General features: G+C 57.0%; 2 protein-coding genes across 2 annotated transcripts; both read left to right on the top strand.

Moving 5' to 3' along the window:
• Positions 1–55469: 55469 nt before the first annotated feature.
• LOC101538539 (guanylate cyclase D-like) lies at positions 55470–92783 on the top strand. Its single transcript, XM_004610903.2, has 18 exons — positions 55470–56091; positions 59686–59987; positions 62035–62389; positions 65301–65385; positions 66493–66589; positions 66896–67024; positions 67948–68028; positions 69461–69637; positions 69829–69985; positions 70224–70373; positions 74943–75091; positions 79096–79259; positions 79685–79877; positions 85486–85660; positions 86412–86510; positions 87646–87740; positions 89427–89512; positions 92687–92783. The coding sequence occupies exons 1-18, from the start codon at positions 55470–55472 to the stop codon at positions 92781–92783; spliced, it is 3213 nt and encodes a 1070-aa protein (XP_004610960.2).
• A 10312-nt stretch (positions 92784–103095) lies between these two features.
• Positions 103096–115703, top strand: LRRC32 (leucine rich repeat containing 32). The gene is made up of 3 exons (XM_055121871.1): positions 103096–103178; positions 106784–106877; positions 111906–115703. Exons 2-3 carry the CDS (start codon positions 106788–106790, stop codon positions 113817–113819), a joined length of 2004 nt encoding a protein of 667 aa, XP_054977846.1. The 5' UTR covers positions 103096–103178; positions 106784–106787; the 3' UTR covers positions 113820–115703.
• The last annotated feature ends 18901 nt before the right edge of the window (positions 115704–134604 follow it).

Below are 134604 nucleotides of genomic sequence, written 5' to 3'. Positions count from 1 at the left end.
GTGTTTCGGGTTCAGCCATGAATCTCAGTTTCAGGGGATCCTGGTAGTTCAGTCGTGTGTGTCACTTTCCAACGTGGCAGCTACGGGGCAGGTGGCACCTTCTCTAACTGTGACCAGTGGACCCAAGGTTGGAGTCCTGTGACCTCTGCTCCCGTGGGGGTCGACAAAACAACAACGTAAGGACCCGTCCATCATGGCCCTAGGTTATGGGACCCGGACCTTTTTACCAGGACCCAGTCCCCAGGAGGGACAGCTGGAGGCGGGACGGGGCAGGAGACTGGCTGTCATTCATGGGTGGCTTCACAGCTCTCCAATTTTTCTATAGAATTGGCTGCAGAAGATAAAACCCTCCCTGACATTGAAGCTAAAGACAACCTCAAAATTGGAACACCACTGACCAAGCAAGTGGAAGCAAATATAAACAAATGGGAGTACATTAAGCTAAGAAGCTTCTGCACCTCAAAAAGAAATAGTGACCAAGATACAAAGACAGCCCACAGACTGGGAAAGGTTATTTACCCAATACCCTTCTGATGCTCATGAAAAATGAAATAGTCCCTGACGCTCCATTTGCTCTCAATGGAACGAACATCTCCGAATGCAGCAGCTATGTGTACCTGGGTCGAGAACTCAACATGACAGATGACCTGGCACCAGAACTGCATAGGAGGAAGAGAGCAGTGTGGAACGCCTTCAAGAGCATTAAAGAAGTGGTTAAGAGGACGAAGGACCTCTGACTCTGGGCACATCTTTTCGATTCCACCGTTCTTCCAGCATTAACATATGCCTCAGAGACCTGGGCCCTATGCAAACAGGATGAGAACGCTATTCGGGTATCCCAAAAAGGAATCGGAAGAGCTATGCTAGGAGTATCACATCTCACTCAAGTGAGAGAAGGAATCGGGAGTTCCGACCTCCGTCGATGGTCAAGAATCAGAGACGCTGTCTCGTTTGCCAAGACATCAAAAATCAGATGGGCTGGAGATGTAATGCGATTCAGAGATGACTGCTGGACTAGAGCGGTTACCGACTGGATTCCACAGGACGTCAAAAGACCTCGTGGCCACCCACCAACAAGATGGTCAGACTTCTTCGTCAAAACCCTGAATGAATGGTTTGAGGTTCTTCCTGTTTCTGGAGCAAACGGATATCATTGGGCTACACTAGCACTCGACAGGGACAAATGGAGATGTTACTGGCGCCCACTCGAGCAAATCGAAGATCAACGAGAAGACAAGTGATACAAGTGATACCCTTCTGATAAGGGCTTAATGCCAAAAATATACAAGGCACTGGTAGAATGTTACAAGAAAAAATATCCAACTCCATCCAAAAGTGGGGAGAAGAAATGAACAGAAACTTCCTCAAAGAAGAAATTCAAATGGCCAAAAAACACATGAAAAATGCTCTTCATCGCTAATCTTCAGAGAAATGCAAATCAAAACAACAATGAGATATCATCTCACACCACAGAGACTGGCCCACATCCAAAAGAACAAGAACAACCAGTGCTGGCATGAATGTGGGGAGAAGGGGACTCTTCTTCACCATTGGTGGGAATGTTGGCTGGTCTAGCCTTTTTGGAAACAATATGAACTTTCCCCAAAAAACTATAAACCGAGCTCCCATTTGACCCAGCAGTACTACTTCTGGGAATATCCCCAGGAGACCAAAAACACACAACAGAAATGTCACCTGCATGCCTATGTTCATTGCAGTACTATTCACAATAGACAGAATCTGGAAATAACCTGAGTGCCCGAGAACAGACAAATGGATAAAGAAACTATGGCACATCTACACAATGGAATACTATGCAGCTATTAGGAAAATGAAGTCATGAAATTTGCCTATAAGTGAATGGAAACGGAGAGTATAATGCCGAGTAAAATGAATCAGAAGGAGAGGGACAGATATAGAATGACTGCATTGACCTGTGGTATATAAAAAGATAGCATAAGACTAATATCCAAGACCAGAGAAAACAAGGGCCAGGAGGACTGGTCAATGATTGGAATCTACCACAAGTATGCAGAGAGCGGAGGGCAAGTAAGACAGAGAAGGGACCAATATGACAATAATAGTTGGAAATAATCACACTGGAAAAGAACTGAGTGTTGAAAGTAGGTGAGGGGATATACATGATAACCTTTCAGTATCTGTATTGCGAACTACAACGCAGAGAGAGAGAGAGAGAGAGAGAGAGAGAGAGAGAGAGAGAGAGAGAGAGAGAGAGAGAGAAAGTGCCTGCCACAGAGGCAGGCTGTGGGGGTGGGGAGATAGAATGGGGATGGGGGGATGGGAGGGAATCTGAGGACACTGGTGCTGGGAAATGTCCACTGTGGAGGGTTGGGTGCTGGAACTCTGCATAACTGAAACCTGATCGTGAACAGTTTTATGAGGGTCTATCTCCCAGTGATTCAATAAAAATAAACCTATTTAGAAAGAGAAGAATTGACTGCAGATTCTGTAGAGACTTGGTCAGGTAAGAGGGTTAGTAACAGGAGCACCAGGGAGCCGCACAGGCACCCAGGGCAGCGGCGCCGTGCAGGGCCTCAAGGGAGATGGCGTTTTCGCTCAGGAGTGCCAGGGGCAGCGGCATCACCACCCCCTGCTGGTTTCAAGGGTTAATTTGGACAAGGTCTCCTTTCAGGTCCGATTCACCCTTTCTACCTGTCCAGACCTCTGGGGCTGAAGGACACAATGCAGTTTCCAGTTTGTCCCCATGGCTCTGGCCACCAGCTGAGGGGGGCGAGTGATGGTCCATTGTCTGATCCTGCGGTGAGGGGACTTCCTCATCTGGGCACGATCTCACCCCAAATTCTTTTGCTCACTGCCCTAGCTGCCTCGGTTTTGGTGGGGTCTGCTTCTACCCGTCCTGAAAATGTGTCTGAGAGTACCAGCGGGCACTTCTACACACAGGTCCCTGGTTTAACTTCTGTAAAGTCTACCTCCCCCTGCCTCCCTCCTCGCTCCTGCATTTTGCTACCTCTGCTGTGGCCCTTTTGTTCTGGGATTATGAAGAATCTTCCCAATAACTCAGTGACATCCTGGGTTCCTAAATGTGTCCCACAGTGTGTATCCCTAACCAGCTTCTGGCCAAGGGTAGCACTGTAGCACTGTCGTCCCGTTGTTCATCAATTTGCTTGAGTGGGTACCAGTAATGTCTCCATTGTGAGACTTGTTGTTACTGTTTTTGGCATATTGAATACGCCATGGGTAGCTTGCCAGGCTCTGCTATGCGGGCGGGATACTCTCAGTAGCTTGCCCGGCTCTCCGAGAGGGTTGAGTGCAAGGCAAACACCCTACCCGCTGTGCTCTCGCTCCAGCCCAAGGGTATGTGGGAGAAATATCCTCCCTCCCTGGTCGCCCCACCAACTTCCGCCTCTTGCCATCCTAAGTCTTCCCCCCTCTGCTCTCCCTTCTTCTTGCACCAGGGTGTTTAGGCAGCAGAGGGTCTGGTAGAGTCAGCGGCAAGGCAGGTCCAACCTGTTGAGCTGCGGCTTCGTCGTTCCTCTGTTTTCCTCTTGCTTCTTTGGATTCTCCTTTCTGGTGTCCGGGGCAGTGGACTACAGTCACTTCCTATGGGGCCCGTACTCCAGATGGGCAGCCAGGGGCTCCCCAAAGATCGTGGGGGAGTCCTTGAAGCCTTGTGGGAGGCTCAGTCCGCTGGAAAGCAAACAAAGGTCGAGTGTTGGGGACCACACGGGAGGCATCCTTCAGACCCAGTACGGTGTGCACCTCCAGGCTGGGGACAGGAGGCTCAGCAGGGGGGATGGGTTAGGCCCAGTGAGGTGCAATGTTTCTACTCGCTATCGACTTCCCCTAAGTCCTGCACTGGCCGAGAGTCCTTAGTCCCTGGCTTCTGGACTGGAAGGAGGGGGGTTATTTCATGGTGACTGGCAGGGACTCAGAACACCTGCATCCAACAGTCCCTGGATATGTCCGGCTCCTGCACTGCCTGTGGGAGTGGGTACTGGATCTGGGCGTGGGGGGTGGCTCCAAATAAGAGCTGCACTTCCCTGGGGGTCAGATGTTGGGCCAGGCCAGGTGGATTGGTCTCCACCTGTAGGGATTAATTCCCTGAGTTCCGCCAGGCATTTCCACCCCACCGGGCTTCCTGTCTCATTGACCAGGAGGATGTGGTCATCTTGCAGTGGCACAGTCAAGGCTATCACCTGCGGTTCCCTAAAGGTCACGTTGGGTCCTCATTGTCACGGAGACTCTAGCTCTGAGCTTATGCAGTAGGTCTCAAGGGGCAATGGGCAGTCAGGTATCAGGAGAAAGGAATGAGTCTCTGTTCCTTTTCCTAGACAATCAGTCCTTTTGGCAGTACACTTGTGTGTAGAGACACTTCCAGTGGCGCCTTGGGGACGGGCAGTCTGCTTAGGCAGAGGCCTGACCATGCAGTTCCAGCCTCGACCAGAAAATCTGCAGTGTGTCCCCGACTGCTGCCTTAACCCTGGGTTCCTCAGCGGGTTCTGAACCCCAGCCCCGTTAGTCCAGTTCGCCGAAGTCCAGCACTTGGAAACCTCTGCCCGCCCTCGTGCTCTCCCCCAGCACTCCTTTCCCAGCGTCCCGTTTCCCTGCAGTGCCACACCGGTCCTTCCCTGGTCCTCCTCTCCCCGTGTCCTGCCTTCTTGTTCTGCCCCTTCCTCTCAAAAGCCACTGATAACACGTTGGCTAGTTGCTCAGCCTGTCTGTTCTCTGGCGAGTCTCGATTCGTAAAAACTCACCGGGTGATTGCCTTCTGCTTGCTTGTCAACTTTCCCTCAAACCCCTCAATCCTCTGCAGTTTTGGCAGTGAACAATCCGAAGGCCTCCATTAGCCTCTCAGAGAGGGGCTCTCCATCTGCCCCTGCATTACCTCACCAAGTTTTGACAAACTGCTAGGACACCCCCATCAGAAACTGGTGGTATGATGGGAGATGCTCCCTCCTGTCTGTTGGATTCGGGTCCTGTCCAGGCGGGTGGTTGGGAAGCGGAGGTTTTGGATCGCCTTGTCTCGGGTAGGGAGTCCATCTGGTCCGAGGATCCCTCCCAGGGCTTCTCTTGGGAGGCCGTCTCGCTCTTCAGGGGTGAAGAGAACCTGCATCAGTTGCAGACAGTCCTCCCGAGTAAGCTGATGAGTGTAAAAAAAAAAAAACAGATTCTAGTAAAGCAATTAATTTCTGGGGGTCTTCAGGAAAGGGAAGCCTCTGAGACTTCCAGTTATACAGGTCAGAGCTGAGAGAGGCTGATAGACAAGATAGTACTTGGTTCTGACCCCGTGGAGGGCAGGTTCTTGGGACCTCCAAGCCTCCGGAGGCTGCTGCCCACGTAGGGTGTGGGCGGGAGAAAGGACAGGCCCAGCAGAAGGACATGGAGGAGGAACAGAGGCTAGAGGCCCCTCCAGTGGGGCAGAAGAGGGGGAAGAAGAAGACCCTCCAGACATCAGGTTCAGGAGCCAGAAGGACAGGAGGACCATCTGGCCAGCAGGACTCCTCTTCCAGGGCTTGCTTCCAAGTTTCCTCCTTCTGTGCTTAATAGACAGCTTGGAGAGAAGGACCTTAGTGTGGTAGAAAGGCTTCAACCAGGGGGAAGTGACTCAACGATAGCAACCCAGAGGACAGTAGGACAGTATAAGGGATCTGATCAGGGGGTCCGGCCTTTCCCCACCTCTGACCAAAGACCACCTTACCAAATAACACAAATTAAGATCCAGGGTTCCCTGGTTTGGCTAACTGACAGCAAAGGAGGGCCACTCTAACTCACAGCATACATGAGATAAGACGATTAAGAGGAGCACCAAGAACTTTCCCTTTCTTCTCGAAGGCTGTCCAGAGATTCATCGTGATGTCCAAGACCGTTATGGCTTTTCTGTGACTATTTCCCACTTACCCATCTTATCTTCCAAGGCCTTTTGGTAACTGAAATGGGCACCAAGACTGCCTCTGAAAGGAAAAGGAGAATACAGACAACTGGTGTCCACTCTGGAGGATGGGTATAGACAGTTTCCAGGGCCTGCCTGCCTCTGTGAGTGCTGCATCCAGCTTCCCGAGGTAGGCTCAAAAGCAGAAGTGAGTGCACTCACCAGTTCTCAGATAAACGGCCGCTTCCAGAGGTGCAAGTACTCAGACCGGGAGCTGGCAAGGGTCACGGGTCTTGGTAGAACCTCCAAATGTCAAGTGGCCACAGCCTGAGCTCAGCCACCGATGGAGACATACAGAGACAGGATAGATGTTTCAGAGTTTTATTCACACACCAAAATACTCATACAAGGGACTCAGTGCGGAGGGCTCACAAAACTGGGACCTGGCTTGGGACCCCGAGCTCTAGGCTGACTCTTATTTTTTGTTTTTTCCTTTTTGGGTCACACCCGGCAATGCACAGGGGTTACTCCTGGCTCATGCACTCAGAAATCACTGCTGGTGATATGCTCAGGGGACCATATGGGGTGCTGGGAATCGAACCCAGGTCGGCCATGTGCAAGGCAAATGCCCTACCCACAGTGCTATCACTGGGCTGACTCTTATTTTATATGTTTCACTTCAAGGCAGGAGAAATGTCTGTCCACAATGCTAATCTTATCTAAGCAAGGCGGACGTACGGGAGCAAACTGAGTGGTCAGCACATCCCCGCTCTGTGCCCATTACATAACAGGTTCAAAACAAGGTCCAACTTGACTTTGAAAACATACATTTATGTGAATCATCTTTGTTATCTGTGGCCAGATATCTGGGCATATACGCCAATGTCCTTACAATCTGACTTGTTTTTCTCACTAGGTTGTAAACTCATGACCCCAAGACACAAAATGAAGTCTGGCTTTCCAAAATGGAGTCGCAGTGGTTCCATCTCATCTCTCAAGGGCAGGGCACACTTTTTGTCTTTTTTTAAAAAAAAATTTTATTTTGATGCTCAGGGCTTACTTCTGGTTCTGCACTCAGGAGACGATATGGGATGACCGGGATTGAACCCAGGTGGGCCACGTCAAGGCAAGCACCTTGCTGGCTGTACTATCTCTCCTGACCCAAGCCACTGACTAGTTTTTGTTTTGTTTTGTTTTGAGCCACACTCAGTAATGCCTGGGGCTTACTCCTGACTCTGAGCCCAGGAATCACTCCTGGCAGTGCTTGGGAGACCATCTGGGACGATGGAGGATCAAACCCCATCACACCCCAGCTGGCTGAACTATCTCTCGGGCCCCTCGTCTTAACTAAGTGACTCCTCACAGCTCTATATGCAAGATGCTGCCATGTTGCAGGAGGAAACGAGGCATGAAGGTGTTCAGTTAATGGAGGACCTAGGATTTGCATCCAGACCCTCGGTATTGGTCTGAGCTCTGAATTGCTTCATATCCACAGGGTCAAGAGGGAGATTGTGACACCCTGGGCCCCTGCCCTCTAGTTCATGGAGAGCAGCCAGCGACGTGGGTGGCAAAGGCTTCATTTGGGCCATATTAGAGACCACCAGAAACTCCGAGGCCCTCTTTCGGGTTTCTCAGCTCCACAGGAAACCAGAAGACCCAGAGGCCAGTGAACCCGCATGCAGGCCTCAGGGAGTGAGGCAATGGGGAGACAGGAAAGGCGGGATTGGTGAGGTCAGTGCACTGGGGCAGATGTGATCCCTGGGGGCGGCAGTCCTGTTTCTGGCTGGCACCCCGTGCAGAGTCTCCGCCCCCTCGTCTCTGCCTCCCCGGGTTCAGGAAGGGGTGGAGCGAGTGTCATTTCCAGGAGCCTCTCCGCTCTGCTTCGCTGCCCTAAGCGATAAGTCCTCAGGCCTGTTTCTCTCCCCCTCCCCCACCCCTGTCTCTTGGTTTTTGAGCCACACCTGGTGATGCTCAGGGCTTACTCCTGGCTCCGCATTCGGGAATTACTCCCGGTGGGGCTCTGAGACCATGTGAGATCCCGGGGATTAAACCTGGGTCGGATGAGGGCAAAGCAAGCACCTCACGCTCTATTCTCCCTGGCCCCCAGGCCTGCTTCTCAACTCAGAGGGAGATGCCTGTTTGGCCAGCACCTCCGGGACCAGGAGGCATTCCAGGAACTGTTCCTTCCCGACTAGTCACTTCTGGCTCTGAGTGATGGGCCTGGAGTGATTGATGGCGGCCAACTGGGCTGATGTTCAGATGGACACGTCAGACCTGCGGCCTGGGATGAAGAGATGGTTGGAGGAGGCACAGCTGCTCTCCTTAACTGCCCCTGCCAGGTTCCATTCTGCTCAGCTAGCCCAGTAATGGAAGAGTTAGTGCCGGCAGCCCTCACCCCCAGGGCCGTGCGGCCATACAGCCCTACCATCCGGTGATGCAAGGATCACGCAAGGACGGAAGCAGGGTGGCTGGGTGGAGGGCATCAGACAGATAACGCTGTGCCCTGCCTTGACCGCTTATTCTGACACTTCCTTTCTCTCAGCTTTAGTTTCTTCCAGGGACCCTTCTCGAGGGGGTGGTTACAGTGAAGGGGCTCATGGGAAAGGCAGCTGGGAGGTCCACAGAATGTAGTAGCTGTGGCAAGCCAAGGGGAAATGTCTGGGTTTGGGGAAGAGGAGGAAGATTCATATAGTATGAGAAAAAAAGGGTGGATTTTTGTTTAATTGTTTTGTTGTTTTGGGTCACATCCGGCAATGCTCAGGATGTTACTCCTGGCTCTGCACTCAGGAATCACTCCTGACAGTGCTCAGGGGACCATAAACGGTGCTGGGGAAATAACCTGGGTCAGCTGTGTGCAAGGCAAGTGCCTTACCCACCATGCTATTGCTCTAGCCCTGAGGGTGGAATTTTGGAACCAGAAAGACCCACGTTCAAAGCTGCCTTTGACACTGCCATCTAGACACTGTTCTAGGTTGAATCGATCACCCACCCCCACCCCACTCCCACAAAACACACACACACACACACATACACACACACCATGTGACACACTATACGTTCATGCGAGAAACTCTATATTCAAAACTTGATGGTGTTGGGAGATGAACCTTTTATTAATGGGGTGGGGTCACACCTGGTGGTGCTCATGGGTGACTCCTGGCTCTTGCACTCAGGAATCACTCCTGACAGGCTCAGGGGACCATCTGGGGTGCTGGGGATCCAATCCCGGTCAGCTGCAAGCATGGCAAGTGCCCTCAGCTATTGCTGGCCACAGGACCTCAGCCCCACCCCTGCCCTCTGGGCCACTAGGCTGCAAAAGTGATCAGGGTTCACAGAGGCTTTGCCCAAGCATAGCAGGCAGCTTGCCATGGACTGTCGCCAACCAGTTAGGGGGAGGTCCTGGCACCAGGGTACGTTTAGAGGGGTCTGAAGGGGACCCCGGGGCGTCTTGGGTGGAGAGCTTGATAACATGGGGCATTTTCCAAGGTCTGAGCACACAGGCCTAGCAGGGGTGAAGGTGAGGTCTTACATCTGATGCCAGGACGGTGCCCTTATGCACCGAGGAGACTCGGCACGCCAGGAGGAGGTGGGAGGGCGCGAAGCTGACCCTCTGAGCCTCAGAGACAGCGGCCTGCTCGCACCTGCCGCAGACTTCAGCTGCCAGAGCTGTGAGAGCCGGCGGGGCGTGCGGCTTCCTTACTGCACACCCGCAGGCCAGTGCACTCTCGCGCCGCGTCAGGCTCGTGCTGCGCTTTCAGAGCAGACGGCGGGTCTCTGCCGAGACAGCAGCCGCCTGCACGGCCCAGGGCAAATGCTGCCTCTGCTCCGCTGTAGTCCTGCGGCGGCCGAGGGCCCTCTCAGGGAGGGGGAGAGACATGAGTGAGTCATCTTGCCTTACCCACCTGTTTGCCCTCAGCCCCACCTCTGCCCTCTGCTTGTGCCAGGCTGCAAAGGTGACCAGGGTTCACAGAGGCTTTGGCTCTGCACAAGCGTAGCAGGCAGCTTGCCACGGACTCTCGCCAACCAGTTTGGGGGAGGCCCTGACACCAAGCTAGGTTTGGAGGGACATGAAGGGGACCCTGGGGGCCTTGGGTGGAAAGCTTGAAGACAGAGCCACAGGGGGGGGGGCATTTTCCAAACTGTTTGCACACAGAATCTTTTTTGGGGGGAGTTTGGGCCACATCCAGTGATGCTCAGGAGTTACTCCTGGCTCTGCACTCAGGGATCACACCTAGCAGTGCTTGGGGGACCCTATGGGATGCTGGGGACCCTACCTGGGCCTGCCACGTGCAAGGCAAGCGCTTCCTGCCAGTCCTATTGCTCTGGCCCCGGCACACAGACTCTTTCTGGTGTGCTGGTGAATGGTCTTCCATGGGGGCAAAGAGAGACTGGGCCTCAGCCAACTTGTTTCTCCTTCAAGGCTTTTGTAGAGCCCGAGGGTATGTCCAAAAGCGCATGGCCCCAGAAGTGCTCGGACTGGGGACCCAAAGCCAGAGCCCGGCGCTGTGGGGAGCAGGAGGGGGCGGGGTCTCCGACCAGCCAAGGCTAGCCCCGAGGCCTCTCTGCCCCACTCTCACCACCCTGCAATAAAGGCAGCTATTGTGGCTGTTTCCTAAGGAACTGCTCAGTAACCGCTGCTGAATGGGATTCCTGGAGAGCCAGGAAGCGTGTGTGGGTGGAAGCGTCTGACACCTCCAGAGCCCCAGGATTCTTTCCCACGTGCTTCCTTTCCCTGGTGTCTGGCAGGGGCTGGAACAGAGGGACACGGCTGGGGGCAGCTAGAGCTCCCTTCCTGCAAGGGCCAGCGCAGCTGTCCGGAACCCGGCTCCCTGCCCGCAGTTGGGGGTCCCTAAGCATTGCTTTCTCCTTCCCCCTCCCACCCCCTGCAGACTGATGCTGCCTCCGTGTCCGACTCTTGACCCTCCGCTTCCCTGATCCCAGGGCTCGTCTGGGCTCTTCCCACTCAGGGTCGGCCACCTTGGCCACTGTCTGCACGCAGTCTGGGTGTGTGTGTGGGGGGATGGATGAGCGAGTGCACAAACTAATCAGTCCGGTCTTTGCCTGCGTTTGGGGGTGTGGCCTGAATGCAGAGTGCAGCTGGGCTTTCTAGGGGCTGCCAGCCGTGAGCCCAGCAGCCTGGGAGTGACGTGCTGTGTCAGACAGAGGGTGGAGCACCTGGCGGGATAAGCCAGAGGAGCATCTGCACCACTTGGGGGAGGAAGATGCAGGAAGCTCCCAGGAGCCTCAGCTGAAGACATAAGGGGGCCGGTGTGATAGTACCACAGCAGGGAGTTTGCTTTGCATGTGGCAGACCCGGCACCCCAGATGGTCCCCTGCACCCCGCCAGGAGTGATCCCTGAGTGTAGAGCCAGGACTAAACCCAAACACAGGTGTGCCCCCAAAACAACAACAAAAATCGAGCCTTTGGGAGAAGAGAAGGTGGACAGCGTTCCAGGCAGAGGACAGCACCCGAAAAGGCCGGAAGGCGGTAACAATCTGGCGGTGTTAGTGGCACCTGAGGCTGCCGAGGGCTGCCAAGGGCAGGGGGCAGAGATGCTGCGGGGGCAGGCGGCTCAGCGTCTGGGGAGCTGCTGATGTCCCCGCAGAGCCCAGCCTGTCCTTCTCCCAGCACCCGCGAGGGTTGCAGCGTGGCCCTCCCGATCCTTCTCCCGGGTTTGGGCATCCCCCTCTGCCCATCTTCTTGTGCCAGGCCTTACCCGGCCAGGACCCGAGACGGGGATGAGGGCAGGGGGTTCTGGGAGCAGTTTTGCACTCAAGGTCACTCTTGGTGGTGCCCGGGGGACCCTACGAGATGCCAGGAAGCAGGGATCAAACCTGGTCCGCAGCGCTCAAGGCAAGTGCCCTGTCTGCTGTACTGTAGCTCTGGCCCCAGGTTCTGCAGGAATCCTTCCCAAAGAAACCGCATTTTTAACGAAAAAGGGAGTAAGCACAAATAGGAAGAAAGAAAGAAAAAAGAGAAGGAAACCGCACTTGCTGAGACTTCTCTGGCGAGTTCTGGGCAGAGGCCGTCCCAGGCGCTGCCGCCTTCCTGCGTCGCCCACATGGGCTCGGCGTGGTGCTGGAGGGCACCCAACTTGCAGAGTGGCAGACCGTGGCTCTGGGCTCTGACCCGGCCGGGTGCTGCGCTGAGGGCTGATGGGACGCAGCAGAGCCGAGCCGGGAGCTAGAGGGTGACCTGCCCCTTCAGCAGGAGCTGCGGGCAGGGCCAGAGGCAGGACAGCAGGTGGCACCCAGGGAGGGCTGAGCAGTTCCTGGGTTGTCCAGGCATAGAGGGACTCTTCACTAGCTCTGTCTTCCCCAACGCGGGCAGTCAGCCCAGCTGCTCCCTCCCACCCCTCTGGGAGCTAGGCCCGGGACTTCCTCAGACATCCTCATACCTGCTTCATTGCACCCGCACCCCAACCCTGCAGGAAGCACCGCGCATTCCCATTTTGTAGATTGGAAAATGGAGGCCCAGAGTGACGAGGAGACCCTTCCCTGGGAATTCCCTGCTGCCTCTGGTGTTGCAGCTGGGCGGGGGAGTCTGCTCCTTCCCACTGTGGGCCTCTGGGTGGATCTGGAGGATTTCAGGAGCATGGGTGAGGAGCAGCTCTTTGTCCCCCTTCAAGTCCCCCCTTTTAAGTGGTCTCTGCGCCCATTCACAGCTGAGATCTTCAGGGCGACCTCAGAGTGGGTGGGCCAGATCCCACCCAAAGCCCCGGCAGCCGCTCCCACACCCCAGGGCCACTGCCACGGCTCCAGCTGCACTGCCCTGTCAAATACCCTGGATTACCTGGAGCATGCGGCCGCAGCCCCCAAACCCCCCAACACTGACACCCCACAGCAGCAGGCGGGGCTGGGCGGGGCGACGCAGAGGCCGAGCAGCCCGGACTGACAGAAACATTAGCAAGGAAGGCTGAACTTGCAACAACAGCTCAGTAACCGTCAGACAAGGACTTAATGTCTCCATGGTGAGATACAACAATTTTCATGAATCATATTTTATGAAAATATTTTTTAAATCATCTTGTTAGCCATTTAGTGGTAACAGGCAATACAGCATGAATTATTCTAGGCCTGCTCCAGAGCAGGCTTGAGGGGTGGCTGGGAAAACGGAGACAATGGTGGGGGGAAGGTGACAGGGGTGGTGAGGCTGGGGTCGGAAGAGTGAATGCCTGTTACGGGTCATTATGAACAACTTTGTAAACCATGGTATTTAAATAAAGTGGGGATAGATGAATAAATAAATAAATAAATATACAAATAAATAAAGTGGCATCATGCCAGCGCTGGCCTGGGAACCCAGAGTTCAGGCTGTGGCCCAGCTGTCCCCCACACTCAGACCCTTCCCGGGCAGGACCAGCTCCCCGACAGCGGCGTGACAGGCTGGTTAAACCCCATCTGAGGGCTCATGGGGGCCCGGGGTTCTCCCCTGCTCTGCCTAGGGCCCCACCCAAGTCTCTGGAGGCAGCAGGGAGGGGTCCTGACTCTCCTTTTTGGTCCCCCCGAAGCAGACAGGGGTGGGACAGACAGACGGGCAGTGTCTGTGGGGGATGACATCAGGGTGACCCACGGAGGGTGGGGCGTCCTTGGGTCGAGCAGATCATTAACCACCAGCTGGGCTGTGTGGCCTCGGGTCCAGCCCAGAACCCCACTGACCTTCACTGAACTTTAGTGTCCCCAGGTTGAGCTGGCCGTGAGCGCGCCCACCGGGCTGTCAGGACGAGAGGGGAGTGTCCGTCGTGTCCCTCACGGGCACTGGTACAGGGCCTGGTAGGGAGTGAGCTCGCAGCAACGTGGCCTTGGGGACGGGACAAGGTGGGGTGGCGGCGGGGGCACGGGGACTGTCCAGGCCCCTCTGAGGGGCCTTCTTGGGGCCGGGTCCCTCTCCCCGGCTACCGTGCCTCATGCTGTCTGTTCCTAAGCCACGAGCGTGCCCCTCAGGCCAGTAGGCGGGTGGCTCAGAGCCAGGCTGAAGCCCCCCGGCGTATCAGCAGCAGGCGACTGTGGCCTAGGCGTGGAGGGGCCTCGTGCCCGAGGAATGAACAGAAGGTTTTAGGGGGTGGGTGGGGCAGAGTTTACCCAGCATCCTGGCAGAGTGGGAAGTGGCTGGCAGGAGACTAGGGCTCCTTTCCCATCGAAGGCCTGGCGGGCAGCCGAGTGCCGAGCATCTCTGCAGAGAGGCAGTGTGGTTAGAAAGAAGGGGGCACGAGGGAGGGGCCCGGGACAGCGGGGCGGCGAGGGCCAGGAGGGGGAGCCTCGAGGGCCAGGACATCCAAACTCTGTGCTGGGGCAGGAAGGAGGGCCGTCTGCGATGGACTTAGAGGAAACAGCATGGCAGGGGAGGAGAGGCGGGGCACGGAAGCCGCAGGGGTCAACTGGGCCAAGGTAGAGGCCTTACAGGGAAGGATTTCTGGGGCTTGGCCCAGTCTGGGGGTGAGGCACAGACCACGCTGTGAGACACCCAGGTTGGGGAGGGAGCAAGGCTGGACAGCCAAGGTCAGACAGTGGCGCTGAGCTGGAGGTGTGGGACTGGGAGTTAGCCAGCCCCCAGAAGGCTCCTCAGCGCTTCCACATGCCTGTCAGTTTAGCACTGGCTATTGGCCACCAGGAGACCCTCTGTTGGGCCAGTTAACTCTTCAGTTGCCGTATCATAACAGGGGGTGTCGGACAGGAGGAGGCACTCCTGGCAGCTCTGAGGAGTAGCTCTTTTTTTTTTTTCTTAAACCAAGCTGTGTTTAGATGAAATCTTCGCATGTCAGCTGAATAACAGTCCTCCTGGTTCCTCTGATAATCTTCACAGAAATGTGCTGAGGCAGATACTTTAATCCTTTCTTAGAAATAAAGGAGGGGGACGGAGTATTGGGACAGCAGGCAGGGCGTTGGCCTTGGTTTGATCTCTGTCATCCCATATGGTCCCTGAGCATCACCAGGAGTGATTTCTGAGGATAAAGCTAGAGTAAGACCTGAACATTGCTGGGTGTGACCAGAAGGGAAAAAAAGATAAACAAGAACAGAGAAATAGTAATAGCAGGTCAGGCACTTGCCTTGCACACAGCTGACCTAGTCCCATCCCTGGCACCACATACGGTCCCCTTGGGTCCCTCTAGGACTGGTCCCTGAGCATAGCTGGGTGTGGCCCAGCCCCCAACCCCTCAAGAAGGAACCAGGGGTCAGTAGTTAGCTTAAGTGGTGGAGCATATGCCTAGCAAGTCCAGGTCCCGGAGCTGACCCCCAGTACCAGATGGCTCCATCGCATACACTAGGGCCCTTGTGGCCCCTGGGTAGCGGCAGCCACACCTCACTGGTGACCGTGTCCACGGGAGCCTGCAGTTGCCGGAGCGGTCACCCCGGCATTCCCACTCCCAGCTCCAGGGCAGGGTGCCTCCCCCTGTTCAAATGGTCACTTCCTCCCAGGAATTCCAGAATTTAATTCTTTATTTTGGGGTGGGGTGGTGGGAATTGGGTCACCCCTGGCGATGTCCAGGGGTTACTCTTGCCTCTGCACTCAGGGATCATGCTCAGGGGGCTGGGGATCGAACCTGGGTCTTTCATGTGCAAGGCAGGCTCTGGTCCTGTTCCAGAACTTTTTATCCTGAACCAACGTCTCCTTCCAAGAAAGGGTGCTGAGAAGGTCCCAGTCTGTGAAGGAGGAAGGGGCTGAGGATAAGCCAGGACTGGCATTCGGGACTTTCTGAGTCTGTGGGCCCCGCAGCTCCTGGTTTGGCCTCTCCTCTGGGTCAGACCCGGGAGCCAGCTGTGCCCACTGGGAAGGAGCAGCGGGGCACGTTCTGTGCTCGCTGTCCCTGGCCCTGCGAGCGGAGGAGCCGGGTTGCTATCCAGGCAACCACAGGTCCCGGACACAGAGCAGGGCTGTGCAGGGCTGCTCTGGGGTCCCATGTCCCCCCATCCTGGTGCGCTCAGAGCTGACACAGATGCTGACGAGCAAGGAAGGAAGGAAGAACTCTCTGGGGACGAAAAGTCCCCGCCAGGAAGAGCAAGGCAGGGGCTGCATTTCCTCTAGGGGTTAGCATCCACAGGGCTGGAGGCGGACACCCCCAGACCCAGACGGTGGCATCCCAGTGCCCGAATATGTGCCGGCCATCTGCTCTGTGACGTGACAGCGCTGTGCCCCGAGCTTGCTCAGCCTCCCTTTTCCCTGATTCCTACTTGGGAGTACGAGCACATGGAGACCAGGGGGATGCCACGGGGAGCCCCTCCCTGTGCTGCTTAACCCCCCCCCCCACACCCCCCAATACCTGGGATCAGGGCATGGCTTGATGTCCTGTGTTAGGTTTCAAAATCAGGACTTCAGGACTTGGTTTGGTTTTGTTTTTTTTTTACCTTATTGGAGGGGCCCTGGGGAAGGCTTCCAGGGGCTTTCAGGCATTATTCCCAGATACTGCCCTAGCTGTGACGTTCAGTGTGAGGTGGAGGGTGCAGTGTTGCTAGGCCCCATGTTCCGTGGTCTCTACGACCACACCCACGGTGCCCAGGGGTGCAGATGGTATCCGGGTTCAAACTTGGGCAATGGGGCATGCAAAGCAATGCCTGTTGAACCTAAGCTAGCTCCCCAACCCTCTTTTTTTTTCAAAAATAAAAAAGTATTTGTTTATTTTACTAAATCACTGTGAGATACATAGTTACAAAGTTGTTCAGGATTGAATTTCAGTTGTGCAATATTCCTTCTGTGTACACTTCCCAGTCTCCCTCCAGAACCACTACCCTACCCCAACCTCCCTCTCCCTCTATAGCAGATACCACCTCCTCCTCCTCCTCCCCCTCCTCCTCCCCCTCGTCCTCCTCCTCCTCCTCCTTCGTCTTCCTCTTCCTCTTCTTCTTCTTCTTCCTCTTCTTCCTCTTCTTCTTCCTCTTCCTCTTCTTCTTCCTCTTCTTCTTCCTCTTCTTCTTCCTCTTCTTCTTCTTCTTCCTCTTCCTCTTCTTCTTCTTCTTCCTCTTCCTCTTCTTCTTCCTCTTCTTCTTCCTCTTCTTCTTCCTCTTCTTCTTCTTCTTCCTCTTCCTCTTCTTCTTCTTCTTCCTCTTCCTCTTCTTCTTCTTCCTCTTCTTCCTCCTCTTCTTCTTCTTCCTCTTCTTTCTCTTCTTTTTCTCTCTCTCTGTCTCACACACACACATTTTCCTCTTAGGCACTGTGGTTTGTGATAGTATTACTGTAAGGTTATCATGTGTATCATTTTCCCCTTTCCCTCCTTTCAGCACTCAGTTCTTTTTTTTAATTTTTAATTTTATTTTATGAAGATGTTCATAATATTTGATTACATTTAATATTCAAACACCAATCCCACCACCATCACACTTTCCTACCACCATATTTCTGTTTTTATCCCGAACCCCAAACCCTACCCTCAAAGCAGAACCAAAAGAATTTATTTTGTATTGCTTGTTATGAATAATCCACTAAAAATGATCCAAAAATTTTTCTTAGGGGAAAGTGTGTGATTATTTCACCCAGGAGCCACTAAGCCTTTCTGTAAGAGATTAGTAACATGTTAAAGGTTGAGCCTTGTGTGCTTATTTATATGCACTCTTGCACTGATGTCCTGTTGTTCATCGATTTACTCGAATGGGCACCAGTAACATCTCCATTGTGAGATTTGTTACTGTTTTTGACATATCGAATATGCCATGGGTAGCTTGCCAGGCTCTGCTGTGCGGGCACGATACTCTTGGTAGCTTGCCGGCCTCTCTGAGAGGGACAGAGGAATGGAACCCAGGTCAGCTACGTGCAAGGCAAACACCCTACCCACTGTATATCTGCATAAATATATTTCCCCCTAAGATTGGTTGCCTTCTACTTTAAACCCCAACAAATGTGGTGTAAAGTATGAGATGTCCAGGAATAGATTCTCTCATGGGTGGGGCTTGTCTAGGCATGAGGACAGCGGCTGTGTGAGCACTCAGTTCTTGTCCAGAGTGACCATTTCCAACTATCTTTGTCCTAGTGGTTCCTTCTGTGTCCTAACTACCCTCCCTCACGCCCTCATGGCAAGCTTCCTACCATGGACCAGTCCTCCTGGCCCTTGTTTCTATTGTCTTTGGATGTTATTCTCAAGAAACTGTGGTACATCTAGACAATGGAATGCTATGCAGCTGTTAGGAAAAATGAAGTCATGAATTTTGCTTATTTGTGGATGGGTATGGAGAGTATCATGCTGAGTGAAATGAGTCAGCGGGAGAGCGACAGGCAGAAGATCACACTCCCCACCCTCTGTAAACTTTTCCACGTAGCAAGATTTAGCCAGCTCTGTCCCACTTCTCCCCTGGCTCGAACTGCTTTGTCGTCATCGGTAAGCCACTGTGGCTCTTGAAGAAGAGGGGACAGGGAGTGGTGGCTGCAGGAGGAGGGACGAGAGGGGAGGGTGAGGTTTAATGAGCACATACTTTGCCACTTCCCACCTGTCTCCGGGTTTGGGGATGAGACTGGGTGATAAGGTGATAGGCACTTAGAATACTATCAGCGATGACTCTGTGACAGTGATTAGGTGGAACCATGATTTGAGATTGATGCTGGGGTTCAAACTCAGGTCGGTCTCTTGCAAGGCAAGGGTCACTGTGCTATCTGGCCACCAAGATCGAACGGTTTCTTTTTTTTTTCTTTTCTTTTTGGGTCACACCTGGCGATGCACAGGGGTTACTCCTGGCTCACGCACTCAGGAATTACTCCTGGCGGTGCTCAGGGGATCATATGAGATGCTGGGAATTGAACCTGGGTCGACCACGTGCAAGGCAAACGCCCTACCCACTGTGCTATTGCTCCAGCCCCCGGTTTCTTAGGTTTCTTTTTTGATCTTTGTCTATGGGCTTCTCCCTGCAGTGCTCTGGTGACTCCTGGCTTTGCATTCAGAAGTCACTCCTGGCTGGCTCTGGGGACCATTTGGGGTGGCGGGGATCAAGCCTTGCCAGCTGCCTGCGGTGCAGCACCCTGTTGGCTCTGGGCCCGACCCAACAGTTTCTTCTGGCCTGGCTTTATCTTTGTTATTCAGGCAAAAGCAAGATATTTCTGCTTCAGTCTTGTAGGAATTATCTGGAAATGTGTTATTTTAATTTTAGAAGCTCAGGAAACAGAGACTGAGGGAGAGGCAGGCGGAGGTGAGCTGGCTGCTGAGCCGTGTCATCAGGTGGTGGGCCGTGGGTCTGGAGCTGGGGCCAGTGCCACTGGGCTGGAGACAGGGCGCTGGGAGGTGGCGGGGCCAGAGGACAGTCCAAGCCTTCAGTGGGGTCTGGTCGGAGAAGTTGCAGGAAAAAGAGAAGAAGCAGGAGGTGGGGTGACACTTGGGCACCCAGAGGAGGAGCTGCAGAAGGCCTGCTCGGAGGCTGGGGGTCCCCAAGAGGCTCCGATGGTGGCATTTGTGGAAGGCTCCACATGCCCCCCTGGCTGCTCTCATCTACCACCGGGCAAAGGGGTTGAGCTTGGGCTCTGGCACAGCTCAGAGACTGAATGGCAGAGCCCTGTCGGCTGCATCCTTGGAGGATTCTGCGGAGAATTCCTACAAGGGACAGGGACAGTCTTTTTATTATTTTGCTCTTTGGGTCGCACCCGGCGATGCACAGAGGTTACTCCTGGCTCTGCACTCAGGAATTACCCCTGGAGGTGCTCAGGAGACCATATGGGATGCTGGGAATCGAACCCGGGTCCACTATGTGCAAGGCAAACGCACCGCCCGCTGTGCTATTGCGCCAGCCCTGAGGGGGACAGTCTTGCAGAGACTATTCTGGAACTCCTACATGGAAAATGACAGAATCCTGCAGATATTATTTTGAAAGCCCGCTCACGAGCTCAGCAAATGAGAAGATCACAGAAGGAGGAGACAGTGGCTGATCCCAGCCATGTCCAGGGCCTGGGCTGAGGTGGTGGCCCGTGTGGGCTCCAGCCCTGAGTTCCGCCACCCTGAGGGGCTGGGGAAGGTGGCAGAGGTGCTGCCCCTCTCTGCTGCCCCCAGCACATCTGGATCCTTAGAGCAAGCAGCCCTTCGGGTACTGGCCACTGCACCGCAAGCCGAGTGTGCTCTGTGGCTGTTCCTCCGAGGGGCCTGGGGACGGCCAGAGAGTGGGGACGCGGATGGGCCTGGGGCCGGGAGCACAGATGAGAAGCGGCAGCTGGAGTGGCCCGAGGGAAGCAGGAGCTCACAGGTGCCCACAGCTCTGGCAGGGAACAGGGGAGCAAGCAGGGGTCCCTGCCGCGGTGTCCTTGCAGACTCAGCCCTCATGAGGCAATGGGGGAAGGCAGGGGTGTTGGGGACAAAGAGCTCGGATGGACAGAATGAGGACAAAAGCAGCATGGGCCAAAAACAGGAAGCTGACGGCGCCACTGTGGAAAGCCACGGAGGCAGGGCCGTGACTGCGTTTATCTCTGCTGGATTTCCCCGGAGAAACAATCCCCGGCGATAAACTCACAGTGACGAGACGTGTTGTGAAACAGAGAGGCCTGCAGATATGGAAACGTTTTGCCTGGCTCAGCTAGGGAGCTGGGCTCCTGGGCCAGGACCGCCGTTCTCCTCTGGTGAGTCCTGGTTCAAAACAGCAGCGTCCCACATGAGGGACAATCAAGAAACAGGTGGGGTTCTCAGGCTGCGAGGCTGGGCGCCCCTGGGTCCCACATGTCTTCTCTTATTTCTGTCTCATTTCATAATCCTTCCTGGTGCCCCTGCTTTGACCCTTTGACCCTGTTCATAGCCAGCAAGGGGCTGGGGTGGCGGGGGCGGGGGCGGGGGGAGACAGGCCCAGGTGGAGTCTGGGATCCCTTCAAGGGATCGACTGGAGTGGAAGCCAGGCCGGTGAGGACAGGGTCTGCTGCTTCCAGATGTCTGGGCGTGCCGATACGTCATGCTGAAGCTTTGTTCCTCATCGTAAGCTCATGGTGTTAGAGACCAGACCAGACCAAGAGCTGTGTTACAGGGCTTCACTCACGCCAGCCCTACGCCCAGCCCTTCCTGGCCTGGCCAAACAGCCTCCCTCCCCCAGCCCCGAAGACAAACACATCTTCAGACTTGCTGGAGAAATGAGGAATTTAGGCAAAGCAATGTTCTGCTTGTTAGATTGCCGCCGTCTGACATCACCCCCAGCCCCAAGAAAGGGCTCGAGAGGCACAGAGCTAATCTCGAGATGAACCCTCAAGTGGCCCGTGAGCAAGTCACAGGCAGAAACTGGTTCCCCGTCCTGCCTGGACCCCCCCCCCCCCCCCGCACCTTGCACAGAGCTTATCATGGAGGCCTCAAGGACATCTGATGCATGAGCGAATGAATGAGTGAATGAATGAGTGAATGAGTGTCTATTTCATGTCTATTTCACCTGACAAATATCCAAGGAGCGATAGCAGTATGCAATTGGTACGATGCCAGGACAGATGTGCAAGGAGGACGTTTGGTATGTGGGTACCTCCCCTGAGCTCCACACCGCTCTATACGCTGGAGTCTGGCCTGAATTGACATCCAGGGGCTTGAAACTTGCCGCTGGGTTAGTTAGAGGGAAGCCCAGCGGGGCAGGGAGGAGAGGAAGGCAAGAGGCCAGGGTACTTACTCTACAGACCCTGCCCTACACGGTTCCTCCGACAGGGGGCTCTGAGCCCTTCAGGCCCACACCAGTCACTTCTCAGATTACATGACCATCTCCCTGTCCCCTCACCCGCTCAGGTCCTAGGTTAAACTTGTTCATCTGAAGTCCAGGATCATGCAGTATGATTGGTCTTCAAACCATCCCCTCCCCATTTTACAAATAGCCCCTTTATTAAACCCTCTTTGAATGATTTTAATTTAAATATAAATCTATTTATTTTTAAAAATTGGGACCTGTCTAATACAAGAGGATAATTGTTTGGTTGGTTGGATGGATGGATGGATGGATGTTTAGATAAATGGAAGCTTGGATAGATGGGCGATTAAATAGATGGGTGGTTAATAGATAACAGTTGGTTGAAGGGATGGACGGACAATGATTAGATGGATGAGTGGATGGATGGATGGGCAAAACTAGCCTTTTTCAATGTTAAGATGGGTTGAATGGATGGGTGGATGGGTGGATGAATGGTTGATTGGTTGACTGGATAAAATTACTGGTTTGCAATGTTGAGAGTCCAATGTAGCCTGGATTTATATCCTCCCTCTACCACTTACTAGATATCTAGAGTTGAGCAAGTTAAAATATCTCTCCAGGATTTCATTTTCTCAATTTTAAAACGGGGATTAAAATTAGTAACTTACTCACGGGGGTGCTGTGAAGATGAATTCTGGTAAACACAGTGGAAATCTCCCTTGAAAGCTCTCTTGACTCACGATTGTCGTTCACCTAGTGCTCCTGGGACTAGCCGGTTGAGTCGGGTGCAGGCCCAGAAGTGCTCTCACCGTGTGAGAAAGCAATTTACGAACAACAGGGCCAGCTGGGGCTGTGGCAGAGAAAGAACACCTGTGAGTTCTTTCCCTGCAGCCTCCACAGTCTGTCGCCTCCTTCAACCTGACTAGAAAGCACTGCTCTAGTTCCCGCCTGCCCCCCAGAGCCCCTAGCTGCTGGCGGGGCCGTCAGAGAGGCCGTCTGTGACCCCCAGTGCGTCCCCCTGGACTTGGCTTCTCTAGAGTGGGTGAGGGGCACAGCTGAGCCGCCAAGAACATCTCAGGCTCGGCCTCCAGACACGCAACCCTTTAGTAGGCTCCATCCCGGCCTCCCGGGAGGCCCAGGGAAGCTCAAGAGCCAGCCTTGGGGCGGTGAGCACCACAGAGACCACACAGTCTCCCCTCCAGAGGCCTGTCTATGGCCTGGGCAGGGAGGACTCGCCTGGCACCATGGGGCAGCTTCCCACCCCCCACTCAGTGACTGCCCGTCCACCCCCCAGGACAGCCACGCAAGGCCTCTCTTCCCCTCGGAGTTCCTGGAAGTTTAGGGGGAGCGCTGAGGCCCCTTGAGGCCCCTTGAGCCAACGACCACCTTGGCGGTGCAACTGAAGCAGACGCAATGGCAGCTTCTGTGCACGGGACAGGCAGCCGCGGCAGCCAGGACCAGCAGGAAGCGGCTGAGTCCAGCTGTCCCTTCACCGGGGAGGACTGTGTGTGAAGTGACTGGGGAGGGGAGGACTGGGCAACGATCTTGCCCAAGCGTGGGTGTAGCTTGTTCCCACCAGAGTTTCCTCACCACTAGGCTTGTGTCTCGGACCTCCTGAGGCATCACGTCCTGAGCTGCAGGACCTGAGCTGTGGTTGGAGATCAGAGGGTGGAGCAGCTTAGAACACAGCCTGGTGGGCTGAGAGATAGGGCAGCCACAGGGCACAGTCGGCTCCCGCACGGCCCTCTGCACCTCGTGCGGTCCCGAGCACAGAGCCAGGAGTAAGCCCTGGGCCTTGCCAAGTGTTCCCCACAAACCCAAAAGAAGGGGAGGGAGAAAGTGTTATTTCAAAGGGTGGGGGGAGGTGAGGATTTAAAAAGAATGGGCCTGAGCACAAGACCCGCCCGGCTGCTGTGAAGGCAGGTGCTCTGCTTAGGACTCGCGTCTGACTCGTGCTTGGAAAACAATCGCGTATTACACGCTAAAGCCGGACAGACAGACCCAGCTGTCCCGCGCTCAGGCAGAAACCAGAAACGTGGATGTATGTGCACCCAAGGACGGGCTCAAGAATGTTCTGGACTTCATGTCTCCTGACAGCAGAATGACACACGCATATTTACCGCCACCACAAGGAAACGGAGTCCTGCCAACGCTCTTTGGCAGGTGGGGAGTACCGGGGTTTGGTACCACATCCTGAAGTGCTCCGGGGCTAGTCCTGACTCCGTGACCAGGTGCAACTCCTGATGGTGCTCGGGGGACCAGAGGCAGCACCAGGGACAGGAAAGCAAGGCCAGCTCCTTCTCCCATGTCTCACCTGCCTGGGACTCCTGCGGGGTTCTTTACTGCATTCCAAATGAACCCCACACGCCCCGTGCAGGGCGCAGCCTGATCAGTGAGAGGCAATCCAGCCTCTGCACTGCCCTCAGTGATGCCCGAGTCCTGCCTGGCCTTGCGGCCTCCCTCCTACCTGCATGCTCCCTGGCCCACACAGCACCCAGCAACTCCCCATTGCTCCCAGCCCAGAAGCTGCTTCTCTGGCCCCTGAAACCAGGCTGCTTCCCTCTGTCCGAAAGGCCCTCAGCAGTCCGTTCCCTGCGGGGAACCTCAGAGATCCTTCCCGCCTTTCTCAAGGCAGTTTGTTAACCATCTCAGTTTCTCATCAAAGAGCTCACCCACACCTGTCTGGGCACCTGCTCTGGAGCGAGGTACAGCTGCTCTCGCCCGGCCTCCTTTGGGCTGGCCGCTGCATCTGGATCCAGGGACATTTAGTTTGTCCTTGGACTTGCTTAAGACTGGGGCATTGTGCAGAGTCAGCAAGTTATCAAAGCAAAACCGCACGTCACACACGAGCAAGTCATTCCATTGATCAGAGGAAAGTGGCATCAAGGAGAGGCCAGGGTGTTTCTAGAGAGCAGCGGACAGACCCTCTAACGGCTAGATGAGAGCACGCCTGGGAACGCTGGGCTGTGCAGTGGTCACGATCTTGTCGCAAGGGAAGCTGGTGGTACGTTAGAATTCATTCTGGAGCAGAGACTGGAGGTGTTTGCCTGTAGAGGCAGAGCCCCCCCAAACACGGCGTCCACAGGGAGCACGTGTGGGGCTGGTTCAGGCACGGCAGCTAATGAGCACCACTCCAGATGTCCACACACACCTTTGTGGTCATCCTAGAAATCCTACAGGTAGTAGTTGTCCCCATGCCCCCTCAGAGGTTCCCCAAAGGAGCAGCTGTTTCTTTTATTTATTTATTTTCTGTTGTTCGATGTACAGGTCACTGTCACTGTCATCCCATTGCTCATTGATTTGTTCGAGCAGGCACCAGTAATGTCTCTCATTGAGAGACTTATTGTTACTGTTCTTGGCATATCCAATACGCACGGGTAGCTTGCCAGGCTCTGCCATGCGGGCGCGATACTCTCGGTAGCTTGCTGGGGTCTCCGAGAGGGGGGAAGGAATCGAACTTGGGTCGACCATGTGAAAGGCAAACGCCCAACCGGTTGTTGCTGTTGTTGTTTTTAATAGCACAGCGGGTAGGGCGTTTGCTTTGCACGTGGCCAACCTGGGTTCGATTCCTCCGTCCCTCTTGGAGAGCCCAGCAAGCTACCGAGAGTATCCCGCCCGCAGAGCAGAGCCTGGCAAGCTTCCCATGGTGTATTCGATATGCCAAAAACAGTAACAACAAGTCTCACAATGGAGACGTTACTGGTGCCTGCTCGAGCAAATCGATGAGCAATGGGATGACAGTGACAGTGACAGTTTGGTGTTTTTTTTGGGGGGGCACACCCAGCTGTGCTCAGGGCTGACTCTTGGCTCAGGGATCTCTCCTAGGAGGCTCAGGGGACCAGATGGGGTACGGGGTCACCTGCATGGAAGGAAACGCCCTACTCCTTGTGCAGCCGCTCTAAACTCACTGGTCTTTTAAAAAATATTAATTTATTTTTTTATTGAACCACAGTGAATTATAAAGTTATAAAGATACCCGAGATTGGGTTGCAGGCAGACAATCCAACACCCATTCTTTTCCCAGCATCCACTTCTCTCCACCAGTGTCCCCCGTTTCCCTCCCGGCCCCAGCCTCCCCAAGGTCAACCATGACCAAGTGCCGCTTTCCTCGGAATGTGGCCATGGGGGAGAGTGAGGGACCAGGCAGTGGGTCAGGGTCCAGGAGAAGGCAGACCCCAAACAGCTGCCAGCTCAGCTCTGGGAGTGAAGACTGGGAAAGGGGTGCTTGGAGTTTCCACAGATGTGGGCTGGCACGAGCCGGGTGTGGGCAGAACTGTGGGGAGTGGGACTTAGGGGGAGTTGCTGGGGTCTGGGAACTCGGCCAGACAGGGAGGGGCCAATCAAGGGCTCCCCCACCTGCCCCTGCTGGGGGGGCCTCCTGGGGCTCAGGGAGATGGAGTGTAATTAGGCAGCTTATTTGTTTTGGTTTGGGGCCACACCCTACGGGTGCTGGGGACCACTTCCTGCTCAGAGCATGGAGGTTGCTCCTGACAGTGCCCAGGGGACTGTGAGTGCTGGGCATCAAAGCCACCGAGCATCTCTCTGGTGTGTGTTTAGAGTGGTTTGTGGCCTGAAGGAGAAAAACCAGCGGTTCCAGGAGAAAAAGGGGAAAAGACGGTACAGTGGTCTGAGGAGGAAGAGGGTGGGTTCTACATAGCCAGGACCAGCTGTGCTGGGGGACCAGGTGGGACCCTTGCCCAGCAAGAGGTAGGCAACGGGGCAGGAGGGAAACTGGGGACATTGTGGAGGGAAGTGGACACCGGTTACAGGATTGGGGTTGGACCACTGTACGCCTTAAACTCAATCATACATAACCTTACAACCCTGTAATTCATGGTGAATTTTAAAAAATTAATTCATGTTAATAAAAAGAAGAGTTTGATGCTGAGTGCCCCATCCGAGCTCGCAGTGGAGGGGACGGGAAAGCTCTGGGAGGACCAAGTGGGCTGGTGGGGGTCCTGCCGCATCCATCAGGCCTGAGCTAGTTTTCATGGAGGGGTCTGGGAGGCAGGCAGGGACCAGCCGGGGGGAGGCTGCTAAGACTCGCCTGCTAACACATCCCTGGCATGCGGGGCATTGGCAAGGTATCTCCCAGGAAGAGAGACCCTAAATAAACCTAAAGTTTAATCTAGCAGGGAGAGCTGGCAGCTTTCAAGGATACACAAGGGTACTGGCTTGTGCCCTTACAAGGGAGGCGCTTCTGTGGGGGATAAGGTGAGACAGAAACAGAACTATCTGCACACAAGGCCAGACCAATGTCTGGGAAATACAAAGGACTTGTCAAATTCACAGGAGAGAGATCACCAATAGAAAGTTGGGTGAGCAGCAATGCCACTTCGGGGAATCTACCCCAGGGGCCCCAAAACACAGCAGATGTACTATATGCACCTGTATGTTCATTGCAGCACTATTCACCGTAACTAGAATCTGGAAACAACCTGAGTGCCCACGAACAGATGAACGGATAAAGAAACTATGGCACATCTACACAATGGAATACTATGCAGCTATTAGGAAAAATGAAGTCATAAGATTTGCCTATAAATGGATGGACAAGGAGAGTATCATGCTGAGTGAAATGAGTCAGAAGGAAAGGGACATATATAGAATGACTGCATTCATTTGTGGTATATAAAAAATATATAGTAAAATACTTATATCCGTGGCCAGGGTTAGGAGGATAATAGGGTGGAGGGCTGAGGGACTGAGGGTAGGTAAGATAGAGAAGAGACCAGTATGACAATAATAGCTGGGAATGATCACGCTGCACAAAATCTGAGGGTTAAAAGTAGATAAAGAAAACCACAATTCCCAAAAGGACACACACACACACACACACACAGAAAGAGAGAGAGAGAGAGAACAAGAAAGAGAGAAATAGAAATAGAAAGAGGAAGAAGAAAAGCACCTGCCATAAAGGCAGGTAGCGGGTGGGGGGGGTGATGGGAGGGAACCTGGGGACGCTGGTGCTGGGAAATGTACACTGGTGGAGGGATGGGTGTTGGAACACTGTATGGCTGAAATCCAATCACGAACAGCTTTGTAAGGGTCCATCTCACAGTGATTCAATTAAAAAAAATTTTTTTAAGTAATAAAAGAAAATTGGGTAAGGAGTTTGAACAGAAGAATCACCAAAAAGTAAAATAAAAAGGATGTGAAAATGCTAAAAGACGCCCTGGCTGCTCCTCAGAGAAGAAAAGATGAAATGATAAACAGGGTCGCAGCGATGCTCAGAGGACCAGAGAACAAGCCTTGATGTGTGAGCCCCAGGCTGGATCCTGCGCATTGCGTGATCCCCCAACACAGCCAGAAGTGGACCCTTACCCCCGTTGGGTGTTGCTCCAAAGCCAATAAACAAACAAACAAACAAACAAACAGAACAAGAGCAGTGATGGGGAAACCAGTCAAAGCTTACATTGAAACCAGCCCCCGAGTCGTTTCCTATCAGAAGGGCAGATTGGTGGAGGCGGGTGGGAAGGTGCTGTCCAAGGTGAAACGGACGGAGATGCTGACCATGAAGTGGAGGCAATTGACAGATGCTGGCAGGATTGAAACTCATACCTCTCCCTCGATGGATCTGTCCCAGGAAGCCACGTCCTATATTCTCCACAGAAAAATCCCCCCAGGGGGTGCAGTGGGGGAAGGAACGAGGTCTTTGCTGTGGGACTGTTGCTGGGTGTGGAGGGTTGGACCACATCTGCGAGAGTAGCCTTGACGCCTCTAGTTCCTCCAGTGATTTATTATCTATTCCGCTCACCCCGGAAGCTGCACAGACCAGAAGCCCGCGCCCTTGGTGTCCCTGATGGTCCCACAGCTGAGTCACCAGGGGCCTGGACCGAGAGTCAGAGAGCGAACAGGCAGGCCCTGGTCAGCAGATGGACGCCGGTTCTGTGGGCATCACCCCTAGCAGGCGGCCAGGGGGCAGGACCTTCCTGTGGGGAGAGCTGAGATGAAAGGAGACCCCGAGATCACAGAGGAACCAGCAACAAGGCCGGGAGAGAACCATCCAGGAGAGGTTAGCCCATTTGGGGTGATCCACTCCTACCTGGGGCCCTCAATGCCCACCCACATGTCCCCCCTGCACAGCTGGCCCAGCCAGCATATTTCTATCCAAGGCAGACACCCCACCCAGGTGCCACTTAGAGATACAGCACACAGGCTCAGCCTTGAAGACGCTGTGTCATTTTTTCCTGTCAGCCACGGTGGGAGTGGTTTGGGCGGGAAAGTCAGATTAATAACAAACAAAATAATTACAGCTTCCTGACCACTGGGCCGAGCGAGCACTTGTGAACCTGGAGCTGTGCTCCCCGCCCCTCCTCCTGCCGGTTCCTGCTTCTCCATGAGGTGATGCCCGGGGCCCCAGGGACCAACCTCCCAGCTCCTGGCTGCCCTCAGCACCGCAGCTTAGCTCGGTGGGTGCAGAGACGCCGCCTTGTCGGGCTGTGGGCTCCGGGGGCACCTGCCCCTCGGTGGGCCTCAGTTCTGGCTCTGCTCTGAGCGTGGGCCAGGGACCCGCATCGCCTGACCTGGAGAGGTCTTCTCACCTCGAGGTGGGCGACGTGCTGGGCCTCTGTCTGTCCCCGTGTACCCTAGCAGAGCCCGTGACAGCGGGGGACCACTGTCTCTCCGCCCACGGAGAACCCATCTGGGCCTCCTCCCTGCCCCGCCAGGTCAGGCCTAGGCTAAATCCTGCTGCTTCCTCTTTGCAGATGAGGCTCCCATCTGGCTTCCTCCCCACACCCTCCTCCAGGGACCCCGAAGCTTCCAGAAGGGTGTGGTCACCACTTCCTGCCCAAAGTCCAGCTCAGCCCAGGGGAGGGGCTGCCCGAAGTCTTCCTGTTGGGGCTGAGGGTAAGGAACCCCTTGATTCTCACCTCCTTCTGCCTCCCTCTCCCCTCCAGCCACGGCTCCCGCACCCGCTCTGGCTCCCGGCCTCTGCGGTGGGGCCTGCTGTCTCCCAGCTCGTAGCTGCCGGGTCTCCGTCCCTCTGTCTCTCCCCCTCTGTCTCTTCTCCCTGCTCTCTCTTCTCGCCCTAGTGGCCCTCCTCGCCCGACAAGCTGCATTTCCATCTGCCCTCCTGGTCTGTGGGGTTGGGATTGGGTTAGGGTTAGGGGCTGACGCTACTGCAGTCTGGACGGGAAGGCCGGACCCGGGAGCTTCTCCGGCCTGGAGACCACACCCCTTCCGTGCTGGCCAGCTGACCCTGCCTGCCACTGCGGGCAGGGCCCAGGCCAGAGGGCAGAACCCAGTCAGGGCCTGCACTCAGGGGCCCCCAGGGGTCACGGCCCCGCCCCTTTTTCCTTCTGTGTCTCCTGTAGATCAGGACTGCTTCCCCGGCAGGAGCAGAACCCAGGACCCAGGAGCAGGAGAGAAGCAGAGGTGCATGAGGTGTGGCGTCCGTGGGGAGCAGAGCGGGGACCTCCGGACTCACCCCTCACCCTTCAGCAGTAGGGGCGTTGGAGGCCACTTGTGCCCCCTGCCCAAGCCCGCTTTGCTCTCTTCTACAAAACCAGACAGGGGCTTCCTCCCCAGAGCACCGTCATGCAAATAAAATGCTCATGATGATCCACCCAAAATGGAAGCTTCCGCAAAGATTACCTAAATTTGAATGTAGGACCAGGGAATGAGCTCAGATTTGTGTTCACATCCTTGCTGAGATGAGCACAGTGATGTGTGGTGTGTGCGTGAGTGTGTGTGGGTAGTAGGCGTGTCTGTCATCTGTGGGGTGTTGGAATGTGTGGTCTATGTGCTATGCGGGGATGTGTGCTCTGTGTGTGGTTTCTGTGTGTAGTGTGGCATGGCTGGGGTCTGTGTGGGGTCTGTGTGTGTAGGTGGAGGGTGTGGCATGTGATGTGTGTGTGTGATGTGTATTGTGTGTGGTGTGCATATTGGGACAATGTTCTGTGTGTGGTTTGTGTGGGTTGGAAAGATTGGAATGTATGTGATGCATCATGTGTGGGCCTGTGTGGGATGTGTGTGTAGTATATGGTGTGATGTATTTGTCATGTGTTTGGGATATATTTGGGATGCTGGGAATCGAACCTGGGTCGGCCGTGTGTAAGGCAAATGCCCTACCTGCTGTGCTATTGCTCCAGCCCCTGTTCACCAAAATCTTGACACAAAAATTGGAAAACTAGAAGGAAAAAATTCACTAAAAAAAAAAAATCAAACTAAGGTCATTAGGGGTGTGAGTGTAGTATATGGTGTGTGATGTATGTGTGGGTCTCTGTGGGGTGTGTATGGTATATAATGTGTGATGTTTGTGCCATATGTGGGCATGTGTGGGATCTGTGTGTAGCATATGGTATGATATATTTTTCATGTGTGGGCATCTGTAAGGGTGTGTGTGTAGTATATGGTGTGAGATGTATCTGTCATGTGTGGGTCTCTATGGGGTGTGTGTAGTATATAATGTGTGATGTATGTGTCATGTGTGGGCATGTGTGGGATGTGTGTAGTAAATGGTGTGTGATGTGTGTGTCATGTGTGGGGTGTGTGGGGTGTGTGTGTCTGCCAGTGTGTTGTGACTCTGACGTTTTATTGAAGAGTGAGAGGCTGAAGGGTGGCAGGGCACCAGCTCAGCTACCGATGCTGTGTGTGCAGGAGTCCGGTCTCGGCAGAGTGAGACAGTCTCTGCCTTGTGCAGTGCTAAGGAAGGCCCTAAATCAGGAGTGTACAGCGCATGCTCAGCCAGCCCGTGTGTGTGTGTGTGTGTGTGGGGGGGGGGGGGGGGGGAGGCTGTGTGGGATGTGTGTGTAGTAGTGCTGACACAAATGGCCGTAGTCATGGCCCAAGAACTAACGAGCACTTCCGGGACCTAAGAAAGGACCCTTCAATGGAGGTCTCCATCTGCTCTGAAGCCACAGTGCTCAGGAGCCTGAGCGCAGCCCCCCACTGGCTCGGGGTGTCTCTGACCCGCTGTGGGGAGTGGATGTGCTGGACTCCATTTGCGCTGCACCAAGTGGCCGGTGGCGGTGGGGGAACGGGGGCGGCTGCAGCCTGAGCAGATGGGGGCAGGGCAGGGTGAGGGGCAGAGGTGAGGCATCTCCATGGCTGCAGGCTTCACCCCTCCCTGGGAGGGGGCCTGGCGCGTCCAGTCCCAGGCTGGACACTGACACCCGTCCCCCAGCGCCAGCCCCGGCCGGGCCCCTCTGTTTCTGCCCGCTTGCTCCTGCCGCAGCCACAGGGCCGCCGGGCTTCCCTGTCTCGGAAGACCTTGGGTGGCCTGTTCCTCTGCCTCGGCGCCGGCTCACGGGGACTCACTCACTCACCCGGGCCCTCCAGTCAGTCATTTGTCTTTCTGTGCCATCCTTGAGACTTCTCGTGTCGGAATTTATTCCCTTAGGAGGAGGCACTGGCGAGGCTGGCCCTGCGCCCGGTGGCAAGACCACACCCTGGAGGGGAGTCGCTTCCCACCTTCACGGCGCCTGGAGAAACAGCCTCGTCTTCAGGCCACTTAGAGGGTGTGATTCAGGGTGAGTGGTGCTCCCTGAGCACTGGCCATCCGAGGGGCACCCACCATGGCAGGGTCGGGCAGCACTCAGGTGACACGGGTCACATATACCACAGAGGCACAGATGCCACCAACGCCAGGGATGAAAATAGAGCACAGCTGAGGCCGGAGTGACGGTGCAGTGGGTAAGGCTCTGGCCTTGCACACAGCCGACCCAGATTGGATCCCCACATCCCATATGGTCCCCCAAAGATGCCAGGGGCGATCCCTGAGTGCAGAGCCAGGAGTAACCCCTGAGCATCCCTGGGTGTGACCCAAAATTTGAAAAAGAGAAATAGAGCCAGGCAGGTGGTGACTGGAGAAGGGGAGCGAGACACAATAATAGGGAGGCTGGTCCACGGGGGCTCCTTTATTTTAAAATTTATTTTTTTTATTATTTTTGTTTGTTTGTTTGTTTGGGGACCATTCCTGGCAATGCTCAGGGATTGCTCCTAGCTCTGCACTCAGGAATTATTTCTGTGGGCTGAAGCAATAGTACAGTGGGGAGGGTGTTTGCCTTGCACATGTGACCCCCAAAGCCAAAAAGCAAAAGAGAAAAGGAATTATTCCTGGCGATGCTTTGGGGTCCATATGAGATGCCGGGGATGGAACCCGTGTTGACCTCATCAAGGCAAACGCCCTCGCCGCTGTCCTATGGCTCCAGCTCCATGAAGGGCAGGGGGGGCTCTGTCAAAGAGGGTCTTGGACTTGGCCCTATGGCAAACTTGTGGGGCGTGTTCCTGGACCGGAGGGCAGCAGGGCAAAGGCCCTGAGGTGGTGGAGGGCTGGGCAGGCACAGGGCGGGGCCAGAAGGTCTCAGCTTTGACTTGCTCAGAGGGACCCCTGGTGCTGCGATGTGGCCCGCACCCACCAGGGGGCGCTGCTCATGGCTGCTCTGCAGGTTCGAGTCCCAGCTCCGGCTTCCCAACTCCCAGTAGCAAGACGCTTCCCCGCGGTGCGAGGAAGCCGAGGAGGCCTGTCTGGCAGAGCTGGCGCGAGTCCCTGTCTGTTCCTCCGCCTAAGAATAGCAGCTCTGCCGAGCAGTTGGCCCGCGGCGTCTCGTGCACGCACTGCTCTGCTGTGCCCACGGCTGCAGGGCTGCCGGGAGCGGGCACCCAGTCTGGGGCACAGTCTGTGCTCCCCACCAGCCCCTTCCGCGCCCCCCTCACACCCTCTTCGTGCTGGGGCCGGAGAGAGCTGCAGTGAGTCACGCACTTACCCTTGCAGGAGCCCACCTGGGTGTGGTGTCAGCCCCTGACACTGCGGATGGTTTCCGAGCACCCCCAGGAGTGATCCCTGACGAGCACAGAGCCCGGAGGAAGTCCTGAGCATTGCCAGGCGTGGGCCCAAACCCAACCCAAACTAAGCACTTTTCTCCTGCTACGTCCTTTGCATTGTTCCTTTAAAAGAGCAGTTTCTCCTGGGTGACAGAACAATGCTGGCTCACGTTAGGAGGTTAAGGAGCGTAGAGACGACATGTGGCTCAAAGAGGGCCCCTCTGCAGCTTCGTTGAGCCTGGAGAGATAGCACAGTGGTAGGGCATTTGCCTTGCATGTGGCTGACCCGGGTTCTATCCCCAGCATCCCATAGGATCCCCTGAGCACCACCAGGAGTGATTATTCCTGAGCACAGAGCCAGGAGGAACCCCTGAGCACTTCCAGGTGTGATCCCAAAACAAAACAAGAAACAAAAACAAAGAAACCACCCCCCCATACCAAAAATAACTGAGAATAACATGCGCTTTACAGAATTGTGGCTTGTGACAGAAATTAAGTTAGAAAACCAAAATGAGCACCTGTTTTGCACATCTGAGTTGTCTGTGATTGGGATGCATCACAGACATGCAGAGAGACTCCCACCATGAGGCCGCCTCTAGGATGACTCTTTCATAGGCTATTCCCATAAATAAAACAAAAAAACAACTTCAGAAAATGCTTAAAACATCTTCCCACATCATCAGACATTATCTGCATCAGAATTTGTATAAATGCCTTAAGAGCCTGTAATGTTTCACTGGTAGCCTCTCTCTATATTGATGTTCGGGGGCTGGGGGTAGGGCGAACAGGCAGTGCTCAGGCCTCCTTCCTGGCTCTGTTCTCAGGGACCACTTCTGGTGGTGCTTGGGGGACCACATGGTGCTGAGAGTCGAGCCCAGGTCGACCGTGAGCAGGGCAAATGCCTAACGCTGACTTTTACTCCAGTCTCTGAAGCCGTATTTTTATGAATGCCTTTAACACCTCATTGCTAGCATTTCCCTACATCCGTGTTTGGGCATGGGCTGGGCCACACTGGGCTGTGCTCAGGACTTACTCCAGGCTCTGTGCTCAGAGATGACCCCTGACAGTGCTCAGGGGACTCTCCAGGGTTATGGGGCTAAACTAGGGTCAGCATGTGCAAGGCCAGGCCTTCACCATCATCCCTCTGACCATCATCACATATTAAGTATATTCTCAGCCTGGAGCCGGGAGTAAGCCCTGAGCATCGCTGGGTGTGACCCAAACCAAAACAAAGACAGTACCAGTGAGTACTAGTGCCGAACTAAGGTTCCCTGAGGGGCCATAGTGGGGGAGGAAGAGAAGAGGGAGAAGGTAAAGGAAAGGCGGAGGGCTCTGTGTGTGTGTGTGTGTGTGTGTGTGTGTGTGTGTGTGTGTAAGGGTATGTAAGTGTAACTATGTGACTGTGTGGGTATATATGTGTCAAAGTGTGAATGTGTGGTGTGAGTATATACAAGTGTATAAGTGAGTGAGTGTATACGTGTGTGAGCATGTGTATGTGGGTGTGAGTGTATACATATGAGTGTGTATGTGTGAGTACATGTATGTGTGTGAGTGTGTGTATGTGGGAACATAAGAGTGCATGGGACTGTGTGTGGGAATATGGGAGTATTTGTGGGCACATGTGAGCATGTGAGCGTGTGTGTGTGTGTGTGTGTGTGTGTGTGTGTGTGTAAGAGCAGGCGTCAGAGAGAAAGCACAGAAGCAAGCCGGCTGTGTCTTTGGACAGACTGGATGGGAAATGTGCCTGTCAATGCCTGAGGCCTCAGTGGGGGCTCCTGGCCCAGTGCCCACTGCAAGGCTCCTGGAGGGGCTTCCTGGTGTGAGTTGGTCCAGGCTGAGTCAGACTGGGCTGGCCTGGCCAACCTCAGGACATCAAGTTTGACTGAGGCCGGGCTGCCCAGGGCGGGCTGAGCCCTCAGCTTCTGCGGGAGCGGAGGGCGCCCCGGTGACCAGGCGGGTGGCAGCCTCACTGGCCGAGTCCCAGGACACGCGGCTCCCCGAGTCTCCCTGTGCCTCTTGGCAAGCCTGAAAGGTGTGAGGGGGCGTCCAGGCCAGCTTTCACTCACGCCAACTGCTCTGCTTTCACCTGAAAGGAGTCAGCGGCTACGGGGCAGGGCCAGTACTGGGAGTCACTGAGTCACAGGACCCAGAAGAGCCGCTGCCCGGGACACCCTGGCGCCCCGTGCCCTGGGCCTGTCTCGCTCCCTCCGGGGCCCTCCTCTGAGGAAGCGGTTGGGGGAGTTTTGCTGGGGATTGGGCCGCCCCCAGTGGTTCTCTGGCCCTATTGATCAAACCTTTGGTGATCCCCGTCAGACAGTCAGTGCTCCACGCTCAGTGCTCCCTTCCGGGGTGTTCAGGGTCCCACACTCCGCAAGGCAAGTGCCCAGAGCCGCATTCTAGCTCTGCAGCCCTGGCAGCCCCCAGTTTCCACACAGCGTGACAGAACGAGCAGCCCTTCAGGCACTTTTCTGGTGCCTGCTCCGTGCCAGGCCGCGGCTGACTCGTGACCCAGGGCTCAGAACTGATTGCTCAACGGTAGGGGTGTCTGATGGGGGACAGATCCCATCTGGGGGTTTTGTTTTGTTTTTTTGCTTTTTGGGTCACGCCTGGCGATGCTCAGGGGTTACTCCTGGCTCATGCACTCAGGAATTACTCCTGGCAGTACTGGGGGACCATATGGGATGCTGGGAGTTGAACCCGGGTCGGCCGCATGCAAGGCAAACGCCCTACCTGCTGTGCTATCACTCCAGCCCTCAGAACCCATCTGTTATGTGCAAGATGGTCATGCAAAAAGCTCAGGACTGCATTAGGGATTGGGTGGGGCTCATGAGTCTCCAGGGAGGCCTCCGAAGTTGGGGGGCATAGGTGAGGGGCTCTGATCCACCACCGTGACTGTGCTCGGGTACAACAACATGCGGTCAGGGAAAGTTCAACTCCATTCATGGGACACTTGCTCCATCTCTCCGGCTAGACTTCAGATCAACACAGGAATGCTGATGCTGAGGCCCAGAGAGGCAAGGTGACAAGGCTAGAGTCACACAGCACATCATGAAAGTCTTCGAGTGCCAACTGTTCCCCACCTTTCTGGGCATGTCTAAGAACAGCACTTCACAGCTGGTAGGACCCAGGCTCCCCTCTCTGAAGGTACCTACTCTGGCCTGCTCTAGACCACCCCTCCCACAGTTCCTCAGCATCAATGGGTGTTGGATGTGCCTTTGATTTCTGCTGTCTGGCCTTCGTGCCTGCCCTGGGCACTGGGCAGTCTCCTGGCCCACGGGGGCAGCTGGTGCAGGTCCATGGCATGCAAACCCAGCATAGGAGGTGGGAGAGCAAAGTGCAGTGGGGCGAGCTGCGGAGTCCACTTAAGGTCCCATGAGTTGGCTGCACCTGATTGATCAAAGATCTAACTTCACCTCCACATACAATGGACCCTGGTGTTCATTTGTCCACCCTGTCCTCAGTCCCCCCACAACTGACAGCCACTGGGGGCTCATACTCTAGGAGTTTATTTTTTTTAATCTTTGATATGTTCCTGGTTGAGTCTTCTGCCTTCTGTATCTTGGTCTGAATTTCATTCCTTCTTTTCTTTCTTCTTCCTTCCTTCCTTCCTTCCTTCCTTCCTTCCTTCCTTCCTTCCTTCCTTCCTTCCTTCCTTCCTTCCTTCCTTCCTTCCTTCCTTCCTTCCTTTTCTTTCTTTCTCTTCCTTCCTTCCCTCCCTTCCTCTTTCCCTCCTTCCCCTCCCTCCCTCCCTCCCTCCCTCCCTCCCTCCCTCCCTCCCTTCCTTCCTTCCTTCCTTCCTTCCTTCCTTCCTTCCTTCCTTCCTTCCTTCCTTCCTTCCTTCCTTCCTTCCTTCCTTCCTTCCTTCCTCCCTCCCTCCCTCCCTCCCTCCCTCCCTCCCTCCCTCCCTCCCTCCCTTCCTTCCTTCCTTCCTTCCTTCCTTCCTTCCTTCCTTCCTTCCTTCCTTCCTTCCTTCCTTCCTTCCTTCCTTCCTTCCTTCCTTCCTTCCTTCCTTTCTCTGCAGTGTACACTTACCAGTATTCAGTTCTCCTAATTCTGTGCTCAGGGATCGGGGAACCATATGGGGTGCCAGGGATTAAAGGTGAGTTGGCCACATGCAAGGCAAGTACCTTAACCCCTGTCCTATCTTTCTGGCAATCTTAAGTTTATAGAGGCACGTTCCTATGTTCCCTCTAAAAAAAATTGGGGAGTACCACACTCAGTGGAATTCGGGGCTTACACTGGGCATCACTCCTGGCAGGGCACGGGAGACCCTCTGGGGCGCTGGGCGCTGGGTATGGAATCAGGGACAGACAGGAGCAAGGCAAGTGCCCTCCCTGCTGTGCCATTGCTCTACCCCTCTCTGAAGTCTAACAAATGTTGACTCTCATGTGGAAATAATCCATATGGAAATAATCTGTGTGTGAGGTGAGAGGTCCAGATCACATTTCATTTCCCCCAGAAAGCTCACCAGCAGGGCCGGCCCATGAAGGGAAGGCGCTTCAACTATCACGTTTCTGTGCTCTCTTCTGTCTTTGTGTGAATCCGCTGTTCAAAGAGGTCACCACTTGTATCAACAATCACTGTCTTAATTCCTGATTTTTGCTGGTTTAGGGGCCCCTCATATTGGGGGGTTGGGGTCTATAAAAGGAATGTATCTTGTTTATCAAAGTCATCTATTTTTAAAAAATATTTAAATTAACTTGCAACTTCCCCACCCAGAAATTTTCTGGAATTTTGATTGGAATGATATAAAATCTTGAGACCTATTTGGAAATATTTAACATTGTCCACTAATATTGACATTGTCAGCTGACAATTTTCTGAATCTATAAAACTTAGATACCGCCCTGTTTTTAAAAGTTTTTCTTTAGATGCATTCAATCAAGCTTGAAATCTTCCTCCACAAATAGATTTGCATTTCTTTTGTTAAATGTACTTCAAGGTAAAATTTTTGCAAATGCAATTTAAAAAAAATGTACGTCTTGAAATTTTGTGTTGCTCATATGTAAAAAAAATGCATCTACTTTTCACATGTTTATCTTATATTCATCTATCTCATCAAACTATTATTTTAATTAATTATTTGCAGAGTGTGTGTTCTATGTAGACTTTAATATCTGCAAATAACGTGTTTTGCTTTTCCCTTTCATATCTTTGTATATCTTATTTATCCTTATTTTATTATGTTGGCTTAGGGGTTTTCAGAATGGAATTCAATAGAAGTCGTGACAGCAGAAATTCTTGTCTTGTTCCTGATTTTAAAGAGGATTTTACAAAAAGAGTTTACTATTGAATATGATGTTTGTTACATTCTGAACAAATTAAATTCATGAGCCTTTGGATGTTTGGATGCTTTTCCCTCTTCAGAGTTGTCTGAGAATTTTTAAAAATCATGATTTAACATTGAATTTTATTGAAATTCATTTGTTTTTTTCCATCTATGAGATGAAATGTGATTTTTTTCCTTTAAATTGAATGTGAGTGGGGCTGGAGCGATAGCACAGCGGGTAGGGCGTTTGCCTTGCACGCAGCCGACCCGGGTTCTAATCCCAGCATCCCATATGGTTTCCTGAGCACCACCAGGGGTAATTCCTGAGTGAAGAGCCAGGAATAACCCCTGTGCATCGTCGGGTGTGACCCAAAAACCAAAAAAAAAAAAATAAATTGAATGTGAGTTAAGAGAAAGATCATTATAAATGGCAGAAATTTCAATGTAATGATGGCTTTGACATAAAAAATTTCTTTTTCTCTCACATACATTTTTCACTGACCACTTAAAGGTAGTTCAACAATAGTGCTTCAGGAAGTGCAAATGCCCCATGTTGTTCCCACTTCACGTTTTACCCCCTCTCAGGATGGCACCTTCGTGCTCCAAATTGGTGCCTCCATGATCCAAGATGGCAGCCTCACCTTCGTGATTCAAGATGATGCTTTCATGATTCTCCGGCACCTTCATGATCCAAATGGGCGCCTCCATGATCTAAGATGGCATTCCTGCCCCCAAGGTGTCCTTCCCCAGAGTGGAGCATGGGCGAGGCTGGGGCAAAGGGAGCCAGCTGGCATTCTAGAAAGGTTCTTGGAGGCTGGTGCCCTAAACTTTGCTTATAATTTATTTGGAGTTTTTATATATGTGTCTATAGGTTTTATAAATTTACAACTTTCATTTACCATAACAGGTGTAGGAATTAGGATTTTGTTTGTTTCTTTAAAAATTCGGCATTGGTCCCGCCCCGGAGGGGAAAGGTATTTCTCTCTCTCGCCTGTCCCTTCCCGGGGATGAAGGGCGTGGGGACCGCCATATTATGACGACCACAGATGGGGTTTACAAGCTTGCAATGATCGAATATCCAGAAGAAATCTCCCTGGGGCTTACTTGTTAAAGTACAGAAATACAAAACCTCATTTCTCTTCACAACAGGTCTGACTCTAGTGGGGTGCTCCTAATAATAATGGTGAGGTTTGTGTTGAAATACTGAATGTAACCAAAGTAAATAGAAAGTAAAGTGAAATTTATCAGTTACAAGGCGGGGGGGGGGGGACGGGGGGGGAGGGATGGGAGGTGTACTGTGGGGTTTTTTTTTTTGTCTTCAGTGGTGGGATATGGGCACTGGTGAAGGGATGGTTTTTTCAGCATTGTATAACTAAGACTTAAGCCTGAAAGCATTGTAATTTTCCACATGGTGATTCAATAAAATAGAATTTAAAAAAAAGTTCCTAAAAATTCGGCATTGGTGGGGCTGGAGTGATAGCACAGCGGGTAGGGCGTTTGCCTTGCACTCGGCCAACCCGGGTTCTAATCCCAGCATCCCATATGGTCCCCCAAGCACCGCCAGGAGTAATTCCTGAGTGCACGAGCCATGAGTGACCCCTTTGCATTGCCGGTGTGACCCCCCCCAAAAAAAAGCAAAAAAAAATCAGCATTGGTTATATGAAAATTCACATTTGGGAGTTTTATTGTTTTTTAAAACTATTTTTACATTGAGAGAAAAGTTGCAAGCAGAATATACATAATTTTTATGAGTAAATATTTTAGTGTTTCCTGCCAATGAGGACTGTCTCTTTTTCTGGCCACAATAATGCCAAGATCAAAAAATAAACTTGCATTCATTATTCTAATCCATTTATATTTTTCCATTTGTCCTTCACAGCCAAAGGATCCTATTTAAAATCTCACGCGATGCTTTTCTTTTAATCTCCTCAGTCCTCCCTTCACTTTCACGACTTTGATAGCTGTGATGATTACGGAACAGTCATCCTGCAGAGAAGCTTCAATTCTGGCTTGTTTAATGTTTCCTTACGGTTCGATGCTGGGCTTGAGTCCTTTGCAAGAACGTCACCGCACCACTGTTTTCTTTTCTGGGCACCTGATTTCAATTTGTCCCATCACCGCTGATGGTTGCTTTGATCGTGTTTGCCAGGCTTCTCCCCAGGAAAATTATTATAGGAAACGACTGCTTTTTCATTTGTAATGAATAAGTATTTTGTGGGGAGGTATCTTGAAACTACTTATATTATCCTGTTCCTCATTAAATTCTCTCTTCCTCCCCTCTTCTTCCTTCCCTAAGTTTGGGCTCCTGGTTTCTTAATCTGTTCACTGAGTTCTAATCTGTTACTATCATTGCTCTTTGATGCACTAGGTGTTCTATTTTTTATTTTTTAATTTTTTTTACTTTTTGGGTCACACCCAGCGATGCACAGGGGTTACTCCTGGCTCATGCACTCAGAAATCAATCCTGGAGGTGCTCAGGGGACCATATGGGATGCTGGGACTCGAACCCCAGTCGGCCGCGTGCAAGGCAAATGCCCTACCTGCTGTGCTATTGCGCCAGCCCCTAAGTGTTCTATTTTTGATAGCAGAATGTCAATGTCTTTTTGGTGTATTCCCAACATTCTCAGTGCACTTCCTGACTTTCCAGAACCACATCCTGACCCAGGTGTGCCCTGTTCTCTCCCTGTCCCTGCCAGCTCTACGGAGAACGCCTGCTCCTTTTAGAAGCCAGGATGGGAGTAACGGGGTAATCATGCCCCCTGGGGTGTTACTGCAGAGAACCTGTCTCTTGGAGAGCCATGAATTTCTACCACTGCTTAGTTCTGCTCCAACTGCACAGGGTTCAATTTGTTTTTCTCTTTCCATATTTGCAACTTCCTCCTCTAAAGGCAGGGAGCCTGGCTCCCATTGTCCCTAATATATTTTCTTATTCATCTTGTTACTCAATCTACATGGATCATCACTGCCCTTCCTTGCGCCCCCATCCTCTCCTGGAGACAGTCTTTACTCTGCAACCCCTCTCTCTCCCTCTCTCTCCTCCCATCTCCCTCTTTCTCCCTCCCCCTCTCTCTTTCCCTCTCTCCCCTCCCTCTCCTTCCATCTCCCTCTCTCTCCCTCCCTCTCTCCATCACTCTCCCTTTCTCTAGCTCTCTCCCTCTCTCTTGCTCTCTCTCACTCTCTCATTCTCTCTCCCTCTCTTTCCCTCTCACTCTCTCTAGCTCACTCGCTCTCTCTCACTCTCTTGCTTTCTCTCTATCGTGCTCTCTCCCTTTCTCTCTCATTCTCTCTCCCTCTCTCTCTCCTTCTCTCTGTCTCTCTAGCTTGCACTCTCTCACTCCCCCTCGCTCTTTCCTCTCTCTTTCTTTCTCTCTGTCTCTCCCTCTCCCTCTCTCCCTTCCCTGTCTTCCCCATTGATGACAACTTTGCTTTGATCAGCTTCTCTTATTCTGTTGCACTTGGCTGATGCTTCTGACCTTGCCCAGCATCACTTTCTCAGCCCCTTCCATGGCCCATGCTTCCGGGTCCCCACCCCTTTCCATTGGCATCCCGTTGCCAGGAGCCTGGGGTGGGGGGTCACACAGCCCTGATCAGAGCCAGGCTCCTTCCTGCAATTAAAACAGCAGAGTCGTGCTGGGCCCAGGGAAGGCTCAGAGAGTCAGACCAGTACTCAGATGCCACCGCCACACCCAGAGAGCAGGACCAGGCCCCACAAACTTCTTTCACATGTGTGTGCACACACACATACATGACCTTATGCATGTCACACAATTTACAAGCATGTGAACATGTGCAAACACATACACGCATGTACATAGAGACATGCATACATTGACATGCATGCTCACATGTCAGTGAGACACATATACACTCACACACATGCCTAAACACATGCATACCTGCACAGTATACATCTGTCCATCTCATGGATGTCCATACTCACGTACACACACACATGCACACCTCTACACACATATGTGCACATCCATACCTACACCATGCCTGACCACATACACACACGTGCACATGCACACATGCCTGTCACTGGGACATGCGCGCTTGTCACGTTGGGAACTACTGCCCCTCGGGTTCTCCTGGGAAGTGCTGCTCCCTTCTGGAGTCCAGTCCAGCCTCAACGGCAGCCTTTGTGTCCCCATGAGCCTGGAATGTCTCCCAGGCAGATAGGGATCAAGACCCAGCTGGCCAGTGAGTGACACCATTGCACCCCTGTGTGAACAGCGGTTCTCAAAACCAAACCAGTACAAGAACTAAGGAGTGCTGGCAAGGAGGAGAGAAAGGGACCTTCTCGCTGTTGCTGGGAGTGTCAGTCGCTGCCGCTGCTTTGGAAAACTGTATGGGGGTGCCGCAAAAAGCCGAACATTGAAGCAAAACTTCATCCAGTTTCATTCAGGGTGTTCATCCAATGCAAACAACGCTCGGACTTGACACGTGCCCACATCCCCTCCATTGCAGCTCTGCCTGCAGCAGTCAAGGTATGAGAATGGCTGGTTCTGTTCATTTGCGAATGGGTGGGGAAAGAAGACTCGGCTGGAGGCAGCGGGCTATTCCTCAGCAATAAACAGCCCAAAGATGCCCCTGCTATTTGCAACGTGAGAGCCCCCGGAGGGCACCGTGCTATGTGAAACAAGTCGGACAGGCAAAGATCCCATAGCAGCACTTTGTGGGATTTAAAATGTGAAAATAACAGCAATAAGCACATAACCCTGAGTGTGTGCATGCAGGGGAGAGGCTGGTGGTTGCTTGGACGAAAGGAGATGGGTCCAGGGACCAATTTCCGGTTCTGTAGTCACCCAGCCTTGGGGATGTGCTGGGCAGCACGGGGGTTGCAGTTCCTGGTCTGAAACAGCCTCAGCGTCAGGGAACAGTCATCATGTATAATGGCAGGCGTCAATCAGACTAATTGTGGTCATTTCGCTCTATGTGCCACTATCAGATCAGGACACAGTACCCTTAAACTGGTGAAGTAAAATATACCAATCGTCCCCTGGTTGAAAAAAGAAAAGAAATGAGTAGGGAAGGGGGGCTGGGGTCAGCAGACTGGCATCCTCCAAGTCCCGAGGGTGGCGCGGGCAGGTCCTCGCCCATTGTCCAGGGCAGGGGCTCTGCTCTGGACTCAGAGTTGTTCAGCCATGGCTGCCCACAGGCACAGCCCCCTGGGATGGAAAGTAAAAGCGGGGCTGCTGGGAGCAGTGGGGAGCCTCTGGGGTCAGCCTCATCAAAGATTTGGGGGCTGCTCATTAGTGGTGAAGAGAGGGGTGGCAAGGGTTGGGGGTGAGGGGGTGGGGAGGGGGCATGGCACCATCCAGGCGACAGAGCTGTTTTTGATGAAGGTCACATGGGTTTATGACATACAGATTCCAGGGTACTGTCCTCTGGCATCCCCGTGACCTCCACCACGGTCAGCCTTCCTTCCCACCGGTTTCCTTCCAGAAATCTCAGACTATCCTCGCGTCTAAAAGCATGTTCATGCCGAATTTTTGTTCATTCATCTGTTCCGCTTCTCTCTGTGCCAGGTGGGAGTGGGGTCGCATGTTTCCTCCCCCCCGGAGAGAGGCACCGGCCGTTGACACCCCAGCCTGATGGGGAAGAATCGAGCCTTCTGGCTCCAGGGCCAGTGTTCTCATTGCTTGTCCTTGGCCGGTGCCGTGCTCGCTCTGGCAGGGTGAGGTGACGTCACATGGTGGCTTTGGCAACCCCATCTTCAAGGACGCCAGGATCCCAGAGCATGCCCCCCGCTGTCGGAGCAGGCAGCAGCACGGCTGGGCAGGGGGCTGGCCACTGAGCTGCTCTCACACCCTGCGTGGGTCCTGCTGCCCGCCTCGGGCTCAGAGCCCTGGACAGTGACACACCACCCAGCAGACTCCCAGCATCGTGTTCTTGGGGACAGCCCGCCCGCGCTGCTGCTCAGGGCCCTGCGGGTCCCCCCAGCTGCGGTGTGAACCGGGCCCCTGGATCTTTGTCACCAAACAGGTCTCGGCCAGCCTGTCCTCTGTGGCCTCTGCCCTGCTGTGTCACTTTGCTAGAGGTCAGGGGGTTGCCCCGGTGGGCAGGAACATGCAGCCAGGGGGATCCAGGCCATGGATTCCATTCCAGTGTCCCCCATCCCCTGTGGGCCTCCAGGCTGTGAGTGCTCCCCATCTCCTGTGTGCCCCTCGACTGAGTGCTCCCCATCCCCGGGCCAAATGCTCCCCGTCCCCTCCCCGGAGCCAGGCTGCAGCCTTCTGCCCCGTCTCTGGGTTCCGGCAGAGTTGCTGGCTTCATCGCTTCCTTCTCCCGGCAGCTGGCTGGGGCGCTGAAACCCAACGGCGGTCCTGGGCACCAGCAGAAGGACATGGTCCAGCTCAGCCCTGCATTGACTGGCAGCACCAGAGAAGGTTCTAGAGGCAGCCTAACGTGAAGAAAAGAGAAAGTGCATACCTGCCTCTCGTCCCTCCGCCAGCCCCATATGGGTCCTTCCAGCTCTCGCAGGCCCTGTCCTCAGGATCAGGCCATGGGCCAGGCCCCGCAGCCCACTCATGCTTCTGAGGTTCGGATTGGACACCGGGGGGTCCAGCCAGGCGGCCCAGTCTGGGGCTACAGGATGCTGGTGTTTCACGGCCACGGCCAAGCAGGCTCATTGTGCCGGGGTCCAGAGCAGCAAATACAGAATCCATCAAGGGATTCACAGTCAGCAGGAGAGGCGAGTCAAGTTCTGCTTGAAAATGCTGATTTCCCACCTGACTGCTTGCACCAGCGCGAGTGGGGCTGAGTGTCTGCACAGTGGCTTGGACCCCCAGAACTCCCCCTCAGCCTGGAGCACTGGCGTCCTCCGGACAGACGTCTCAGAACTGTCTCTGCTCCCCGGAGAGAGACACCAGCTCCTCCCGGTGCCTGCGGGGCGGCCTCAGGTGAGCCCTGGGCCTGTGCGGGCCTGTCTCAGTGGCCCTGAGCTCTCCGCATCTCTCCCTGGTGCTCACACAGGAAGGGATGCTTCCTGCCTCACCCGAGGGAGCGGCCCCGGGTGTGAAGCACTCGCCCCGAAGCCCCATGGCGGGGGCTCTAAGTCTGTGTTCCTTGTGGTTCTTGTGTCCCCGCTGGGTCCTGCGGGCCTCTCCTCACAGACCCAGCTCGGGTCTCAGTCTAGCTTCCTCACCTAGAGCTGCCGAGAAGCCGCAGGCCACGGCCAGACTTGGAGCTTATACCCCCTGCACCTGGCCTAGGCCAATTGTTGGAGCCTCGGTGACCTCGCTGGGTAAGGTCTAAAACAACAGCCGAGGCCGCACTGGCCGGTTCAGATTTCCTTTCCTTTCCTTTCCTTTCAGACCCTTCCTCTCATTCACCCCACCCACAAGTCCATCCACCCACACTCCCATCCACTCATCTAACAACCCAGCCGCCACCCACTGACCCACCCATTTCTTCACCCACCATTCACCCTTCCCCCATCATCCATTCATCTGTCCTACTCACCTACCACTTACCACCACCTATCCAGCCACCTACTAGCCACCCATCCATCCACCCATCCATCCACGCATCCATGCATCTATCCATCCATCCATGCATCCAGCCAGTCTGCCACCCACTCACCACTTCACCCTTCTATTCTGCTATATACCCACCATCCATTCATCTTTCCTTCTACTGGCCTACCCACCCATCTCTATCCACCTACCCATCCATCCACTCACCCACCCATTCACTTACTCACCCACCCACCCAATCATCCACCGACCCACTCACCCACCCATTCATCCATCCATCCACCTACTTCACCCACTATTCACCTTTCCACCCTGTCATGTATACACCTCCATCCACCCACTCACCTACCCACCCACCACCCATCTGCCTCACATCACAGCCGGAGCAGAGGCCTGGGAACGTCCCCCTCTGTACCAGGTCCTGTGATACTCCACAACGCAGAGAAGAAAACAAGAAAACCGTTTCCCCTCTGTGTGTAGAGCCCCCCCCCCCCCTGGCCACCACAACCTTTGGCCCCACAGCAACACTCTGGAGCCTTTAGTGTAGCATCCTCATTGGACTGGTGAGGAAACTGAGGCCTGGAGGGGCAGAAGAGCAGGTGCAGCAAAAACAGTCTTGAGGCCAGACACCGATTTCAAGTCAGGTTTCTGCCATTTCCTGATTCCACCACCAGGCAAACTAAAGCCACCTCATCAATAAAGGTAGTGTGCCCACTTAGATTTACCTGGTCTACACCGTGTCCCAAGTGTGGCCTTGGGGGCACAGCAATGAGCAGGGCTGGAAAGACCTCAACTTCCCTGACCCTCCACTGTGGACGTTTCAGCCGTCCATCCCTGGCAGCCCCCTCTCCCCCCTGTGGAGGCTGAACCCCCTTTCCAGGATTGCCTCCTGGCTGTGGGTAGGGGCTGCTCCTGCCGGCTGGTGCAGCATGAGCCAGAGAGACCTGCCCTGCCAGATCCAAAAATGGGGGATCCTGAGCGACAGAGCTGGCTGGCAGTGACTGGGGTCAGCCTGAAGCTGGAGGCTGCCCCCTGCAGGCACTGCCTGGGAATGCTGTCCAGGCTCTGCTCTCCCTAAGGGTGTAAAGCTGAGCAGGCACTGAGAGTGGGTGGCCACGCGTCCCCCACAAAGCAAAAACATGAATGACGTTCTGGGAACACACATCTCTCTAGCAGCAGCGTTGAGATCACGCGTGGCAGGGAGGACCACGGATAGCAGCGACACCGGGGTTGTGCTGAGCGCAGGCGGACCCCCCAGGATGCGGGCACTCCCCACCTCAGGCATGGACCATCCCAGGGCACTGTTCCGGGATTTGGGGCGAAGGAGAGCCTCTACCCTGGCGGTTGTAAAAGATCTTCGTAAACAAGAATCAGTCTGATTTGAGGGCCCCCCGTGTTTCCGGCCAGAGTCCTGTCAGGGCCAGGAGTGACTGTAGGAATAGACTAGGATTCTGGAACCGGGGTGGTTCTGCGTCTGAGCAATGCAGGGACAACTCCTTGCTGGGAACAGGTGCAAGTGAGTTGTGGCCCTGGTGCCACTCTAGTCCCTTGGATGCTCATCGGCAGCTGCCTGGGGCAGAGGCCACGTGGGAGGCCGGGCCTTGGCACATCTCATGGCCGTGGCACTCAGTCCTTTGTCATCAGGACTGTTGTCCCAATGATGACGACAATGCAGGGTTTGGCTGTTGTGTCTCTGATGGCTGGAGGGGTGCAGGGAAGGGTCACTGAGGGCCGGTGCCAGGAGCTGAAGCTAAAGGCTGCCATTACAGCCCCAGCAGGTATCTTGTTTTAAAGGATGTCCTCAAAGGGAAAGAAGGGAACCCCAAAATAATTCTGACATGCTAATTCTCCTCTGCCTCTTTGCCAGCCGAGACGGGCCCTAGCTGAAGTTGATCCTTTTTTTCTTTTCTTTTTGGGTCATACCTGGAAATGCACAGGGGTTATTTCTGGCTCTGCAACTTGCTGCAACTCTGACAAGCAACTTGCTGCATCCCCAGGGGATGGGGCACTCAGGAATTATCCTTGGCTGTGCTCAGGGGACCATATGGGATGCTGGGAATCAAACTCGGGTTGGCTGCGTGCAAGGCAAATGCCCTACCCGCTGTGCTATCGCTCCAGCCCCATGGAAGTTGATCATTTTGCTCTTTCAAAACACAGTTAGGGTTGAAGTGATAGTACTGCAGGTAGGGCGTTTGCCTTGCATGCGGCCGACCTGGACTCGATCCCTGGCATCCCATATGGTCCCCCAAGCACCTCCAGGAGTAATTCCTGAGTGCAGAGCCGGGAATAAACCCTGAGCATCGCCAGGTGTGACCCAAAAAGCAAACAAGCAAGCAAGCAAACAAACAAACAAACACAAAACACACTGTCCTCAATCTTCCTTGCCCCCTAAGCCCACCCACAGAGCCCGTTCCCCGCAGAGTCCAGAAGAGACGTGCGGAGAGTGTGGTGTGAGAAGACAGCTCTGAGTAGAACGTTCACAGGAAACTCTGCATGAGGTGGGTGATGGAGTGAAGTGCGTGGCTGGCTGGCAGCGGGGCCCGAGGTCAGGATCAGGGACCTCAGCATCTCGCTGACTCCCCCGGGAGGGTGTCTGCTATTTCTAGGTGAGTGAATGGAAGCTCAGATGAGACGATGGCTTCACTGAGTGGGGTGAAATGCCAGAACCTTCTGGGGATTCCATGGAGGGCAGAGTAGGGGGCTCAGGACAATAAGAAGTTGGGGGTGGTCTCTGACAAGCAACTTGCTACATCCCCGGGGGAAGGGGCAGTTGCCCTGGCCACGAGGACTCGAGGGAGCACCTGTGCCCAGGGATGAAGGAGGCACTCAGGGGCCAGGCCACTCTTCAGTGTGTGTGTGTGTGTGTGTGTGTGTGTGTGTGTGTGTGTGTGTGTGTGTGTGTGTGTCACATCATCCCTAAAGGGCTCTATGGGGTTGTCCTCTGTCAGTTAGTCCCCCGCATTCCCTGTGACGGTGACCTGCAACCCTCAGAAGCCGCTGGGCACCTTCCGGGAACAGCCCTGGACGAGGGTGACTCCGGGCTGGGAGTGTTTCAAGGCTCTGTGAATCGGCTGATTAATCATGGCGTCTCCAGCGGGAAACGCACTGAAGCTGCCTGGGTGGAGCTGGCCTTGCAGGAGGATCAGTTCCGGGTGGTCCAGTAGGAACTTTCTGGGCAGGGCCACGGGCTCACCTCATCCCAGCCCCAGCCCCAGGCCCGAAGCCCAGGCGGAGCAGCCTCCGTCACTCCGAGGGAAGGCCGTGCCATGAACCTTCCTGCCACCGACCCCAGATACACCCTGAGAAACCGAGACTGACCCCACAGGGGAAGCTCCCAGCACTCCCGATGACTAGACCTGACTCATCGCCTCGACAGGGAGATGCAAACTTGGGGGATTTGTGGCGCCATGACAGAGAGGGATGTGGGTGCTAGACGGATGTACAGCCCACCTGTGGCTGCGTGGCCACTGACCAGGTACCCCGGGACGCTGCCAGATTTGAGAAAACCCCGCCCGGGAGAACGCTCTTCCACAGATGCAGGGCAGCGTTCCCTGAGATGGACCCTGACCCCCAACCACCCCCATGGCGCTGTGCCAGCTCAGGGTCTACAGGGAAACTCTTACAAGCTCCGAGAGGGCACGGAGCGGGCGACGCCCTGCGCCTGAAGTGCAGCTTTCCTGCACTGTGCCAGCTTCAGTCTTGCTCCCCGCCAAGACAGACAGAGCGTCCAGCTACTTGCCCAGGCAGCTTCCAGAAAGGACGCTTGAACTGGGTGTTGCCGCCCGGCCCCCCGCGCCATGGGTGGGCACGCACCGTTTAGGTCCTGAGTGGCAGCAGGTGGACGACACGGAGGAGTGGCAAGGCGGGGGCGGGGCTGGCTCTCCCCGGGCCTGTCAGGTCATCCTTCCACCCGTCCCACCGAGGGAGGCTGACTCTTTTGGGAACATCACTGGGCCTTTATGTCCCTTGGCTTTGGGTGGACAGTGGCCAAGGAAGGTGGAAGGGAACAGGAGGAGGCCCCGCCCCCTTTCCAGTGCTGCCCTCGGGCATGCTGCCTGCTCTGTCAGGCCGCCCGGAAGCCCTGGCCCTCTCAAGGCTGCCGACGCTCCTGCTTGGCCCTTCTCGGCTCCCTACCTGCCCCTCCTCTCTGCTGCTAATAAGCCCCTGAGGGGAGGGTGGCTAGGCCAGAGAAGGGACCACTCGGACAGTGACGGGGGAAGGGTCACTCTGGAGGAGAACTGGGTGCTGAGAGGCAATGAAGTGACATGCAGGACACTCTCCGGGTAATAGTATCACCACTTGCTTCTACCCGGTAATGACAGCACTGGGACTGAGGTTCTGCGGCAGGTCGCACTGCGTGTGGGAGACGTTGTGCTGGAAGGGCTGAAGCTCACACGTTGTGTGGGGGAGCCCCAGGCTCTGGGGAGTCCCTCCCCAAATACCCAGCTATCTTTTTTTTTCTTTTTGAGTCACACCTGGCGATGCACAGGGGTTACTCCTGGCTCTGCACTCAGGAATTACCCCTGGCAGTGCTCGGGGGACCCTATGGGATGCTGGGAATCGAACTCTGGTCAGCTGCATGCAAGGCAAATGCCCCATCCGCTGTGCTATCGCTCCAGCCCCAGCCAAACACCCAGCCCTCTTGCTAGCAAACTCTCTCCATGCTGGCCCAGAAGAAGCAACAAGAGACGAGACCTTCGTAAGATGCAGGCGTCAGACCCACAGACGCTGGAACACAAATCTGTTGTTGGAAACCACTGTTGCCACATGTTGTTGTTCTCGGGGCTATTTCCGGGCTCTGTGCTGACTCTCGGCAGTGCTCACAGTGCTGGGGATCAAACTGGGGTCAGCCATGTACGAGGCATGTTCTGTCCCTCCTGCACGATCTCTTCAGCGCACACATCACTGTTCATTATATAAGGTGATGACGAATACGATGTTGGATGTTTGGGGAAAGGGGCCACTCCCAGAGGCGCTCAGAGGACCCTGGGGTGCTGGGAATTTACCTGGAGCCTCACACACAGAGCCTGTATTCCAGCTCCCAATCTCCCAGAATGCACCTGATCTACTATGACCGTTGCCCCAGCCCCGCAGCCTCGCTGGGGCGACGGTTACAGTCGTAACCGTTACTGTCACCGCCAGTGGGAAATGGCAGGATTCTGAGAATGCTGGCTCTAGAGACAGAGCATGTGGCTTTAAGTTTTGGCTCCCTTGTGGCTGGAGAGGCAGTCCAGGCCGCGCCTTCAGACTCTCCTTCCTGGGAGTCCAGTCAGGAGGCCGGAGGATGGAGCAGGAGTAAACGGGTGTGTGTCTGGCACATCCAAGGGGGCCTAGTCTTGACTGGGAGAAGAGTCGGATGAAGTCTAATATCTAAGCAAAAGAGAAAGACTAACTTACAACTTGCCAACTCTGCTGGCTTCCTGGTTTCTGACACGGAGTGGGTGAGCTCATAAGGACTGTGCAACAACGTGAAAAATTTTGTTTAGAGTTAAAATGGTATTATCATCCTCCTTTATTCTTTCTTCCTTTTGGGGGGGTGGAATTTAAGCCACACCCACAGTGCTTAGGATGCAGTGCTAAGGACTAAACCTGGGTCTGGCGTGTGTGAGGCACATGACTTACCATGCTGTTTCTGCAGACCCTTTACACTTTCTTATAAAAACAAAGTATCTTGGGGCTGGAGCAAGAAGTTCAGCAGGTAGGACACCTGCTTTGCATGCAGTTAACCCAGGTTTGATCCCCGGCATCCCAAATGATCCCCTAAAGCTCACCAGAGTGAATCCTGAGAGCAGAGCCAGGTGTAAGCCCTGAGCACCCCTGCGTGTGGCCCAAACACTCTCTCCCCACCAAAAAAAAATACCCCATAGCTATGGTGCTCAGACATGTGCCCACCAGAGGGTTTACAGCTATCTGTGGGGCCCCTCCCCTCCTCTCCCGCACCCCTCTCTCCCTTTTCTCTCCTCACCCTCCTTTCCCCTACCCTCTCCCCTCCCTTCTGGTCCTCTCCTCTCCTCTCCCCTCCCCTCCTCTTCTCTTTAGGTGGCACCGCTGGTCGGGGCTGTCCTCATTCACTTCATTGCCAGGCAGCGGGTCATCGGTCATCGCCGTGGCTCAGGTAGCTATGGCAGTGCTGGGGCCCAAGGGTAGACTAGGGATTGAACGCTCAGCCTGGTGTCTGCAAGACATCAGCCATGGAGCCAGCTCCTGTTTCCTGGCACAGGTAAGAGCCCACCTATTCACCATGGTACTGTCAGACACACGCAACGCCCCTGCTTCTGCGGGAAAGTTAGCTCTGTGAGCGGCGCCGCTCCCTGTTCGACTCTGGTTTCTTTGTGGCTGTGTCTCGAGCATCCCCGTCCCTAGTCTCTGCTGCCCGAAACAGCAGGTACCACGTAGAGATGGGCAAGAGACAGTCCCCACCGCGTCTCTCTCCCCTGCGTTAAGGCGTGAACCATCTCCTCCTGGTTGGTGGGTGGAGGGGCAGCTAGAGGAGGGCAGCTGTGTCCCCGAGAGGGTCCGCATGGGGGTTGGGGGACGAGAATCACACTGCATAATTCTCCAGGACTCAGTGGAAATGCGAGCAGGACCTGGCCTCCCCAGCCCTGCTCTCAGCAAACTGCCCTTCCCAGTCTGCGAGGACAGCAGTGACAGCTGTCCCGAGGGCGCGATGGGCAGTGCCCACGTGAGCTGGACACGGAGCACCTCTGGGCAGACCTCCCGGGCTTCGTCCCCAGGACCCGTCAGATGGGAGCTGTCCGGAGTGCTGAAGGCATCCTCTGCCCCCTCCCTCTTCACCTCTCCCCCTCTCCTCTCCACTTCCCCCACCTCCTACCTCCTCTCCCCTCCCTCCTCTCTCCCTCTGTTCTCTCCCCTCCCCTCCTCTTTCTTCTCTTTCTCTCCACTCCTCCATCCCTTTCCCTGTCCTCCCATCTCCCTTCCCCTCCCTTCTCTTCACCTCCTCTTCTCTCCCCGCCCTCCTCTCCTCTCCCCTCCCTTCCTCCAGTCTCCTTCCTTCTCCTCTACACCCCTCTTCTCCCCTCCTCTCCTCCCCCTCCTCTTTTCTTTTTCTCTCCCCTCCCCTCCTCTCCTTTCTTCCTCTCCTCTCCTCTTCTCCTTCCCCTCCTTCTCCTTCGTGTCCCTCCTCTCCTCTCCTCTCCTCTCCTCTCCTCTCCTCTCCTCTCCTCTCCTCTCCTCTCCTCTCCTCTCCTCTCCTCTCCTCTCCTCTCCTCTCCTCTCCTCTCCTCTCCTCTCCTCTCCTCTCCTCTCCTCTCCTCTCCTCTCCTCTCCTCTCCTCTCCTCTCCTCTCCTCTCCTCTCCTCTCCCTTCCTCCATCTTCTTGGCTCTCTCTTTGCTGCTTCCTTCCTCCCTCCCCATCCTCTTCTCCCCTTCATGCCTTCCTGCACTCCTCTACCACCTCTTCCCCTCATCCCCTCTTTCCCTCCCATGCCCAGCTCCCCAGAGCCCTGTGTTCTGAACAGATTGGATTTTCCGAGTGGCTTCCCTGGGCCCTTGGAGACAGTGGGGGCGAGCTGTGAACGAGTCACTGGCTCTCAGGCAGGAGACGGGGGAGCTGAGTGCCATAGAAGTGGGGAGCATGCACTTCGGTGGCTATGGAGCCCCCCGGCCAGCTGGTTCAGGAGGTCTGATGCCCAAGGATGCTGGCGTGGGAATCTGAGGGGCCACACAGAGGCAGGAAGGTGGCCCTGCAGGGCAGCGTGACAGGTGGGTGCCATGAACTCACCCCCAAGGGCGGCGAGCAGAAGCGGGCTCAGGGAGGAGGGTGGCCCCGGCCCTGGCTCTGACACCATCTCCCATTTCCTTCCCTGGCTCCCACACATTCCCATATTCGAGCTGTTTGTGGCTGCAGCTAGGGGCTCATCTTTCTGATTTGTGGAGCTGACGGAGCCCGTGAACTTGGCTCGGAGCACCAAGAACTGCGGAGTTTGGTGCCCCACTGCCAAGTCTCAAATACTCCGCGTGGGGGAATCACAAACACCAGCAGCCCCCAGCGGCCCCCGTGGCAATGGGTGGGTGGGGACGAGAGCCCAGCCGCTCAGAGACAGCTGCGGCATGTCCCGTTTCATGGGCAACTTCTCATATAGATGAGGCAACTGAGGCAAGGGCAGAGAAGGGGTATGTCTCCGTTCTCCAAGGCAGGACAGGCCCATCAGGCTGAGGCATCCCACACCTTTCTGTGCCTCTGTTTCCTCATCTGTCCTCAGGGGAGCAGCTTTAGAGTTGAGGTGTCTAAGCACCCTCTGTTCTGATGGCCCCAGAGTTCCAGGGACGAGGAGGCTTTCATCTTTGGCTGGAAGGAGGGTGCCCAGTGTGGGGTCCCCGTCAGCCTGAGCTTGGGGCAAGGCCTGCCAAGCTCCGTTGTGCCGTCTGCTGATTTCCTTCTCTGAGGGCAGGAGCCCCCTGGCTCTCATGGGCTTTGGGAAGTTCCGGCTAAGGAGAGGCAGGCTGTGGGGGTATAGGGTGAGGCGAACCCACTCTGGTCCCAGGGGCTCAGTGGACACTGGGAACACCATAGAGCTCTCAGAGCATGAATTAGAAGAGAAGGAGGGTGCAGGGGACCCCAAGTCAGCAGGCCTGAGCAGTGAACCTGCGGTTCAACAGCCTCTCAAGGTGACAGGTCTCATGAGCCCAGGGCTCCGCAGATGCTGTGTGCAGGGGTGGGGGTGCAGGCTTGGGGCACCCAAGGGGGCTGGGGGGGCTGGGTGTAGGTGCTGGGGTGGGGTGCTGGGGAGGGGTTGCAGGGTTGGGGCACCCAGGGGGGCTGGGTGGCTGGGTGTAGGTGCTGGGGAGGGGGTGCAGGGTTGGGGTACTGGGAAGGGGGTACTAGGTGAGGTTATGGGGGTGGGAGTGCTGGGGATATTGTCTGCTGGGGGTGATGGCAGGGATGGAACCAAGCCCTCACTGTGCCCCCGCGTGAGCAGACCCCGGCACTCGCCTCTCTGTCCCCCCTCGTCCCCTCCTCTGTCTGAGCAGGGCAGGGGGTTCTCAAGGCTGGGGAACCACGAGTTGCTGACACACAGTGGGGAGCTGCCCGCTCCCTCCCCACCTGCTTCTCTGGGTGTTCAGGAATCCGACAGCCCCCCGGGAGTGTGAGGTGGGGCTGGTTTCGGGGGGAGAGGCTGGGGGCCCAGGAGCTCAGTCCTGGAGGCGAAGGAAGGAAGGAGGAACGTGGAGTCCCGGTTCCGGGTCGTCCTGCTGGAGAAGGACGTCCTGCTGGCCCTACAGTGAGGCTGTGGCGGGGGGACTAGACCAGAAGCAGGAAGTGGGCCTGCTGCCTCTGAGCCCCGAGCCAGTCACAGGCATGGGGCCCTGGGGTGCCCGTGAGGAGGCCAGGATTCAGGGGGAAAGTCTGTCTCAGAAGCAAGCAGCAAGTAATGGCAGAAAATGCCGGAAATGACCCTTGTCCTTCCCTTCCCCAGGACCCCCCGGGCGCCTGTGCCCCGAAGGTCGGCCCTGGATGCTGCCGTGTGTCCGGAGCTGCCCGGCCGCGCTCATGCCAACAAGGACAGCCTGCCCCTGGCCTGTGCTCTCGGCGATGCTCTGGGGGGCCCTCGTCTGGGCTGGCTGCCTCCCTGACCTGGCCGGGGGGTCACCGAGCTTCACTCTGGGGGTGTTGGGCCCCTGGGACTGTGACCCCATCTTTGCGCAGGCCTTGCCTGGCGCGGCAGCCCAGCTGGCAGTGGACCGAGTCAACCAGGACCCGACCCTGGTGCCAGGCATGCGGCTGGATGCCGTGGTCCTTCCCACGGGCTGCGACACCTCTGGGGCCCTGGCCACGTTCCTGACCCACAAGGACACCGTGGCTGCCTTTGTGGGCCCCGCCAACCCCGGCTACTGCCCCGCAGCAGCCCTGCTGGCCCGAGGCTGGGGCAAGAGCCTCTTCTCCTGGGCGTGTGGCTCGGTGGAGGGGCCGCGGGAGCTGGTGCCCACCTTGCCCCCCGCTGCCCACGTGCTGCTCTCTGTTCTGAGGCACTTCGGCTGGGCTCGCGTGGCCATTGTGTCCTCCCGGCAGGACGTCTGGCTGGCCACTGCCCAGCAGCTGGCCACGACTCTCAGGACGCTCGGGCTGCCTGTGGGGCTGGTCACCGCCCTGGGGCCCGGGCAGGAGGGGGCCCCAGAAGTCCTGCAGCAGCTCTGTGGCGTGGATGGCCTGAAGAGTAAGTGGGTGCCAGGGTGGGGGCTCCCAGCCCACCCCAAGGAGGCGCTGGTGGGACCTTTGCTCTCTGCTAGCCCTGGGCCCCGCCCTGCATGCCCAGCCCCCCGCAGCCCCCAGCTCAGCTTGCTTGCCCACACTCGGGGCTCGGGCCCAGGGTGGGCTGTGGAATGGGGGCCGCAGCTTGCTTGGTTCTTGCCCAATACGGTGGAAGAACGGGGTTCAAGGAGGCCGGCTCACGCTCCGCTTCCTGAGATCAGAGGGGAAGCTCCCTGGAGCTCCTGGTGATGCGCTTCCTGCCTTGGTCAGGCCCCAGGGGCAAACGGGACGGACATGCAGCTGGTCCTGGGATTCAGGGTGGCCGTGGGGATGGCACACGGCTTTCGGGAGAGGCTTGGGCCGGGTCTTGGGTCTGAGGAGGTGGCCCAGGACCCTGTGGTAAGAAAGCCACTTAGCAGGCAGAGGGCACGGTGGATGGGGGGTAGATGGGGGCACTGGGAGGGCAGAGGGGGCCTTTGCATCTGGAGCTGATGTTTGGGTGAAGAAGAGCATTGGGTGAGCCCTGAGAGATTTATGAGGGGAGGAAGGACCAGGCAGAAGGACGGGTCCCGGCAACTCCCCAGGACGCTCAGCCAGCTTGGGGCTCACCTGGTCTGTCACCACCCCCCACGCTTGCCTTCCCGTCCCTGTTGGTGCTGCCATGATGCTGGCGTGGGCTGGGGGTGGGGACCTCCAGCTCTGCCTGCTGTGTCCTCACCCTGCCACAGTGCTCCCAGGGGCTGCGGCCACACTCGCCTGAACACTTGGTAGGAGTCACTCTGCTGTTTGTGGGGTCTCTCTGCTGCTTGTGGGGGTCTCTGCTGCCTGTGGTCACTCTGCTGGCCATGGTCTGTGCAGGCATGGTGTTGCCTCCTTTAGTTGGGGTGTTCACACACACGCCTGAGGGGCTGTGAGGCCAGAGCTCCCAGTTGGGAGCTCCCAGATTCAGAAAGCCTGGGGAGTTCACCATGTGCGGGACGCACCGGGGGTCAAACTCACAGCCTTACGCTTGCACGGCGGAGGCCAGGCCACTGGGCTAGTGCCTGGGCCCCTCAACGCACTTCCTGTTAGCCCTGGCAGTAAAGTTAGAAAAGCTTCAGGTTCTTAGGGTTGGAGAGTGGGCAAGGTGCTGGCCTGTGTGCTGCACAACCCCGACTGGGTCCCCTCAGCCGGCCAGGAGTGATTCCTAAGCACAGATGCTGGTGGCCCTTGAGCATCACCAATGTAGCCCAAAAATGGATGAGAGAAAGAAAGATAAAAAGAAAGGGAGAGAGAAGGGAGGGAGAGAGGGAGGAAGGAAAGAAGGAAGGAAGGAAGGAAGGAAGGAAGGAAGGAAGGAAGGAAGGAAGGAAGGAAGGAAGGAAGGAAGGAAGGGAGGGAGGGAGGGAGGGAGGGAGGGATTGAGGGAAGGAGGAAGGGCTGGAGAGATAGCACTGTGGGTAGGTCTTTGCCCTGCACACTGCCTGCGTGGGTTCGATCCCCAGAGTCCCATGGTCCCTGTTGGGAGCACGGGGTGTGGGATGTGGGAGCTGGAGCTGCTGGTGGGATTGAGCCCCCAGCTTTTTCAGCCCCCAAATGTGGCTGAGGCCGCCCCTCCCTCGGGGAGAGGGTGACTGGGAGCGTGTAAACTCCCCAGTCACAGGTCCACAGAGACGCCCGTGCCTGCTCTCCCGGGAGTGTCGCAGAGCGCGAGTCTGGTGCGAGGCAGGAGCGCCCACAGGGCCCCGGGAGCCCAGAGGCTGGCAGAGCTCGTCTGCGGGGTGTGGGCTGCCCTGGGGGTGGCATTACAGGGACTGTGGGTGACACTGGGACGGGCCTGGAGGTGAGCGGCTGGTTGCGGATGCAGCGGAAGGGGGCGGCGTGGTCCAGGATGGAAGGTTCAGCTCTGTGGCCGGAGCTCGGGACAGCTCTCCGGGGGGGAGGGGGGCACTGAGGCCCCTTATCTGCAGCAAGAGGCGGGAGGCCCCTGCCTGCCCCACCGCTGCCCGGCCCCCTGTGACTCGGGCAGCCACTAAATCTCTTTGCTGGTTTCTCATCAGTAACAGTGACCAGGCCCTAGCTCATTGGGTTGTGAAGGGGGCCTCACCTCCCGGGGACCCTAGTAACTCCCCCTTCATCTTCTTCGGGCCCCGGGGAGTCGCTCCCCCTTGTGGCCAGATGCAGAGCAGGAACCCCAATTGCTAGCAGGTGCCTCTGCAGGGAAGCTGAGGCAGGGCCAGGGACCAAGGATGCTTCTGCCCCGAGCAGAGCCAGGGCTCGAGGAGGTTCCACAGGCCCGAGTGGCCGCAGGGCCTGGAAAGGAGCCATGGCAATTCCCTTTTCTTGGGAAAGGTCCCAGGTTGCCTCCCTGATTGGGGACCCCAGAGGCAGAGAACTTGACGCTGGGCGGGGCTCCTTCCCATCTGGGACCCTGGGGGTGAAGTCGGCTGCCTTGTCACACAGGGTTCATCCTTGTGCAAAGACACAGAGTCCCTGTCCTTCGGCCCCAAGGATGTCCCCGGGCTGCAGCTGAGATTGAAGTAGATGATGGAGGGAGAAACAAAATGTGGCCCATCTGTAAGGGGACTTGGTGCTGCCAAAGGAGGGACAAGGCAGAGGCACGGGTCACCTAAGAGACTGGGAAACGGGCTCCACTGGGAGGCCAGGATCACAGCGCCCCCTAGTGTACAGTTCTGAAAAGTGCAGAATATGCAGGTGCGTGCAATTATTCCGGGCTGTGCTCAGGACTGACCCTGGTGGTGCCGAGGTGACCATATGTGGTGTTGAGGACTCAGACTAGGGCTGGCAGGATGCAAGGCAAGCTCCTGTATCCCTGTACTATCTCGCTGGCCCGTAAACACGTTTTTGTTTGTTTTGTTTTTGGACCACACACAGCAATGCGTAAGGCTCACTCCTGGCTTTGCACTCAGGTCACTTGCTCCTAGCAGGCTCGGGGACTGGTGCCAGGGATCAAACCCAGGTCCGCTGTGTGCAAGGCAAGGGCCTTAGCGGCTGTACCATTGCACTGCCCCCACCCATGAATACTTTTAATGGGAGAAATTTGAAGTATACCAATCATCTCATTAAAAGTTTAAACATTAAGGATTACAGCTGGGAGCCAGCTGCCTGGCTTCAGACCTGGTTTGAAAGCACTGCGGTTAGAGTCTGTTTACTCTCCCTGCGCTGGCTTCCTTGGAGTCCGTGTAAAACTCATCACCAGGCTAAGCATGCAGCTTAGAACTATGACAAAGAAGTGACAGAGAAGACTGCACATTCCCGGGAGTATTTTAGGGCCACTTGCAAACCACTGATAAACAGCAATTCGCAGGGTAGGCAAGGGAGGGGTCGGAGGCCATTCAGATTTGGGAGAGGCTCTGAGGACACAGGAACCCAAATCTCCTTGCATGTGTGAGGGGGTTTTGCCCCATGTTTGGTGACTAGCTATGAGGAGATGAAGGGGGAAAATTGCATGCCCTTGTCCCCAGGACTCGGGGCAGAGGTGTTGAGGAGGCCTGGGCTGCACCAGCAGCGTAGGGCACCCCAGTCCCCACAGTGTGCTGAGCTGCCCCTCTGTCCGCAGTCGTGGTCCTGGTCATGCACTCGGCGCTCCTGGGGGGCATGGAGCAGACCGCCCTGCTGGGCCAGGCGTGGGCCCGAGGCCTAGGGGATGGGAGGCTGGTCTTCCTGCCCTACGACACCCTGCTTTTCGCCTTGCCCTACCGCAACCGCTCCTACGCGGCGCTGGCCCCCGGCAGCCCCCTGCGTGAGGTCTACGATGCAGTGCTCACCGTCAGCCTGGAGGCGGGGCCCACGGGGGCCCGTGGGGTTTCAGAAGATGCCAGCGCCCCTGGAGAGGGTCCTGCCAGCCTGGAGCCCGAGCAGGTAGGTCAGTGCCCTTCTCACTGCCCAGATTGTGGGCCAAGGGGCAGGTGAGCAGGGGGCGTCCCCTGGCATGAGCCTGCCAGCCTTGGCCTGCTTTCTGCACGGGTAGCTTTTATCAGACGACCAAACTGGGCGGTTTCTCTTCCTCTCTGGTGTGTGGCTGTGTGTCTGTCAGTGGGGAGACCTCTATATCTCTCGTCATCCACTGCATAGTCTGCTTGCCCACTTCTCCTTCTCATGGCCTCGCTTGCTTTTAGGCTTTCTGGCTCCACTCGCCCCTCTCTTTCCTGGCCCAGTCAGCCTGGGCCAGACATTCTGCTTCTTTCTCTACGTTTCTTCAGAAAATCATCAGACCACACAGGGAGCCCTTGGGGGTGTGCAGGAGAGTAGGAAGTACTTCAGAGCTTCTCAGAGGTCGCTGCTGTGAATCTGAGGGTGTGTGTGTGTGTGTGTGTGTGTGTGCAGCTCAGTGATGAGAAGCTGATGGTCTCTGTTGGGGATGGCAGGAAGGCCGATGCTGACAGAGGGTCCCTGTTGTTTGCTTTTGGGCTTGGGGGCCCAGAAGCACAGAATGGACCCACAGGTCTGGACCCTAGGGACCTTCCATGCTGTTTGGTGGAGACAGACAACGGCCAAGCAGCCTGAGGATGACCAAAGTCGAGGAGTGGTGATGCCACCAAGAAATGAACATGTGATGGAGTGGAGAGAGGAGCCGGGGTGGAGCAGTGAGTCACAGATGAGCTGGGCAAGGAAGCCTGCTTGAAGGAGGCGGCCCTGAGCTAACCTCTGAACCTTAAGGAGGCAGCAGGAGGTCTGGGGGAAGAGGAACCAGGCACTCAGTGGTGGGTACAACAGCCCCGAGGCAGCACGGGTTTCAGCAGCCAGACGCAAGTGGCTGCCAGGGGTGTGGAGAGGGGCCTGGGGGGGCCTCTGAACTGAAACCAGTGGTATGGGGACTTAGGAGGGGCGGGGGAGGTAGAATAGGAGGTAAGGCACTTCCTTGCAAGCGGCTCTGGCAGTAAGGACCCAGGTTCGATCCTTGGCACCACAAACAGTTCCCAGAGCAGGGTCGGGGCTCACTCCTGAGCACAGAGCCCTGGCAAGCCCCACACACCTCCAGGTGTGGCCCTGCCACCCCACCACACACCCCACCCAAGTATTCATAGGGGTTTTCTTGGTGTTTTTTGTTTGGGGGCCACTCACAGTGGTACTCAGGGCTTACTCCTGTCTCTGTTCTCAGGGATCACTCCTGACGGTGCTCAGGGGATCAAAGGGGGTGCTGGGGATCAAACCCAGGTCAGTCACATGTAAGGCAAAAGCCCTACCCACTGGACTTTCCCTCTGGCCCCAGTATTCATGTTTTCAACAAATCACAGGGGTTGCCTTGTAGGAAGCAGCCAGGAGAGGCCAGAGGAAGCAGGCAGGTCGGGGAAGGCTCCGGTGTGTTCGCCAGGGCCAGGAGGGGGTGCTCAGGCCCCACAGGGGAGTGGAGGCAGTGGGACTATAAACCAGAAATGAAGCCATGAAGACTGGATGATGAGCCGGAAGAGAAAAAGCCAGGAGGAATCCACGTCCGGCTTGCAAGACAGGGTTAGCGGTCACCACACCTCCAGGACTGTGGGCTTGGGTTGTAGAACCAGCTGAAAGCTCTAGAACCCAGACCTGGTTGGGACCGAATGCTCTGAGATGCCACAAGGGTGACCGCTGGTGTTGGTGCTGGTGCCTTTGAGGACAGACTGGGAGCCGAGGGCTGGTGGGACTGGGGGCAGGACTGTGTGGTTGATGTGTGGCGAGTGAATGTGAATGTGAATGTGTGTGCATGTGTGAGATGTGTTTGTGTGCAAGGACTGTGTGTGTGAACATGTGTAGTGAGTGTGTGGTATGTGAACATGTGTTAGGGAGTGTGTATGTGCGTGTGTGAGTAGTGAGTGTCTGTGTGTGGTGGGGTGGTTGAGACTGTAATTTGAATGCTTGCTGCTAGCAATACTCAGCGGTGCCTGGGCGCCCGGGCCCGGGGCTGTGGTGTTGAGGGCCCTTCCTGTCCTAGGTGTCTCCCCTCTTCGGAACCATCTACGATGCTGTTGTGCTGCTGGCTCATGCCCTAAACCGTTCTCAGAGCCTCGGGTCGGAGGTCCTCGAAGCCCACTTAGGGGATCACACGGGGGCTCTGGATGTGGCTGGCTTTAGCCAGAGGATCCGGACTGACGAGAAAGGCAGAAGGCTGGCACAGTACGTCATTTTGGACACAGATGGTCAAGGAAGCCAAATGGTCCCCACTCACATCCTGGACACAGAATCCTGGCAAGTGCAGCCCCTCGGGAGGGCCATACACTTCCCTGGAGGGGGCCCCCCAGCCCGGGACTCCAGCTGTTGGTTTGATCCCAATACACTATGCATAAGAGGTAATTCATTTCTTCACCTACCTACCCATTACCCATCCGTTCATCTCTACCCATTTTCCATTCAACCATCTACCACTCATCTATTTATCCACCCATCCATCTATCCTTCCATCCACCTGCCAATATACCTATTTTCCATCCATCTATCCATCCAACAGCCTATTCATCTATTCATGCGCCCACCCACCCATCCATCCACCCACCAGTACCTCCATCCATCCACCCCTCCATCCATCCACTGTTCATCCATTCATGACCCAACCATCCATCCACCAGCCCACCCACTCATCCATCTTCCCACCCAGCATCCATCCACCAATTCATACATCCATCTACCCCTTCATCAATCCATCATCCACCCATCCATCTATTCAACCACCCATCCATCATTCATTCACTCATCATCTCTCTACCCACCTGTCCATTCCTCACCCATCCATCTGCTCATTTATCCATCTGCTCAACCATCCATCTGTCCCTCCATCAACAATCTATCTGCCCATCTATCCACCTGCCCACCCACCCATTCATCCACCTATCCATCCACCCGTCCATCTATCTATCCATCCACCTTTTATCCTTCACTGAGCCTCTCCCCACGGTGAGTCTTACATGGTAGCAGGGACAGGGCAAGTGGGAAGTGTGACACTCCTTGGAGAAGACTAGATCACAGCTGGGAAGGGTTCGGGAAGCTCGGAACCCTCACAGGGCTAGAACATTCCCAGACATGCTCCAGGTGCTCAGCTCTCTCAGTGGACTGCCACTTAGTCCAGTGGGCGCTTACCCTCCAAGGGGCTCCTCTGGAGTGGAGCTCGGGCACTCTGCATGGTGGACAGCGGGGTCAGGGCAGGTGCTGTAAGACAGGCCCGGGGTGGGGACATGGAGGAGGGCCGGGAGCTGGGGAAGCCTCCAGACCTGCTGTTTCACGGGGACCCAAGGAGCAGCCGGTCTCCGGCACAGGGTGTCCTTGCACACTCCTCACCATGGGCCACACAGGCCCTCTTGGCGGGTGCCAGCGGAGGCTGCAGATCTGCCCTCTGGCCTTGACCCGGAGAGGGCCACTTCTCCCATGCAGGCTCCCCTCTAGGGGTCCCGCTGCTGTGCCCTTAGTCACCTTCACCCCACTCAGCCCCTCTGACCTGCCCACCACGCCCTTCTGTGGCTCAGTGCTGCAAACATTCCTGCCCCTTGCCTCTTGCTCCCTTGCCATTGGGTCCCTTCTCGGGGATCTCCCCCCACCCGTCCCCTGCCCGGCCTCTACAGCCTGCTGTCACCTAAACTCACATCCAGCCAACCTCCTCCTCTTGCACCTCACAGATGTTTGGCTCTGAGCGTCCCAGACTTGGGGGTGTGCAGAGAGGACCCCTATGCTGCCAACCATGCACTCCCCGGCTGGAAACTGCAACCCATTCCCCTGAGGTTGAGGGCCTGCTGCCTCCCAGACACCCTCCTTGGCTCCAGCCTGGAGCCGGAGTCCCAGCCTGCCCCCCCTTACCTCAGTGGCCCTGGCAGGATGGAGGGTCTTCCAGGTCAGTCAGACCTAGTGCACCCTGCTCAGAGCCTGCAGAGGTGGCCCTGCAGAGGTGCCCAGAAAGGGCAGCTCGATTGCGCCAGGAGCTGCCCTTTCTGGGCCTGGCCTCACTTCTCAGCCTTTCCTTCCCCACACCACCCACTCCTGTTTCAGTCTTGGTGCTGGCTGTGCCCCTGGCCTGAAGTGCTCCCCCATGCCTGCCCCCACAGTCCCACAGAGGGTTTTTCCTCTCACCCACCCCCATTCTCTGCTCAGAGCTTCCTTCCGGGGGTCCTGCTGGAGAGAATGCCGCAAACCCACCAGGCTTGTCGCAGGCCCTGACATGCGCAGACACACATATCTTCTTTTTTTTGTTTTTTGTTTTTTTTTGCTTTTTGGGTCACACCTGGCGATGCACAGGGGTTACTCCTGGCTTTGCACTCAGGAATTACCCCTGGTTGTGCTCAGGGGACCATATGGGATGCTGGGATTTGAACCCGGGTCGGCCGCGTGCAAGGCAAACGCCCTACCTGCTGTGCTATCTCTCCAGCCCCACGTATCTTCTTTTTGGTTTACTTTTTGTTGGTTTGGGGGCCACACCCGGTGGTGCTCAGGGCTTACTCCTGGCTCAGGGATCATCCCAGGCAAGCTTTGAGGGACCATAATGAGATAACGGGGATCCGAACCCGGGTCAGCCACATGCAAGGCAAACACCTCCCCCACTGTATTGTCCCTCAGACACACACACTTACTCTCAGCTTCCTCCTCTACACAGCCGTGATACTGACCGTGCCCACTTCCAGGCCACGGTGAGGAGGAGCCGGACTGAAACACAGAGTCAGTCCCGGAATAGGCACTGGGTGCAAAGCGGTGCACAGTATTATGATCCGCCTCACGGGTGCCGCATCCGCCCCTGGGCTGTATCATCTGGACGTCACTCGGACACAGCTGCGCTGGCAGGTTGCCCTTCTCCCCCTGAACTGGGGTGAGGGGTTTCCGCCCAGTGTAAGCAGGGCCCTCTAACATGTGACTGACAATGAAACTGCCAGAACAAGTAGTGAGGGGCCCATCATGCGGGCATGCAAGGAGAGGGACACCAACAGGCAGAGAGGCCTATGGTCACGACCTGGTCCCATGCCCAGCTGGGTTCTCAGTCTAACGAGGTGGGGGGGGGGTGGCGCTGAGCAGGATCCGCAGGGTCCTGGAGGCCCAGAGCCCAAGGTGAGGCCCAGGCAGCCGACAGGGAGTCAGTCTCTATGCGTGAGGAGGCACGAGGCGAGGCCCTCAGCCTTCAGCGGCAGGGCCCTGCATGCCCATTTCCGGGGGTGAGGCGGGGTTGGGCTGGGTGGCAGGGGTTCCCTCGTGTGCCTTCACCACTTACATCTCCTCTGTGCCCTGCAGGCACGCAGCCACTGAGCAGCGTCCTGGCTCTGGCCCTGGCCTGTGTCCTGATGCTGTCTGGGGGGGCCCTCACCTGCCTCATCAGGTGAGACTCGAGCGGACCCTGCTCCCCACCCCGGGGCTTCTCTCAGGCTGCAGAGGCCTGACAAGCTGCAGGGGCCCTGCCCGCCTGCCTGCATTCCCTGTGCAGAGGGGGGTCTGCCTGGGACTGGGGCAAGCCCCGCCCTCAGGTGGGACGGTGCCTCTGAGTGTGAGGGCTGGGCTGGGTGCCCCCCACCAGTGCACCCACACCCCCTCCCTCCCGCTCTGCCCTCTGCCCTGTGGTTGTGATGCTGGTGGGGGTGCTGTTTTGAAGCTCCGTTGCTGGCCACACTCGCCCGGGCTCCGCTGCCCTCATGACCCGGCTGCTGCTCACACCCCTATTTGCGGGGCGCACACCTGGCTGGCTGCTCCACATTCTGTTGAGTCCCCATAGCAGAATTGCTAGAATTGTGCTTGGTGTATGTGGGTGGCACTGGGGGCCAGACTCAAGACCTTCTGCTCACAGAACAGGCACTTGGAACCTCCGAGTGCTCCCCCAGAACAGGACTCCAGCGTTGCTGTTACTGTTGGTTGTTGTGGCCTCTCACTTGGTGCAGGGGACCCAGGGACCAGAAACATCAGCCAACCAGGCAGGCAGTCCAGCGCCTGAGCATGTGGCACTGCTTAGACCCCCAGTGCCAGGGGCAGCCACTAGGAACTCCCCTCAGGACCCAGGTCTCGTGGGCCACACCTGGTATGCTATGATGGCAGGGACGGACCCTGGATGGGGCGCTTGCAAGGTTGCACCCTCACCCTGTACTATGCCCCCAGCTGGCCCTTTTGCAGTGGAAAATAAATCTTCCTGGTTCTGAAGTCCTCCCTGTCCCCTGGAGGTGCTTCTCCCTTCCCCATTACTCAGTTCAGCCCCCGGGGGGGCCTCTGGGGGTCCTGGGAGCTCTGGGGTAGTTCTAACAGATCAGGGGTCCTGTGTGGGGACTCAGGGGTTGGGGAGGGGCTCAGGCAGGAGTGCTCTCAGCTCGGGTGGGACAGGGGGCAGACAAGAGAGGATAGGAAGAGGCTGGGGGGTAGAGGAGGGGGAGATTCTGGGTCAGCACAGGTTGGGGGAGTCGCCGGTTGGGGTCCTGTGTCCCCAGATTTATCTTGGCTTCAGGCTCGGCATCCACCAGTTGAGGCTGGCATGGGGCCCACACAGGATCGTGCTGAGCACGGAGGAGGTCACCTTTGTCCATCGGCCCCCTAGCAGACGGGTGAGCGTGTCGGGAGGCTGGAGGACTGGGCGGGGCCTGACGGGGTGTGGCAGGAGTGATGAGAGCATATGGGGGCGGGGCTTGGCACGCCCAGTGGGGCGTGGCCTGGAGTGGTTTGGGCGTGGCCTGGTGGGGTGGGGCGTGGTTTGAGGGGCGGTGGGGCATAGTTTAGGGAGCATGATGGGGCGTGGCCTAGCAGGGTAATGCGTGGTTGAGGGGCGTGGCCTGGCAGAACAGGGAGGGGTTTAAGGGTCGTGGCTTGGCGGACCACTCCAGGCTCCTGACACGCTCCTGGGCCCATTCCAGAGGCTGCACATGGACAACGCTAGCGAGTCAAGGAGCGCGGCAGATGGTGGGAGCCTGAGATCGGCGACCCAGGGGTCCGCAAGGAGCCTGCCAGCCCCCCAGGAGCCGTCCAATGTGGCCTTATACCAGGTGAGCCTTCTGCCACCGCCATGCCCAGGGTGGGGGTCCTTGTGGGACAATCTCAAAAGCCCAGCCACATCCTCTGGGGCCTTTGCATGCCTCCTTCTGTTACAGAACAGGAAACTGAGGCCCAAAGAAGGGCAGTGACTTCCCTGGGGCACTCAGCAAGCAGGCGGTAGGGCCGGATGAAGGAAATGGACATTCAGCTCCCAGCCTGCAAGGCTCAGGGTCAAGCCTTGGTCTATAGTGCCTCCAGACCCCTCTCTCAGGAGGGGGTCCAGCCTGGGCCCCCTGCTGCTAGCTTTGGCAGAGAGCCTATGTGAGGGCAGCCCCCCGCCCCACAGAGCCTCTAGGCTGAGGGGGGCGGCCAGTGGAGAGGGGCCAGGAAGAAGGCCTTCGAGGTTCGAAAGCCCCTCATGGCTGACGTGATGGGCAGGTGCTTGCTTCTTGCTTCTTTTCTGCCATCTCCCCCGGGACCCCCCTTGCTGAAGGCAGACACTGATGCCTACAGGGCCGGGTTAGCCCGAGGGTCACGGGGGAGGCCGGCAGGAGGTACAGTCAGTGACAAGGACAGGGGCTGGCGCCAGAGCCACTGCCTGGCCTTCTGACTCTGTGCTGAGCCTCTCACTTCACAGACCGTGGGGTGCTGGGGTGCCACTGGCCGGCAGCTTGTCCGCCCTTGTGGTGCCTGGGGCCGGCCTGGCTCTGTGGACCTGAGCTGCGAGGCTCATCAGCGACCAGAAGCCACACGCCTGTGGCCACAGGGCGGGAGAGGGAGTGAGGACCGGGAACGAGCCCAGCAGGGTCTCCCTTGGCAGCGCACGTGCGGCTGGCTGGGCTGGTCCGGCTCTGAGAGAGGACAGCTCCAAGGCAGCAGCTGGGCCGGGCACTCTCAGTGGGAGCAGCCATGACTCTCGCTCTTCCTTCAACAGGGCGAGTGGGTGTGGCTGAAGAAGTTTGACATGGGCACAGTCCCCGAGCTTCGGCCCAGCTGCCTGGGCCTCCTGAGAAAGGTAGGCTGTGTGTGTGTGGTGGGGGCGGGCAGATGGGGGGCAGGTGGGGTGCTGCCAACCCCCATCTATGAGTCAGACCAGGTTGTTTGGTGGTGGTGTTGGTGGTGTGGTGTGTGTGTGTGTGTGTGTGTGTGTGTGTGTGAGTGTGTGTGTGGGTGTGTGTGTGTGTGTGTGTGTGTGTGAGAGAGAGAGAGAGAGAGAGAGAGAGAGAGAGAGAGAGAGAGAGAGAGAGAGAGAGACTTTCTTCCCTCAGGGAATTTCAGTTGCTGGCCATCAATGAACCCCAAAGAACTGTCACTATCATCGGGGCTGGCATGATGGCACAGCGGGTAGGGAGTTTGTCTTGCATGCAGCTGACCCGGGTTCGATTCCCAGCATCCCATATGGTCCCCCGAGCACCGCCAGGAGTAATTCCTGGGTGTACAAACCAGGAGTAACCCCTGTGCATTGCTTGGTGTGACCCAAAAAGCAAAAAAGAAAAAAAAGAACTGTCACTATCTTGAGAAGCATGGTGGTTTGGAAACAGAGTCAGAAGGACCTCAGATAAAATCCTGCCTCCACAAATACTCAGCTTTCCTCTAAAATAGAGCAGGGATGTGGGGGAGGCAGTGGGGGTGGAGAGACAGCAATGGAGTAAGGGGCTTTTCTTGCATGCAGCTGACCTTCGTTTGATTCCTGGAACCACGTAAGGTCCCTCAAGCACTTCCACTTCCTGAGCACAGAGCCAGGAGTGAACACTGAACACCATAGGGTTATGGACCAAAGCACCCCCCAAAAAAAACAATGGCATCAGAGAGAGAGAGAGAGAGAGAGAGAGAGAGAGAGAGAGAGAGAGAGAGAGAGAGATGTAGGAGGTTAGGAATGCAGAGTATGTGAAATAACCAAGACCTTAGCCAGCAGTGTGCCTATGGTAAGTGGTGAATTTCATTCACCCATCCATCCATCCATCCATCCATCCATCCATCCATCCATCCATCCATCCATCCATCCATCCACGCATCATTCATCCACCCATTTATCTTCTATCCATTCATCCATTCACCCACTTATCCTCTATCCATCTACCCACCCACCCACCCATCCATCCATTTACATACACATCACCCATCCATCCATCCCCTCATTTCATATCATCCATCCACCCACCTGCTCAACCACCCATCTGCCCATCCATCTTCCATGCATCCACCTGGTCTCCATCCACCCACCATCCCTCCATTCATCCCCCATCCAGCTATACCTCATCCACCCATCCAATCATTCCCTATGTCCATCCACCTCCCCACCTTCCCAACCCCCATCCCTTCATCCATCCATCTCTCGATGTCTCTCTGTACTCAGCGCTGTGCTGGGTACTAAGGTCTGGGCTAGACTGTACCTGATTCTGCCTTCAAGGGGCTTTGGGGGGCTGCTAGGGATCTTTCCCCAGCAGATGCGGGAGCTGAGGCATGAGAATGTCACCACCTGTCTGGGCTTCTTCGTGGCCCCTGGGCTCAGCGCTGTGGTGCTGGAGTACTGTGTGCGGGGGAGCCTGGAGGAGCTGCTGCGGAACGAGGCCCTACGGCTAGACTGGACCTTCAAGGCCTCCCTGCTGCTGGATCTGATCCGAGTGAGAAACCTCCCTGGCCTGGGGCTGGTGTGTGTATGTGTGTCATGATGGGGGAGGAGGGTCACTGGGGCATAAAAGGCTCCGAACCCCCCGCCCCCGGTTCAGGCTCTTTCCCCCTCATTTAAGAAAATCTGAACGTAGACAAGGAGTCTGGGAGACAGCAGGCCTCAGGGACCCACTCTCTCCCCCAGGGCCTGCGTTACCTGCACCATCGCCACTTCCCTCATGGCCGCCTCAAGTCCAGGAACTGTGTGGTGGATGGGCGCTTCGTCCTGAAGGTCACTGACTACGGCTACGGGGGGCTCCTGGATGCTCAGCGTGCTCCCCGCACTCGCTTGGCCCCGGAAGGTCAGCTGGGGCTGTGAGGCGGGGGGGGGGATTCGGAGGCCCTGTTGGGATGGGGTGCTGGTGGGGGGCTCCCGTGGACGGGTATGGCTTGTGTGAGCTTCGGCCCTGGGCGTTTCCTTATACTGGGCTGGGAACGGGGGGCCCAGGAGCATCTCTCCCGGCCCTGCTCTGCAGAGCACTGTGGCCCCCTTCCGTGAAGCACCTGGCCGTGCTGTGTGACCTTGCCCTGTGCCTGCAGAGCTGCTGTGGACGGCCCCCGAGCTGCTGCGGGAGACGGGGGTGCCGGGGCAGGGCACCCTCAAAGGAGACGTCTTCAGCCTCGGCATCGTCCTGCAGGAGGTGCTGACACGCAGCCCCCCCTACAGCTCCTGGGGGCTCTCCGCAGAAGGTACCCCACCCCAGCCTGCCGCCGGCTGGGCCCCCGTGTGCGCTGTCGGCTCTGGGCCCTGGGCGCCCCAGGCCTGGAGCAGCCCCTGAGACTCACGCTGGTCTAACCATGAGAGCTGGCTTCCTCGGCCTGAGCAGGGAGGCCCCCTAGTTGGCCAGAGTGAGGACTGCCCGGCAGTGAGCCCCCACGCCGTGGCCACATGAGTCTGGGGGCCTGTGCCCAGTGCAGCTGTGTCTGCAGGCCCGCACACCTGCAGGCTCATCTGCTGCTTCCTATGAGGCCTCAGGCACAGCCCTGAGGTCTTGTCTTTAAAGTGGGAACAGCTCTGGAGATGCAGGGCACTTGCCTGCACCTGGCTGACCCGGGTCTGATGCCCTGCCTCCCAGATGGCCCCCTAAGCCCGCCAGCGGTGATCCCTGAGTGCAGAGCAGGGGGAAGCCCTGAACCCCACTGGGTGTGGCCCCCAAACAGAAACAAAAGCGAGCCGCAAGGGCGGTGCACATGTGTGCTGTCTGCTGCCGCTCCAGCCCAGCACACGGGGTCCCTGAACAATGCTGCAGACCCCGAGTCCAGGGCTGGGGGAACCTCTCTCCCGCCAGCACTGTCAGAGTGTGACCCCATAGCAAACACACTGGCACCCAGTCAGACTGCCCCTGGGTGTTTATCTATGCGGCATGCGGGTGCTGGGTTGGCGCCCATCAGGGCACCTTCCGGGCCTCTGTGTGCCGCCACTGGCTGTGCCGGAGGCTCATCTCAGCCTCCCCTGCGCCTGATCTGGGATATTTTCTTTCTTGACTCAGCTCCAGGCTGACCAAGAGACACCCCCCAACCTCCCCCACTCAGGTTGCCCGGAGCCCACGCGGCTCTTAGCAGGGCCCCCCAAAGCCTCTCTGCTGCCCCTAGGTCTGTCTCCACAGGCCCCTACCCCTTGCAGGCCGTAGTAGAGCTGCCGAGGGCCTCAGCCAGCCCTGCCTCCCTCCCTGACCCGTAATCTGGCTTTAGCCCTGCTTCCTCTCTCCACCAGAGCTGGCTCGGGAGCAATGCACATTCCAGGCCCTGGATTTATGGAGTGGGGAGCAGGAAGGGGGGCTCTGTCAGGCCCTTTGGGCAATACTCCCCCACCCCATCTGTCTCTGCGGGGGACGGGCTGCCGATGGGGCCTTCTCCCCTAGATCAGGACGGGGCCTGGCACCAGGGATCCCTCAGATTGTGCTGTCCTCCCAGGCCCCGTCCCCTACTCCCGGGAGGCCTAAGGCGCTTTCCCTGGTCTCGGGGGGCTTGTGTCAGGCATGGCTTTGGGGACCACTGACCTAAGCCCAACTCTCACTGATTCACCCCCGAACCTTGCGTACCCCCTTTCAGCTTCTTCCTCTGTTAAATGGGGACCGTGCTGCTCGAGGCCAGAGCAGCGGCTGCTCAGGAAACAGGGGCATGGAGACCACCTGTTAAGACGCTGTGTGTGTGTGCGGGGGTTGCTGTCTCCAAAGTTCTTTCTCCGTGTTGTGCTGTAGCGCTCACCCCCCATGTGGCTGCTGCTCCTGAGGCGACCACAGTGCAGAGCTCTGGGATTTGGGCAGAAGTTCCCCAACCCTTGGACCAAAGCAATAGTGGCACCTTCCTGGCATGTGGCGTACCTGGGGTCCATCTCCAGCACCCCAGATGGTCCCCCAAGGACCGTCAGAGGTGCTGAGGCCGGAGTAACTCCTGAGGATCAGGAGACCACCTGCGGTGCCAGGGATCGAGCCTGGGTCAGCTGCCCCCTCCCCGCTGGTTTTGCTCCAGCCCCCGTCTGGTTTTCTTATTGGACCTTCTCGGCTACTCCTCATGGAGTGATCACTGAGGAGTAAGCCCTGAGCATTGGTGGGCGTGCCTCCCCCCAAACAACAACAGCAAACTCAATGTCCTTACCCCAAACTCCCCAGGGGGCCCACCGCACACCTCCCCTGAGCCTTCCGGAATGGGGACAGCTGGACCGGCTGGGGTGGGAGCATATGGCATTTGCTTCCCCACAGGCCCCATCGGCAGCCCCAGGCTGTGCCAGAAGCAAGGGGAATGCCCCAGTCTGTCTGATTCCCATATCCGGGGCGAGGAAGTGGCCAGGGCGGTATCTGCTCTAAAATCAGCAACACTTGATAAAATGTATTTGTATTTTACTCATCCCAGCCCTGTGGAAACGCTTTTACCAAAGAGTCACAACCATGTGTGATGTTTTATCGATTCCATCTGCACACGTGCAGCTCCCAGAGCCCGTCAGGGGCTCGAGTCTGGTGCCTGGACCAGAGGAAGCTGCAGATGCAGAACAGATCCAGTTGGAGGCTGCTGCTGTGAACCAGTCCTCTGGGGCTCTCCCCAGCAGCCTGTTCCCCAGGAGCCTCAGTTTCCTCCCCGTCTGCAAAGTGGGACAAGGATGATGGCAGAGAGAGAGAGAGAACGAGAGAGTGCGTGAGAAAGAGAAAGAGAGAGCGAGAGTGAGATAGAGAGAGAGATAGATAGAGAGAGAGAGAGAGAGAGAGAGAGAGAGAGAGAGAGAGAGAGAGAGAGAGAGAGAGAGAGAGAGAAGCGGGTGGAAATCCAGAAAGAAGTTTCTCTCCACTCCCACCTTATCCTTCCTTGGCTCTCTGGGGCATGAGGGTCCCCTCAGAGTAGGTGAATAGCTGTTGTCTGTGATCTATAATTGTGTCTTCAACTTCAAAAAAAAAAACTGAATCCTTTTTTCAATTTTTTAAGCAGGACCTTGAGATTAAGAAGTGCTCGTTTTACATTTTTTTCCCTTTCTTTCTTTTTTTTTCATTTGGTGCTACACCTGACAGTGCTCAGGGGTCACTCCTGATGGGCTCAGGGTACCATATGGGGCGCCAGGGATCAAACCTGGGTTTGTTGCATGCAAGTCAAGTGCCCTGTCCATTGAGCTATCCCTCCAGCCCCCGTCCTGGCATTCTTATTGAGCCTTCTTGGCTACTCATCATGAAGCAATCACTGAGTGCTGTATTCCTGTATTCCTGTGTTCAGGGTGAACACAAAAAGGAAAGAGGTGGGATCAGACTGAAACATCCACTTTTATTTTTACTTTTTATTTTTTGCTTTTTTTGGGTCACACCTGGCGATGCTCAGGGGTCACTCCTGGCTCTGCACTCAGGAATTACTCCTGGCGATGCTCAGGGGACCATATGGGATGCTGGGAATCAAACCCGGGTTGGCCACGTGCAAGGCAACCGCTGTGCTATCGCTCCAGCCCCTATTTTTACATTTTTGCTATTCAGTCCATACCCACCCAGCTGCACTCAGGCTTCCTCCTGGCCCTGTGCTCAGGGATCACTCCTGGCGGAGCTCGGGGGACCATATTCGACCAGGTCACCTGCAGGCAAGCCACATGCCTACCCCTGTCCCAGTGATGATTGGCACATGACGCTGTTTGCTTCTGTGCATAACACAAAGCTTCCACGCTGCCCATGGCACAGACCATCACCACCACACGCCAGTGGCCAGCCCATGCCAGGATCCCTGAAGTGTTTTTCTTGTGCAAACACTTGTTCATGAGCCCCTTTAGCCCCTCCCAAACTGGCAATCCAGTCTCCACTCTGGGCTCTGCACTGCCCATGGCCGTTCTGTCCCTTTTCTAGGTTGGGATGCTGAGGCTTGTTTGTGCCACCTGACTGGGTGCTCGGGAAGGCCCCTGGGGAGCCAGCAAACCCTTAGCCTAGCTGCTGGCCCCATGCCCAGGATTGTGCTTCCCGAGACAGGGCTGGTTCCATCAATTGTCAGGTGGGGAAACTGAGGCACGGAGCTCTGGCACAGAGGAGAACCATAAGGAGAACACTGCCCACACCCGTGATCTTCAGCATGGGGCTTGGGGACAGGAAGGGCTAGGCTGTGTCGGGAAAATATTGATGATAATAATGACGGTGTCAACAAACTTCATTCACACTCATGGTAAGTTGGCTCCCCAAGGTGTCTGGAGGGGAGGCTGGGAGAACAACACTCCCACCCCACCAGCCACCTGAAGGTCATAGCCTTTGGTGGACATTGTGGCGGGGGTGGAGGAATAGAGTTGCACTGAGGTGTTTTTGTTGGGGGGTGGGCCACACCCAATGATGCTCAGTGTTTACTCCTGACTCTGTGTTCAAGAATTACTACTGGTAGGCTCAGGAGACCGTATGGGGTGCCGGGGATCGAACCCAGACAGCCTGTGTGCCAGATAAGAGTACCTGCTATACTATCTGGTGCCCCGGTGGGGCTTGGGGATGATCAAGATCCTGCTGGGTGCCAGTTGTGGTGACATCCACCTCTCATCTCAGATCCCTTCTCCAGAAGGCTCATTTCAGAGAGGGAGACTGAGGCACAGGCGGTCAGAGCTGTGTCCATGATGTCTGAGAGGTGGCCGCCATCATATGGTGGGAGACCCTTTGGGACAGAGCAGGGAAGTGGCCCTTGTGTCCAGGGGCCACGCCGACCCAGGGTGCAAGTAGGACTCTGAGGTGCATCCTCCAGGCCTGATCACACGCCCTTGTCCGCATCCCTTGGCCCCAGGCTGGTCCTGTCCCACGAACCTGCTGCCCCCGCTTATTGCAGAAATCATCCGGAAAGTGGTCTCCGCCCCGCCCCTGTGCCGGCCAGCCGTGTCTCCCGACCAGGGGCCTCCTGAGTGCATCCAGCTGATGGAGCAGTGCTGGGAAGAGGCTCCGGAGGACAGGCCCAGCCTGGACCACATCTACACCCAGGTCAGTGCTCCCAGACACGGCCACTCTGTTGGTTTGCAGAATGGCGGGTGCCTCAAACCCATCAAACTCTTCAGCAGAGAGGCAGCCACTGACTCCCACAGCCCTGAGCAACGTCTGTGAGAAGCCCGACGAGCCCTGTCTCAGTCGGGGCTGCCTCTGCTTCACTGCAGCCCGGGATTAACCCAGAGAAGACGCCTTGTCGTGATATTGGCTCTGTAGGGGGACAAGTGGGTGCAGAGAGGGGAGGGGACTTACCCTGGTAAGTGAGGGCTGAAAGGTGCAGGATTTGTTTTGTTTTGTTTGTTGTTTTGGTTCTGAACTACACCCAGCATTGCTTGTAGCTTTGTGTTCAGGGATCACTCCTGGCAGGGTTCAGGTGACCCTGTGGGGTGAAGGGGCTCCAATCTGGGTCAGCTGTGTGCAAGGCCAGCACCTTACCCACTGGACCACTGGCCTGTCTCTCCAGCCCCAGCAGAGCACGGGCCTTATCCAGCATGTGCCTGTCTGCAGCGCTGGTGAGCAGAGCCAAGAGGCCCACTGTGGCTGCGTCAGCAGCATTAATTCCCCGCATCAGTGAGTAGACGTGAGGACTATAGGCCCCCCAGCGCCCCCTGGAGGCTGCGGCAGGTGGGGTAGGGCAGGGCCGCAGTGGGGGCTGTGGGCCTGACTGGGCTGGCTAATGGCTCCCATGGGCCCTTCTCCAAGCCCAAGGTGACACCTCGGTGCTGCCCCTTCCCATCCTCCACTCCCCAGGCAGGCAGGGATGTTGTCAAGGAGACAGATGGGTGAGGAGGGAGCCAGAGGCAGAGAGGCAGAGACACCCGAGGGGCCTGTCCTCCTTCCCGCACATCCCTCCGGCCTTGGTGGGATCTACTCATCAGAGTCAGAGCACCTGGCTGCGAGCTCGGACGGGGTACCTGTGCTCCAGCCCCAGCAGGAACCCGCCTAGTCCAGAAACTGCCGGGTTCGAAAGGACAGGAGGTTCTTGCCCTCAGCAAGGGGTGAGTGTAGCAGAAGGCCTGCCTACACTCGGGTGGAATGGGCCAAGGTGGTACAGGATACAGACATCCAGAGAAAGGGGAACAGCATGGCCCAGCGGGGACCTGAAGGGGCCAGAATGCCTTCAGGGACGTCTTCACTGCTAGTCTACCTTGCTGAGTTGCTTGGTTGAGTTGTATGTTCTGCTCTGCTTTTGACTAGAACAACAAACTCAGCAAAACCTGCCATATTGGGGTGACAATCAAGTAAGAAAAGCAAGTTTTCATTTTATTTCTGTGGTATTAAGGAGTGTATCCAGGGTCTCAAGAGAAGTGACCCACTGTTGAGCCATATCCCTGGTCCCTGAAGTTTTGTTTTGTTTGAAGTAAGAACACTGTTTAGGGGCTGGAGAGGTAGTACAGCAGGTAGGGTGCTAGAGAGATAGTACAGTGGATGGGCTGCTTCCCTTGCAAGAGGTCGGTCTGGGTTTGATCTCCTGCATCCCATAGGGTCCCCCAAACACTGCCAGGAGTGATTTCTGAGTGCAGAGCCAGGATCATCGCCGGGTGTGGCCCAAAACCAAAAGAAAAAATTCAGAAAAGAAATGTGTCTGAGGACCAGAGCAATAAACAGTGGGTAAGCTGCTTGCCTGCGTGTGGCTAACCTGGGGTCATCCCCAGCACCACCTATGGTTCTCCCAAGCATTGCCAGGAATGATCAGTGAGCACAGGGCCAGGAGTAAGCTCTGAACTCTGCCGTCCATAGCCCAGAAACAACAACAAAATAGTTTTTTGAGAAGAGAGTGAGCAAGGTATGAGAGAAAGGCCACTGACCTTGAAATCAAAAGACTTGGGTGTACATTGACTGGACATCATCCAGAGTATTAGCCAATGCAATTGAACAAGAAAAGGAATATTAGAAGAAGAAAATGATTATTTGCAGAACCTGTGAGTGTGTATTTGAGAGACTGATCAATGAGAAAACCACCTCGAGTGATAGACTGATTCAGTGGGGCAGATCCGGCATTATTGGCCCTTGGCAGGTTACTCCCAGCTTCCTTGTTTCTCCAACTATAAAACTGGGGCTGTCCTTACACAGTGACCTTGTCAGATGCTTCCTGTCCGTGGAGGCTCAGAGTTCAGCAGCGTCACACACACCCTGTTGGCCTTTAAGGGTGTGTGTGTGTGTGTGTGTGTGTGTGTGTGTGTGTGTGTGTGTGTGTGTGTCCCTGCTTTCAATGGGCTGTGCAAAGTGAAGGCTCCCCTCTCCTTACAGACATCAGGCTGGGAAATGGTGCTCATGGAGGTGAGGTGTGCGCTCTCTCTCTCTGTCTCTCTCTTTCTGTCTCTCTCTCTTTCTCTCTCTCTCTCTCTTCTCTCCCCCCCCCCCACACACACACTCACTCAGGTGCTGGGTTAGAGGAATAAATCCTTCACTTTGACCATCATTCATTTGTTTCTGCTCTGCCCGTTGGGAAACTGGTGACCACAGGGGGAAGGACCTGGCAAATGGCCTTCGGGAAGGTGCTGGCATCTTTCTTGGAAGTTGCTGAAGATGTGATTCATGACCCATGAATGTTCTCCTCTAGAGACCCAAGACAGAACCTTGTCTCTGCTCAGGACTGGCAGTGTGTTCGTTCAAATGTTTACTTGACTTTGAACCTGGCAGTTGTACATATTTATGCCTTCATTTTGTGGTACTACTTTATTTTTCTTACTAGTCAAACATTTTGGAACAAGGAGAGAAATGGAGATTGTACATACATAGAATGTTCTTACATTCGACTTACCTACCATCTGTCCAGTCACCCTCTCTTCCACCCATCACAGCCACCTACCCACCTGGTGTCTGCCTATCTCTATTTACCCATCCATGTACCCATCCATCTGTGGGCCTACCTGTGTGTCTTCTATCTTTGAGAAGAGCAAAGAATGCCTGTCTCAGTTGTTGACAAAACTGTGCTGGGCACAGCCTTCTCTGCAAACCTCCCCGCCTGCCTGTCTTGTTCTCCCCCCCTCTATCTGTGCTCTGCCCTGCCCTCTGTCCTTGCTTGCCTGTTCCACTAATCTGGCTGCTCAAGCAGGGGCCATTTCCATCATATTTATTAGCTTTTAATGCACTATGATATCCATCAATTTATGCATCTATTTTATCCACTTTCTTGAAGAAATATTAGCTGTGTGAGGACTCAGTTTTTTGGAGTGGATGTAGAGAGAAGGTTGGGCCACAGTCAGCTGTACTCAGGGCTTATTCCTGGCTCTGTGCTCAGGGATCACTTCTGGCAGGGCTCAAGAGACCCTATGTTGGAAGTCGAACCCATGTTGGCTACCTGCAAGGCAAGTGCCTTAATCTTTGTACGACCTCTCCAACAAACTGAGTCCTTCATATTATTTTTTCAATTCAATTAATTGATCACAGACAGTTACAGATTATATATTTCAAATGTTTAAAAATTGTTTCTTGAATAAATAATTAAAAGCTTATAAGATACGTGATTGGCACACCCCATTTCTTTTTGAATTTAGCTCCAAATTTCTTAGTTAGACAAATGAACCAGGACAACATTGGCTCTGAGCATGAAACTTACAAAGGAAAATGAAAGACATATAAATGTGGTGGGTTTTTCCCAGTGAAGCAAATTAGTTTTATTTAGGAAATACAGAGTCGAGGAAGGGAGAGTCCTGTAAAGTAAGGAAGCTCAGTTACGTGTCCCCGGCTGGGATGCAGGTGACTGTAGAGCAGTGTGTACCCTCTTTATTTTCAAGTGATCACAGCAACCCCAGTCCCTCACGGGTGAGTTGACTCTCTGCTTCTTTTTTTGTTTGTTTGTTTGTTTTGCTTTTTGGGTCACACCCGGCGATGCACAGGGGTTACTCCTGGCTCTGCACTCAGGAATTACTCCAGGCGGTGCTCAGGGGACCATATGGGATGCTGGGAATCGAACCCAGGTCGGCCATGTGCAAGGCAAACGCCCTACCCGCTGTGCTATCGTCCAGCCCCAGTTGACTCTCTGCTTCTATCTTCAGTTCAAAAGCCTCACGCAGGGCAAGAAGACCAGTGTGGCTGACTCGATGCTGCGGATGCTGGAGAAGTATTCCCAGAACCTGGAGGACCTCGTCCAGGAGAGGACAGAGGAGCTGGAGCTGGAGCGGCAGAAGACCGAAAGGCTTCTCTCTCAGATGCTGCCCCCGTGAGTGCCTCTGAGCCCCTGGGGGGAGGAGCTGCAGCTGCCCCGGCTCTGAGCCCAGGGGATACATGGAGGAACTGGAAAATTGGGTTCACTCAGTTCTTCCAACAGAGTTCCCCGGAGTCCTCATGTACGCCAGGCACGGTGCTAGGCACATGGCTCTCACAGTTCTGCTCCCTCCCATCCCTTGTGTGCGGGAATCAGGCATATTGGCCCTGTATCACCTCAGAGGAAGTCTGTCCAGAGAGAGAGAGAGAGACAGACACAGAGAGAGACAGAGGAAGAGACACACCCACAGAGAGAGATAGAGAGACAGAGCAGTCCCTGCCAGATCCCTGAGGCTCATCCTAGGACTCCCCTCGAATCTACCCTTCAGTCCGCACTGTGCTCATGGGGCCTTATTATTCTGGCCCTCCCGATCCCTTCAGCTCTGTGGCCGAAACTCTGAAGATGGGCGCGACTGTGGAGCCGGAGTACTTTGACCAAGTCACCATCTACTTCAGTGACATTGTCGGCTTCACCACCATCTCGGCGCTGAGCGAGCCCATCGAGGTGGTGGGCTTGCTCAATGACCTCTACACGCTGTTCGATGCTGTTCTCAGCAGCCACGATGTGTACAAGGTGAGGAGCCCCCTGCTGCCTTTACTGCTGTTTGTGCCCACATGACTCCCAGTCACACTCCTGCTGTGTGACCACCAGCCCCCAAGCCCAGGAGGGTAAAGTTGTCACTACTTCCTCTTGCTCACAAGTGCGTTGGTCACCTGAGAGGTTGCGGGAGTCTGCTGGGCTGATGGTCAGCTGTGAGGGGGACAGGAAGCTCTGCTGATCTTGCCTGGACCTGTTGGAGGTCTGCAGCCTTAGTGGGGCCCACCAAGTGTCCTCTGCCCCAAGTGTTCTCTCTTCTGTCCGAGGGTCCCAGACAGAAGGCGGAAGGAAGAAGGCCTCTTGAGGTCTGAGCTAGGACAGACAGAGCATGCTGCTGTTTCTGTTGTGATCTATTTATCAAAGCAAACTCAAGCTCAGCCCAGAATCCAGAGATGCCACAATAAACCACCCCTCTGGGTGGCCGGAGTAACAGTACAGTGGGGAGAGCGTTTGCCTTGCATGTAGCCGACCTGGACTCAATCCCCAGCATCGCACATGGTGCCTCGAGCAGCGCCAGAAGTGATTCCTGAGTGCAGAGCCGGGAATAAGCTCTGAGCATTGCTAGGTGTAAAATTTATATATACCTCTAGAAGAGAAAAGCTTCAGGTGATTACAGAGAGGGCCAGAGAATGGGTCATTATTTTGCCCTTCGTTGGCCACAGAGCCCCCCTCGTCCCTTCTTCTGTCCTTTCATTTAGTTATTCTGGGATTTGGGGCTCAGGGATCACCTTGGCAGGTTCAGGGACCTTACAGAGTGCCAGTGCCCTGCCCCAAACCCAGTTCTGTGGATCTATGGGCAAACAGCTGCTCCCGCCCGGCCTCCGTGCTGTCGGTTCCGCAGGTCACAGGGCTGTCTGAATGCTGCTCCTTCGTCCCGTCTGCTCCTGCACGGGGCCCCTCACAGACCCTGCCCCCGAGCCTGCTCCAGGCGCCCCAGAAGAGGCGAGGCCTGTACCCAGAGCAGCTCCGTGCATCACTCACTGTCACTCCTTTTACCTCCTGCTGCCACAGCCCTCCCGGCACGCAGGGCCACCCCGAAGGCCAGAGCACCCGTGCAGAAAGTTCCAGAAGCAAAGGCTTGGACACTAATAACGTCAGCACAGCAAGTCAACAGCATCTGTGGCCAACACTGCCCAGGGCTACTTCTGTGCTGGACACTGGTCCAAGGGATTGTAAGCAGGAAGTTACACAATCACCATTCTCTACGGGGCAAACACTGGCCGGGGCCCCAGTTATCAATCAGAAAACAAATGATTAAGAGACTTGGTGAAGAGTGGGCAGAGGGACGTGGGAAACAAGCGTGAACTCAGGCATTGCAGACACCAGAGCTCCCTGGCACGGGTGCCCTGGCCCTGCGACATGGCTTTCCTTATAAAGGGGCACAGTGGCTCACAAGGCCCCCACAACCAGCCCACCTGGCTCCCTACTGCTCCCCCCTCCCCTCCCATCCACCGGGCCTGCATGGATTCTCTTTTCTAGACATTGCCCGCATCGGCCACCAGGCCTTTGCACAAGCCCTTCCCTCCTTCTGGAACTCTCTCCTCTTTGCCCGTCTCCCTCTTGAGGCTCGCACGTGATCCCCAGGGTGGATGGGCACTCCACTGCTCTCCCCATTAACCCCCAGACTGCACGGCCACACCCGCTTCTTGTGTCCAACCTCCACCGCTCTCGCCTCTGAACCCGGCAGTGCCCATCATGTGGCTGGTCCGTGGATGCATGGGCTGCCTGAAGAGCCCACAGAGGCACCGAGAAGGCAATTCTGGGGCTGAGGCAGCACAGCGAGTAGGGGGAGAGCTGGGACAGGGACCTTCAGGCGCAGCCCCACTCTGTCCACGTGACCCCAGGACCCCGCTCTGACCTGCTGGCCCGCCAGCCTCAGCCGTGGCTGGACGTGGCTTCCTTCCTGCCCCCTCTTCACAGCCCGGCTGGCCCCAGTTCTGAGCCGCTGTGTCTCACTCCGGCTGAGTTTGCATCCTGCGTACAGCGCTGTGCTGGCCCCCGGGGCCCCCGGGACGGATTCCTCCTCTCATCTGGCTGCTCGCACGGCTTTGATATGCCCGAGTCACCCCTGGCCTGGCTCTTCCTCCCCTGCTAATCTTTTCTCACACATGTGTTCCTCCCAGCTTGAATCATGCCTTCTGCTCCGCTCTGAACGCTGGCCAGGAGGTCTGCGCCTTTCTAGCGGGGCGAAACGAAACAAGGCCCCCTCACCCCTCCAGATGTGGGGGGACGGAGGCCGTGCGCCAGGATGTGTGAACGCGTCGCTCATCACTCACGCCCCCCGCCTTGCTTTCCCCTCGGGCCCAGCAGGATCTGGTTACCGACTGCCCTTTAATCTGGGCCGGCCTGGGAGACAGCCAGGCCGTCATTTCCTGGGGCTCTGGGGCTCTGTGATCCCTCCTGGGCCGCGCTGAGCGAGCACTTTGATGGCTGGAACACGCAGGAACCAGGTGCCTTTGGGGGAGAAGACTTAACCCCCAGCACCAGGCCATAGGTGGGTGAGACAAGCTGCTAGTGCTGGCTCTGTGCTCGGGGTCACTCCTGGCTCTGTGTTCAGGGGTCACTCCTGGCAGTGCTCGGGGACCATATCTGGGCCCCTGCAGGCAAGCACCTCCCCAGCCCTGTGCCTGTTGGTGCTGATGCCAGGGCAGTGATGCCCGGCCCTGGTGCGGGCACTCGCTCACCAGGGGCTGTGGTTCAGGCTGCGGTGCTCCCACAGGCGGCCACGGTGCTCCTGGACACTTGTGCCCCTGAAGCTGTGGTCCTTGCACACGTGCTTGTCAGGACTCAGTTTCCATGTTGAAGGCATGAGTCTCGGCTTTGGTGCTCATGGAGGGCTGCCGGGTGCTCACACACCTGCTTGCAGGGCTGACATGCACCTCACACAGCACTTTGTCTTGTCTTGGTCTGTTTTGCGCCCACACCCCGCTATGCCAGGGCTTCCTCCCGGCTCTGACTCAGGGATCCTGGCTGGGCTCGGGGGACCATATGGGGTGCTGGGGACCGAGCCAGTTGGGCTTTTCACCCTCTGTACTATGGCTCTAGCCCTCACACAGTATTTTGAGTGGTGGTGCTAGCTGGTATGTGTGGGGGCAGGGGGCACATTTATTTTTGACTTACTTATTTACACCTGTCCGAGGTGCAGCTGGAAATGTTCCATGGTGCCCTGGATGGCAGAGAAGGAAGATGGCAGGGACAGTGGAGCGGTTAAACTTGTGTTCTCAGCCCCTGTGATTCCTCCGGGCCCAGCCACAGGCTTTAGTTGAACATCTTGAGAGAGCCTGGGGTTCCCTGGGTATGTCGTTGAACCCTTGCAGTGCCCCTCGGAAGGACAGACCCATGCCCTGGCTCTGTCTACTGATGGGGACACAGGCTCTGACACTGCACTCACTTCCAGTTTGAGCCCCCAACAGGGGAAGGTAGAGGTGAAGTGAGGCAGCACAGAGAATGTGTTCTGGAGGTGCGGCCACCACGGGGCTTCCTGCTGCTCCTCCCTTCCTGCCTGAGCCTCGGGGGCCCCCCGAGAGCCAGCACAGTGCCCCAGAGTCACGGCTGCAGGCCAGATCACGGAGACGGGTACCCTCCTCCCCACCCTGAAAACACACACCGGCCACGTGCAAGGGAGGGACAGGAGGGAACCCCCATGGCAGTGGCAGAGCACCCCCAAGAGAGCCGCCTATTGTGGGCTGATGGACACATTCCACCCAGTGTTGTGTGCTACGGGCAAGTGCCTTAAGCTCTCTGGCCCAGTCCTGTCCCCACACTGGCAGTAGTGACAATAGCTGGCACACGGAATTCCTGGGAAGACCTGACGTGTTCCTGTTTAGAAAGGGGTCCAACAGGCAGTTGTCACTGAGAGGGGAGTCTGGAGCGGTCACTTTGTCCTTCCCATCTGCCATTGAAAGCACAAGTTCCTCCCCCCGGGGGGAGACGTGTGGGCAGAGGGCCTTGGGTTGGGTTGTCTCTCCCTTCTGGGGTGTGGCATGGAGATCTCTCTCCTGCACGCCAGCAGAGGCATTTCCTGCAAGACCTGGAGGTGGCAGGGGCGGAGGGTCTCTGTGGAGTGGGCGGAGTGGGGTGAAGCAGGGATGCATGGGAGCCAATTAGGGATGAAGGTAGGAGGTCCTGCCACCCAGGGGCATCCCTGCCAGCTCAGCCGGGGTAAAAGGGAGCAGAGGTGGAGGGTGGAGAGGCAGCTCAGGGGGCTGAGCACGTACTTTGCATTCATCAGACCAGGGTTGATCTTATAGCAAGCCCAAGGAAGTAGCTCCGAGCACTGCCAGGTGTGGCTCCAAAGCAAACAAACAAAAAAACACAACAAAAATGTATCTGAGTGGAAGGTGACCTGATTAGGACAGCTCACGTCCAGGTATTGGGGTAGAGGACAGCCCACTGAGGGAGGGTTGGGGGCCGGGACTGCCTTATGGAGTTATAGCGCCCCCTCTGGCTGGGAGGAGCATCACCATCATCGTCACTGACCAGGAGGAAAGAGCTGGGCGCTTTAGCCCTTACAGAGGACACTGTGGGGGCCAGGGAGGGCCATCGCCTTGGCTGGCCTGGGGGACAGGGCCTTGTGAACAGAGGAGATGCTGAGGACCGTCTGTGGGTGTTCAGCAGGCGAGAAGCAGCTTCTACCTGACTCAACTCAGCTTTCCGAAATCAGTGTTGGCAGTAGGGAAACGGCCCCCTCCAGGAGGGACCTGGTCACGGAGACGTGAGCAGGCCAGGCCAGCCACTGGGGGGCTTTGGTGGGGGCCCGAAAGGCTCCCCTCCGATTCTGAGATCCTGGGTGTCTTCCCTCCAAAAGCATTAGCCAAGGAGGTAACGATGGTGCAGGTGCTAGAGACAAAAGTCTCTGCTTACAGAACCTCTGGTCTGGGCCTGCTATAAAAAAAAAAAGGTGAATACTTTATTTATTATTTTTTTTTTACTGAATCACCATGAGATACAGTTACAAAGCTTTCATGATTGAGTTTCAGTCATACAATGATCGAACACCAGAAGGGGTTCATCTAAGATAAATGGCAGAGCTGGGTCTGATCACATGAGCTTCTCACCCCCAAATCACATTCTCCTAGGTTCACCTTGGGTGGCCAAAGGGCATAGAAAGTACTATACATATCAGTGTATGCACATACATGCACAAATATGTGTATATGCACCTGCATGCATATAACACACATGCATATAGGCACCTACTTGAGTATATGCAAACATACACACACATAAGGCATACATGTAAACATGTATGTGCACATATACATGTGCATGTACATGCATGTGTGCATGCATGTGCATTTGCACATATATGTGTGTGTGAGCACATACATCATGCATGCATGTATATGCCTATATGCATGTCCATGTGTACCTGCTTTTCCCTGGAGGAAGTCCATTTGCCTGTGGCCATGGGCTTCTTTGGCTCAGAGAAGGGTCTGAAACAGGACAGCCTGCTCACTGCTGTGGACCTGGGGGGGGCCTGTCGGGGATGACATGGGGTCTGGGCAACTCCTGGCACTGTGGGGACTTGGGAGAAGGCCCGGAGGATGTGAGCTCCCGCTGCAGTCTGAGGCTGTGCTTCTAGGTGGAGACCATCGGGGATGCCTACATGGTGGCCTCGGGGCTACCTCGGCGCAACGGCAGCCGGCACGCGGCGGAGATCGCCAACATGGCCCTGGACATCCTCAGCTCCGTGGGCGACTTCCGCATGCGGCACGCACCCGACGTGCCCGTGCGCATAAGGGCCGGCCTGCACTCAGGTGAGGTTGGACGCTGACCCTGCCCCCGTTCCTTCCCTGGGGCTTGGGCCTCAAGAAGAGACTTCTGGAATCCCTTGCTTCTGAAATGCTCCAGAGAAGAACTTCGTGTTGTTTTCTTACATTACTTTAAGATTCTAAGGTGTGACACAGCAGGGAGTCGGGGTGCTCAGACCCACTAGTCTTGTTTGCTGGTTGGGGGTTGCTTGTCGGGGAGCCAGCAGAGGCTTCCTTCTGTGGTCCTGCACAGTGTGAGCTCTGTGCTCTGTCCTTTCTGAGCCCTCCCTGCCCTTCTGCTGCTGTCACAACCAGATACGGTCAGAACTGGTGCCCCTTGGAGCCTGCAGCCCCTTGCTGATCTCACCAGCCACAACTCCCATCATTCCCTGCTGGCCTGCTCTCTAGGCCGCACGTGGTTCCCCGTAGGTCTGTGGTTCTCTACTTCACTCACTCACACACACACACATACACACACACACACACACACACACACATGCACATATGCACACATGCACACATGCACACATGCACACACCCTCATCCATTCAACTGTTCCTACTTAGACACAGCTCAAATCCCACCTCCTCCAGGAAGTCCTCTGGGCTGGGCTGGAGTCCCATTTAAGTCCCATTCAAAGCTTCATCCTCTCGTCCCAGCTGGAGGTCGGGCTGAGGGGTGGGGAGGGCGAGACTGCCACAGGGACCTTTCTGGTTCCAGGCCCTACTGGTACTCACTGGGCACGTTTGGGTTTCAGGGCCCTGTGTGGCAGGCGTCGTGGGTCTCACCATGCCTCGGTACTGCCTCTTTGGGGACACTGTGAACACGGCATCCCGGATGGAGTCCACGGGGCTTCGTGAGTGTCGCGTATTTCTCCCGAGTGAGGGTGGGGCAGGACTCTGTCAGTGACCGCTACCGGCTGCTGGTGCCCAGGGACGGGAGCACCCCTGCTGGCTGCATTCTCCGTGAAGCGGCTGTCAGGACTTTTCGCCTGCCCGGGGTCTGGCCTTTTTTGTGGTTCTGTGAAGAGTCAGGGTTCTTCTCCTGACTACAGCCGCTTTGCTCTGTAGCTGTGAGCTAAATGCGCTTCCTCTGGGCCTTGATTTCTCATCTGTACTGTGGGGAGTCCCTTCCCCACGTAGCACCATTATTGGTCCCTTTGGGGGGATTTTTTGGTCTGGGGCCACACCCGGTGATGGTGAGGGGCTTACTCCCGGCTCTGCATTCAGGAATCGCTAAATCACTCCCGGTCATGCTCAGAGGGCCACATGGGAGCCGGGGTTTGAGCCCTGGTCAGCCACATGCAAGGCAAATGCCCTACTGGCTGGACTGTTGCTCCGGCCCCCGCGGGTCCCTCTGATGACATGGTTAGAGCTGCTGAAAACACGGTGATGGGCCCGCCTGCTCTGCTCCTGAGCACAGGCGAGCCCCCACCTGCCTCCAGAGCCAGGACAGCCCTGCAAGGGAGGCGCCCGTCTTAAAAACAAAAATCAATTAAAAAAATTAAACTTCTCTGGGGACCACAGAGGTAGTACAGTGGGCAGGGTGAACGCCTTGCGTGTAGGGTTCCCTGAGCCCCACCAGCAGTGAGCACAGAGCTAGGAGTAAGCCCTGAGCATCGCTGGGCTCACTCACCAAGGAAGCAAAGAACAAAAATAAAAATGCTTCTATGTCCTTCCTTAACTGCCAGCAGCTCCCCTGCAGGTAGAAATGATGCAATGATGCTTCTAGGGCTTCTTGAGTTTCTTACCATGAACTAATTCATTTGCTTTTCCTCGAGGTCTCCATGTTAGTGATCCCCTCCCTGTTAGAGGGGCGAGGGCTGGGAGAAGCCACCAAAGGAATCAGAATTGTGGGTGTTTCTGTCCAGAGTGTGTGTGTGTCTGTGTGTGTGTGTGTGTGTGTGTGTGTGTGTGTGTGTGTGTGTGCACGCAGCAGGCTGTGCCCCCGGGGGCGCTGCCACAGGTGGTGACTGGGGTCCTGCCGCTCAGCCTACAGGATCCACATCAGCCACAGCACTGTGCAGACGCTGCTCAGCCTCGACGAAGGCTACAAAATCGACATCAGAGGCCAGACGGAGCTGAAGGTGGGAGATCTGCCTTCCCAGGATTGGCGGGGAATTTCCCAAATGCCCGTTTGCAGGAGTGGGAGAGTCTTTTCCGAGTGTCCGCCTGAGGTTGGAGACTCATCTCCCAATTCCACGGAAGCTTTCCTTCTGGGGGCCTCCTGCTGCTGCCTGAGAATGCCCAGGGCAGTCATTTCCCTGTCCACAGCCTGCCTGGGCAGCAGACAGAGGGCAGTGTGCTTGGACAGATGAGGAAGGGAGGGTCGTTGTCTCTGCTTTCTACAGGGCTGCCCCAGCACAGGGGGCCACGGGCCACTCCCAGCAGTGCTCCACCCAGCTGTGCCAGGCAGCGCGGCCTGGTCTTGGGGGGTGTCGGGCATCCAGCTCAGGACTCCCCACATGTTAGATTCACCTGAACCACCTCCCCAGGCCCTCCAGGGGCCCGTCCTACAGTTAGGGGACGAAACTAGAGAGGCACAGTGACTTATCCAAAGCCACACAGCTGGCTTTCTGATCTAGTGGCTCCAAAGCCTGTGTCTGTTCTCGAGCACTGTTGGTCTCCTACTCATCCCTCAGAACCCTAACCTGGATGTCCTTGCTCTGCAGCCTGCTCTGACCATACTTCTGGCACCCCCAGCAGTGGCGACTGTGTCCTCTCTGGACATATCCAGCTGGGAACCAGAGCTCGGCTGGTTGTGTGTATGGTGTTGGGGAAACTTTGCCTCTGAGCACTCCAAAACATAAGCAGAGGCTCCCACTGAGTGGAGCTGTAGACTGTGTCTGTGCTTGAGTGTCAGCATGAGAGAAAGGAAATGGCATCAAGTATTTTTCCTCCCTCGTTACTCGCAATCCCCTAGGTCATCGGTTAGAGCTTGGCCCAGCAGGAGACTGCAGGACCAGGGCATGGAAGGACCCAGGGCAGCGGCTGGTCCTTTCCCACCCAGGGTCCTGGCACACCAGGAGGGCCCAGCTGAGAGAGAGGGGACGGGCAGTTTGCAGCTGCAGGCAGAGCTGGACAGGCCGGTGTCTGTGGGGTCCTTGGCTCAGGAGATGGGGGCCTAGGAAGAACGGAGTCAGTGAGGGCAGCTGTTCCCGTTCAGAGAGAAGGCACAGGATGTCTGAAGACCCCCAGAACAGAAAGGGGGTCAGAAAAGGAGCAGGACAGGCTATACCCCAGGCTCAGGGCCTCCAGCTGGCCCAGGGGCCCTGAGAAGCAATACCTGTCCTTGGCCCAGGCTGGGGTATGGAATTGTCCTGTATCCTAGTCTCTGGGCAGCTGTGCCATTGTGGGGGTGGGGGCTGCCTGATCCTTCAGTAGTTGGAGAGAATGACACATCTAGGATGTTGGTGTCTTGCACACGAACCCACTGCTTATAGAATTCACGGTGCACTGTTCATTCAACTTCTCGAACAGGTGGTTGCTTATTTGGTTTTGTGGGGCTGAGAATCAAACCCAGGACCTCCTATATGCAAGGCAAGGACTTTCCCCCTGAGTTGTGACTCCTGCACAAGTTAGCTTCTTTCAGTCTCACCACTCTGAGGGTTTGGGGTTGCCGAAGCAGAGGAAGGCTATTTGGCCAAAGTCACAACAGCCTGCAAGGCCCTAGGCTGCTCTCCCTGAGCTCTGGAAATTGTGCCCCTGTGAGAAGTGGGCGAGGTAGGGGGTGGTCTGCTTGAGCAGGTGTGCTGATCCGCTTTTCTTTCCAGGGCAAGGGCGTGGAGGAGACCTACTGGCTGGCAGGGAAGGCCGGCTTCCTCAGGCCGCTCCCGCCGCCGCTGCAGATCAAGCCTGGGTGAGTAAGAGGAATTTCCCTCCTATGTTTGGCGGCATTTTTTTTTTTGATATTTGATATTTGTTATTTTTCTGATGATAAGAGTACTAGCTGTCGAGAGTGGAAAGCTGGGGAAAGACAGAATTCTTTTGAGATGAACCAACTATCTCTCCACGCTGGGAAGCAGATGCCCGACAGACAGTCACGGCTTAGTGTCAGGGTGAGGACCACCCGCACCAGTCTTGGCAGGCCCTGCCTTAGCGTCTGAGCACTTCATCGATGGCATGGACGTAGCTAAGCATCTGGGCTGCTGCAGGAGCTGTGCCCTGATTGACCCGGCCCCGCTGTTGCTGCTGGAGCTGTGCACTGATTGGCTGGGCCCCGCTGTTGCTGCTGGAGCTGTGCCCTGATTGGCTCGGCCCCGCTGTTGCTGCAGGAGCTGTGCCCTGATTGGCTTGGCCCCGCTGTTGCTGCAGGAGCTGTGCCCTGATTGGCTTGGCCCCGCTGTTGCTGCAGGAGCTGTGCCCTGATTGCTCAGCCCCGCTGATGTCACTGAGCCTGTAGAATCTTCCCATTCTGAGTGGGAAGTTTCTTTAGTCCTTGCTGGCTGTGTCACGGGTGGGTGAATATTTTAAATGACAGTTGTCGGTTAACTGTCATACAGACGGCTTCCCCTGGGGAGGAGGTTATAGAGCAGAGGGCACCCACAGTTTTAGTCTCAGAGGGTTTGTGGGGATCCTTATTTTGCCCTCCATCCTTTGGGGCCCAGGATCCTCCCTGAGGCAGCAGAGGTGTGGGAGACAGCAGGGAACTTACAGCAAGTGCTATTCCTTGTTGCACCCCACCAGCCCAGGGTGGTCCCCAGAGAGATGGGGCGAGGGAGGGGGCCCCCAATGGCTGAGATTCGTCATTGACTGAGATGGCCCTGGGCTCATTCCTCTGAGAAGCTCCGGGCTTGGCTGTGGGACCAGCCCAGAGGGCCCCGCCCGGAGTTTATCCTTCAGAGACTATTGCCAGCTGGTCCCTCCTGCCCAAGCCAGATGGTGCCCCCAGCCCAGGCCACCCCCTGTCCTCTCTCAGAGATGAGGGGCACGTGGCTGCCTGGGGAGGGTCCTGCACACAGCAAAGGGGGTGTGTCTCCAGGGCAGGGACTCTGAGCCAGGCTGCTCTGCTTCAGAGCCCTGAGGCCTCAGGAAGCAGGGAATGACCGGGCCGCAGGAGAGGACCCACGTAGCCCCTATGTGGGTGGGGGGCCCCCAGCATTATTTAGGGGGCGCTGACAGTGTTACTGGGATAACTAGGCTGATGGGCTCAGGCGTGGGACCTCCAGAGCCACTCAGTGATCAGGCGCCTGCAGGGGGGTGTCTGGAGGCCACGCACTCCCGGGGGCCTGGCTCCTCAGGCTGGCGAGGGCTGGCGCAGCAGCACGGAAGCTGTCGAAAGAACTTTGAGCTGTGCCCACACCCCTGTGGTCTAGGCCCCTCCGTGCTGCCACCCAGCTCACTCCCCTCAGCCCCTCAACGCAGGGCTGCCCACTGACCAGGGGCCTTTGCTCTCTGTCCCTGTCCCTGCTGCAGGGGGAGGTCCGCAGGGGTCGCTCTCAGCTCCCAGTCCTCGCTGTGTCTCTGCGCACTGTTGTGTCTCTGCTGATCGGTGGGTTTGCCAGCTGCAGGAGCCCGGGAGACTGGCGGTGGCTGCGCCTGCACAGCCGCCTGGCCGGGAGTGAGTCTTCAGGAGGCCCTGGCCGGCCCCCGGCACTCCCACACTGCCATCCTGGGTGGGAGCCGGCACGTCTGACCTCATTTGTCATCCCTGAGCTCCTGCAGTGGATGCCTTTCCACTCCGGAACAGAAACTTCAGGGAGTGCCAGAAACATTTTCATCTTGCTGGCTCCGGGAGGTGGGAGAGTGGAGATCAGCCCCAGGGAGCCGCGTGGGGCCTCCCAGGCAGGGGGCAGAAGCCTCACACGCCAGGCTCGGGCTCAAAGCCAGCACACGCTCACGGAGGGGCCATGCGCTCACACCTGGCAGACCAGGGCCATGCGCTCACACCTGGCAGACCAGGGCCACGTGCTCACACTGGGCAAACAGGATAGTGTGGTCTCATGTGCACATAGAACCATGCTCATGTGGGCACATGGGATCGCACATGAACACACAGGATTGCGTGCTCACACCTGAGTCCCTGGGACCACGTGCTCACACACGGCTGTTACGTATGTAACACTTCTTGTGGGTCTGGGGCCCTCCCCACGTGGAGACATAGCCCTGCCCTTCACCTTGCCTGCTGTGATGTCGTAAACAGACACACAATCTCTGTGGAAAGGACTTCGGGAACCGGTGGCAGCATTTCTCAAGCGGCTGTGAATAAAGCAGATGCTCGTTCCAGTTTGAGCTAAGCTTAACTATGCTGAGCTTGCTTAAAAAGGAAAAAGCCACGTTGTCAGAGTTTCCATATGCTATGAATTTGTACCATCTGTAGAAATTACTAGGCCCTGGACATGACTGGGGAGAGAGAAGAAGGGACAGAAGGTCTTCTCTCTCATCATACCCCAGGCCACGGTGGCAGTAGAGAGGGCTTCGTCCTGTCCCTGGGACACTCCACATGGGGTCCCTCCACTCCCCTCCTGTCTCACCTGTGAGGCTGATGAGGGCCTGGCCGCCCCCAGAGCTGAGCTTTCCCCTGTAAAGGCAATGGCCCACTCTACCTTCCTGGGGGCATGAGGGAGGCAAATAAGAGCATGTAGGCAGGGGGCCCAGGGCTCTTGCCCGGGACAGGGACAGGGCTTCACAGCCTTCCTGTCCACTTTGGGGAAGGGGGGCAGTTGGGACAAGCTCCTCCCAGCCCACCCTCAGGGGTTAGTGTTCGGGGCTGGAGCAAGAACATGGGGTGGGGGTGGGGGGGATGGTGTTTACCTTCCACGTGGCAGACTCAATTCTGATCCCCACATCTCATGTCCCGAAGCCCACCAGGAGGAATTCCTGAGTACAGAGCCTGGAGCACTGCCTGAGCATGCCAGGTGTGGGGGAAAGAAGCAAAACCCAAAAACTTCGCCTTTCTGGGCCTTTGAAGCTCAGACAGAGCCCTGTCTCGGGTGTGGGGGCACCCGGGGGAGCTTTCTTGTAAGGGGCGGGTGCCCGCCCTCACGCTAGCCCTGAGCACTGAGCCTCATTCTGGTTTCTCCTTTTCCTCTAGGGAGCCCTGGCAGGACCTCATCAAGCAAGAAATCAAGGTGGCTTTTGTCAAAGCCCGTCAGGGCCCTCAGGGGCCCGGCAGCTCCCCAGGGCCTTGAGGGGTGAGACCTGGACAGGGGCCCAGAGACACTGCCCGAGGCCTCTCCACTGCAGCCGAGAAGCTCCCAGGCCACTCCTGCTCATTAATCAGTGCCCTGGAGCGAGATTAACTGTCAGTTCCACAGGAGTCCTGCGGGTAAACTTGCCTCTTGTCACCCAAGCAGTAAAAATAGAAATGCTCCCTGCCTTGCATGCAGTGCTGTGTTCTAATAAACGCTCCTGACTCATGTTAGGAGAGGCTCTTACTCCCCCCACAATGCAGGCCTGGTCCCCAGCACAACCCACAGGGCCCCTCGCAGCCTCTGTTCCTCTCCTGTCAAGGACTGTGCACGCGGCCCAGTCAGGCTTGCCCCCAGCGCACGGCCAGCGCTCCAAGGCCATGCCTCCTCCCGCCTCTCTTCCCACACCACTTCTCCCTGGGGTGTCTCTGAGGGCCGGGGCTGGGGGCCAGGGTGTGGGGTCCCAGAATCTCAGGGAAGGGGAGTAAGGTGAGTGCTAACTCATTGGTTCCTCGGAAAAGGAGACTTCTGTCTTAGCAAAACTCTTCATCATAATATATTCTCACACACATAGACTCACACACACAAACACACTTTCTCACACATATGTACACATATACATTATGTACTCTCACACAGATTCGTACACATATACAAACACATACTTTCTCACACATACACGCACTCACACATTTACATATTCTCACAGATTCACATACAAATATACACACTCATATATACATTTACACACTTGTGTGCACTTATTCACACATATATTCACACTCCTTCCGACTTACACACACATACACATACATACACTTACACACTCACATACATACAAATATATACACTTTCTCATACACAAATGCTTACACACATTTTTACATACATTTACACACTCTCACTCATACACACTCATGAACAACACATACTTTCTCACACATACACATGTTCATGCAGATACACATAAACTCTCTCTCTCTCATACACACACACACACACACACACACACACACTCATGAAACTGGCGCTCCTAACATCAAAAGATTCTCCCCAATCCCCAAGGAGGGGTTCAGAGCACTGGGCAGGAGGGATCATTTATCTGATGAGGGGATAGGGATGGGGAGGGCGTGCTGAGCCCTAAACAAAGCCAGCTGGCTTCAAAAGACCCCAGGCTTGCAGGGGGTGGAGTGTGGCGCTAACTGACCTGGGGATCATTGCCAGGTGTGACACAGAAACAGGCGCGCACGCGCACGTGTGTGTGCATGTGTGTGTGTGTGTGTGTTTGTGTGTGTGAGAGAGAGAGAGAGAGAGAGAGACAGAGACAGAGAGAGAGACAGAGAGAGATAGAGAGAGACAGAGACAGAGACAGAGTGCACAGATGTGAAAGGATGCTGGACCGGGAGTGTGGGGCCATGCACTGTTGGTCAACAGCTTTGGGCCTGACCTCACCGTCATTATTGTGTGTCATTAATTTTCAGACCATGCCCAGTGGTGCTGGAGCGGACCTGCTGAGGCCACTCCTGACTCCATGCCGGGGAGTGGCGCCCTGGGCTGGACAAGCTCAGGGGTCCAGCCCAGGGCGCCAGCAGGCAGAGAGTGTGCTCTAGCCCACTGTACTCTCTGGAAGGTTCCATTGTGTGTCCTTATGTGAGGAAGACAGAGCCCATTGGGCCCTGCAGGACTAGGAAAGGGTCCTCAGGGGACACTTGGGTGTGACTGTGTCTGTGTCCTCCTGACCTCTCTGTGTGGCCCACCTGAAGTCAGTGGATTTTCTCTCAGGACCTCAATCTGAAAAAGGAGTGCCTGGTATGGGGCCGAAGTGATAGGACAGCAGGTAGGGCACTGGCCTGGCACACAGGTTCGACCCCATGTGGTCCCCCAAGCACTGCCAGAAGTGACTCCTGAGTGCAGAGCCAGGAGTAAGACCTGAGTACTGCTGAGTGAGCCCAAAAACTGAAAGAGAGAAAAGAAGAAAAGAAAGAAGGAAAAAGAGAAAAGAAGGAAGAAAGGAAAGAAGGAAGAAAGAAAGAGGAAGAAAGAAAAGAAAGAAAGAAAGAAAGAAAGAAAGAAAGAAAGAAAGAAAGAAAGAAAGAAAGAAAGAAAGAAAGAAAGATTCCAAAAAGTGGGTAAAGGAGAGGAGTGTTGGGCCTTGGTAGCCTGCTGTCCTTCTGGGGTAGACTCTGAGGGGAACTGGACGCCCCCGCGCTCCTTTCGCAGGACTCAGCCCTGTGCAGTGAGCCTCTAAGCCCTGGCACAGCAGCACCCACCCCAGCCTGCCTGGGGCCGGGCAGGGGCAGGGCGGCCTGTGAGGTCAGAGGAGGCGGCAGCTGTGCAAGGGTCTTTGGTGTGTGAACGTGTGTGACTCGGAACATGATGTGATGATGTGGCCAGAGACCCCCCACCCCGAAATCCCCACGTGTGTGAACGTGTGTGACTCGGAACATGATGTGATGATGTGGCCAGAGCCCCGCGGCCCTGGGTCTCGCACACGTGTGTGCTTGCCTGTGGGTGTCTGTGTGTGAGTCGTCTGCCCGCAGACTCAGGCACCCCTCGAGATGGGCGGGTTGGGTTCCAGACCACCACAAAGACGCAAATCCCTCCATCATGAGTCACTTAGTTGTGGGTTTTCCAGCGTGCAGAAAGTCTGTTTGTACTGCAGCTTGTTGAGCGAGCCGTGGCTTGGCATCTAAGGAAGCACAGACCTTCGGTGAGCACAGCCCAGAGAGCCGAAGGAGCACGGGGGGGGGGGGGGCGGGAGAAGACGCCCAGTACGACGGGGTCCACACAGACGGGCTTCGGCAGGCTTCTTCTGTAGAAGTGCAGTCCCAAAGGCGCAACCCAGAGAGATGCTCGAGGGCCCGAGAGCTGGATACACTTGCCGCGCGAGCAGCCGACCCAGTACTAGCTGGTGACTTGGGCATCACTGGGTGGGGCCCCAGAGCCCCCTGAGCCCCCAGGGTAGCCCAAGTAATTCCAGAAGTCAGGCAGCAGGACAGTCGCAGGCCCTAGCAACGGTCCGCCGCCCTGATGAATCCCCCAGTAGGAGTACAGCCCCCCCACCCCGAAATCCCCAACGTGCAGTCAAATGAGGTGCCTGTCTGCGTCCACATGCGTCCACGTGGGTCTGCCTAGCTCTGTGCACGCAGGTTCAGTGTGTCCGCCTGCCGCTGCTCTAGCCGTGGGTGGGCGGGAAGGGCTCGCGTCGTCTGAGCAGGTGCGTTCCCCACGTGGCCGAGCTCCCCTGCAGCTGCGGGGTGCGGGGTGCTGGGTTCAGCCCCAAGAGCACGCAGACTCTTGTCCCAGCTCGGCCTGTGGTGGTGGCACTGGACAGGCGGGAACGACGTGCACAGCCTCAGGCCACCCACTAGGGGGCAGCCACGGCGTTCCAGAGAGAGGCAGACGCGCCGGCCGCAAGCCCGCATTCCGGACCCCAGTGAGATGATCTTAGGGGACAGTGCGAGGACAGCAGCTGTCCCCAGCCCAAAGGCCTGATCCAAGGACACGAGTCCAAGGCTCGTCTAGTTTCAGTCACTTCACTTTCCGTGAAACAATGTCAGGTGCCTCTCGATCTTTGCAAGGCTGTCTGTGGGCGCAGGCTGGCGCTGCCCGCTGTTGGGCTGGCGGCCAAGCAGCTGTGGGGTGCCCCACAGACAGGACAGTCCTGCGGCAGGCGTCTCCCATGGCTGACCCCCGAGGAGCCATGGGCCCCCACCCTGCTCTGCCCGCTGGCCTGGCCAGAGCAAGGGGTGATTCCCCTTCCTTTCTCTCCTTGCCGCCCTCTGCACCCCCCACCCCACCCCCCTCGCCAAGTCCCCACCCCCCACCACCATTTTTAAAAATTAATCTCTGTAAATGGATCCTAGTCCTGGACCAGGGGGCTAAAGGCTGTGGCCATGGCCTGTCACCTTTGGGTCCAGCTACAAAATCCTTCAGGCCTCAGGCGCCTCACAAGCTCCTCTGGGCCCTTTTCCAGACTTGTCATGTGTCCTAGGAAAAGCCAGGCCCTGGGGACAACACCCGGTCCTCGGGGCCACTGGTGATGCACCGTGGACCTCGTGGGGAACTTAGCACTTTGGCATCACCCTGTAACCAGCTCCAACTTGCCTGTGCATCCAGGACACAGGAGAGCTGCCGGGGGTCCCCCGAGACCACACAACCAAGCTTCACAAGCCCCTTAAACTCACCTGCTCTCCCTTCGAGTTGCCTCCCTGGTGGCTGGCGTCTTTCCGCCGCCCCCAGCCTGCCCACCCCATTGCAGTCCCCAGCCGGCCAGCACCCCCCTTCCTGCAGTCTCAGCAGCTGGAGAGCCACAGGGTGCCCAGGAGTCCTACAGAGGACCCGCTCCGTCGGGGTGCGGGGGAACATCTCCCGTGACTTCCAGAAGCCCCTGACACTGTCGCCAGAGAACTGGCTGGAACTGGGCCTTGCAGAGCCACACATGCAGGCTGCCCCCTGGCCACACAGTCCGTGGGAAGAGGTGGCGCAGCCCCAGTGGCAGCTCAGCCAGACCAGCCAAGGGAAACGGGCGGCGGCGAGGCGGGGCGTGGGGGGAAGCGAGGGCAGCCGTCAGGTGTCCGGAGGGCAGAGGCGGGCGGAAGGCGCGGTGCCAGAGCGCATGGTGGACACGGGTCAAGCCCGAGAGCTGCAGCGTGGGGTGAGCGGATGAGCCGGGAGGCGACATTCAGGCCTCCTGGCTCCCGGCCAGGGGCACCCCCAAATAGGCTTCTCCCCCTCCGCAGCCTCAGTTCCCTCTCCCTTGGCGCTGATGGATGCTCCCCTCCCTCCCCTCCAAACCATGAGCTCAGCCTGTAGTTTTCCCTTTGGAGGGAGAAAACCGCTGAGACAGAACAGGAGAGGAGAACGCGGAGGATAGAGGGTGTGTGTGCACAACCTGGCATCTGGCCTCTGGCGCCAACGGTTATAAGCAGGGGAGCGAGCGGCTCGGAGTGGAGGGAGAAAGCAGCAGGAAGGAGACCGGGGCAGGGAGCCGTCCAGGGGGTCTAGGGGGCAGGGAGGCAGGCGCAGGAGGGAGGGGGAGGAGCGGCCACGAGTCCAGGATGGGAAGGTGGGGAGAGACCCAGGAGAGGTGCCCTGAGGTGCTGATGGATGAGGGCAAATAGGTGGGGGCAGCTGGGAGGAAGGTGGTCAGGTGACCTGGGGAACCAGGGACCCGAGCATCCATCCACAGACCCCGGCTGCCCCCATTGGGGTGAGGGGCCTGGAGGGAGGTGCGAGGCAAGCAGAGAGCCAGCAGTAGCTGGGGACCTGGAGGGCAGGAAGGGGTACAACGTAGGGGAGGGCCTTCGGGGACAGAGGCTGCCCCCATTTCCCAAGAGGCTGGGCAGGGATGGGGTGAGGGTGGTTCGGGGGTCTGGTTCAGGCAGCCGGGGGCTCCTGTGCCCAGCACAGGGGGAGGGGTGTGGGCGGCCATGGGAGAGGTCAGGGAGGACTCTGGCGGGGAGACCTGGTCACTCTGGGGGAGAACGGAGTGCTGAAAGAAAGCAGCAAGTGGAGGCAGGCTGGGGTCGGGAGGGAAACTGGGGACACTGGTGGAAGGAAGTGGACACTGGTGTTAGAACATGGGACGTCTGAAACTCAATCATGAACAGCTTTTTTATATCTAAAGGAGAATTGGGTCAGAGAGATAGTACAGTGGAAGGGTGCTGGCCTTGCATGCAGCCCATCTGGGTTCGACCCCTGGCACCCGTATGGTCCCCGAGCCCTGCCAGGAGCATCCCCCCAGGGGAGGTCAGAGAGAGCCACGTGGAGGCGGGACAGCCAGCCCCACATGTCCAGGCCTCACGCAAGGGCGCCTGGGGGTCAGGCCTGTCGACCACGTCTCAGGGGGCAGCCGCCAAGCTCAGGGTTCTGGGCGCACCCCCTCATTCCAGGAAGTCCCCAAGAGGCCAGTCTTCTGTGCAGAGATGCCCTTTCCTCCCCTCACACCCGTGACGCACCCGGTGTCGCGCCGGCCCACCTGGAGTTGGCTTCTGAGGAGAGGCTGTGCCGGCTCCGTGTCTGTGTGCACTTGGGGTGGGGGCTGGGGGTACCCCACACCGCCGAAGGGGTTGGAGTCCCAGTGTGTGTTCACCATCTCGGCCTCGCACGGCCCTGGGCCGGAGCCTGACCCACTCCGGGAGAGTCACGTGACAGACAAAGGGGGTCCCCCGTAGGCTGTGCTAAAGAGGACCCCGGCCCGGAAGGGCTCTGTCTCATGCCCCACACCCACTCTCTCGGGAGAGATGACACACTGCCCACCTCCCTCCCCCCATCCCTCCTTGCACACATGGCCCAGGCATGGCCGGGGCTGGGGCATGGGGGCATGAACCCCCATAAAGGAAATCCAGTCAGCAAATGCTGGGCCCCAATGGTCAGGGGGGCGCTGGGCCCAGTGCAAAGGGGCTCATTTTCAAGCTGCCACCTCACCGAGGCCCTGTGTCTCAGCAGCCGTCACACAGATGCAGGCAGCCGGGACGGAAGCCAGCCGGGCCCTCTCTGAATGGAGTAATGGAATCATTGACGCCTCCGCACTGGCTGTGCAAGGTCCAGTCAGTGACAGAACCTCTCTGGGCTTCCTCACGCATAGCATGTAAAGCTAATGACAGCAGCAGCAGCAGTAATGATACCTCATTAGGAGTTGGACGACTTACTAATTTTTGTTTCCCAAGTATTGCTCAGGAGGCCCCGGAGTTCTCAGCCAACCAGGGAGTTCAAGTTCATTAAGTTGGATGTGGTGCTGGGTTTACCTGGGCTGACCTGGTCGAGCAGGGGGGGGCCCAGGGCCATCCCCAGTGATCTCAGGGGTCCGGGGTGGGTCGGCTGCATGGAAGGCGTGTGTCTTAAACCCCGGGCTCTCTCTGCAGCACAGGAGTCGGGGACTGAGGGGCTCATGAGGCGACAATGCCCTGGAAAGTCCTGGCCAGTCGTCTGGCCCCACCTGGGGGATGTGCAGAGCTGCCCCTCCCCCCGCCTCAGGGCTCTCTCCTAGGAGAGGTTCCTAGTCCTGTCACCCACCACTCCGGCTCCATGCCTTCATTTCTGCAGCCTGGTGGGAGGGTGGCGGGGCCTCACCTCACCGTGGGCTGGAGGCCGCCCCCGAAGCACTAACCACAGAACTCACCTGCTCACACCTCACCTGTGTGGCCCAGGTGAAAGTCTGCTTGAGAAGCAGGTTCTGGGCCCCTTAAGCCCCTGAACCAGACTCGGGTCCGGGTAAAATGGCGATCTGCTTGAGCAAGCCCCCGGGGCTGCCAGATGCTGGTCTTGGAGAGAAGCTGGGGCAGATGGAAAGAAAGTGGGGTGAGGCCCCCCTCCCCCCCTTGCCCGTATGACCCCAGCACACGGCCAATAACCTGTGCCCTGCCATGTGGAAGCCGAGGCGTCGGTGGGGTTCTCTGAAATTGTGGGGCACCCGTATGGTCCCTGAGCGGGTGGGGCTCACGGGGGGCCACGTGAGTCCGTTTCTGGACCTGCAGGCCTCAGGCCCACAACAGCCAGAGTTCGGCACTGAGGACCCAGACTTAGGGAGGGTCAGACATTAGGGAAGGACTCTGGGGAGCCAGGAGTCTGGGAGCCCCCACCCTGAGGTGCCCACTGGGGCAGAAGGGGCCCACAGCTGCCCGGGGTTCCCTGAGCTCACAGGAGGGGCCTCAGCTGCAGCCCCTTCTCTGCTTCACCATCGCGGGGTGCCCTACCTGGCAACTGTTCCCTTCATCAGGTGCAGGATCAGGGATCTTCACGGGAGGAAGTCAGAATCAAGAGTCAATAATCAAGGTGACCCAAACCCCACGCAGTTCCTGGGGTCCCCCAGCTCAACAGCCCCTCCCAGCCGGCAGAACGGCTGCCTTGTTCTACAGGGCATACGAGAGCATGACTTGCCCGTGCCCCCAGCCTCCCTCATGGCCGCTGGCCCCTCAGTCACGCCACCTTGGGGTGCTCTCCGGAACCTTCTCTCTCCTCCTGGACTGGCTCTGCAGCTGTGGCTGTGAGCTCAGCAGTGACGCCCATTACACCCCAGATGCCCCTGGGTGTAGAGAAGGGCGCGCGCATGTGACCTGCCTGTGGTTAACCTGGGTGCACGTGTCTGGTGGCAGGTTCTCGGCAGAGCTGCCGGGTGAGGCCTGGAGCTGTGGTTTCATGGTCCGCGGCGTGGCACAGCCAACGGCCCTGCTGCTGCACCCAGACTCCCCTTCTCCCCTCACCCCCCTCCTCTCCCTGGGGGCCTCCCAAGGGGTGTGGGGGCAGGGTCCACCCTGCACCCAACTTCCTCAGCGGGGCCTCAGGCAGCCATGCCGTCTCTCTGCGCCAATGCCCCTATGCAAAGCCTTGCCTTCTCCCATGGCTGCGAGGGAGGGGCTGGTCCGTCCCAGTCAAGGACCAGACACCAGCCAGTCCCACGACCCCGAGAACCCCCTATTCCTTGGAGTGAGGCCCAGACACGGCCACAAAACCCCACCGGGGAAGGCTGGGCTGCCGTTGGTGAGCGATCCGGGAGAAGCTGTGCGAGCAGGAGCCACACAATCTGGCCAGGAAGTGGGCATGGTGGTCTTTAAAGGAAAGACCCCCAATCCATCCCTCGGCAAATCCAGCGGCTCCCACCTTGATGCTCCTCCTTCTTCCGGTCAAGTTCAGGCTCCGAGATCTGGCCTCTGGGGCCCTGGGCTCAGTCATACTGTCCCATCCTCCCATCCGGCGGCCTCTCTACAAGGGTCGGTCCTGGGCGTTTCGCCTCATTCAGCAGCTGCGCGGAGGCCCCTGGGGAGGAGGCCCCTGGGAGGAGGCCCTCGTTACTGAGCAGGGCCGGCGCCCCCCACGTGCTGCACACACATTCTCTGCACCAAGTCCGCCCGGGGCTGGGGGGGGCGGCGGGGGTGTAGCTATTATTAGTCTCCTTTTGCAGATCAGCAAACTGAGGTCAGCAAGTTCAGGCAATCAGGCCGTGGAGCAAGGTGGCGGCTGAAGAGGTGCTCAGTGTGTGGGTTCCTGCGTCAAGCACTCGGTCCCAAGGGGCACCTGCAGCAGGGGGCATGCTTGGGCGCCCAGCTGTCTAACTCCCGGGGGCCCCAGCCACGCACTGAGTGACTGAAGCAATCACGGCCACAACGGGCATCCCCCACAGCCCCGGCATCACCTCTCACGAGCCCCCCTGGGGAGCAGCAGCTGGGGTGGGAAAGCCTGGGCAGCGCGGGCACAGGCTGGGTCCCCTGCACTTGGCCCTGACTCTGACGTCTGGAAGGCCAAATTATCCACCCACTCTACAGACAGGGCGAAGGAGGCGCGGTCCCAGGACACTTGGCAGAGAGAGGGCTGAGATCTGAGTCTCTGGGAGGGAAGCAGAGGACCTGGACCTCCTCCCCAGGTCCTGCCCTCCCCCACCCCCATTCCGATGGGGCAGGGCTCTGGGGAAGTGTCCCTGCGCTTGCCCTGCGCTTGCCCTGTCCTCTCCCAGCCCCGTCCCCACTAGCTCACAGATGGGGAAGGAAAGAACAGCCTCCACAGGGAACCCAGCGTGCAAGCCTCACTCCACCCTGCACCCTAAATGACAGCGGGTTCCAGATGGCACTTCCTCCCCTCCTGCCCCATGTGGATGGGGGACGCCCGCCCGGCCGGCCGTGCTATTCCGGGCAGGATCACCTGGGAAGAGAAGCGCCGCGGAGAGGAACCCGGGCCGGCGGCTGGAGTTCCTCCCCAGGCACCCGGCTGGGTTGCCCCGGCAGGCGCGGAGGCGAGCCCGGGCTCCTGGAACCGGCAGTCTGGGAAGCCTCAAGCTCCCGGCCCTGGGCACGGCGGCCCAGCGCAAGCCCGCAAGGCGGGTCCGGCAAGGCCACTGGACTGGACACTGACCTCCTCCAGGCGCTCCACGCGGGATCAGTCATTAAGCCCTTGGAAGGTCCCTTCGCCTCGGTCTCCGGGCCAGTTTACTAAGGTCCCCGGAGTGGACCGAGGAGGGCGCGTGGGATCCGGAGGGGAAGTGTCCAGCCAGGAACCGACAGCGGGGATGGCCGGGCCGGGGGATCCCCCTCGGCGGCTGCCCCAGGGCTGGCGGAGGGTCATTTCCTTCCGTGCTCAGTCCCTCACCTCTCTTGTTTGCCTCTGCGGAGCGCGGCCACGGGGAAATCGGAGCCGGGCCGGATTTCCTGCGCGGGCCTGCGGCTCCGGGCGCCCGCCGAGCCGCGCTGACCCCGCCGCCCCGCTGGCCGCGGACTGCACGTGCGGGGGGCGGCGCCCCGAGCCGCGGCGGCCGGGCGCTAGGACCGCGCGGCGGGCGGCCGGCGGCGCGCGAGGCTATTTAAACGGGGCCGGCGCCCCCCGCGGGCCGTGCTCCGTGGGCAGCGGGCCGGACCCCGGGGACAGGGCCGAGCCGCAAGATGCGCTGCGGCCGCGCTGAGCCAGGTAGGAGCCCTCCGCGTCCCCCGGCGCCGGGCCCCCCACTGTCCGGGTGTCAGAGTCCTGCTCCGACCCACCGCGCCGCCCAGCCGGACCCCGGGCCAGAGCACGGCCGGAGCGCGGGTGGACACAGGATGCGCGGTGGACACGGGGTGCGCGGGTGGACATGGGATGAGCGGGTGTGCGGGTGAACACGGGGTACGCGGTGGACACGGGGTGCGCGGGTGGACACGGGATGAGCGGGTGTGAGGGTGAACACGGGGTGCCCGGTGGACACGGGGTGCGCGGGTGGACACGGAGTGTGCGAGTGGACACGGGGTGAGCTCTGGACATGGACACGGGGTGAGCGGGTGGACGGGGTAAGCGAGTGTGCGGTGGACACGGGGTGTGTGGTGGACATGGGTGGGCGGGTTTGCGGGTGGACACGGGGTGCGCGGTGGCCGCGGGTGTGGGTGCGTGTGGGCTGTGTGAGTGAGTGCGTGCATGAGTGCGCCTGTGGGAGTGTGTAGCAGGGAGCGCACGTGTGTGAGTGTGTGTACATGTGCCCAAGGCAGGGAGACACAGCCGTCTCGGTTTGCTGTGCTGGAATCTCCCCGGGGAGACAGATGCGGCTGGGATATGGGCCGCTCCCTGGGACTCTGGGTAAGTCATCCTCAGACTCAGTTTTTCTTTTCTCTTTCTGGTTTTGGGCCACTCCCCCTGGTGCTCAGGGCTCACTCCTGGCAGTGCTCAGGGGACCGAATGGGGTGCCCGGCATGGAACCCGGCCCGTGGGAGGCCTGCAAAGCCTCTCTGAGTCCCGCTGTTCCTGCCTGGGAGGCGGCAGCTCTGCTGACTGCCTTGCTGGACTCTGAGGAGGGTGAGCCGAGGGCTGGATCTGGTACCCGAGAGGCTGCAGCATCTCTCAGGGGAGGCCAGGGGCTGGAGAGGGCCCCCGGCCTCCTCCCAGGCTGGCAGCTCAGCCCCCTGGGCCGGGTCTCTGCAACAGCAGGGCGCGATGGGGTGTCTGCTCCCCACCACCAAGGTGCCTGGGGGCAGTCAAGGGCAGGACCAGCTCCAGGCCGAGGCCTGGCGGAGGGGCTGAAAGGTGAGCCCCAGAGAATGCAGGCGTCCTTGTCTGGAGAGGGGGTGGCCCTTTGGCTCCTCACGCCCCCTGTGGAGGGTCCCTTTGAGCCAGAGATCAGGGCACGGAGCTCAGGCAGGGTCTGTGCCAGTGCGGGCAGGCAGGACGGGTGCGGCCCTGGGCAGCTCTGATTCAGGGTCCCCTGGCACACTCATCACCAGCACCCAGCCAGTGTCTCCCACACCACCACCACTCACCTCTCCCCTGTCCTCCTGGTGGGAGTGAGCGCCCCTTCACCCCTCCCCCGTACCACCTCATCCCCTCACCACTCCCCTCCCCGGAAAGTGAGCACCCCCTCACCCCTTCCCTCCCAGTCATCTCCCCCAACCTCTTCCCTCCCAGTCAGCTCCCCTCACCCCTCCCCTCCCAGTGAGAATGAACACCAGCACCCCTCACCCCTCCCCTCCCAGTCAGCTCCCCTCACCCCTCCCCTTCTAGTGAAAGTGAACACCCCCACCCCTCTTCCCTCCCCTCCCAGTGAGAGTGAACACCCCCTACCCCTCACTCCTCCCTTCTTAGTGACAGTGAACAACCCTCACCCCTTCCCTCCCTTCCCAGTGAGAGTCATCCTCCCTCACCCCTTGTCCTCACAGTGACCATGAGGGATGGACAGGCCTCTGGGAGGGGTGGAGGGCAGCAAGGGCAGAGGCCTGGGGCACTTCCAGGCTGCATGAGAGTAAGAGGGCGAGGGGGTGAGGCCAGGACGGCTCTGGATTTCTTGGCTGTCCGCAGGCCCCAGAGTGGCCCTGAGCGGGGACAGCAGGCACGGCTGCTCCTGCAGGACAGACCCCACAGTCTCGGCTGCCATCAGGGAAGGGTCCGTGGGAGGTGAATGGGGGGGACACGACTTTCAGGTGGGGTGTTGCAGACAGAACCCAGGTGGGACTGAGGGCGTGGCAGGGGCTTGAGAGGCAGGAAGCTTCCGGTGCCCCGTGCTCAGGTGCCAGCCGGGGCACATGGGTCCCAGAGGAGAGGGAGGTGGCCCTGCACTTTTGGAGGGCTCCCGTCAGGGGAGCCTGCTCTGAGCTGAGTCCCCAGGACCTGGGGGTGGGGCGGGCCCTTCGGGGAGGTGACACTCAGGGAGACCCAGGGCCAGGAGCACTGAATGAGGGAGCGAGGCATGGGGCAGGGAGCCCCCAGGAAACGGGCACTGTCAGGGGCCCAGGTGGGGAAGGGCTGGGATGGGGGACAGAGGCCACACAGTGCCCACTGCCCATTGCCCTGCAAAGGGCCTCTGGCTCTTCAGAGCATTCACAAGAATGTGAAGACCTTGCATTTTAAATGGCAGAACAAAATCTGTGAAAGCACCACGGGTGGGGTGGGGCAGGAGAGAGAGAGAGAGAGAGAGAGAGAGAGAGAGAGAGAGAGAGAGAGAGAGAGAGAGAGAGAGAGAGAGAGAGAAGCTGGGGGCACAGGGCAGGGCTGGGGAAGGGGGGTGGCAGCCTAAGGAAGGGATTTGAAAAATCCATGTAACATTGGCAAGTTGGAGCAAGAGTAGATGTCGGGCTGGAGCAATGGTCCTCAGGCAAGCAGGGTGCTGGGTTTACATGCAGCTAGCCCAGGTTCCATCCCCGGCATCCCGTCCCCTGAGCCCTGCCAGGAGCCATTCCTGAGCACAGAACCAGGAGAAACCCCTGAGCCCACCTCCACCCCCCAATAAAAAAATGGCTGGTGGAGCAGCCATCTACCTTCAGACACATCAGCAAGGACACTAGGGAGGTGTCCACCAGAAGGGGACATTGGGGAGAGGCATGCATGAATGAATGAATGAATGAATGAATGAATGAATTTAATGGGCTGATGGAGTTTTGTCCCTGCTGGGAGCCTTTGGCTCCTGCCCCCTCCCACCCACCTGCTCACAGAGAGAAGTGTCGGCCTAGCAAGTGAAAGTCGAGGCCAGAGCTAAGAGCCGAGGGCAGTGTGCAGGGCCAGGGCTGGCCTCCTGCCCGCACTTCCTGCCCAGGCTTCAGGCCCAGCCTGCAGACAATGGCAGGGACTCCAGAACCAGAAAATCAAAAGAAAAGGGACAAAATACAAACGAGAGGTTGGGGGGCAGGTGGGGGCAGAATTCCTTCTGGGTCCAGCAGGAGGGGCTGGGCTGGGCAGTGGCAGGGTGGAGGGGAGGGGGGGGGCTGGCCAGGGACTGGCCTGGGAGCCTGTGCAGCCTGAGGCCTAGCTCCCCGTGCCACCTGCCCTGCCCTGGGCTTGGCCTGCAGCAGCCCTCTGGGTTCCTTGGCCTCCAGCTCACCCACCTCGCACCCCAGGCTCTCTTCCACCACATGGGGTGTCTTTGGAAACCGGAGTCGGATCACCCTCAGCTTCAAAATTCCTGTGGGACAGAGAGTAATGGCCAAGCCCTTGGTTGATGTTGGGGACCCTTCGTGATGGGCTCAGCCCCTCCTTGCCCAGCTCCAGCTGGGGGAGGGGAGGCCTAGGGGTCCCAGAGGGTGGGGCTAGGGATGTGACCCCATGTGTCCTGCCTTCCACAGAGCCATGAACTGCTTGTTCCAGCTGCTCCTGGCCGTCCTGCCTCTGGCCCTGGCTACCTCCCAGCACCGCCCAGACAAGGTGCCCTGTAAGACGGTAAGAAGAGGGTAAACCCCCCACACCCACACCCTAGGGCTCTGTGGCCCCAACCCCAGTTTAGAAGTCAGAGGTGTAAAATAGGTTTCTGGGTTTTGGTGGTGATGGTTTATTTGGGACCATACTCTGCAGTGCTTGGGGCTGACTCTGGAGCAACTCAGGGGACCAGATGGGGTGATGGGGCTCGAACCTGGCTCAGCCGAGAGCAAGACAAGTGGCCTCCCTGCTGTACTATCACCCTGACTCCAGAAGAGGGAAGAAGGCATTTAATCCAGTGAAAGCTGGTGTTTAATGAGCACCTGCTAGAATGCTTATCTCATCTAGTACCAATCTTATGGCTAAGTATACCCGTATCCCCATTTTCCAGGGTTGGAAACTGGAGCTTTGCTCTTGTCCAAGTTTAATCAGCTAGAACAGGGTCCCATATCGGACTGTACCCCAGCCCCGAGTTTCCACCGCAGGGCTTCGGATCAAGCTGGTTGATGTAGAATGCCTGAGGGTGGGGGTTTGGGCTGGCCAGCTGGGAAGAGCCTTTCTGTCCTGGGTTCCTCCTGGAGACAGACCCCTTCCCTGACTGTGCTCCTCGATTTGGGATCACCTGCCACTTCCCTGCTGCAATTTCTATCACTCAGGTCAAATTCTGCCTCCTCCAGGAAGCCTCCCCCGCTGACTCGGCTCTGCTTGCTCCCTTCCTTGAGTTCCTACACCCTAAAGCTTCCCTCTGTCCCCACCCTGAGCCGGTGGGCTAGTCAGTGAGTGGCAAAGCCTCTCGTCTGCCACACCAAGGACTTTTAGAACCAAGAGTCAGGTTTGACTCGCATTTGTTCCTTTTCCCTGCCCCGAGCCAGGGACATACCCTGAAGTTACTGGGACCCTGCGGGTTTCAGGAAAAGGGGACACCAAGGCCCTGACGTGCGCCCCACCGTCCTGAGGTCCGAGGTAGGCAGCTGTTTTGGAACCACTTTCTCTGGGTTCTGCTCTGGGGCCCTCCCTGGTGGTTCTCCAGGACCCAGAGCCCCCCCCCCAATTTGATTCCCTTCTCTCCCTGGGGACACACAGGACAGATGGAGGCGGGGCTGGCCCCCTGGGGCTGGCACGGCAGCGGCAGGGGGCAGCCTCTGTTGGGAGAGCCCGAACCCCGGCGGTTCCGGGGATTTTCAGGAGTAAGAAATGGCCACGCAGGAGGCGCGTGGCTCTGTCGCAGGCCTCTGTCGTTTCCTGCCCGGACGCTGCTCTTCAGCAGAGACAGAGGCAGAGCTGGGGAAGGAGCAGCCGGCACCAGCCAGGCGTCAGCCAGGCCCCACACCCTGCTCCGGCGCCTCCCCTGCGCCTGCTTGCCAAGCCCTTCTCCCTGCAGGAGCAAAGTGAGGAGGGGTGCAGGCCCTTCTACAGGCAGCTCATGCCCCTCCCCAGCGCCCCGCCCCGGGAGCTGTAGGCCCCAGCCAGGCGGGGGCCTGGAGCGCCGGGAGCAACAGGACCCCAGGGACGTGGGCATCTGGGCCATCTCGGCCTCCCAGCACCTTCCTCACGGGCCCGGGGCGCCGGGTGGCCCACTGTCATCCCGGACCCTTCTGGAGCCTGGCGAGGGCGTGTCGGGGCCTGGCCTGAGCTCTCGGGCCGTCCCCAGAAAGTCTGAAACACGTTCAGGTGGGACATGTGCCCCCAGCAGCTGGGTGCTCGGGACTCAGTGGCTGCTTTCTGTGCTGAGGGGAGGATACCGGGGCAGCCCTGGCTGGGTCAGATAAGGTGCGGTGTGGGGGTGAGGTCCTGGGGGTCTCATCTCGGGGGAGTCCACCCTGCTGAGCTCCGCTTCTGTGCTTTTCTGCTTCCTTTTCTTCTTGACGTTTGGGTCACACCTGGTGATGCTCAGGGCTTACTCCAGTCTCTCAGGAATCCCTCCTGGTGGTGCTTAGGAGATCCTCTGGGATGCCGGATATCGAACCCGGTCAGCCACGTGCAAGGCAAATGCCCTCCCCGTGTATTGTTGCACCGGCCTTCCCCCTCCCCTCCCCTCCTCTTCCCTCCTCTCCCATTCCCTCCCCTCCCCTTCCCTTCCTTCCCCACCTCTTTTCTCCCTCTCTCCCCTCCTCTCCCCTCCCTTACCCTCTCCCCTCACCCCCCTCTTTCCCTCCTCCCCTGCCCTCCCCTGCCCTCCCCTGCCCTCTCCCCTCCCCTCTTCTCCTCTTTTTGGTTTTGGGCCATACCTGCAGATACCTGGATTACTCCTGCGTCTGTGCTCAGGAATCACTCTTGGCAGGGCCTGGGGGACCATATAGAATACAAGGGATCAAAATGGGGTTATCTGTGTGCAAGGCCGGCGCCCTCCCTGCTGTGCTGTCTCTCTGGCCCCGAGCCTCCATTTGTTTAGTGGTTCCAGTGGGGTGAGTCCTGGGGCGCTTTAAGGAGAGAGGGTGTCCTGAGCCAGAATGGGTGCTCTGAGACGGGTGGCCAGGAGCTCCACTCGCTGTTTCTCCTGGAAGTGAGGCTGCAGGAGCCCAGGAGGCCCTGGAGGCTGTGCCGAGTGGTTCCTGCTGACGGAGGGGACGGGCAGGGAGGGCAGGCTGGCTATCTGCTCCACACAGCGTCTAGCTTGGGGCCATCCTGCAGGGACCAACCTGACTCTATAGGGGAAAGGTCACTCGGTGCCCGCCAGCTGCCCAGCACTTCTGTGGGGCTGCCTTCTCCTGGGCCCCTACCCTGTGTCTCCCGGGGCTCGACACCTAGTCTTCTAGCACCCCCATCTCCCAGGACCCCCCTTTCTTCTGGGGCCCCCACCTATCTCTTGGTGCCCCCCACCCTGTCTCCAGGCACTCCATCTCCTGACACCCCCATCTCCCGACATCCCCATCTCCTGCACCCCGTCTCCCAACACCTCTATCTCCCCTGCCCCCATCTCCCAACACTCCCATTCCTGTGCCCCCATCTCCCACACCCTCTCTCAGTTGCTCTCTGGCCCTGGCTGGGCACAAGCGTCCCTCTTCTCTCTCCCGGAAGGCGGCTGACACCTGGGCCAACGGTGCCTGGGCCTCTCAGCTTCACCCACTCCTCTGGGGCCCCCACAGCCGCTTGGCCAGCCCCTTCCCTGCCTAGCAGGTCCCCATGCTGTGGACCCAGTTCAGGGGCTAAATGCGAGGAGCACAGGACAATGAGTGCCATGAGGGGTCCTGGAGCTGGGCGTGCCAGGGGATCTCATGGACAGGGGTGTGGGGGACAGCCCCGGGTGGACGAGAGGGGCAGGGGCCGGTGTGGCAACTGGGCAGCTCGGGGACACGCAGGCAGCTGGAGCCAGGGCGCAGGGCCACTGAGAGCCTCAAGTGCCCTGCAGGGGAGAGTGCCCAGGGGACTGTGCAGAGAGCCCCGGGCAGAGGGCAGGTCTGAGCCCTTGCCAGGTGCTTGGTGGAGGGAAGGTCGGAAGGAGAATGGGCAGGCCATGCAGGGTGGGCCTGCGTGGGTCCTCTGTGGAATCAGGTTCAGGAGTCCCGGGTGCTGGAAACGGCAGGAGGGAGACAGCGTTGGCGGAGAGAATTCTAGCGCCCGCGGCCAGAGTGCTGAGGTATTAACCTGGTATATGAGTCCCTGGGTTAGACTCCTAACACTGCCACAATAACTAACTGCTTAAAATAAATTAGAAACCAAGAATCCTAGCTCCAGGGGCTGAGGCTATGGCTCGTGCAGGGAGCACTTGTGTGTGGAAGGCCCTGGGTTCAACCTCTAGCACCACAAAATCAATTCCGAACACTGAAGAATTTTAGCTGCTGAAGTCAAAGGTGGTGGAAAGACAAAGCTCTAGTCCCAGCCTGCTCCTTACCAGCTGGGGGTCCCGCCAGGCCTCTCCGAGCTCGGGGCCGTGTGAATAGGGGTTCTCCTTTGTTGGTAGGCCCTGGTGGGGCCCAGTGAGGCAACAGGCTTTTTTATTTGCTTTGTTTGGGGGCCACACCTGACAGTGTTTGGGGCTTACTCCTGGCTCTGTGCTTAGGAATCACTCCTGGTGGGCTCAGGAGACCGGAGGAGGTGTCTGGGATCAAACCTGGGCTGGCTGCATGCGAGGCCAGCGCTGTCCCGCCGTGCTGTCGCTCCAGCCCTGGGGCACAGGCTTTAAAGTGCTCCATCAGCGGGGAACTGCTGAGTGGGCCGGTGGCGGGGAAAGAGCCGTGTTCTGGGCTTTCTGACAGGGCGGAACTCAGTGGTGCTCATGCAGCTAGAGTCTCAGCCTGACTCCGGAGGTCTTGGCTGGGCTCTGCAGCCTTCTTGCCCCCGTCCCTCCTCCTGCCCCCACCCCCAGGCACAGGAAGTTCTCGTGCGTAGCAGTGGGATGGAGTCAGGACAGGGGTGCATGGGGAGGAAAGACAGCCCCAACAAGCTCTGAGGGCGGGGAGCTGGTGGGGGGGAGGTAGGTGCTTTCTCCCCTCTGCAAACATTTATCCGTGCGTGGATTTCAGTCTGACTCCAACTGGGTTTAGTGAACACCCTGGACCCTAAGATGGGCACAGGGGCAGGAGGCCAGTACCCCTCTCAGGGACGTGCTGCTTGCTGGCCGGGGGCTCCCTAAGCTTCGTCCACTGGGCAGCCAGCGGGGGTGGGGTGGGGGCACCTCCCTCACCTGTTAGCTCGCATAGATGGGTCAACGACACAGACTAAACCAAACACTTTCTGGTAGGGAACAATGAAGACATTTCCGCCTAGCGAGCCCCACGCTCAGTTATGCGCCCCCACGGTTTAAGCAGATGGACTCTGGGCCAGGCCTGGCCCTGCTGCCTGTGCCCACGGCAGTCGCTCATCTGTCTGTCCTCTGGTTGGCCTGTCATTGCTCTGTCCCTCTGACCGTCAGTTTCCCAGAGACCCGGCCTGTCCTGGGTGCAGCTGTGGGGGTCTCTGTCCAGACTCGGGGTGATGAGGCGGGGATAGAGGAATGTCCGGCGTGTTGGGTTCCTGGAGGAGGGCCAACCGAGGCATCTGCCCACGGGGGCCAGGTCTGTGTCACCCCACGGCCCCGTCTCACACCCGCTCTCCCCTCCTCCCCCTTCCCAGGTGGACAAGGAGGCCTTGTGCCAGGGCCTTGGCCTGCTGCAGGTCCCCCAAGGCCTCCCGCTGGACATTGAGGCCCTGGACCTCTCCAAGAACCAGATCCGGGACATCCTGGCGATCCCGCTGAGCTCCTACACGGCGCTGCGGCACCTGGACCTCAGCGCCAACGAGATTGGCTTCCTGCAGCCGGGGGTCTTCCAGGCCCTCCCGCTGCTGCAGCGCCTCAGCCTGGCCCGCAACCGCCTGGGGGTGGGCGCCATGCCGAGCGGCGGGGGCCTGGGCATGCTGCCGCGCCTCGCCACCCTGGACCTGTCGGGGAACAGCCTGTACAGCGGCCTGCTGGAGAGGCTGCTGGGGCCGGCGCCCACGCTGCTGGCCCTCTCGCTGGCCGAGAACAGCCTGACGCGCCTGGCCCGCCACACCTTCCACGGCTGCCCCGCGCTCGAGCGCCTGGACCTGCACAGCAACGTGCTGCTGGACATCGAGGACGGCGCCTTCGAGGCCCTGCCCCGCCTGGCCCACCTCAACCTCTCCCGGAACTCCCTCACCTGCATCTCGGGCTTCAGCCTCCCCCAGCTGCGGACGCTGGACCTGAGCTGCAACAGCCTCGAGGCCTTCCAGACGGAGCCGGAGCCGCGCGCCGAGTTCCAGCTGGCCTGGCTGGACCTGCGCGAGAACCGGCTGCTGCAGCTCCCCGAGCTGGCCGCGCTGCCCCGCCTCACCTACCTGAACGTGTCCAACAACCTCATCCGGCTCCCGGCGGGGCCCGCGGCGGGCCGCGCCGCCGCCCACCTGCCCTCGGCGGGCTGGCCGGCCGGGCCCCTGTCCACCCACGGCTGGGCGGCCAGCAATGGCTCCCTGGCGCCCCGCCTCCTCAACCTGGACCTGAGCTACAACGAGATCGAGCGCGTCCCGCAGGCCTTCCTGGAGCGCCTGCCCGCCCTGCGCGTGCTGAACCTCAGCCGCAACTGCCTGCGCGCCTTCGCGGCGCCGCGCCCCGGCGCGCTGCCCTGCCTCGCGCTCCTGGACCTCAGCCACAACGCGCTGGGGACCCTGGAGGTCGGGGCCGGGGCCCTGGGTGCTCTGCAGACCCTGTTCCTGCAGGACAACGGCCTGCAGGACCTGCCCGCCGACACCTTTGCCAGCCTGGCCAGCCTGCAGCGGCTGGACCTGCAGCAGAACCGGGTCCGGCCCTGCGGGGGGCCGGGGGCGCCAGGCTCCTCAGGCTGCGTGGCCTTCTCGGGCATCCCCTCGCTGCGCGTCCTGAGTCTGGTGGACAACGAGATGGAGACGCTGCAGGCTGGGGCCTTCCTCCACACCCCGCTGACCGAGCTGGACCTCTCGGCCAACCCTGGGCTGGAGGTGGCCACGGGGGCCTTGGCCGGCCTGGAGGCCTCCCTGGAGGTCCTGGCTCTGCGGGGCAACGGGCTGACCGTCCTGCAGGTGGACCTGCCCTGCTTCAGCTGCCTCAAACGGCTCAACCTGGCCGAGAACCGCCTGAGCGCCCTGCCGGCCTGGACGCAGGCCGTGTCCCTGGAGGTGCTGGACCTGCGGAATAACAGCTTCCGCCTGCTGCCGGGCAGCGCCATGGGCGGCCTGGAGCCCAGCCTGCGGCGCCTCTACCTGCAGGGCAACCCCCTCAGCTGCTGCGGCAACGGCTGGCTGGCCTCGCAGCTGCACCGGGGCCAGGTGGACGTGGACGTGGGCGCCGCCCAGGGCCTGCTCTGCCGCTTCGGCTCCCAGGAGGAGGGCTCCCTGGGCCACGTGCGCCCCGAGGACTGCGAGAAGGGGGGGCTCACGAACCTCAGCCTCCTCCTCCTCCTCACCTTTGCCCTGGTGGCGGCCATCCTGCTCGCCACGCTGGCCACCTGCTGCTGTGTCCGCCGGCAGAAGTTCAGCCAACAGTACAAAGCCTAGAGGAGCAGGGCAAGGCGGGGTGGGCAGGGGGCAGCCCCTCGGTGTGGGCCCAGGTGGGGGCTCCTTGCCCTGCGGCCCATGGAGGCACACGTGACCCCTCCCCGGTGGGTGTCGTGTGTGAGCCGGAAGCCGGGCAGCTGAGAGGCCGCCAGCTCAGCACTCCCACAGCCCACTAGCTGGCGTGCTGTGCCACGCCCTGGGCACGGGGGTGTGGGTGAAGGGGGCACGGCCCCGCCCGCAAGCCCCTGCAGGTTGGAGGAGGAAGCGGTGGTCCCAGAGCCCAGCAGGAGGTGGTGGGAGCCCCTGAGCTTGCAGCTGGCCGAGGCTGCATGGAGGAGGGTTGGCTCGCCTGGGCTCTGGGGAGACTGAGTCTCCGTGTGACGATCAGTCTCGCCGGGACACGAGGTGCTGGTGCCCTGGATGGCGGGTGCTCGAGGCAGGAGCAGCGCCTGCTCGGGGCCCTGGCCATGGCTTCGTGCAGTTTCAGCCCTGGATCGGCCCCTTCCGGGCCCCCTGGGACGGGCTAGTGCTCACTGGCCCAGCCCTCCCGTTGTCTTCTCTGTCCTGCTGTCTGGCGGGCAGGCACTCCGTGTCTGGTTCTGTTTTGCACCAGGCGTGGCAGCCGGATGCCGCCTTCACGTGCCTCTTGCCCCGACCCTCCGAGGTTGGTGTTCCTCATGAATGTGGCCCTCGCAGGTTCCGGCCGGCGTCCTGGCCAAGACATGCTGGACTGAGACTCAGGCACCCACCCTGCTGGCTGCAGGGCCGGAGCCTTGCCCGGGACGGGGTGTAGACAGGACGGGGCCCCGGAAGCCGAGCCTCTCCTGTGCTGTCCCCCGCTCTCCAGCCAGGCCTCCTGGCCCCATCCTGCCTCTGTTTCTCTCCGTGTCCTCTCCTCGTCTCTCGGAGCCTCTCACCTGCCTCGCTCCGTCCGCTGAGCAGGGCCAATGTTTGAGTCATTGAGTCTCCCCATGGCACTTGGATAGGGAAACTGAGGCAGGCAAAGAAGTGCTTCGTCTGCTCAGAGCTGCACACGTCACGGACAGAGGCTGGGGCGAGGTGGGGGCTTGGAAAAGTGGGGCCATCGTGGGCCAGAGTGATAGGATAGCCGGCAGGAACTTGCCTTAGACACGACTGATGGGGTTCCATTCCCAGCACCCCGTCTGGTTCCCTCCATGCAGGCATTTTTTCCCTAGAAAAAAGGAGAAATAGCCATCCTGACATGACCCTCCAAGCCATCCCTCGGGGACTTGCAGTTGTCCAGGAAGGAAGAGGCTGGGCCAGGCGTAGGGCTGCTGTCTCCCCCCTCACTGTGCTCGGCTTCTGATAGTGCTCAGGAAAGCATCCGGCAGCAAAGGTCCTTCCTTCTCTCCACCCCATTTTGCAGATGGGAAAACTGAGGCCCAGAGGAGATCGAGGACTCAGGAAGTCAATGGCAGAGTTGGGGCGGGTTCCTGCCCTGCTTGGGGTCTGGGAGGACAGTAGGGGGGATGGAAGGTTGTTGGAGGGCTCCAGCCCTGGGTGGGCTCACACTGGTGCACACAAACACTCCTCAGGCAATGCGGGTGGGCACAGGCTCGCCCTGCTGAGATTCAGGAACACTACCCAATGCTGCTCACCCCCGGGCCCGGGGCCCTTCTCTGTAGAACCCCTGTGGATGGAATAAAACCATTTCCGCAGAAACAGTGTGGCCTGGAAGCTTGCTGTGGGCTCATGTGCTCAGTGCTCTCCTCTCAGGAGACATTAGAGGGGGCCTGGGGCTGGGCCGTCACGCTGCTGGCCCTGAGGCTGGTGCTGGGCCAGGAACCTGGTGCCCACAGCCCTTCCCTTGCCCTCAGAGGGCAGCAGCTGCCTCCTGGAGTGCCCCTCCCACCCCTCCCCTCTCTCTCCCCTCTCCCCCTCTCCCACCTCCTCCCTCCCCCTGCCTCCTCCCCTTCTTCTCCCCCACCCTCCTCTTTCCTCCCCCTGCCCCTTCCCCTCCTCCTGCCCCTCCTCTCCTCTTCCCTTCCCCTCCTCCCCCCTCACTTTTCCCTCCCCCTCCCCTCCCTCTCCCCTCCCTACCACCCTCCTCTTCTCTCTCCTCTGCCCCCATCCTTTCTTCTCCCCTCCTCTCCCCTTCCCCTCCCCTCCCCTCCCCCTCCCTCCTCCCCCCTCTGGTCCTCTCTTCCTCTCTATCCCCTCCTCCCACCCCTCCTTGCTACTCACTGACCCACTCCCCACCTCCTCCCCCTTCTGGGCACCATAGCTGAGACTCTGTCAGCCCCTGGCACCCCACGTGCCTCCGCTAACCTCAGTGCACTTCTCAGACGGCCTCCTTTACCCCTCAAACCCGGCCCTTGCCCCGGCCTCCGCACCCACACCCTGTCCATCCCGCCTCCCCTCTGCTTCTGCTCCTCCCGCTGCCTGTCTGGAGCCCAGGGCCACTGTGGTCCTCAGGCTTCCCCTTCTCTGCTCCCTCCCTGGGCCACCTGAAGGGTCACCTTCCCGGGCCGTGGCCTGCCTCGTTGGTGGCCACCCCTGGCGCCCAGAGTGAGAGTGGACAGCTGGGTGTGGGGAGTCACCGGTGGCAGGTCCCGGTTAAATTTAGGAGCGCGGGAGGGCCAGAGGAGGACCCCCAGCTGGCGGGGGGGTTGGGGGCCAGGGGGGGACCAGGCCCCTGCCCCCAGCGACCCCGATGCCCGCCCCCCCAGCACCTGCTCGCCCCGAGTCTGCTCCTCGCTGCCTGGGCCGCAGCTCCCACCTGGCCCTGAGCCCGCGAGGTCCCTGACCCCTCTTCCTGGTAAACAGCAGAGCGCGGTCACCTGGCTGAGACCCCCAACGAGGCAGAAATTCCTGTTTTCAGCCAAACATGGACACCGTTGCCAAATAGGTCACGGGAGCACTGGCGAGTTCCCGCCCCGGCCCCGGCCCCATCAGCCCGGGTGCAGTGCCCAGATTCATACTCTGCGGGGGCCTCATCTCCAGCACCTCCAAGCTGAATTACGGAGCACTTTGAGCGCGGCTGGGGGGCTGCGGGTTGGGCCGGTGACGTGTGCTGGCCTGTTTCCCTCCCTCTGGCTCGGCGTGATGCCTCCTTAAGAGCCAGGGCTGAGACTCAGCCCCACGGCTGCCCGTGCATTAGGCAGCACTGCCTCCTGGCCCTCCCCAGCACCAGCCGCCTCCCGGAAGGTTTCACACAGCCAGCTCCCTACCCACTAGCCAAACTCCTCCTTTTCAACACTTGCCTGCACCACCACCTCCAGGCAGACCTCTCTGATCTCCCCTCCCACAGTTCGTAGTTCCCATCTTGCTTCATTTGCTAGAGAGAGTGGCCCTGCATCCGCCTTGCTGTGCGAGCCAACACTGGGCGGGTGCAGCGAAGGTTCATTGACCCTGTGGCCCTGCCCTTTGGGACCCCAAACTTGTGGGGAGTAAGTCCAGCCTCAGACAAATATTCTTGGACACATCCAGGGGACCCAGAGGACACAGTGAGGCCCATGGGGTGCATCTGGCTTCCCCCTTTCCCTCCAGTTCCCTCTGCCGCTAGGACGGCCTTATCTCCCCCCCGCCCCCCGCTGGCCGAGAGCGAGAGGGAGGCCCAGGCTGTTTATAGGAACTGGAGCGGCTCCATCCATCAGCGCTGTTTGGAGCCAGGGCCCAAGGATAATAAATGCCTCGGCCCTGCCCCAGCTGTGCTCGGCCTGAACTTGGCCATCTGAACTCCAGCGCTCGCAGCCTGCTGGTTCTCAGGCCCAGCTCCCGCCCCGCCTCTCTCCTCCCTCAAGGCAGCCCTGGGAAGGACCCGCATCTGGGCTCCACCTCGGCTTTGTTTCAGGGGCAAATGGCAAGTCGGGCTGCTTGCCTGAGCCTCTGTTTCCCCAGCTGTAAAAGGGGGTCATGGCCCCTTTCCCTGGCCTCCATCCGCACTCAGTCTGCATGTTAAGCAACAGTGACTTGAGCGTCTGCTCTGCTCTGGGCCCTGCGGGATCCCTGGTGAGCCAGCCAGACCACCGGGGGCCGCGCACCAGAAGAGGAAGTGGTCAGCACGGCGAGGGAGGTCCAGCTTGGGGGCTCAGGCAGTTTGTTTGCTGCAGGGAGTGGCCCTTCCAGCTGCAGGAAGGGAGCAAGGGGAGATTCGGGGGACATCTGTGCTGGCCTCACAGGGCAGGGTGGGATCACCACCCCAGAGGAAGGGTTCCAGCCCCTCTGGGCTGCAGGCAGACACGGGCTGGGGTGCGGCCGAGGGCCTGGTCTGTCCCCACCCCACGTCAGCCCTGTCCCTCCCGACGTGGCCTCTTAATCTTCCAGCACCTTCTTTTCTGGGCTTATTCCTCCCTCCTGGAATCTTTCCTGCTCTGGAGTGCCTCAGACTGACATTCCCGGAATGCTGCATGTCCCCACCCCGAGATCCCCCCAAAGAACGTCCTAGAAAGTGCCGGATTGGGATGGGGGAAAGCCAGTGGTCAAGAGCAGATGCTTCTGGAATGAATCAAGGCATGAAGAAGAGTGAGTCAGTGGGAAAGAGAGTGAGTGAGTCAGGGTGTAAATCCCACAGACCCTCAGTGCTCGGAGTCCGCACGCCATACAAGGTGCTAAACATACCAGCTGACACGCGCAGGAGAGTCGCTGCTCAAGGGGCTGGGAGTCGACCTACGTGCACGGCCGCACACGCTCTCGGGCACACCCGAGCAGCAGAGCCGGAGGAGCCAGGATCCTCTGGGACGTGGATCCACAGCCCCTCCAACGGCTTCCCCCTCGCGCCCTTGAATTTATCAAAATGCCTGGGGAGAGCGAGAGCCACCAGTGATGCCCACACATTCCTTGTCAGGTTGTTTTTGGGGGGGAGGCAGGGCACCCCCCCCCCCGGTTGCACACAGGGCTTACTCCTGGCTCTGCACTCAGAAATTACTCCTGGCCCTGCCCTTTGGGATGCTGGGATTGAGCCTGAATTGGCTGCGTGTAAGGCCAGCTGTACTATCACTCTGAACGGCTCTTGTCATTTTTGGTGCAGCCCCTATGCTGGGACTCGTGCACCACCTCTGCCCTCTGTTTGCTTGATTCTACCATCTCGGGGAAGAAAGTTGTCAGTGAGTGGGGGTCATGCTCAAGGGAGGGGTCCCCAAGTTAAGTGCTGTGAAAATGGGTGCTGGATAGGCCACCGGGTGAGAGGGTCTTGTCCCAAAGTCGTCTGCTTTAGAGCTGGAGAGATAGTACAGTGGGTAGAGCACTTTTCCTTGCACATGGCCCACCTGAGTTTGATCCCTGACATCGCATATGGTCCCCTGGGTGGAATAGCACCTCCAGGAGTAATTCCTGAGTGCAGAGCCAGGACAAATTCCTGAGTGTTGCCAGTGTGGTCCCCCCAAAATAAATAAGAGCCACAGAATAAAGTTCGTTACTTTTGAATTTTATTTCATTGTGGACTTCTTGTGTTTCGTTTTGTTTCCTATTGTGCATAAAAATCCTCCCTCCATTTCCCAGCAGCTAATGCCAGCCCACCCCTCTGCCCCCTGGTAACTGGCACCAACCCCCTCTGCTCTGAGGTTATTGATCCCTGACAGATGCATTTAAATTGTACTCAAACATGTACGTGTGTTCATGTGCTAGGGTTTTATCTTTATATACATATATAAAGACAAAATTCTATTATGTCCAGTTCCTTTTATCCTCTCTTCTTTTATTCAACGGTAACTTCAGGGACATTCCCTGCCAAGGAACATATAGCTCGGATTCATTTTTGACAAGGCACAACTTTGTATGGAGCGACTGTTTAATCAGTTATTCAGCCATTCCCTAGCTGATAGTCATTTTACTATACTTTCTGACACCCACAAAGCTGCCACAAAAGCATGCTTGCTGCCTACAGGCTCCTGCCCAAATGCATCATGTAGAAGTGAGATTCTCAATCGATGAATGTTACCCATGATACACGCTTTTAAGAAAACACACTTTTATTTTATTTTGGTTTTGGAAGGTCACACCTGGCTGTGCTCAGGACTTTTCCTGGTTTTGCATTCGAGACTCACTCCTGGCAGGCTTGGGGGACTATCTAGAGTGCCGGGGATTGAACCCAGGTTGACTACATGCAAGGCAAGCGCCCTACCCACTGTACTATCGCTTCAGCCCCAAAGCCTACTTTGAATCAAGACAGCAGTGCTTCATATTTCCACAAACCCTTAGGGGAAGAGTAGCTTCCAAGCCTCCCGTCAAATGCAAGTTGTGACTTCAGCTCTAAAACAGTCTCTTTACTTCATTGTTTGAGATCACATTGTTTGGCATCAGTGTGTGTATTTCAGGAGACCTTCAAACGTGAGTTGTCACACCGCATGTCACCAAAGAGCTGTTGGTCCCCTTCCACCCTCTTCTGCACCCTCTACCTCCTCCCCACAACCTCAGTTCTGTGGTTCAAATCCAAGATCAGTTTTCAAGTGGTTTTGTCTGTTCTCTTCCATTGTCTCTTGATATCCCACATAGGAGTGAGATCATCTGGTATTTATCTTTCCCTTTCTGTCTTACTTGGCTTAGTACAACCCCCTCCATCTTTTCTTATAGCTGAGTAGCATTCCCTCGTGTCTATACACCTCTCTTAACCCACCCATCTGTTGTTGGGGGTCTGGGTTGCTTCCATATCTAGACGACTGCAAATAGAACTGCAATGAACATAAGAGTGCATATCTCCTTTCAAATTCATGTTTTTTCACTCACTGGACAGATAGCAGATATCAGGATTATTGCTGAATCATATGGCAGACCCCTTTTTTAGCATCTTGAGAAACCTCTGTACTTATTTCCAGAGAGGGTGCCCAGTTTACATTCCCAGCCATGTGTTGGGGGTCCCTTAACCCTCGAACATCTCAGTGGATGCTGTTTCTGGTCTTTGTGATATAGGCCATTCTCATAGGTGTGGCTTCTCATTATTGTTTTGATTTATAGTTGCAAATAATAAATTTCATTTATTATTACACATTTCATTCTCACGTGCCTGTTGGCTGTCTCATTGTTGCTTTGAATCGCATTTCTCCACTGTAGGATCTGAGCAGCTGTTTGGACAAAGACTTCAGAGAATTGTCCATTTTGTCATTTGCCCATTTTCCTGTTGAACTAATCCCCGAACCCCCCCCCCGCCCCATACCTCTTGGTTTGTAAAAGCTTGTTGTATGTTGTAGCGATTAAGCTTTACCTAGCAATTATATAATAAATATTTTCCAACTCTCCTTTCTTGTCTTTTGACCCTGTAGTTTTCTTTTGTTTTGTTTTGGAGCCACACCTGGTGGTGCTCAGCGCCTACTCCTGGCTCTGAGCTCAGGGATCACTTACGGAGATGCTCAAGGGAGCCATATGTGGTGCTGGGGACTGAGCCCTGGTCAGCTGCATGCAAGGCATCACTTGCCCTGCTGTACCGTCTCTCCAACTCCTACTTTGCAGTTCTATATTACTTATTTTTGTTTATTTTTGTTTTCTCTGGGGGGCACACCCAGTGGTGCTCAGGGTTTTCTCCTGGCTCTACACTCAGGAATAGGGCTCATGGGACCATCTGGGATATGGGGGATCGAACCCCGGTTGACTGCAGCAAGGCAAGGGCCCTCCCTACTGTACTATTGCTCCAGCCCCTTCTCTGTGTTTCTTTTGGGCGCCTTGTCTTTCCTTTACACTTTCTTCATTCGATTGTTCTACAGTCTCTTACATTTTCTTACTTCCTCTTGTACATCTCAATCTCCCATCTAAACTGTATTTTTCATGGAAAATTTTAGGATAAATGCTTTTTTATGACAGATTGTCCAGAGGGAAAATAATGGCGCTCATATATTTTATTCAATAATTAAAAGCTCATCTATCAGCTATTAAGTTCTGCTCTTATATGTCTTTGGGATCTATTGCTGGCTCTGTTCCATTCATTCCACTGGTCGATTTCTCAAATCCTGAAGCAATATTCTGTGGTTTTAGAGTTTGTGATGATGCCCTACTGGGCAACTCCTCTGCCTGCACCATTATTATTTTCCAATAATAATAATGCTGCTCTTGGGCCTTTCTTCTTCCACATAAATATTAAGATACTTTCACTGGAATTGATTTGAGGTGAATTGGTGGGGACTGGGCCACACCCGGCGATGCTCAGGATTCCTCTGTGTTCAATAATCACTCCTGGCAGGACTCAGGGGACCGTCTGGGGTGCCAGGGATTGAACAGAAAGGGTCACATGTAAGTCCAGTCCCTTGATTTGGGGTGATTTGCAAGTCTCCAAATTAAAGTTTCCCCCCCAGAGCCACACGGGGTGTCTCTCTCTGCCCAGACGAGACTTCTACCTTTCCCGTGACTGTATTACCTTCATGCCCGTCTCTGTATGTGCTCTAAGTTTCTCCTCTTAGGATCATTCTTCTTTTTTGAAAAATAAATATTTTAGTATTTAGTATCTACCATAAATATTTATTTCATTTTATTTTATGTTCTTCCTGTAGGCTAGACGGTCACACCCAGGGACTGCCCCCGGCGCCGTGTAATCCCAACATCCAGAGACTGTAACACCAAGCTCCCGGAAGCTCCCACAAAGCAGCCGAGAGACATCTGATAGCCTAGTTCTCCCTCTTGGGGAGCCTCGCAAGCTACCGAGAGTTTTCTGCCCCCATGGGAGAGCCTCGCAAACTCCCCATGGCGTATTCATATGCCAAAATCAGTAACAATGATGGGTCTCATTCCCCTGACTCTGAAAGAGCCTCCAATGCAGCATCGTTGGGAAGGATGAGTAAAGAGAGGCTGCTAAAATCTCAGGGATAGGACAAATGTAGAGGTTACTGAGACTGCTCGAGAAATTCAACGACCAATGGGATGATGATGATGATATTTTATGTTTGGCTTTGGGATCACACCGGGCGATGTTTAGAGCTTACACCTATCTCTGCACTCAGGAATTACTCCTGGCAGTGCTCAGGGGACCAAATGGGGTGATGGGAATCGAACCCGGGTCTTCCACGTGCAAGGTGAAAGGTCCTCTGTTAGTCTGGTCTCTGTTTGTTTCATTCCTAACTATTTTATATTCCGTGTCAACAGTATAAGTGGAGTATGTTTTTTTTTTCTATTTCCATTTAAACATGTTTACTGACAAAATAGAGGAAAGTGATTGGTTTTTATCTCTTTTTTTGATATCCAAGAACTGTGATTTTTCCTTTTTTTCCCTTTTTGTTTTTGGGACCCAGCTGGCGGCGTTCAGGGCTCACTCCTGGTGTGGCTTCGGATGCTGTGTGGGGGGAGTGGGTCCAGCCAGCCCCTGTAAGCTGTCCTGCCTGCTGTAACTCCCGTATAGCTCCTGCTCAACTGCATACTTTTTTTTGGGGGGGGGTCACACCCGGCGATGCTCAGGGATTACTCCTGGCTCTGCACTCAGGAATCACTCCTGGCGGTGCTCAGGGGACCATATGGGATGCTGGGAATCGAACCCGGGTCGGCCGCGTGCAAGGCAAATGCCCTACCCACTGTGCTATCGCTCCAGCCCCTGCATACTTTTTCTTTAGCCCAGTGGGTACGAGGCCGACCCGGGCCGACCCCGGTTTGATTCCTCCGTTCTTGCACGAGGCCGACCCCGGTTTGATTCCTCCGTTCTTGCACGAGGCCGACCCGGGTTTGATTCCTCCGTTCTCTTGGAGAACCCAGCAAGCTACTGAGAGTATCTCACCCGCACAGCAGAGCCTGGCAAGCTACCCGTGGTGGAGACGTTACTGGTGCCTGCTTGAGCAAATCAATGAACAACAGAACGACAGTGCTACAATGCTTTTTAAATTTAATTATTTTTCTTTCTTTTTGTGGTCGTGTTGCACGCAATGCGAGCACCTTACCCGCTCTGCCTTTTCTCTCCAGCCCCCTTCTTCTGGGTTTCAGTAGATCCACTGGTTTTGTTTCTGCATCTGTGTTTGGTTGCTCTGCGAGGGTCCCTTGGGTTTTCTGGGAACCCCATTGTGATGGCTCCATTGTACCCAGAGTTTCCTCGAGGGCCTCACCCAGCCACACCTGCCCCCTCCACACACACACACACACACACACACACACACACACACACACACACACATATACACACACACAGGCCCCCCTTCTGGCTACTTTGTTTCACAGGGCAAATTTGTTCCACTCACTGGAATTCTGCTGTAGAGCAAAGGTTAAAGTGGGTGGTCCGGGGGCCAGATTTAGTCTCTGGGCATGCTTTACTTGGCCCACACAACAGTTTGCAAAAAAATCTGCACTACTTGCCAACATTTAAAACTTATAGAAGAGTTGTTTCATATGGGAACATAGAAAGATCTGAAATCTGATTTTTCTTAAAATATGTGTAAACCTGAGGTCTGGGCCCAACCCCTACCTGCATCCCCCAGCCCACGAGCTATGAAACTTTAGACAGCCAGGCCTCAAGGACTCAGCATCCAGCCCCCTCGGCACCCTAGGGCATGACCCCCATCTGGCTTCCTTCATGAGAAGCCTGTCCTGTCCCAGTAGCGGGCTGCAAGGACACCAAGTTAGGAATCCCCACCAGTAAGTTCTGATCTTCATCTTACCGTGGACCCTGTGACTTTTTTCTTTTGTTTTTGGCTTTTTGGGCCCCCCACCCCACCCCGAAGCAGTACTCAGGGCTAACTCCTGGCTCTGCACTCAGGGGCCACTACTGGTGGAGCTCTGGGGACCGTACGCAGTGCCGGGGATCAAACGGGGCTGGCTGCCTGCAAAGTGAGTATCTTAATCCAACTCTCCAACTCTGGAACATGACTTTGAAATGTCATAAAATATACAATGCACACGATTATAAAGGAAATCAATGAACTGGCTGCCGCTGCCAAAACATTGAAAAGAGTTTGAGGGGCTGGAGAGATAGTGCAGTGGGTAGGGTACTTGCCTTGCATGCAGCAGGCCCAGGTTTGATCCCTGGCATCCCATAGGGTTCCCAGAACAGTGCCAGGAGTGGTCCCCGAGTGGAGAGCCAGGAGTACGCCCTGAGCACCGCTGGCTTTGACTCAAAAGAAGCCCCCCACCCCCAGATTAAAAAGGGTTTGGATTTAGAAATAAATATTTTGAATGGACATATAAAAGAAGGAGGACTAGCAATGCCTGTTGTCACGAACACTGACAGCCGTGAGCAAGGTTTGAGGCTTTGTCGGGGCTCCAGCCAGGCTGGAGACAGCTGCCATGTCCGTTGCTTCTGCCCCATGTCACAGAGGTGAGCACCGGGGGACCGGAGGCCTCCCCTCACAACCGAAGACGCTGTTACACTTTGATCAGGGGCTCACAAGGAAAAGAAACGTGTCATTTCTGTTCTCATCCAAGTTTGCAAACCCCAAGAATTCGATCCCGGCTCCCACGGATCCGGGGTCAAGACGCCTGCTTTGGGGAGAAGGCGCTATTGGCAGCTACAACAAAGCAAATAGCAAAGAAAAGGATTCCACAGAGCCCCCCGTCCTGCGTGTGCTGGGTCAGGCAGGCCTGGGTGTAAATTAGATTACTGTTTCTGGAGGGCTCTTTGGCAGCCTGCTCCAAAAAATCTTAAAAATGTGCGTCTGCTTAAACCCAGAAACTCTAGGTCTCGGAGTTTCTCCTAAGGAACAAAGACGTGGCCAGAGGAACACTGTGTGTGATGACATCCCCTAGTCAGCTTTCACCTGCAGCTTAGAGGGGGTACAGGGCCCCTTTGGGTAAAAACAGAAGATTCTTAGAGAATGATGATCCTTAGGGGGGAAAACGAAAGCAAGTGGGGCCAGAGAGGTAATACAGTGCAGAAGGATGCTTCCCTTGCATGAGGCTGACCCAGTTTGATCCCTGGTGTCTGAGAGAGTCTCTGAGCAGCGCCAGGAGTGCTCCCTGAGCACCAAACACAGCAGGAAGAAAAGCAAAGAAGGTTTACATGTAGGGGGCTCACTGATAAAGTTCAGCCAAAGGGTACTTGCCTCGCACGCATGAGGTCCTCAGTTTAATCCTCAGCACCACAAAAAAACTTTGTATTTCAAACAGGCTTTAAATTCTTTCTGCAAAAATACATAAACATTTATTAGAAATTCTTACTTGGAGGAAGAAGCTCTTAGAATAAGGGGTCTAAGAGAAAAGAGACTTTCAATTTTTAATTTATGGTTTTAAATAGTGTTCGGATTTTACCATGTATGTCTACAACTTTTATATTAAAAAGAAAACAAATGTTACTTTAAAAATTAAAATAAAGGACGTCTTTTACAAAAAGGAGACGAAGTCATGAAGGGAAAATAGCCCATGGAACTCTCCCAAGGCAGAGTTCTAGTGAGGAACAAGGTATCTCACACCACATCCGCTTTCGTTTATTTTTATTAATACATTTATTATTGAGCCACTGTGAGATAGAGCATTACAAAGCTGTTCATGATTGGGTCTCAGTCATACAATGCTCCAACACCCATCCCTACACCAGTGTACATTTCCCATCACCAATCACCAATCACCAATGTCCCAGTTTCCCTCCTCCCGCCACCACCATCCCAGTCTGCCGCTATGGCAATGGCAGACACCTCTCTCTCTCTCTCTCTCTCTCTCTCTCTCTCTCTCTCTCTCTCTCTCTCCCTCTCTCTCTCTCTCCTCTCTCCTCTCTCCTCTCTCCTCTCTCCCTCTCTCTCTTTCTCTCTCTCTCTCTCTCTCTCTCTCTTTCCTTTTGGGCATTATGGTTTGCAATACAGATACTGAAAGGTTATCATGTATATCCCTTTACTTACTTTTTTTAAACCTACTTTCAACGCTCAGTTCTTGTCCAGAGTGATCATTTCCAACTTTTATTATCATACTCTCAAATTAGGGGACCTTGGGTATGGCTTGGTGGTAAGGTGCCTGCCTCTCATGTGTGAAGCTGTGTGTTCGAACCCTGGCACTGCAAAACCTAACAAGAAAAAAATTACAAAGAACTCAAAGCAGTAGCAGTTAGGGTTGGTTCTATAAATTATCATCTATCTACACAATGATATACTAATCAGTCACTTGAAATGACATGAATGTAGAGATCTATTGACTGACCTGGAGAGAGGCTCAAAACAGTATGAGATAGTGGTGGTGGTGGTGGGGAGCGGCAGTTCATAAAATGTGTGTAAGTGCCCATTCTTGCTCATTATATTAGTACATCTTAGTCATGTATAATAGGATGTTAAACAGAGTGTTCACTCTCTGGACTGCTGCTGTGTCCCAGGGCCTGAGAGATGGTACAGCGGGGACGGTGTTTGCCTTGCCTGTGGCTGACCTGGGTTCAAGCCCTGACATCCCATAAGGTCCTCTGAGCACTGCCTGGCATGATTCCTGAGTGCAGAGCCAGGAATAACCCCCGAGCACTGCCGGGTATGGCCCCCAAACAAACAAGCAAATAAGTAGCCCCCAGAAAAAGCCCAACAGGACGTGGCAGAGTCTGGGATGTCCCCTCAGCCCCCAGCCTCCAGCCCCCAAGCAGGCACTAACCTAGAGAGGAAAGCGGGTGCTGAAGTTTTGTGGGGAGAGCCAGCTGCCACGGGCGCCCCCAAGGCTGAAGACTCAGGGTCCAGGACACACACAGGAACGTACAAAAGACAAGGAATGCACACAGCTGGGCCCCCTCATTCCTGGAAAAGTCAGAAGCTGAGAGGACAGTAGGGACGGCCCAGTGGGAGTCCGAGGAAAGCTGAGGCTTCTGTGGGAACAGAGTTGGCAGCAAAAGAGAAGAACGTTTCCGTGGGACCTACTGGACATGCGAAGTCGCCGGATCAGAGCCATCTTGGGCGAGTCCTTCTCTAGACCTTGAGGCGCCCTGTAGAAAGACTCCTCAGCCACGGTGGAGGGAGGGGCGGCCACCGGCAGCCACCAGAGGTGTTCCCAAGCCTGGAGACCCACAACAGAGACACCAGATGCCCCCCCCCAACACACACACGTGTTTGCTTCATGAGAACCAGGGCTAGAAGTTGGGATCTTCCACCCAGAAATGTCTCATCCCGATTTCCTATGAGTCCATTCCAAGTGGATCTAGAAATTTCCTTGAGCGCCCCCAAAGCCCCACTCAACTTCGAGCTGCATTTGAAAACGCAGAGCAGTGGCGGAAGTGATCCTTCCCTCCTCAGCGCAGGCTTCTGAACTCTAGCGGTAAGCTCTAAGGACGAGAGAAACATGGTTTGTACGCCTGAGGCCTCATCTGCACTTGTCAACTTCACTTTCACGGTGCAGCCCTCCCCAGAGGGTAGGGGCGTGTGAGCACCCCCAGGAGCAAGACAGCATCTTCCCTGGGAAAGCCCCCTGTGCCTGCTGATAATCAGCTCTTTCCCCACCCCAGCCCCTAGCAATCACAGATCCATCTTTTTTGGTAATCATTGGGTTGAAGTTTCGAGGTTTCTACCTATAGTTTGAGTATTCATTGATCAAGGACCATTTGGTTGGTTTCCTGTTTGGGGCTGGAATAATCAATAAAGCTGCGATGAACATTCACATAAAGTCTTTGGGTTTTATCTGATTAAAAAAAACTGTATTTGGGCTGGAGAGATAGTACGGTGGGTAGGGCTTTGCCTTGCATGCGGCTGACCCAGGTTCGATTCCCAGCATCCCATATGGGCCCTCGAGCACCACCAGGAGTAATTCCTGAGTGCAAAGCCAGGAGTAACCACTGAGTATCGCCAGGTATGACCCAAAAAGAAAAAAAGAAAAGAAAAAAAAAAAGAAAACCCTATATTTATTAGGTATTAGATAAATACCTGATCTGACAGCAGGTGTGTGTTTAACCCATTACTGGGGTAACTATTTTTTATTCCCTTCAGCCCTGTGTAAGGGTTCCAGTGGCTCTACACCTTCACCAGGTGTTTGATATTGTCAGTATTGTTCCTTCAAACTCATCGCATAGAAAGGAGTACAATAGGAAACTGGAGTTTTGTTTTATTTAGACAGCAAGGTTTTCTGTACAGCAGTCCTGGTTAGATAAGTGTTGTTTTTTTTTTTATTTTCCTTTTGAGTCACACTCTGCAATGATCAGGGGTTACTCTTGACTCTGCACTCAGAATTCACTCCTGGCAGTGCTCAGGGGGATCATATGGGATGCTGGGGGTTGAACCCAGGATGGCTGCATACAAGGCAAACACCTTTCCTGCCATACAATTGCTCTGGGCCCTCAGACAAGTCTTTGGCTCAGCTGCTTAACTTTGAGGCCAGGCCCAGCAGTACTCAGGAGCTACTCCCAGCTCAGTGCTCAGTGCTCCCCCCAGCTATGCCCAGGGGCCTTGTCGTAGCAAGGCTTGCACCTAATAGATCAGCATGCAAGCTCCTCCCCTCCGAGTCATCTCCTCCCTTACCCTCAGATAAGACCCTTACAGCTACTTCTCCAACAGATTAAGGTCTCTATTTGAATTGGACCAGAGTTTTGTTGGGTTTTTTTTTTTTTTAAGTTTTGATTTAGAAACAATTTCAAAGTTGCAGGAGAATTGAAAGGATGGTTCAAAGATTTCCCAGACTCACCGGCTGCTAACAATGGTTAACAAAAACTTTGCTTTGCCACTGTCTGTCTAGATACACATTTCCCCAAAACCATTCGAGAATACACTGCAGGCCTCCCTCCCCGATATATTTTCTAATTCCCTCCTTTTAAAAACACTTTATTTCAGGGGCCAGAGCGATAGCACAGCGGGTAGGGCGTTTGCCTTGAACGCGGCCAACACAGGTTCGATACCCGGCATCCCATATGATCCCCCAGGCACTGCCAGGAGCAATTCCTGAATGCAGAGCCAGGAGTGGCCCCTGAGCATTGCTGGGTGTGACCCAAAAAGCAAAAAAAAAAAAAAAAAAAAACCCAAAAAACCACTTTCATTTTCATTTGGGGGATTTGGTGGCAGCCGTGGAAGCCAGGCTCTCATATACGTAAGGCGTGTATCCCACCACTGAGACACATCCCCAGACCCTAGCCCGAGCATTTCAAGTTTCCTTCTTTTTTGTTGTTGTTGTTTTCATTTTGGGGTCACTTACTCCTGGATCTGTGCTCAGGAATCACTCCTAGTGGGGCTCAGGGGACCATATAGGGTGCAGGGATCGAACCCAGGTTGGCTGCGTGCAAGGCAAGAGCCCTGCCCTCTGTACCATCCCTCCACCCCTCAACATGTATTTCTAAGGCAAAAAAAAAAAAAAGGATCTGAGGATAATGATCAAATTTACGAATCTAACGTTGCCATCGTAGTAGTATCCAATCCTTGAGCCAGATCCAAATGTCGCTGAATGCCCTTGATTTTGTTCTTTGAGACCCTTGCCTTGGACTAGGGGTCCAGCCTGAGATCTCACGTGTGATGGGGCTGTGGTGACTCTCAGCTCTCAGAATCTGGAGGTGTTTCTCAGTTTCTCACTGTCTCACACAACACTGACAGGTCGCTGGGCCGATTCTTGTGTCGACTGGCTTTCAGTTTGGGTTTGTCAAGGTTTCCTCTGTCATGCTCTGCCCTTTTGGCAGAAATCCCACGAAAGCGACATGCCTTTCTCAAGCCGAGGCATCTGGGGTGCTTTATATTCCGCTGAGTATAACGTACCTTATCAGCGAGGTGGAGGAGGAGAGGAATAGGCTGGAAGGAGGCTACTGGGTGTGGGCTGGGGGCGCCTCTGACTCTGTATGAGGGGTCCCGCCCATGAGACACTCCATCCAGCCTCATACTGCCCTCTGCACTCTGCCTCCTCGTCCACCGCAAAGCAGACCGTGGCTCTGGTGGTCCAGGAAGCAGGAGTCATGCCCTGAGGGCCCGCGTTCCGGACGACACCAGGGAATCTGCACGGCCTGGCACACAGTGCCACTGAGGTCCGCAGACCCAGTGAGGAAAAGGACACAGACTCTGCTTCCCTGGGGTTGTCAATAAAGAGAAACAACCCCAGGGAACCAATAAAGAGAAGCACAGGGGCTGAGCGGTAGTACAGCGGGCAGGGCACTTGCCTGCATGTGGCCACCGAGTTCCATCCCCGGCATCCCTGGTGGTCCCTCAAGCACTGCCAGAAGTGATTCCTGAGTGCAGAGCCGGGAGCAACCCCTGAGCACCACAAGTTCTGGCCCCCAGAACCAGAAAATAAGTAAAGAGAAGGATGGACAGAGCTCAAGGGTGGGCCGAGAGGAAGGCTCGGAAGCTAACCTGGGTGCAAAAAAGAGAGTGTTCCTTTCAGGTGTGCTGGTTTGCTGCTGCTGCCGTCATGAACGGCCGCAAGCCAGGTGGCGGGACACAACAGACACACATGGTCTTCCAGTCCCGGGGGCTAAACCCCGAAGTCAAGGTGCTGGCAGAGAGAGGCCCACGCCCACAGGGCTGCCAGGGAAGGCCTGTTCCAGTGTCTCCGAGTTCTGGATTCTGGCTGCAGGGTTCCCATCTCTGGACCGCCCCCGTCTTGCCTCTGGGCCTACACTTCTCCGTTTTACTGCATCCCAGTCACCCTGGGGGACGGGGCCACCCAACTCTCAACTCTCGCATCTCAATCCAGTCCTTCAACAACCCAGCTTCCAAATAAGGCCACATTCTGAGGCACTGAGGGCTGGAACTTCAACCTATGAATGGAAGGGAGAGGGACCCAGAATAATTCCGCCCTGAGTAAGTGCAGAGGCCACGTCCCAGCAGGCTGGGGGGATGAGGAGGGGGCCACTGAAAAAATCTCAGGCCAGATCCACGCATGGGGACAGGGCAGCTGGGTAGAGTTGGCACGGAGGGCACACAGTGGGTCATGAGCTGTTTTTACCCCATGACCCACTGACCCATGACCCCATGACCCATGGCATGCACTACCCATGATTCCATGTTCCCACCAGTGGGGCAGGGGCAGGGGCGCAGAACCAGGCCAGGCCCACCCCCCGCACACACAGGGCGGGTGGCCAGAGCGTCGGGTCATTGGCACAGGCTGAGCCCAGGACAGAGGGGGCATGCTCGAGTCTGAGCCTCCCAGGAAAGGAAGAATGGGACAGAGCTGGTCTGTTTGGTGTCAGCGCTTGCTGCCGGCTGTCAGTTCCCAGAGCGTGTGGTGTCTCCGAAGCCCTCGTGAGTGGAAATCGCGGTCCCTACTTCACCGAGGAGACGGTGGCTCAAGACGAAGGGGACCCCCAGGGCCCCAGAGCTTCACAAAGTGAGGTGAGAAGCCTGAAAGGCGGCAAGGCGAGGGCCACGCTCTTCCCCAGCTGCCCTGTCACCCCAGGACGCCCTTTCGCATCCCCTCCTCCCGTACGCCATGCGACAGCGCCCCCAGTCCCCAACACACCCTCGCGAGCTGCAAGTTCCTGCCCCTTCCGTGGGTCCTTCAGCACCATAGAAACTGCCGTGGCAGGGGACACAGCCCTGGGGTCCAAGGCCCTCAGTGGACAGGGGAGCAGCTGCAGATGGACATTGGCCTTTCGGCCCAGCTGGGGACCAGGCGTGAGGCCTTCTGTGGCCTTTGCTACTGGAACCAGCCTTGTCCCCACTTCAGACTCAACCCCACAGACCCTGGGGCCTTCGTCCTCCGCTTCTTGCCCTCCTTGAGGTCACCTCCTCAGAAGCCGCAGGCTAAAGGGGGCCTCAGTCCCTGCTGCTTCCGGAGGGCCTCAGCCCAGCGCCCTGAAGCAGACTCCCGCCAGCGTGGATATGGCGCCGTCAGGAGGGTTTGCTCTGGAGAGGGTGAGCGGCCGGGCTGGAGGCGCGTGGGCTCCATGAAGCACAGAAGAGGCTTTTCTGAGCGTGTGTTTCTGGAAAAGTCCCAGGGAAAGATGCCTGCGAGGGCACCAGCCATTAGTCTGTCAGCTGAGGGTCACCAAGGAGCCTGGACATGGCCCAGTGCAGGGGACAGGCGATGGCCCGGAGGGAAGATGCAGGCAGCTTGGGGAAGAGGACGATGGGCAGAGCGGAGGCCGTCAGGGCAAGACCGGCTGGGTGGACTCTGGGCGCCACTGCCCTGCCCTGGTCTGACATGCAGAGGAGGAAGGGGTCACGCAGGGTGGTGGTCCTTGGGGGCCCGAAGGTGCACACAGAGGTCTGCGTGTGGCCTCAAGGGAAGTGGGCTCCCAGCCCCCGTGGGGGGCCCATCCTTGAGCCTGGGCGTGGCCTCCCAGCTGCACCCACCCACCCAGCTCAGCGGCAGCATTTCCTCGGCTCCCTCCTTCTCCTCTGCCCGTATCCCAACTCCCCTGCCAAGACATGAGCCCAGGAGAAACGGAGGGCTTGCTGTGGGGCAGGGGGGCGGGGCGGGTGGTAGGGGGCAGCCCCTGGACACCTCCTGCTCATTGCATCCCCAGCAGCGCCAGCCCCCGAACGGGAGACCCTGGGAACTCGGATGCTGCGTCTCTCGTGTCTCGGGTGGGAGTGGAGGGGTGGGATGGGGGGCTCCAGTGGAGACAGTCGTCAAGGCCGGAAACAGGGCAGGAATGTCCAGCTCCCTCCTGCCCCTGAGCCCGGCCGGGCTGACTCCAGGAGGGGGCTTAGGGAGCTCAGAGAGCCTGGAGCCGAGATCAGAGAGAAGCGAGACTGCTAGGTCGACCCCCGCGCGAAGGAGCAGGGCGAGGCTGCGGGCCGTCTCCTCTCCCGCTGTCTCTTGCCCCCACTTCCAAGGCGCTGCCCACAGGAACCAGGGTCCGGGGGCTCAGCAAGGACCTAGGGCCAGGCGGGGGCAGGGCGCACAGACACACGCCCTGCTCCGGGGCTGGTGGGGCAGTGGTTGGCTCAGGGCCTCACAGCACAAGGCACTCGGTACTCCCTCCCCCTCGCCCACCTGTGCTCGGTAGCAAGCACCCGGCCCCACGCACTTGTCATGCACTGGCATGCCAGTCCCACGGTCAGGCCAGCCTCCGCCTGGGCTACAGGCTCTTTGGGTTTGCCTTTTGTCTGGGTCACTCCTGGTGGCACTGGGGAGTCCCCGGAACTGAACCCAGACCTCTCACATGCTAAGCCCGCACTGACTGCTTGGAGTCGACTCCCTGGCCCCAGATTGAATGCTCTCATTTTTTGTGTGTGCGGTTGTTCACTGCAGGCCACACCCAGCGGTGCTCAGGGCTTACTCCCGGCTCTGCGTTCAGAATCACTTCTAGGTCCAAAGGCCCATAGGAGGCCGGGACTCGAACCTGAGTCTGCTGTCTACACAGCGAATGCCCCATCTCCTGTATCACCTCTCAGACCCCTGAATTGGGTGAATTGGGTGGGGGAGGGTCACGCCCTGGGGTGCTCAGAGCTTATTCCTGGCCCTGTGTTCAGGGATCACAGACAGGACGCAGGAACCATATGGGATGCTGGGGATCAAACTCTCATCAGCCACTCGCAAGGCAAGTACCCTACCTGCTGTACCATTTTCCCAACCCCTGGGATGGACGCCTTTTGGGGGGACTGGCAAGCTCAGGGGACCATATGGGATGCCGGGGATCAAACCCGGTCAACTGTGTGCAAGGCAAGGGCCTTACCCACAGTTCTGTTTCTCTGGCACCCCAGGACTAGATGCCTTTGAAGCAACAAGAACTGATAGAAAGATATCGGTTCTGGGGCCTGAGGATACTGCGACAGGCAGGACACTTGCTTACCTGCAGCCAAGCTTGGTTTGACCCCCAGAAGCACACATGCCTACCTGAGCACTGCGGGGAGTGACCCCTGAGCACCAAGCCAGGAGTAGACTAACCTCCTCCACGTTCCCCGCCCTCCCCCCAAATCTGAACTCCTTCCTCTACCTTAGGTGAATCCCTAAATCCTCTTCCACTTCTGAATCTTGATTTTTGTCATCTTAGCACCAATCATCACGAAAACGTTGTCATTATTTTAACCCACAGTACCCCTCCCCCATGCACTGAGAAGCGTACCCCGAGAAAGGAAGTGTGAGCACTAATTCACCCTGGCATGTAAATGACCATCAACCA

This window comes from Sorex araneus, chromosome X (assembly GCF_027595985.1).
Source record: "Sorex araneus isolate mSorAra2 chromosome X, mSorAra2.pri, whole genome shotgun sequence".
Classification (NCBI taxonomy): domain Eukaryota; kingdom Metazoa; phylum Chordata; class Mammalia; order Eulipotyphla; family Soricidae; genus Sorex; species Sorex araneus.
This window is presented reverse-complemented; position numbering and strand designations above follow the sequence as displayed.

What these genes read in the sequence shown, in the direction of transcription:
- LOC101538539 (XM_004610903.2), top strand. Translation starts at nt 55,470, where the DNA reads ATGCTCTGGGGGGCCCTCGTCTGGGCTGGCTGCCTCCCTGACCTGGCC. An exon ending in GATGGAGTCCACGGGGCTTC is followed by an intron (nt 86,511 to 87,645) that starts GTGAGTGTCGCG and finishes CCTGCCGCTCAG; the next exon opens with CCTACAGGATCCACATCAGC. An exon ending in GAGGCCAGACGGAGCTGAAG is followed by an intron (nt 87,741 to 89,426) that starts GTGGGAGATCTG and finishes TTTTCTTTCCAG; the next exon opens with GGCAAGGGCGTGGAGGAGAC.
- LRRC32 (XM_055121871.1), top strand. Translation starts at nt 106,788, where the DNA reads ATGAACTGCTTGTTCCAGCTGCTCCTGGCCGTCCTGCCTCTGGCCCTG. An exon ending in ACAAGGTGCCCTGTAAGACG is followed by an intron (nt 106,878 to 111,905) that starts GTAAGAAGAGGG and finishes CCCCCTTCCCAG; the next exon opens with GTGGACAAGGAGGCCTTGTG.